The sequence below is a fragment of the Vipera ursinii genome (genome assembly GCF_947247035.1).
Source record: "Vipera ursinii genome assembly, chromosome: 6".
In the NCBI taxonomy this organism is placed as follows: domain Eukaryota; kingdom Metazoa; phylum Chordata; class Lepidosauria; order Squamata; family Viperidae; genus Vipera; species Vipera ursinii.
The window spans coordinates 68,983,812-69,100,970 of NC_139515.1; the positions used below are offsets into that span (position 1 = coordinate 68,983,812).

Sequence of the window (117,159 nt, forward strand, 5' to 3'; positions counted from 1 at the left end):
ACAATCTGGGTCCTCATTTTACCTACCTCGGAAGGATGGAAGGCTGAGTCAACCTTGAGCCTGGTGGGACGCGAACCTGCACTAATTGCAGGCAGCTGGTGTTACTTAAGGAGGCATTAGCCCACTGCTCCACCAAGGCTCAAGGCCACCCGTCTGGTAAACTCGCAAGATTCCTTTTTTTTTTTTGCCATGTATATGTATACATCCGAACTAGACTGTGTTGTTTCTCTGGGTCCTGTGTGTGTGTGTGTGTGTATTTCTGGTCAGGTTTATGCAGTGTATATTGGAGGTGGTTACCCTGTATGCAACGAAATCTCATTTTAATGTGTGCTGATTAGTGTACATTTAAAATGACAATAAAGTTATTATTCTAGTGACTAATCTATTCTCTCCGGCGGACTTGCTTTTTTGCCAGCAGCTGCCTTTCCTTCGCAGTAGAGCTAGTAGTGCAGGTAGCTGGAGGGAATCCGTTGTTTCCGTCTGGCCTGGAGAAGGTGGGGTCATCCTCAGACAGTCAGAGGGCAACAGACCAGGTGGCATTGATTCTGTCTGGTCTGGAGAAGGTGGGGTCATCCTCAGACAGTCAGAGGGCAACAGACCAGGTGGCGTTGATTCTGAGGTGATCCCGAAGGCTGCGTTTCGTCTTTATTTATCTGTGTTGTGTGAATTAGCTCACTGGGCAAATTCAGAAGACTAATGTGAGCAAACCAAGGTTAAGTAAACCAGGACTATGCAGGTCTCGCCAATTCAGCAATCGCCGTGTAGGAACATTTCCATGCACAAACAAACCTGTAGCTACTGTACTGGGGGATGATGCACAGAAAAACGTTGTATGCTATAATTTTGACTGCAGTCACATAATATGTTGTTAATCAAACCACTTTTTTTTAAAAAAAAAACTTTTGAACCCAGTTGCTTAGATATGAACAGCACACTGAACCACAAGCCATATTTTAACATAGAAGGGTGTGCATGTACTAAACTGTGCTCATGTTTGTTATAGCCACTTTCTCTTGCATCCTTCCTGAGTCTTGCCCATGCAGCAATTACAGGAGTTGATATCTACAAAGCACAAGGCTGAAGGAAGGCTAATATCAACACGTTTGCCTTGCCTGTATATAATTATCAAACTGATGCGTTTTTCCAGAACTTTTCAATATAAGCCTTGCATTGGAAAACAGTTGCTCCAGGCACATTAGGAAGTAATTGCTCTATTTAATCCTTCTGCTACATCTTAACACTGTGATTATGACAGCATGAATTAAAAAATATTATGTACATTTCATAATCAGAGTTTTGATTTGTGTTTGTATGTTTTAATGTACAGAGTTGCTGCACTTGTATGTAAATGGTAGGAAATTTCAGAAACTTGTCACATGTAAGAGAAAGTATAGAATAAATAGTAAAGATATTCATCCATCTGTATTGCTGCTTCTGGAGATCTTTAATTGGTAAGGAGATTAATCGCTGATCTCTACTTCTAAATTCTCATGATTCTGATGGTTACTTCACTGACAATACCTACAACATCAGCTCCAATCCATCTCTAAGCTCTTTTGCCTTCTCAAAAATCTTTTATTTTCTTTTGCCTGTTTTTATGTCTGATTTTTAAATACAGAATATACAGTAGAAGGTACCTTATTACCTGTGAAATGCTACTGTGCTGGGGGATGGTGCACAGCATCACTGATGGTTATAAAACTGAGGTGTAACCAATGAATTACCTGTCCAAACTCCAGACAGAACAATATATAAACATTGAACAGATGTCTATGTCTAAGAGATTTGGCTGGGAAAAGAATGACCAGAAGGCCATTGATTCAAAGACTCCTGGTATTTAAATCCTGGAACATACATATTAGAAAACTTGATTTCTTTGTTCTACACAGGGCAGAATTTTTGTGCATAAGTGGCCTTTTTCTTATCTGCAATAAAGCACTTTTCTGCTGTATCTTGTTTATGTCTATGAAACTCCTGCTGTAAGCAAGTCTCTGAACACAGAGTTGGGTGTCTTGTATGTCCATGCTGTCCTGAATAATAACATTCTAGGGCAGTGATGGCGAACCTTTTAGAGACCAAGTGCCCAAATCACAACCCAAAACCCACTTATTTATCGCAAAGTGCCATATAGATTCTGGGGCACTCAGTCTTGAAATGCAAAACATATTTCAGAGGATATGTAGAGAGCATTCTCTGAAGTCTGGATCAGCTACACAAACTAAGATTATCAGATCTGGGCAGCAAAACTTCATGCAACCATTACTTGGTAGCCATAACACAAAAAATTCAAATACATTTTGATCTGCTTAGGCCTAGAAGCTTTGCATGTGAAGTTTGCCTATTGTTCCTCTGCCTTGGCCTGTTTGACAGAAAATAAGGAACTCAATCAGCATAACTTTCCTTCAAAATACTACATTCGAGTTCAGCAGGTAATGCAGTACCCATTCATAAAGCGTAAGAATTAAAGTTGGCTTTGTATCCATTGACCTAAAGGGTTGTGGTGTGTCTTTCAGGCACTCCTATATTATTTTAATTTCCAGATGTAGTTATTAATACATTAAAACAATTACCATGCACACAGTCTTAAACCTTGAAATCAAGAAATTCCACTGAGCTTAATTCCACTGGCATTTTTGATAAAACATGCTTGGAATTATGTGAATAGGTGATAACTACATGAAATGCTTCAAAAGAACTAATTTTTGGTAACTCTATTAATATGTATAAGCTGCTGTGCTAGAAATTGTCAATATATGTCTTACATATACTGTATTAGTCTGTCGATGAAGATTCTCAGTCATCCAGGTGGAGTTATTTGGAAATTGAGTCATGGCATATATACTTATCTTTTTAGTTTGAAATATTTTACTGCTTATTGAAATAGCTGCTTCACTCTGAGCAAGTTGGTTAGGGGAAACCCCATATTTGTCCTCCAGGGTGGTTTCATTTCTCATCTAATCTGAATAGGGTTGTTAGGTGAGTAGGCAGAGTCTCGTTAAGAATAGTTTCTCCTAAATCCTTTCTCCTATGTGGGTCATTTAGGTGTGGTCTTCCTGATGAATCTGTGAAGTGGTTTTGATCTTCCTGAGGAAGACGTCGAAGGTCCCTTCCAGGTCTGTTCTGTTCTATTCTATTCTATTCTATTCTATTCTATTCTATTCTATTCTATTCTATTCTATTCTATTCTATTCTATTCTATTCTATTCTATTCTATTCTATTTTGGAGACCTTGCCTTACATAGAATAATGTGAAAATGCTTGGGATAAAACTAGGTTTGGGCCAAAATATGCCTAAATTGATCAGTGCTGTCAGGTATTATTCGCAGGTTTGTGTAAACAAATGGAATTGCCCATAGTAAGCTTCTGTACACTTTATTGTATGAAAATGAGAGTTTGCCATGGTGTAAAAACACAAAAGTTGAATGCAGTGGGTACTTAAGTAGTATGTATAATGAACAAGAAAAGAAAGAATTAAGTGCTGAATAAATGATACAAAAATTTGTGGCCAGGAAGATGAGGAAATGTGTTCATGGAGAGAGTCAGCACTGACTCACCAAACAAGTGTATGAGGAAAGATTGAATGTATTGAAAGGAGAAGACTGAGAAAGTTGTGTTTGGATAAAGTTCGCAAAAGATGTATGAAGTGGTAAATGGTCAGGATGAAAGCCCAGAAGTTTTGCAGGACAAAAAGGTATGGAGAGGAATAATGAAAGGAGTTGGCGCAAACTAGACTCACTTATATGATATTTCTTTTTGTAATATGATGCCTTTAATTTTCCTTTCTTGTGTGGTTTATACAACAGTGCTTAGCCCCAAATGGACTAATTAAATGGATAAGAATATATGTGAATGTATCTGCATCCCAGCCCGTAATCCAGTGTTTGTAATTGCAAACAGAAAGCCAAGACATGATGAAAACAAAATAACAGTGATAGCATAACATCAAATAAGCATAAGAATCCCAAATATGTGGCTAGGTCATAAACACTTCAGCTTTATTGTACATCACCAGAAAAAATCCCCTGTAATAGCTCAAAGAAATGGGATTCACAAATAAACAACAGAGAAAAAAAACGCTTTTAAATTTAGATGCATTCAGGTCAATTAATGGTTACATGCTGTAAATCATGTACACAGGAGACATGTCCACCTATAATTTGTTATTTGGTTATCAAAAGAGGTATGTTTTGATTGCATTGTTATTGGGCATGGCAGCATCTGCTTTTCACAAAAAAAGTATCTAGCCATATAAATTAGAAACTAAAAATGAGCTCTCATGCACATTTCTTTAGCTTGTCTTCTTTTCTTCATTAAAAAAGAGAGGGCAAAGAAAAGGATACAGAAATACACAGTGGTACAAAATGCAGGTAAGCATCAGCTTATTTCATTAAACGTCAAAAAAAAAGAAAAGAAAAGAAAAGCAATCCATGCGTGAGTTTTTCTTTCCACCAGCAACACGAGCGAGACGGAAGGGGCAATATATGAGTTAGGAAGATCATGGTAAAAATGAGAGGCTGTGGAGTGGCTAGCAGTTTCTGGTGCAGAAGCAGAGAAGCACTTGGGGGCAGAATTTATTTTTTTCCAAACTTGCTTGCTTCCATTTCTTTCATATAGGACTGGGCAATATGCGGAGGTACCCCTTGCAGTAGTAGTCGGAAGAACGAGAGACCACCTGAGAACAAGACAATTATGAAAACAACCAAAAAATAGATTTGATCTTTATACCTGCACACATTTGTGCAATTACAAAAGGAGAAATATGCCATGGTTTTAACAGAGCTTCCTTTAGTGTAAATAGATTTAGGATTTTTAGACAGGATTGCTCTCCGGTTGCTACTATTTTTTCTTTCCGTGTGAATGAAATAAATTCTTCCAAGAATGATAGGTCAGGAATTCTATGTTCCAGTAACCATTTTCACTGTCCAATGGATGGGGATTTGATGGATCCAGCATGAAGTTGCTGCCAAAAATGGCAAGTTGTTCTTGTGGCTGTAAAGTTGTCAGATACTCATCAAAGACTCATAATGTGAGTCTTCATAAATTCTCCAAGCCAAATATGGTGAAGAAGCTTTGAAGTGAAGTTGCCTATCCATATTCTAATTATTGGAATAAGGAAGTGGGAGAAGGAGAAGAAAGGAGACTCAGCAGGATGCTGGGGGTCCACATAGTGAAAGTCATCCAAAATAATATCTGTTATAGCATCAAAAATATTCAAAAGGCAAATACCAAGGGGAACCCAACACTTTTCTTCTGTAAACAATAATGATATTAAGGTTTTATTACATTTTAACCATGTGATTGTTTTTGTTTCCACATCCCCAGTAACCATGTTACACTGAGCTATAATTAGGGGAGGGTCAACATCATTAAAATGGCTGGTACAACTGGGCAATCAAAGCCCCAGTCCTTTTTAACATGCATCACATGCACCATACACACATAAAAAGAGGTGGGATTTTGATTGCCCATCTGTGCCAGCCATTTTGATGCTGATGACCACACCTTCTTTTCATGTGTGCCCCTGAGTATGAAATTACTGCATACAATGACCTCCCTATCAATATCTTCACCACGCTACACATTTGTCAGTGATTGAAACCAAGCTATCTAGATGGGAATGGCTGATATTATAAATTCGCAGTGGGAGTTAATATAACCCACCAGACCAATAATGTAAGAATATGCAAAAGGTGCCGAACCCAGTGCAATATAGTAACCTCATGCTCTTTTTTGGATTGTTTAGCAATGTTGGTATGATAAGAATTCTGTACAAGGTTCTCTAGGCCATACTAATCGTCTAAATTCCCAAAAAAAGTTACCTTAGCTTGCTGAGATTCGGTGAAGTAACAATAGTTAAAAAACAAACACTGAAATGCTTTTTTTAAAGACAGCCTTGGCTAGAGAGAGAGACAGGGGAAAAAAACATGCCCTTTTATAAACAACTTACCTTTAAATGTTTCTACCATTAATCTCAAATGCAAAACTCTTTCAAAACTCTCTGGACTATATTTTATGATTTACTGTTACAGAAATACTTATTTTGCACATTCAAGCAAATAAAAATGCAAATGATAATTCTGTGCACAACCCAGCTAAAACAAAACTACTTGATTTAGTTTAGAGCAATTAAATATGCTGTCAAAGTTTTCTTTCTTTCTTTCTTTCTTTCTTTCTTTCTTTCTTTCTTTCTTTCTTTCTTTCTTTATCTTTTTATGCTCTGACACACAAAATGTGGCATGCTTTTAAACTAATTTCTTAAGTTGCTGCAGTGTACATTTTCAAGAAAAGGAGGTAAGAGTTTGGTATAATTAAATAGGGTTACTTCCTAGCTTCCTGAACCTTGAGGCAAATAACTGGCATTAGACTTCAGTGCTGTGATTTATGCTTATTTATGTATAGTAAGCTGTTAGCCTGTTTCATGCTTTATCACTCCCTCTATAGCTTGTTAGTATGTGTTGGCGTCACAGCGGGAACTGCTATCACAAGCATTTCTTCAGCAGATTCAGCGAGAGTTGTTAATTAAGAACACAGTACAAATAGTCAGTCCGTTGCTACATTGATTTTACTACCCCATTTTCATTAAATGACATAATGAAAATTATGCCATACTTCCATAGGTTTTGTATGACATGACAACAGAAATAAGCTTCATATGCGGAGACCATATGAAAGCTTACCTTAGATGACATTATACATTCAAAAATCCTTACTGTGTAACTACAGGAGAGAGAGAGAGAAAGAAGTTGTAAGCACTTTACTTTCTAAACATAAACGTACAGACTCTATTGAGTGAAATTATGACCACAGTGATGAAAAGATGATGATTTAATTCCTTAGTCATGTAAAACATGAGAGAGAGAGAGAGAGAGAGAGAGAGAGAGAGAGAGAGAGAGAGAGAGAGAGAGAGAGAGAGAGAATGAGAACGAGGAAGACAATGGAAAATCAAAAGATGAAGGGGTCTAGCACACTTTCAGCATTATCATTAAGGTAGGAAGCTTAATTAATTATGCACAAACACAAATGATTGGCTGCCACACTAATCTAAGTGAGATAAAGGAGCCAATCTAATTGTGTCACTAATCTAGGACTAAAACAAAAATTAGGTTAAACTAAATTAAAACAATTTAATTAAAATTAAAATTATAGATATAGATATATGTACACGCACAGACACTCACACACAAGTATATCCAGAGTGTTTCTCAGTATAGGAAAAAGCCATATGCATAGCATTGAACCATCTATATCTATATCTATTTTTAGTTGAATAACTACTAGGCAAATTTATCAAGTATTACTGTATAAAGATAACATTTCAGTATATACTTTTGCACAAGGCTGATATAATTTAACCAGCTGTATTTATTCTACATTAGCCTTTTAAACTATGCATTTTATAGGAGAAAAATATTTTCTTAAAAATACATTATAGGTAGCTACTAAATCATTATATTACAGGTTACAACTCACTTTATAAAATATACTGCACACTCCTGTGTTTCCTCAATAGTAAATTTCATGGTGTCTATCAGAGCTTATTCCCAAGTGTGTGGACATTCTTAATGTACCACTAAATTATATGTTATCATTTTTATTCTTGACAATGTAAACACTCATGATATGATTCTGCTGAGAGAATGTTTATTACTTATTCAGCTCTATTCTTTATAATTCTGCCCTTCTGAATATAAACTATCTAGAAATACTTTTTAACATATGATACATTTATCGAAAACAACTATTTGATATTGACTAAGAATATATTTTTTAAAAAGAACATGGAAATAAGGCTATATTTATTGATAAATGAAAATTTAACCTTAGTTACTATAATCTAGACACTAGTTACTATATAGTCTTGATTAATTTGACCTTCTTTGCCCATGCCATAGAAGTATGTCATGGTGCAAAGATGAAGAACATGTATGAAATACACACTTATCATGCAAACACATTTTATATAACAAGAAAGGAATAAAATGAAAGGTAATGTCCAGTTGAATATGATTTTAAACATCAGTTTCTGCTCCTCCAAGAATGTTGGTTTTTCTGGCAAAATTTCTCCATGTTATATAATTGCAGAATTATTAACCAATGTTTAATTTCATTTAAATTCTATCCCATCACTGTTTAACAATATTAAGCTGCTTCTTCTTTTCTTTCAGAACTGCAACACCAGCTGTAATTCTTTTAAGCTTCCAACACATAGAGAAATATGATTCTGTCCAATATTAAACTGTAATGAGTGATATTAAAGCATCAATTATATCTTAGGGCACCATAATCAGAATATATATAGCCGGGCCAAAAACAGGAATGAAAGAGTTAATTAGCAAGGTCCATTCAAAAAGCCTTGACAAATACTTAAACATATATATATATATATATATATATATATATATATGTATGTATGTATGTATGTATGTATGTATGTATGTATATGTGTATGTGTATGTGTATGTGTATATGTATATATGTATATATGTATGTATATGTATGTATATGTGTATATATGTGTATGTGTGTGTGTGTGTGTGTGTGTATACACACACACACACATACATACATACATATATACATATATAAATTCCATTTATATCCCGCCCTTCTCCGAAGACTCAGGGCGGCTTACAAGCTTAGCAGTATACAATCTAGGGTAGTTCTACTGATGTCTATAGAAGTTCTTGGGAATAATTAATTGTAGCTTTGGGAGTGTTCCAAAGTGATTTGTTCATTTGAAAATTCCTGAGTTAATCTGACTTGTCTTTTCTTTCATCTGCCAAGTCTTTGAAAAAGGTGAAAATAAAAGAAACTAGTTATCTCATTATTTTTTTAATTATAAAGAATCAGTGTATTCAGAGCTCTCATCTTCTTTATTGGATGAATACTATGGATAATTAGTTTCTTGGAGCTTATTCTGTTTGGCATCTCAAAGGGTGAATATCTCAGTGCCAGTTTAGTCAGGGCAGGGACAGAGACTAAACAATGGGCAAAATCTACAATAAACCAATATCATTTCACACACAACTGCAAATAGTTATTGTAAGTTGGCTTTTCCAAGCTTTGCCATTCTGGCTAAGAATCTGGAAGGCATTATCCCTACACATTCAGAAGGTGCCAGGAAGGGAAAAGATAATTCTTTGTTTTTGAACAAGAGAGGACAAGAAATATTGACTGTTTCAGAAGCAGTTTTCACCCAGGAAAAATGCGGGGGAAAGAGTTAAACATTTTCCTGTAGTATGATGGGCTTAGGCAAATTCAAAGACCTTACATATCAGATTTCTTTGATTCCATTTACAGATAACTATAGTGGATACATGAGAACTTCTAACTTCCGAGTGCCCCGTGTACAAGGAATTATGAATCGAAGTGCAAATATAAAAACAAAATTGGGCGCTAGCTATGATTATCACAAAAGGATCATAAATCATTGTTCTTCTGCATTAAAACTCTTGACTACTTTTCCCTACTCTTACAGTGTGTGATATCTTCACCCAATCCCCCATTAAAATAAATTAAACAAAAGAAGTTTGTATGAAATCATATGATTTTGAATATCTGGAAATGTATCTTCATATGAAAGCCTTATATGAAATTCACGGGTTTACAGAGGAGGCCACTCCTTGGTATATGTATATTTCTTCAGAAGTAAATCCCACTGACATCAATAGATATAACTCTGAAGTCACTGGAAATTTAACTGATAGGTTGGAAGGTTCTTTGACTACATGTCCAACCACTTTAGCAGGCTGAACTGCTCTAATGATAGATGATCATTCAGACAATGAATAAAAAGTATTGGATTTCAGATAATAAATATTAAGGGGGAAAGAGACCAAAAAACCCACAACCCAACCCAAAGATAACTGAAGTGAAACATTTAGCAAACATCATTTTATGACTGCAAAAAATTGGCAACCAAGCTTTCAGTGTGGAGGCTTTTTAGACTTTCCATTTCTAGGTAATGAAGGGAAATAATAAAGAATGAAAATTGCAATGTGAAGAAGAAATTTTGTTATATTTGTCTAGGACCTGTCAGCCTTCAGTAGTTTCTTTCCAAGGAAACTGGATCAATCCTTGCACCTCTAAAATGTCTCAGTGCTCAGAAATGGGAGACATAAATCATGGTTACTAGTGCCATAGACACTAAACACGATGAATGTTCTAGGGCAGGGGTGTCAAACTCAATTTCATTGAGGGCCACATCAGCATTGCGGTTGCCCTCAAGGGGCTGGGTGGGTATGGCCAGGGTGGGCGTGGCCTACTGGGTGGGCGTGGCTAGAGTGCGTATGGCCTACTGGGTGGGCGTGGCCAGGTCTACATCGTTCGCATCAAGGGTGCCTATGGGGGCCTGGGCAGGAGTGGGACAGATCTGAGGGTCTCTGGGCCAGGGCCAAGGCAGTGGGGGCCGTTCCCTCACTGTTTCCAGGATGGCTTCATGGGCCGCATGAAACCACTTCGCGGGCCGGATCCAGCCCCCGGGCCTTGTGTTTGACATGTCTGTTCTAGGGTGAATGTTCTAGGGTGTCATTCTTTGCTGGATTGAAATGAAACAATCACATATTGGATATGCGGAAAGCATACATTTAGAGGTTTATGAATGACAGTTTATAATGACAGGGGCCTTTAATTTTAATTTTTATTTAACTTCTGTATTTATTGTACGTTATTGTTGTTAGCCGCCCTGAGTCCTTCGGGAAATAGGGCGGCATATAAGTCCCAATAATAAATAAATAAATAAATAAATAATGGCAATTTAGAACTTATAAGCCTTCTAATCTTATGCTTTCTAAGAATACTATCTAACAGTTTTATCCAAACTCAGCTTTTCCCATGTTAGCTGTTTTTGGTGATGCTCGCTAACAATTTGGAGAGTTCTATTATGTGAAATGGAAGAGTGAATTCCTTGAAATGACATCATGCCTTCTATGCAGAAAAATAGATAATAGAGAAACCGGGACAATCAGGAAATGTAACTACTGTATTGTACAAGACTTCTATCTTGCTTGAGTCTTTGGGCAAGATAAAGAAAGTACACAAATTCCAAAACAATACATTAACTAAATCAGATGCATTATATGAGCAATGAATGCCACTATGGATTTTCAACTTCATAATACTATAATTATGGAGCTAATAAAGATTCAGAAGTAAATAGGAAACAAAAGCTAGACAGTCCCAAAAGATTCTGTGGACAATGTGCATTACAGAGTATTGTATGAGGTCAGTGAAAAAAGGTAATACTTTAACTGTTCCTTATATTAGATCACTTTGTAACTAAATTATTAAGTTAAAAATGGAACATTGTAATCCAGTTACTAATCTTCTTTATGTATCACCTTACTCTGGAAACATCCTGAAGATGAATTTATCATAGATCTGCAGATATATTTACGATATTCAAAATACCATGTTGCATACTCTCCTTATACATAAATATTTGATCCAAATATTGCTATTACTTTCCATGGAATTAATCTATAACTTACTCTTTTGATAGTCTTCACTTATTCATTAAAATGTGTTTTCCTTGCAAAGCAAAGAGGCAAAAACTGTCAGCATATAAGGAAGGCATCTTCCTTGAAGCTATTTTTTTTCTACTGAAGAAAGTTACTCTACCAACAGAAACCATCTTACCTCTGACTTCCAATTTGGATTCAACTTCAGCCTCACCAAGACTGTTGACAGCCCTGCAAGTATATGTGCCACCATCATAGGGGCTGGGTTTCCGGATCTCCAGTGTGCAAACACCCTGGTTACTAAACATTCTGTATCGTGGGTCATTCGCTATAATGATTTTATTTTTCATCCATGTGATCTTGGGCTGCAGTTAGAATACAGAGAAAAGATAGGAAATTAAAGATCAATTTCTTTCTTTCTTTTTTTTGTAACATAATATTTGATGTTAATGAACTGGATGGTCCATTTTCTGTTTAAGGACATCTTAAAATAAATGGTAATGTTTTTTAGATTTTCAAATTATTTTATTAGATAAGTCCATTCCATAATTTTCCTAAAACTTTACCCAAAGTCTCAAACAGGTAATCCTCGCCTTACGACCAGTTGCTTAGTGACTGTTTAAAGCTGCATGGAACCTGTCCAGAGTTACTTATGACCCAGTTTCAAAGTTTGATGGCTTCCCCATTCCCCATGATCACATGATGGAATGACCACTACATTTATTTATTTAACAACCACCAAATTTGCTTAACAACCGCTGCAAAAAAGGTCATAAAATCAGGGATTGCCCATCTGGAAGACCTATATATTAAAAGGTAAAGGTTCCCCCGCACATGCGTGCTAGTTGTTTCCGACTCTAGGGGCCGGTGCTCATCTCTGTTTCAAAGCCGAAGAGCCACCGCTTGTCCGAGGATGTCTCCGTGGTCATGTGGCCAGCATGACTAGACTCCAAAGGTGCACGGAACGTTGTTACTTTCCCACCGTAGTGGTGGGAAAGTACTTGCATTTTTACGTGCTTTCGAACTGCTAGGTTGGCAGAAGCTGGGACGAATAACAGGCGCTCACTCTGCTACGCGGCACTCGGGATTCGACCCGCCAAACTGCCGACCTTCTGGTCGACAAGCTCAGCATCCTAACCCACTGAGCCACCGCGTCCCTTCACCTATATATTATGGAATGCTAAATTTTCATGAACAACACTGCAATATATTTCAATTTCTGCAGCTAGTTTGTGGGACACCTTTCTCAAATGTGATTTTTAAATGCAACCTTTTTCATGCATTTTTATTAAACACATGGTTTTCACATGACATCATTCAAAGCGGCCATTAAATGTGTTAAAGAAAGGTGATTATTTTAATATCTCCAATAAAAACAAAATACCAGAACTGCTGAACCAGAATACCTAATGTAAATTCTTTCATCATAGCAAGATTTTTTAAAAACCCATCTGTCCTCCTATATTTTCTTTGGAATAATATACAGGAAGTATTACTAAACAGTTTTTCCTAATTTTAATTAGTAGGAAATAGATTTTATTGCCAAGTTTCAAGTTCTTGCACAGAAACAGAAACAAGTCTGAGGAAAACCATCAATCTGACATCTGGTTCAGATAAAGATGTCATACTATTTATTAAGTATCATGATAAGTATTGTAAACATCCTTTCCTGATAAATTGCATTTGTGCTAGTTTCCAATTCTAAAAACCCCCAGATAAGTATCAGGTTAAATAAAAGAAGTGAAATGCAATGGGTAGAAATGTATCTGATGAAATTATCTATTTTGCTCTAGAGTGATGTAGTAGAAGAATAAACAGCTTACCTGGTAACTAGTATATTTGAGTGGTCAGTTTTGCATTTACAACTATGGATTTTCTAGCTGATATTACAATTGAGAATAGGGGACATGACATGAGTTACAATTCCACTTGTTACCTCATAGACACCTTTCTCTCTTTTTCCCAAAAAAATTCAAAATATTTATTACAGTCAAAGACCAGTATATTTCCCTATGTTAAATAAAAAGTAGCTTAAACCTTAACCCAGCTAGAGCATAGAAAGTTCTAGATCAGGCATGTCAAACTCGTGACGTCACGTGACGTCGCATGACATATTGGAGCTTTTTCCCCATTGCCAGCAATGGGGTGGGTGCGGTTTTTTCACGATGCATCCGGCTCGCGGGCTGGCAGTTTGACACCCCTGTTCTAGATGATGCAGAACCCTAATAGTTAAAAAAGAATTAAGGAGAGAATGGAAGGTATGTCCTCAACATGCACAGGGCAAGTAACCTTTCCTCCTAAAACCTCAGATGCAGAAACTAAGCATCACATATAAAAGTTCTGCACCATTCAGAGCCCAACAAGAACCTATATGTATAATGTTTAAGAAGTGAGATGAAGAAATAGCAGTCTTATACCTCAGTGTTTCTCAACCTTGGCAGTTTGAAGACATATGGACTTCAACTCCCAGAATTCCCCAGCCAGGATAGTTGACACGGGAATTCTGGGAGTTGAAGTCCACACATATAGGTTCTAAATCAGGGGTCCCCAACCCCCGGGCCGTGGCCCACTATCGGGATGTGGTCCATTTGGAATTGGATCATGTGAGTGGCTGGCTGGAATGCGCATGAGCAGCTCAACGTGTCCTCATGGCAGACTGGTGGGCATGCCTGGGGGCATGCCAGCCCTCCACTCATGCAAGGACTGTTTGCGTGTACACAAGAGCTGCATGCGTGCCCTGGCCCACCACTGCATGTGTGTACAGGCGCGACGGCCTGCCATTCATGCGGCCCAGTTCCCTCTCCGCCCTGCCAGCTGGGCTGCCAAACTGCAAAGGTTAGAAACCGCTGTTCTACGTTACACATATAACTTCTAATGGGGCTCTGCACACATGTGGGACTTTGGTATGTCATATTCAGTTTCTGCAGCTGAGGTTTTTAGGAGGAAAGATTACTTACCCAGTTGAGGACATAACTGGCTGGGGAATTCTAGGAGTTGAAGTCTACATATCTTCACACTACCAAGGTTGAGAAATACTGTTATAACTGATTTGTCTTATTCACATCTTTTTAAATTCTCTTGTGTATTTTTTGTGATTCTTACTAGAGGATTAGCTTACCTTTGGATTTCCTCGTACGCTGCAGTTCAAAGTTGCATTGTAGCCACATATGGCATACGTATTAACTAAAGGCTGAGTAAACATTGGTGGTTCAGTGAAATTGAACTCCTCATAAACTGGATTTTTGTAGACTTTACCTGCAAAAGAGAAGTTCAAGAATTGCTAAAAGAAAGAATTTTGTAACATGTTATTCTCCCCAATTCCTACCTACATAAGAACAAAGTTTATCAGTAAAACATGGAACTGTGCAATACTTTAGATCTGGATTGTGAGAACACTGGCATGCAACTGTAGTGTGTGTTTCTAATTCCTAAAAGCAGCAACTTTATTTCCTGGGTCATGAATCTAACCTCTGCAGCTGACCTATAATCCTAGGAAGAGATACTGCATAGCTCATATTGTTCTATTATCTGCAATCATGTCACCCCTAGTCCTTCTCTTCATTAAACTAGACATACTCAATCCCAGCAGCCATTCCTTATATGTTTTAGCCTCCAGACTTCTAATCATCTTTGTTACTCTTCTCTGTACTCTTTCCAGAGTCTCAACATCTTTTTTTACATTGTGGTGACCAAAACTGGATGCAGTTTTCCAAGGGTGGCCTTACCAAGGCATTGTAAAGTGCTATTAATACTTCACGTGATCTTGATTCTATCACTGTGTTAATGCAGCCTAGCACTGTGTTGTCTTTTTTGGCAGCTGCAGCACACTGCTGGCTCATATTTAAGTGATTGTCCACTAGGACTCGGAGATTCCTCTCACTACTATTGAGCAAGGTACCCCCTATACCACAGGTCTGCAACCCGCGGCTCTGGAGCCGCATGCGGCTCTTTCAGCCGTCTCTTGTGGCTCCCAGTCTTCTGCTATGTATAGTAAAAAAAAAATGTGGGACTAAAAATGTTCAACCAATCAATTCAAATATGCAGTGTAGGTGCATATCTCGCTTGGCTCCACTCTTAAGTCAAACCCTGTTCTGCGCATTTGCGCATGTACGCGCATGCACACACATTTTTGCGGCTCCCAGTTTTTCCTTTTGTGAGGGAACCAGTTCTGAGTGGCTCTTTCACTGTTTCAGGTTGCTGACCCTGCCCTATACTATACCTGTACATTTGGTTTTTCTTGCCTAAATGTAGAACCTTACTTTTTTCACCATTCAGTTTCATTTTGTTAGATAGCGCCCAGTGTTCAAGTCTGTTCAGGTCCTCCTGTATCTTCAGCCTGTCTTCTGGAGTGTTGGCTATTCCTGCCAGCTTGGTGTCATCTGCAAATTTGATGAGTTCCCCATCTATCCCCTCATCCAAATCGTTGATGAAGATGTTGAAGAGCACTGGGCCTAGAACACAGCCCTGGGGGACCCCACTACACACTTCCCTCCATGTAGATGTGGTTCCATTGAGGACCATACACTGAGTATGACTGGTCAGCCAGCTACAAATCCATCTGGTGATGCTGTCTAACCCACATTTTTCTATCTTATCAAGTAGTAGTTTGTGATCTACTTTATCAAATGCCTTACTGAAGTCCAAGTAAATTATATTCACAGCATTCCTCTGATCCACTAATTTTGTCACTTGGTGAAAGAATCCAATAAGATTTGTCTGTCATGATCTGTTTTTGACAAACCTATGTTGGCTTTTAGTAATGACTTTGTTTGCTTCTACGTGTTCACTGATTTGTTGTTTGATTATCTTTTCCAGAATCTTCCCAGGTATTGAGGTCAGGCTGACAGGTCTGTAATTTCCTGGATCCATTTTTTTTCCTTTTTTGAAGATGGAAACTATATCAGCTATTTTCCAGTCCTCTGGTAGTTCCCCAGTGCTCCAGGATCTTTGAAAAATATAGTTCAGTGGTTCTGAGATCACTTCTGCCAATTCCTTGAGAACCTTGGGGTGTAATCCATCTGGTCCTGGTGATATGAACTCATCTAGGCTGGACAGGTGCTCACTTACCATTTTTTTGCCTATCTTAACTTGTGTTTCTATTCTGTTAGAACATGGATTGAACATGGATCTTTGAAAACTTTATGTTTTGTGGACTCATAGTTTTGAACTGCCTATAATTTATACAGTTTTCCTTTTTTAAAAAAACACCTCTTCATCTTTCTTGCCCATTGATTCTGTTGGGCAGAATTAAAAAGGAAGAAGCTATGTCCTCTAGCATCTCAAAAAATATAAATGAGATTAGAGGAAGGAAATGTTTTTAAACTGGTTTGACATTCTGATTGATTAGTAGCTGTTTTCCACCACTGTGTCTTTAGCCTGGTGCATTGCAGATTATTTTTCAAGAAAAGGATGAAAATGTACTATCTCTGCCTAAAGTGTGAACTAACGAAATCTTTTTTTCCTTCCAAGGTAAGAAAACACTGTGTTTAATGCATATTTGTATTCTGAGTGAATACAAATGAATTAAATGTCCATAAGATCCTTAAATCTTCCTTAAAAATAGTGTGGTAGGTACTTAAATAGTTTTGGATAAAATGCTGTTACTGGAAAAAATTAAATCACTTTCCTGACCGTGTTCCTCTTTGCAAGAGTGCTCAGTTATCACAAATGGTTTTTGCTTGATATTGATAATTATGGTACATTGGATTCTACTAAGAACCTACAGGACAATGTTATGCAAAATCCACATAGGACACCTTGCTTGCAATCAGTATTTTTTTGCAAATTAGACATAATACCCATATTTTTTAGCAGATGGGATGTATGAAAAAAAAGATCCAAGTAATTTGAACATTGTTTTTTCCTCTTCCAAATGCAGGTCAAACAAAAACAGTCTCCGTTATTTTATCCTTTCTCTCCAAACTGTACCATTTTTTAAAAAAAGAATAAAAGTATTTTCAGTGTTTACTATTAACATAATTGGCTATGCTACATAATGGTGTGGTTGCTAAAACTATGGCAGCTTAATAAAATTAAGAGATTAATATAAGCCTCCCATATCCCCTTTAGCTGTTTTCCATTGTCATATTTGTGTCAGATAGTTCAGGAATTTCAGAGTTTTAGCTAACCATCTTTAGCGATCACAGCACTTTCTTTTGTTCTTGTTGCATCCTCACTGAGGCCACACATATTTTCAGAGAAAATGCGGAAGAAATACTCATTTCCAATTACAAGTTCAGTAATAGTAGCACTGGTCCGGTGATAATGTTCAATGACGGTGTACCATTCCTGAAAGATAGAGTAAATTAAGCTGAGCTTGTAACACCCTAAGAGTTAGGTGCTCAGGGGTAGCCTGGCTAAGACATCATTCTTGAAGCATCTATCTGTATTATGCTGCAGACTGAAGAATGACGGTAATATTATAAGCAGCCCACCCATTAAAAGGCAATTGAGATTGGTGCTGTTACAGCTTCATCAAATCAAAATACCCCTTCAAAAATCCCTAATAAATAATTTTATTTTTTTCCTTTATTTTCAGTTATTTTCAAACCAGCAACTAACTAACTTAGAAGTCTTAAATGACCTCCTTTATTATTGCGTGACTCTGGGCAGCTAACGAGAATTTATAAGAATAGCAATAACACCTATAAATAAATAACTGTACCAACAGCCAATATAATGCAATAGCCTAAAGTCTGACTCAACCCCCCCACCCCCAAAACATGCAAATCATACTTATATAAAGAAGGTACGCAGAAATAAATATGATAGCTTTAACAGTGAGGCTTCATTTGAAAGTAACAATACTAAGAACAAAGACAACCTACCAAAGATACTTGTCACGTTCATACAAGGTCTTTTATAACAGTTGTCAGTTTAAGGGACATTAAAATGGCAGATGTTCCAGTTCTCAAAAGTTATTTAGATTCACAAATAATAGCAGTGTTTCAAGGCAGCCTTCTATGTGAGAACCAGGTGGCTTATCCTGAGATTCGCCATGTTAGAAAGTCTACCTACCATGCTCTTTTTGTCTGCTTTTTGAATTGTGTAACCAGTAATGTTGGCATTGCCATCATCTTTTGGTGGGGTCCATTCCAAAGCAACATTTTCTCCCCAGACATCTGCAATTTTTACTGCTTGGGGTGGACCTGGACGATCTGCAGCAGTAAAGAGGAAAAATTAACAGTACAGGTAAAAATTATTTTTTTCAGCTTCTCTCAGTTTGACAGGTTTTAACGTTCTTTTAAAGAGTGTACCAAGTTTATAATTTTTAGATGGCCAAAAGTTTTGTTAAGGTGGAATTGCCTGCTCTTGATTCCTTCATGTGACTTCTCACTCTATTTCTGAGTGACAACTCAGCCTTGCACACTGCTCTAAGTGCCTTTGAAGACAGTTAATGTTTTCCAGCTCAAAAAATTTCACTTATATTTCACTACATTTAACTTCTTCAGTCACATCCTATGAAACACAGCTTTGCTTTTTAAAATTTATTTTACTTTAGCAAATGATTTTCAGACCAGCTTATGAAAATAGCACCAAGATACAAAAAAATAATAATTTACTAATCTTTTGATGCTGGGATGGCCAAGAACTGAAGGTTAGGATAGTCAAGCTATTGCTACTATGATGTTGCCGGCTTCACATTGCGATATTATAACTTGTACCTATAGTTATGGTTTAGGCAACCTTGGCTCTTTTATGACTTGTGGACTTCAACTCCTAGAATTCCTGAGCCAGCCAAGAAGGGACGCAGTGGCTCAGTGGGTTAGGACGCTGAGCTTGTCGATCAGAAGGTCGGCAGTTTGGCAGGTCGAATCCTGAGTGCTGCGTAACAGAGTGAGTGCCTGTTACTTGTCCCAGCTTCTGCCAACCTAGCAGTTCGAAAGCACATAAAAATGCAAGTAGAAAAATAGGGATCACTATGGTGGGAAGGTAACAGCGTTCTGTGCACCTTTGGCGTCTAGTCATGCCTGCCACATGACCACGGAGATGTCCTCAGACAAGCGCTGGCTCTTCGGCTTTGAAATGGAGATGAGCACCAGCCCCTAGAGTTGGAAATGACTAGCACGCATGTGCAGGGGAACCTTTACCTTTAGGCAACCTTGGCTCTTTTATGACTTGTGGACTTCAACTCCCAGAATTCCTGAGCCAGCTTGCTCAGGAATTCTGGGCATTGAAGTCCATGAGTCATAAAAGAGGCAAGGTTGCCTACCTTGAGCAGGGGGCTGGATTGGAAGATCTCCAAAGTCCTTTTCAACTCTGTTATTCTATTAATATTCTTCCAGTGACATCTGTAACATAATGGTGTCATATAAATGATACCAAGACATACTGACTTTAATGATGTTTATAACAATGCATGTAAAATTACAGCACTTATGTGATGACCTCATTATACATATGTCAGAATTTGTCCTATGCCCCTTGAAGACATCTTTGGCTTCTCCCCTCAGAAACTATTATTTGTTACAGGCAAGACTGGGTTGTAACTGTTAGATTGTAGGACTTTCATAGTCAGATGAAATGTAGCTTTGGTCATAACTCTGGTTTGTAGGAGCCATTGATAAGAAAGATATGGTAAGGATCATAATGTAGCTTATTTCAAACTCTTAAGTTATAGAAGAGGCATGGAAGACTCCAGACCGTGGACTTAATTCAGCCCTCCACAATTTCTTATCCTTTTTATCCTGCTCTCTCTGTAAAATAGCCTCCATTTATGTTATGTTAAGGCCAAAGTGTTGTCAAAGTATTATAGCTAACAAGCCATATTCTACTCAGGTGGAATTTCAATACGTACCAACTATTTGAATATCTATTGTGGCTTTGTCCACGAGGTTATCTACTTTGACCTTCATGTCATATTTTCCAGAATGGCTCCTCTCTGCTTTTCGGATGAAGATGATAGAATCATTTTCACTGTTGCGGATATTAATTTGGTTCTTGTCTACGTGGGTACCATTTTTCTTCCAAGATACTTTTGGTCTTGGCCTTCCCTATGGCAGAAAAAACAAAAACAAAACCCAGGCATGTATCCATAGTACTTGATTATTATTTCCTTTTTAAGATATTCTTTAAATATGTTGGAATAGCACGAGAATTGCAAATTAAAATCCGTGAACTGCTGATTGAATTAAACATATGGAATATGTTTAGCTATCAGCCTTTTCTAAACTGGCTCCTTTCAGTTTGTGTCTCTGTTACAGTGTTTCTCAACTTTGGCAACTTTAAGTTGTGTGGGCTTCAATACCCAGAATTTTCCGATCAGCACAGCTGGAGGTTGCAGGAAAAGGGCCTTCCCTGCCATTTTTTCTGTCCTGTGGAATATCCTCACTCTACTAGCCTTTCAACAGAGTAGCACACAACCCTGGGAATGATTGGAGCCTTAAGGCTCCCTCCAACCTTTGAACTTTTAACTTATTTTAATTTTATTTCTACCTGGCTCTTTCTTCTGATATACTGCGTTTTTATATGATTTTTAGGCTTTTAACTGTGCACCACCCACTCTGAGAATGAGATGGGTAATTCCTAATTTTGATAAATAAAATAAAAATAAATCAACAATCTTGTCAAATTTACCCTTTGGAAGATTACTAGAATTAATGTATATTTTAAAAACGGTTCTTTCTTTCGTGTATAGAGTTGGAGTATTCTGTGACGCTGAGTGAGAATTAAAGGCATTTAAAGTTACTCTGATTACAGTAGTATTGCAAGTAAATTGATCAGTTATAATTCCCATATTTTGAACACAAGATTTTTTTTTAAAATCAACATTTTTAAACTTTTGCTGCCATTTAGCAAATATTGAAACTTCTTAGAACTTCTTCAAATGTAGAAGTTATCACTGCAATTGTATTAGTTACACACAAAACACCTAGTATTAGATGTAGACCCATATGCATATAGATATAAAAACACTCATGCATTCCTTACGTGGAAAGGAATAACAAGATTCACAGCTTCTCCAACCCTTCGAACATAAGTTTGCTTTAAGTGTCTTGGCAGACGAATCTTCGGAGGTTCTTAATTTAAAGAGAGGAATTTATTTCTCAATTCATAAGATCAAAATGTGGCAATGTATAGAATATTTTTTCATTGAGAATCAAAACAAGGGGCAAAGAGAGATGAGGGCTATTAGGCAAGGAAAAATAACTTTTATCAATGCTTATATGAGCTACAAATAAATGACCAGCCTCACCTATAACTTCTTTAACTAAAATAGGTTGTGGATGCAGCCGGGGCTCACTGGCACCTGCAGCATTTACTGCTTTTACTCGGACAAAGATTTTTGATCCAGTTGGAAGATCAGGGATGGTGAATTTTGTTTTATCTGTTGGATCTTTATTGGCCACAATCCATTCTTCCGCTAAAGTGGAATAAAAACCGAAAAGACAAAGAAAAATAAAGAGAAATAAAAACATTCAGAATTACATAGAAAGACAGATGGAATATGGATATACAGTGTGTGTGTGTATGTGTATGTTTGTATATATATATATATATATATGTGCAAATTATTCAAATTGCTAATAAAGAATTTGGGAGGCTAAGATGATCATTTCGAACTATTTATGTTCTCATCAGTTAGTCATACCCTTTATCTGAGATTCGAACCCGGGCTGATTATATATATCAGGCAGTGTTTTAACCTCCTGAGCCACGGGTTCCTTCTCTCTTATATTAGCTGGAAGGCAAGGCAAATGTATGTTTAAGTATTTGTCAAGGTTTTTTGAGTGGACCTTGCTAATTAACTCTTTCATTCCTGTTTTGGCCCGGCTCAGGGCTTATCCGCAGGAACTAGTCAACTTATGACAGCTCATTATTTGTGCAAATTATTCAAATTGCTAATAAAGAATTTGGGAGGCTAAGATGATCATTTCGAACTATTTATGTTCTCATCAGTTAGTCATACCCTTTATCTGAGATTCGAACCCGGGCTGATTATATATATCAGGCAGTGTTTTAACCTCCTGAGCCACGGGTTCCTTCTCTCTTATATTAGCTGGAAGGCAAGGCAAATGTATGTTTAAGTATTTGTCAAGGTTTTTTGAGTGGACCTTGCTAATTAACTCTTTCATTCCTGTTTTGGCCCGGCTCAGGGCTTATCCGCAGGAACTAGTCAACTTATGACAGCTCATTATTTGTGCAAATTATTCAAATTGCTAATAAAGAATTTGGGAGGCTAAGATGATCATTTCGAACTATTTATGTTCTCATCAGTTAGTCATACCCTTTATCTGAGATTCGAACCCGGGCTGATTATATATATCAGGCAGTGTTTTAACCTCCTGAGCCACGGGTTCCTTCTCTCTTATATTAGCTGGAAGGCAAGGCAAATGTATGTTTAAGTATTTGTCAAGGTTTTTTGAGTGGACCTTGCTAATTAACTCTTTCATTCCTGTTTTGGCCCGGCTCAGGGCTTATCCGCAGGAACTAGTCAACTTATGACAGCTCATTATTTGTGCAAATTATTCAAATTGCTAATAAAGAATTTGGGAGGCTAAGATGATCATTTCGAACTATTTATGTTCTCATCAGTTAGTCATACCCTTTATCTGAGATTCGAACCCGGGCTGATTATATATATCAGGCAGTGTTTTAACCTCCTGAGCCACGGGTTCCTTCTCTCTTATATTAGCTGGAAGGCAAGGCAAATGTATGTTTAAGTATTTGTCAAGGTTTTTTGAGTGGACCTTGCTAATTAACTCTTTCATTCCTGTTTTGGCCCGGCTCAGGGCTTATCCGCAGGAACTAGTCAACTTATGACAGCTCATTATTTGTGCAAATTATTCAAATTGCTAATAAAGAATTTGGGAGGCTAAGATGATCATTTCGAACTATTTATGTTCTCATCAGTTAGTCATACCCTTTATCTGAGATTCGAACCCGGGCTGATTATATATATCAGGCAGTGTTTTAACCTCCTGAGCCACGGGTTCCTTCTCTCTTATATTAGCTGGAAGGCAAGGCAAATGTATGTTTAAGTATTTGTCAAGGTTTTTTGAGTGGACCTTGCTAATTAACTCTTTCATTCCTGTTTTGGCCCGGCTCAGGGCTTATCCGCAGGAACTAGTCAACTTATGACAGCTCATTATTTGTGCAAATTATTCAAATTGCTAATAAAGAATTTGGGAGGCTAAGATGATCATTTCGAACTATTTATGTTCTCATCAGTTAGTCATACCCTTTATCTGAGATTCGAACCCGGGCTGATTATATATATCAGGCAGTGTTTTAACCTCCTGAGCCACGGGTTCCTTCTCTCTTATATTAGCTGGAAGGCAAGGCAAATGTATGTTTAAGTATTTGTCAAGGTTTTTTGAGTGGACCTTGCTAATTAACTCTTTCATTCCTGTTTTGGCCCGGCTCAGGGCTTATCCGCAGGAACTAGTCAACTTATGACAGCTCATTATTTGTGCAAATTATTCAAATTGCTAATAAAGAATTTGGGAGGCTAAGATGATCATTTCGAACTATTTATGTTCTCATCAGTTAGTCATACCCTTTATCTGAGATTCGAACCCGGGCTGATTATATATATCAGGCAGTGTTTTAACCTCCTGAGCCACGGGTTCCTTCTCTCTTATATTAGCTGGAAGGCAAGGCAAATGTATGTTTAAGTATTTGTCAAGGTTTTTTGAGTGGACCTTGCTAATTAACTCTTTCATTCCTGTTTTGGCCCGGCTCAGGGCTTATCCGCAGGAACTAGTCAACTTATGACAGCTCATTATTTGTGCAAATTATTCAAATTGCTAATAAAGAATTTGGGAGGCTAAGATGATCATTTCGAACTATTTATGTTCTCATCAGTTAGTCATACCCTTTATCTGAGATTCGAACCCGGGCTGATTATATATATCAGGCAGTGTTTTAACCTCCTGAGCCACGGGTTCCTTCTCTCTTATATTAGCTGGAAGGCAAGGCAAATGTATGTTTAAGTATTTGTCAAGGTTTTTTGAGTGGACCTTGCTAATTAACTCTTTCATTCCTGTTTTGGCCCGGCTCAGGGCTTATCCGCAGGAACTAGTCAACTTATGACAGCTCATTATTTGTGCAAATTATTCAAATTGCTAATAAAGAATTTGGGAGGCTAAGATGATCATTTCGAACTATTTATGTTCTCATCAGTTAGTCATACCCTTTATCTGAGATTCGAACCCGGGCTGATTATATATATCAGGCAGTGTTTTAACCTCCTGAGCCACGGGTTCCTTCTCTCTTATATTAGCTGGAAGGCAAGGCAAATGTATGTTTAAGTATTTGTCAAGGTTTTTTGAGTGGACCTTGCTAATTAACTCTTTCATTCCTGTTTTGGCCCGGCTCAGGGCTTATCCGCAGGAACTAGTCAACTTATGACAGCTCATTATTTGTGCAAATTATTCAAATTGCTAATAAAGAATTTGGGAGGCTAAGATGATCATTTCGAACTATTTATGTTCTCATCAGTTAGTCATACCCTTTATCTGAGATTCGAACCCGGGCTGATTATATATATCAGGCAGTGTTTTAACCTCCTGAGCCACGGGTTCCTTCTCTCTTATATTAGCTGGAAGGCAAGGCAAATGTATGTTTAAGTATTTGTCAAGGTTTTTTGAGTGGACCTTGCTAATTAACTCTTTCATTCCTGTTTTGGCCCGGCTCAGGGCTTATCCGCAGGAACTAGTCAACTTATGACAGCTCATTATTTGTGCAAATTATTCAAATTGCTAATAAAGAATTTGGGAGGCTAAGATGATCATTTCGAACTATTTATGTTCTCATCAGTTAGTCATACCCTTTATCTGAGATTCGAACCCGGGCTGATTATATATATCAGGCAGTGTTTTAACCTCCTGAGCCACGGGTTCCTTCTCTCTTATATTAGCTGGAAGGCAAGGCAAATGTATGTTTAAGTATTTGTCAAGGTTTTTTGAGTGGACCTTGCTAATTAACTCTTTCATTCCTGTTTTGGCCCGGCTCAGGGCTTATCCGCAGGAACTAGTCAACTTATGACAGCTCATTATTTGTGCAAATTATTCAAATTGCTAATAAAGAATTTGGGAGGCTAAGATGATCATTTCGAACTATTTATGTTCTCATCAGTTAGTCATACCCTTTATCTGAGATTCGAACCCGGGCTGATTATATATATCAGGCAGTGTTTTAACCTCCTGAGCCACGGGTTCCTTCTCTCTTATATTAGCTGGAAGGCAAGGCAAATGTATGTTTAAGTATTTGTCAAGGTTTTTTGAGTGGACCTTGCTAATTAACTCTTTCATTCCTGTTTTGGCCCGGCTCAGGGCTTATCCGCAGGAACTAGTCAACTTATGACAGCTCATTATTTGTGCAAATTATTCAAATTGCTAATAAAGAATTTGGGAGGCTAAGATGATCATTTCGAACTATTTATGTTCTCATCAGTTAGTCATACCCTTTATCTGAGATTCGAACCCGGGCTGATTATATATATCAGGCAGTGTTTTAACCTCCTGAGCCACGGGTTCCTTCTCTCTTATATTAGCTGGAAGGCAAGGCAAATGTATGTTTAAGTATTTGTCAAGGTTTTTTGAGTGGACCTTGCTAATTAACTCTTTCATTCCTGTTTTGGCCCGGCTCAGGGCTTATCCGCAGGAACTAGTCAACTTATGACAGCTCATTATTTGTGCAAATTATTCAAATTGCTAATAAAGAATTTGGGAGGCTAAGATGATCATTTCGAACTATTTATGTTCTCATCAGTTAGTCATACCCTTTATCTGAGATTCGAACCCGGGCTGATTATATATATCAGGCAGTGTTTTAACCTCCTGAGCCACGGGTTCCTTCTCTCTTATATTAGCTGGAAGGCAAGGCAAATGTATGTTTAAGTATTTGTCAAGGTTTTTTGAGTGGACCTTGCTAATTAACTCTTTCATTCCTGTTTTGGCCCGGCTCAGGGCTTATCCGCAGGAACTAGTCAACTTATGACAGCTCATTATTTGTGCAAATTATTCAAATTGCTAATAAAGAATTTGGGAGGCTAAGATGATCATTTCGAACTATTTATGTTCTCATCAGTTAGTCATACCCTTTATCTGAGATTCGAACCCGGGCTGATTATATATATCAGGCAGTGTTTTAACCTCCTGAGCCACGGGTTCCTTCTCTCTTATATTAGCTGGAAGGCAAGGCAAATGTATGTTTAAGTATTTGTCAAGGTTTTTTGAGTGGACCTTGCTAATTAACTCTTTCATTCCTGTTTTGGCCCGGCTCAGGGCTTATCCGCAGGAACTAGTCAACTTATGACAGCTCATTATTTGTGCAAATTATTCAAATTGCTAATAAAGAATTTGGGAGGCTAAGATGATCATTTCGAACTATTTATGTTCTCATCAGTTAGTCATACCCTTTATCTGAGATTCGAACCCGGGCTGATTATATATATCAGGCAGTGTTTTAACCTCCTGAGCCACGGGTTCCTTCTCTCTTATATTAGCTGGAAGGCAAGGCAAATGTATGTTTAAGTATTTGTCAAGGTTTTTTGAGTGGACCTTGCTAATTAACTCTTTCATTCCTGTTTTGGCCCGGCTCAGGGCTTATCCGCAGGAACTAGTCAACTTATGACAGCTCATTATTTGTGCAAATTATTCAAATTGCTAATAAAGAATTTGGGAGGCTAAGATGATCATTTCGAACTATTTATGTTCTCATCAGTTAGTCATACCCTTTATCTGAGATTCGAACCCGGGCTGATTATATATATCAGGCAGTGTTTTAACCTCCTGAGCCACGGGTTCCTTCTCTCTTATATTAGCTGGAAGGCAAGGCAAATGTATGTTTAAGTATTTGTCAAGGTTTTTTGAGTGGACCTTGCTAATTAACTCTTTCATTCCTGTTTTGGCCCGGCTCAGGGCTTATCCGCAGGAACTAGTCAACTTATGACAGCTCATTATTTGTGCAAATTATTCAAATTGCTAATAAAGAATTTGGGAGGCTAAGATGATCATTTCGAACTATTTATGTTCTCATCAGTTAGTCATACCCTTTATCTGAGATTCGAACCCGGGCTGATTATATATATCAGGCAGTGTTTTAACCTCCTGAGCCACGGGTTCCTTCTCTCTTATATTAGCTGGAAGGCAAGGCAAATGTATGTTTAAGTATTTGTCAAGGTTTTTTGAGTGGACACCACTCAAAAAACCTTGACAAATACTTAAACATACATTTGCCTTGCCTTCCAGCTAATATAAGAGAGAAGGAACCCGTGGCTCAGGAGGTTAAAACACTGCCTGATATATATAATCAGCCCGGGTTCGAATCTCAGATAAAGGGTATGACTAACTGATGAGAACATAAATAGTTCGAAATGATCATCTTAGCCTCCCAAATTCTTTATTAGCAATTTGAATAATTTGCACAAATAATGAGCTGTCATAAGTTGACTAGTTCCTGCGGATAAGCCCTGAGCCGGGCCAAAACAGGAATGAAAGAGTTAATTAGCAAGGTCCACTCAAAAAACCTTGACAAATACTTAAACATACATTTGCCTTGCCTTCCAGCTAATATAAGAGAGAAGGAACCCGTGGCTCAGGAGGTTAAAACACTGCCTGATATATATAATCAGCCCGGGTTCGAATCTCAGATAAAGGGTATGACTAACTGATGAGAACATAAATAGTTCGAAATGATCATCTTAGCCTCCCAAATTCTTTATTAGCAATTTGAATAATTTGCACAAATAATGAGCTGTCATAAGTTGACTAGTTCCTGCGGATAAGCCCTGAGCCGGGCCAAAACAGGAATGAAAGAGTTAATTAGCAAGGTCCACTCAAAAAACCTTGACAAATACTTAAACATACATTTGCCTTGCCTTCCAGCTAATATAAGAGAGAAGGAACCCGTGGCTCAGGAGGTTAAAACACTGCCTGATATATATAATCAGCCCGGGTTCGAATCTCAGATAAAGGGTATGACTAACTGATGAGAACATAAATAGTTCGAAATGATCATCTTAGCCTCCCAAATTCTTTATTAGCAATTTGAATAATTTGCACAAATAATGAGCTGTCATAAGTTGACTAGTTCCTGCGGATAAGCCCTGAGCCGGGCCAAAACAGGAATGAAAGAGTTAATTAGCAAGGTCCACTCAAAAAACCTTGACAAATACTTAAACATACATTTGCCTTGCCTTCCAGCTAATATAAGAGAGAAGGAACCCGTGGCTCAGGAGGTTAAAACACTGCCTGATATATATAATCAGCCCGGGTTCGAATCTCAGATAAAGGGTATGACTAACTGATGAGAACATAAATAGTTCGAAATGATCATCTTAGCCTCCCAAATTCTTTATTAGCAATTTGAATAATTTGCACAAATAATGAGCTGTCATAAGTTGACTAGTTCCTGCGGATAAGCCCTGAGCCGGGCCAAAACAGGAATGAAAGAGTTAATTAGCAAGGTCCACTCAAAAAACCTTGACAAATACTTAAACATACATTTGCCTTGCCTTCCAGCTAATATAAGAGAGAAGGAACCCGTGGCTCAGGAGGTTAAAACACTGCCTGATATATATAATCAGCCCGGGTTCGAATCTCAGATAAAGGGTATGACTAACTGATGAGAACATAAATAGTTCGAAATGATCATCTTAGCCTCCCAAATTCTTTATTAGCAATTTGAATAATTTGCACAAATAATGAGCTGTCATAAGTTGACTAGTTCCTGCGGATAAGCCCTGAGCCGGGCCAAAACAGGAATGAAAGAGTTAATTAGCAAGGTCCACTCAAAAAACCTTGACAAATACTTAAACATACATTTGCCTTGCCTTCCAGCTAATATAAGAGAGAAGGAACCCGTGGCTCAGGAGGTTAAAACACTGCCTGATATATATAATCAGCCCGGGTTCGAATCTCAGATAAAGGGTATGACTAACTGATGAGAACATAAATAGTTCGAAATGATCATCTTAGCCTCCCAAATTCTTTATTAGCAATTTGAATAATTTGCACAAATAATGAGCTGTCATAAGTTGACTAGTTCCTGCGGATAAGCCCTGAGCCGGGCCAAAACAGGAATGAAAGAGTTAATTAGCAAGGTCCACTCAAAAAACCTTGACAAATACTTAAACATACATTTGCCTTGCCTTCCAGCTAATATAAGAGAGAAGGAACCCGTGGCTCAGGAGGTTAAAACACTGCCTGATATATATAATCAGCCCGGGTTCGAATCTCAGATAAAGGGTATGACTAACTGATGAGAACATAAATAGTTCGAAATGATCATCTTAGCCTCCCAAATTCTTTATTAGCAATTTGAATAATTTGCACAAATAATGAGCTGTCATAAGTTGACTAGTTCCTGCGGATAAGCCCTGAGCCGGGCCAAAACAGGAATGAAAGAGTTAATTAGCAAGGTCCACTCAAAAAACCTTGACAAATACTTAAACATACATTTGCCTTGCCTTCCAGCTAATATAAGAGAGAAGGAACCCGTGGCTCAGGAGGTTAAAACACTGCCTGATATATATAATCAGCCCGGGTTCGAATCTCAGATAAAGGGTATGACTAACTGATGAGAACATAAATAGTTCGAAATGATCATCTTAGCCTCCCAAATTCTTTATTAGCAATTTGAATAATTTGCACAAATAATGAGCTGTCATAAGTTGACTAGTTCCTGCGGATAAGCCCTGAGCCGGGCCAAAACAGGAATGAAAGAGTTAATTAGCAAGGTCCACTCAAAAAACCTTGACAAATACTTAAACATACATTTGCCTTGCCTTCCAGCTAATATAAGAGAGAAGGAACCCGTGGCTCAGGAGGTTAAAACACTGCCTGATATATATAATCAGCCCGGGTTCGAATCTCAGATAAAGGGTATGACTAACTGATGAGAACATAAATAGTTCGAAATGATCATCTTAGCCTCCCAAATTCTTTATTAGCAATTTGAATAATTTGCACAAATAATGAGCTGTCATAAGTTGACTAGTTCCTGCGGATAAGCCCTGAGCCGGGCCAAAACAGGAATGAAAGAGTTATTTAGCAAGGTCCACTCAAAAAACCTTGACAAATACTTAAACATACATTTGCCTTGCCTTCCAGCTAATATAAGAGAGAAGGAACCCGTGGCTCAGGAGGTTAAAACACTGCCTGATATATATAATCAGCCCGGGTTCGAATCTCAGATAAAGGGTATGACTAACTGATGAGAACATAAATAGTTCGAAATGATCATCTTAGCCTCCCAAATTCTTTATTAGCAATTTGAATAATTTGCACAAATAATGAGCTGTCATAAGTTGACTAGTTCCTGCGGATAAGCCCTGAGCCGGGCCAAAACAGGAATGAAAGAGTTAATTAGCAAGGTCCACTCAAAAAACCTTGACAAATACTTAAACATACATTTGCCTTGCCTTCCAGCTAATATAAGAGAGAAGGAACCCGTGGCTCAGGAGGTTAAAACACTGCCTGATATATATAATCAGCCCGGGTTCGAATCTCAGATAAAGGGTATGACTAACTGATGAGAACATAAATAGTTCGAAATGATCATCTTAGCCTCCCAAATTCTTTATTAGCAATTTGAATAATTTGCACAAATAATGAGCTGTCATAAGTTGACTAGTTCCTGCGGATAAGCCCTGAGCCGGGCCAAAACAGGAATGAAAGAGTTATTTAGCAAGGTCCACTCAAAAAACCTTGACAAATACTTAAACATACATTTGCCTTGCCTTCCAGCTAATATAAGAGAGAAGGAACCCGTGGCTCAGGAGGTTAAAACACTGCCTGATATATATAATCAGCCCGGGTTCGAATCTCAGATAAAGGGTATGACTAACTGATGAGAACATAAATAGTTCGAAATGATCATCTTAGCCTCCCAAATTCTTTATTAGCAATTTGAATAATTTGCACAAATAATGAGCTGTCATAAGTTGACTAGTTCCTGCGGATAAGCCCTGAGCCGGGCCAAAACAGGAATGAAAGAGTTATTTAGCAAGGTCCACTCAAAAAACCTTGACAAATACTTAAACATACATTTGCCTTGCCTTCCAGCTAATATAAGAGAGAAGGAACCCGTGGCTCAGGAGGTTAAAACACTGCCTGATATATATAATCAGCCCGGGTTCGAATCTCAGATAAAGGGTATGACTAACTGATGAGAACATAAATAGTTCGAAATGATCATCTTAGCCTCCCAAATTCTTTATTAGCAATTTGAATAATTTGCACAAATAATGAGCTGTCATAAGTTGACTAGTTCCTGCGGATAAGCCCTGAGCCGGGCCAAAACAGGAATGAAAGAGTTAATTAGCAAGGTCCACTCAAAAAACCTTGACAAATACTTAAACATACATTTGCCTTGCCTTCCAGCTAATATAAGAGAGAAGGAACCCGTGGCTCAGGAGGTTAAAACACTGCCTGATATATATAATCAGCCCGGGTTCGAATCTCAGATAAAGGGTATGACTAACTGATGAGAACATAAATAGTTCGAAATGATCATCTTAGCCTCCCAAATTCTTTATTAGCAATTTGAATAATTTGCACAAATAATGAGCTGTCATAAGTTGACTAGTTCCTGCGGATAAGCCCTGAGCCGGGCCAAAACAGGAATGAAAGAGTTAATTAGCAAGGTCCACTCAAAAAACCTTGACAAATACTTAAACATACATTTGCCTTGCCTTCCAGCTAATATAAGAGAGAAGGAACCCGTGGCTCAGGAGGTTAAAACACTGCCTGATATATATAATCAGCCCGGGTTCGAATCTCAGATAAAGGGTATGACTAACTGATGAGAACATAAATAGTTCGAAATGATCATCTTAGCCTCCCAAATTCTTTATTAGCAATTTGAATAATTTGCACAAATAATGAGCTGTCATAAGTTGACTAGTTCCTGCGGATAAGCCCTGAGCCGGGCCAAAACAGGAATGAAAGAGTTAATTAGCAAGGTCCACTCAAAAAACCTTGACAAATACTTAAACATATATATATATATATATATATATATATATATATATATATATATATATATATATATATATATATATATATATATATATATATATTTACACAAATATGAGCTGTCACTGTTGTGACTACTGTCTGTTGATGGCCTTCGGTTAGGCTGAAACAGGAAATAAAGATTTGTCCCATGTTTGGGGCCTAGCAAGGTAATCTAAATAGTTAACATTTGACTTGAGGTCATTATCTTCTATTATGGTGCAAGTAGAAGAAACAAAAGTTACTAACCTGCAAAGAAGAATCAGTAGACAGAGACAGACAGGCACAGACAGACAGACAGATGGTTAGGAAATAAGAATTATACAGTAATCCTGAAGGCCAGGCCATCAATGTCATTGTACTGTCTTTTTAAGAGAAATGTTAATATGCAAGGAACATAATAATTTTCAAGTTGGAAAAACGCATTTCCACATGGAATCTGGATCTTAATTATGTCCTGATTTTTTTAAAAAAAAGAAGAGGTTTCCATATCAATATATTTTCACTCTGTATTATACTTTGTTATATTCACAAAGATAGCTTTGCTGATTGGCCAGCAATCCACGCCTTTACCTCCCCCCGTTTTGACACCATTTTCTTTCAACAAAATGCCAATTTCCAAAATATCCTGCAAATCTTTGAGTACTCTGAGCAAGCAACCTAAACTAATTTAATCCTAGTATAAATATGCTGTGTGTTAATGTAACCCTTTGCCAAAAATGTATTTGGGGAGCTTCCAGTAAGCAAACATTCCTCAATTTTCAAATGTTATTTTGTTATTATCAGCAGTTAAATTTATTAAGTATGGAAGACTGCATGAAAACTGAATTAATTTATCTGGACATTTCATAAACAGCTTATTTTTACGTGATGCAAACTGTGATTTTTAAAAAAAAACTATTACAAATTTTAAATGAAATGTAAAAGTTAACAGAAACTAATATTTAGAACAAAGAAAGAAAATCTAAAGAAGAAACTTCCTATTTTCTTTTTAGCAGATATAAGTGTAAATCTTTTATTTTATGATTAGAGCATGACTTATTTTTCTTTATAATCTATTTTTTTTCTAATCAACACCATGGCTTTTATCTGAATATAGATAACCAATGTTATTGACACAGACAACAGAAATATAAAGGCAACGTAAATCTCTTACACAGACAAAAACACTTTCAAAGGGCTTAATTAACAATGTTATTTTAAAAAGTTCTTTAGAGACCCAAAGTATTTTCTATGTAAAATAAAAAAAGAAGTAGCATTCAATACTGTCTAAATAATATCTTCTTGCAGAAAAAAAGGTTCATGCTATAAAAGACCTTTTGTGCTTTAGTACCTGGGCCATTGGATCTAAAACTCTAAACCAGGGTTTCTCAACCTTAGATGTGTAGACCTCAATTTTTAGAATTTGCCAGCCAATTTCTGGAGAAGTTTTGTCCACATTCAAATTCTGTTTCATCTGCTGTAATCTTTCTTACTTTACATTTTCCACTTACAAAATAATAATAGCAAGGAAGGACTCCATAGGTGGATAAAAATGCCAGATCCAGTCTAAATATCTGGCTGACGGTATGACCAACCATAATAACGATGCATTTCATAAAGATACTACACAGGTATGAGCTGAAAACCAGTTGTATGTATTAAAGTAGAAATTCAGCTCCTTGATCATTTCTCAGGTTTTCCAAATTACATTGATTTTATTGGAATCTACCTGCCTATCATCTAACTCTAACACTCTTTCAATAAGGAAATTTAAATATCTGGCATACATTACCCTCCAGATTATGGGTTGCCTCCAGAAAGTCAGCATTTCATACTTCTGTAGGTAGACCTTATTTGGGATTCATTTTTGTTACTAATTCAGAGACATCCATTTTTAGACAAGCACAACATAGTTAGTACTCTCTATCAGTAAGTACCGAGACACACATACTGCACCTTGAAGAGGAGCTTGTGATGATCACAGAGTTGATGAGACAGTAAAATCAAGTGGGTTTATGTGGGACACCAGCAACTCCTTTAGGATAAAACATTGTTTGTATTCCCCCCCCCCCCAGTGATCAACCACTCCAACCACTGATCAAAGGAAAATGGTACAATGAAAAGAGGCGAGAAAGAAGGGAAGAAAAAGCTTGATGCTGAACACTCACAAGGTTTGGATGTCTTCTCTTCTGTCTGCCCTGGGCCCCCGGCTGTGTCCACACTAATATTTTGCTCTGAACCAGAGTCAGAGGAACCTAAATGATTTGGAAAGCACAGATGGGGATTTACAGTCATAGGCAGAAGTGCCTTTTGGACTGGTATCGCCGAGCATCCACAGAATCAGAATCAGAAACCAAGACAGTTGAGAAATGTGAAAAAAAAAGAGATAGGCAAGGGGCATCCATTCAGAAAAACAGATTTAAGAAGAAGAGAAAATTAAAGCATACTCCAGAATAAGCAAGAGAAAACTGAAAGAAGAAGAAGAAGAAAGATATACATGAAGGTTTAAGATGCCTGGCAAGACTACCGGCATGACCATCACTGAAATCCATTGGTTATCAGAAACTCAGGGTCTGCCAATTCTTCTTGCTGAACAGTTGACATCTGCAGCTCTCTGCCTTTTGTATCCTGAGTCTTGCACTGATTGTATGGAGGATAGCTGTGCCTTCGACCATCATAAACGGGATCTAGACAATGAGCTCTGGGGCATGCCATGAATCTGTCAACCACAGAATTGGTACAGTGAACTTAACAGAATCCCTGCTTCTGTTAGTGATTCCTTATAGCAAAAACAATATTTTACCATATCATCATTTTTGGATTGAGTCAGATGATTCTGTGCCAGTTCTTCCACCAAGTATGGGTTCAGAGGAAGTATTATATAGATACATTTGAAAAATAAATGCAAGACAAATATGGGGATCTCTTTATGATAATGTTTTTCACTAGCTGAAGAACTCTTCCGAGCAATGTCTACCTCTAAACTTATAAAAATAAGTTTATTTTTTACTTCATCTATTTTTCATTATTGTCAATCTGTGACAAAAACTCAGAAAACAGGAGAAAAAGGTAAGTTTGCTCCTTTATTTTCAGTTCTTAAAAACTTTCCGTTCCATTCTTGTAATGTAAATATTGTTGTTTAATCCTTTGAGGCTATTTGCACAGGTGTATTTAGAATATTTAGGGACGCGGTATTTAGGGACGCGGTGGCTCAGTGGGTTAGGACGCTGAGCTTGTCGATCAGAAGGTCGGCAGTTTGGCGGGTCGAATCCCGAGTGCCGCGTAACAGAGTGAGCGCCTGTTACTCGTCCCAGCTTCTGCCAACCTAGCAGTTCGAAAGCACATAAAAAATGCAAGTAGAAAAATAGGGACCACTACGGTGGGAAGGTAACAGCGTTCCGTGCGCCTTTGGCATCTAGTCATGCCGGCCACATGACCACGGAAGACGTCCTCGGACAAGCGCTGGCTCTTCGGCTTTGAAACGGAGATGAGCACCGGCCCCTAGAGTCGGAAACGACTAGCACGTGTGTGCAGGGGAACCTTTACCTTTACCTTTATTTAGAATATAGCACTGTTTCCAATGAAGGAGTATATATTATTAACTTTTAAACAGTCATGATGTTTGTCTATTCTTCTAAGGTTGGTTTTGTATATTTGAAAAGATTTTTTTTAAAAAAAACAAAATTTGCCTTTGGTTAAAGTGGCTCTACTTTAATACCCCATTCGAGGGTAACAGGCAAGCAAGAGAGAAAAGCAGAGAAAAGAGAGATTGGTTGATAGAATAAATAAGTATAAGCAACAAAAGGTAGAACTGAAGAAATGGAGCTGAAAGATTGACAGTTAAAGAAAAAGATTGTTGAAGATCCAAGTAAGAGATTAGGTTTTATAGAGACATTAGTGGAAAGAAGTTGAAGAATAGAGAAATCCAGATACTAAAAACAAACAAGCAAAAGAAACAATGCATAGGAAGAGATATAGCAAAGTAAACAAAAAGTATTATTTAAACCTCTGAAATATTAAAATATATACATGAGTAAAATTGTGTGTCTGTGTATTTGCATGCATGCATATACACAGACAGTATATACTGTATGTAACATGTATAATTTATATCCAGATATGCAAAGGGTAAATAGAATACACAGACTGTATGCCACATTTGTTTGTAAAATATATCACTATTGTATTTTATCCAAGATGGGTCATGCCAAAATGGCACATGCAATGTATATTTGAGATATGTCCTTAACACTTTAAACTTATCCAAATGAAGAAAGTAAAGGGCTTGCTCTGTTCATCAGTTTCACAAGATGGTTTGACATTCGGAACTCAGAAATCTGAAAAAAGACTATTATTATTATTATGTGTTTGATTTTTTTTTGTAGTTCTCTGAGAACTAAATAGTGGCTAAAATAAAATAAAATAAAATGCATGCTAGAATATTTGCCACTGATTATATATGACTACTTTCAATGATTAAAAAATAACAAGGAAATGAAGAATATACACTTAATTAAAAATGATAATATTGGGTTGATAATATCATTATTTGTTTTGTTTCTCTCTCCAAGAATGTGGAAACAACAACATCCGCAGCAAACAGTGGACACATCATTGAAAATGCTGACAATGCATTCTTGTCTGATGCAAATATGTTAAGTTATGGTGTTTGTGTGATGAAAGATGTTTCATCATTTGTTTTCCCTCCCACCATAGATTTCCTTGCACCAAACTGATTTTGTCTTGTGTTTATATTTCAGCACTACTATCCATAACCCACATTTGAAGATTTATTAGAATAAATGAGTTTTGAGGCCAATTACAATACTTTATGATGTTACAATTATAGTAAAACTGTAATAAACTTGTTACAGGTTCAGCCTGGATTTAGCAAGAACAATGTTCACATCCTAATTAATTTTTATTATTGTGTCTGAGAACATTTTGACTCTTCTGAAAACTGAATCAACAGCAGGGTTGAACATCTCTAGCAAGCTGTTACATAAATTTGAAATATGGCTTATCAAAAAACTAAATTCTCCAGTACAATAGAAAATTGATTTTATTCCGATTCTAATTTGTTAGAAATACTGCAAAAGAATAAAAAAAAATCCATGTATATTTGAGAGAATATGGATTGTAGTGTTAAAGGCATCAGGCTAGAAATCAAGAGACTTGAGAATTCTAATCCTGCCTGGGATACAAAGCAACTGGGTGATCTTGGGCCAGTTACTCTCTCTCAACCTGAGGAAGGAGGCAGTGAAAAACCACTTCCAAAACAATTTGCCAAGAAAATTACAGGAACCTGTCCAGATAGTTGCCAGGAAACAACCCTAGCTTGAAGGTGCTCACCCAAATTTTCTTTTCCCAAGCAATCAGCCATTCTCAAGAAGTCTCTTATGATACCTGTGGATGTGTTTTTCCCCTCTTGTGAAACAACAGTGTTCAAGCTCTTTTGTTTCTTGATATATCTAATTAGCTTACTAAAATGTTACTTGCTTTTTTAAAATGTAATTTCTATTTTTGAAAATCAATCCCATATTTTCCAGGCCAGGTCTGGAAAAACTATTTCTGCTGAGCTATAATATGTAGCAAAACATCACTTACTTTTATAGCATAAAAATTCTTACATCTGTGCTCTAAAGCAGACACATTCCAAATAAGTGGCTTAAAATTGTCTAAAATGCTTTGTTCAGCAGACACATGTTCACAAGAAAAAGCAAAATAGAGATAGAGATCAAGGCTGCTTAGTTTTAAATATTTGCTAGGAAGAAATGATAAATCATTGGTTAAGGAGGGTAAAATATAAATTGGAAGCTATTAGCTATGTTCCAGCTGTGTTCCCCATTTTTCTGCAGTTTACTGTATATACTTGTTTTGGAAAGAAAATTTCCCAAACCATCTGCCAGATTTTTATGAATCATGAATTGTATATGCTATTGGTCCCCATAAATCAGTTAACATTCGATTTACGGAGCCTGATATTTCTGAATTATTACTGAGCTGTTCCATAAAAGTAGAAGCAACAGCAGCAGTAATAATACTAATCAAATATAATGTGTTTGTATTCCATTCTATTCTTGCCCTATTTCCTTAAAATTTCTAGCTGATTATTGGTCTTTACTTCAGATCAGTATCTTTTCTACTTAGAATAAGAGTTTGAGAGATATTTGGGAACAATTTGGAAGTTACAATCTGGTCAGTCTGCTGACATTCATAAAAATCCAACATTGTTGTCTTTAATATAATCAGTGGCATAAATTATACACTGTTTTCACTGATTCAGTAGTTGAGAAGCTGTATAGAACAAAACATAGCTTACTAGTTACTTAAGAACTGTGTTGGATTCAACATAAATTTTGAGAGGGCCTTTTTAGTTTGCTTTGGAGAATCTTTATATTTTATATAGATTTACCTACAGATATAAGTAAAAGCAAAGTTGTTGCTGAATGGGAAAAACAGATATATATCATCTTTTGCATGAAACATGATTGGGACTTACTTCCTTCAAAGCAATATTCTATAACGTAGCCATCTAAACCTGCAGCTCCAATCTGATCTGGTGGTCTCCATTTCATGGTAACTGTAGTATCAGTGACAGAATCAACCGCCAGGCAAGTAGGAGGACTTGTGACAGCTAAAAACAACAACAGAGAATATTGGCATTAGCCAGAGAAAATATACATAATATCTTGTAGGACACAAAACAATTTTTATAGTTATTAAATTAGTTAACAAAGAATCTTACAGCACCTTAAAAATTAACAAGCACATTAAAGACTTTCAAAGTCCCATTACTAATCTAAATAATTTTTGCATTAGGAAAATACAGATGATAACACCACCTCCTTATCTGTATGCTTCTATTGTTTTCATTAGAATAGATGATATTTAGAACCATTGACCTGATCTTCTGCAGTCCTTAACATAAACAATTGAAAAATCTGATTTTTCAAAAGAAATATCTTAAAAATCATCAAAGCATAGATAAGGGGAATGAAATGGCAGTGTGAATGGAATAAGGATTAGAATGGGGATTACTGTTAAAATAAAGATGAGGAATATAGTACAAAAGTTAGCACAGGAACAACTTTTACCCCAAGGAATTGTAAACATAGTACTATTGAGAAGGATGCAGGAGTCTAGACCACTGTTTTTTTTAAAACAGCCAAATCACAATGAGCCTCACTTTCTGTTCCCAGTAATGCATTATATGCTGCTCTTCAAGATCACAAACTTTAGTCAATATAATCCTATCAAATGTACTGAATTTTCACTCTCAGTTTAAGTACAACTGCATATGCTGTACACCAGGGGTTTTCAAACTTTTATGACTTGTGGACTTCAACTCCCAGAATTCCTCAGCCAGGCAGGCAAGTCATAAAAGGGCCAAGTTTGAAGACCCCTGCTTTAAGTGTGGATTTCAACTTCTAGAATTTCTTAGCCAGGAATTCTGGGAAATGAAGTCCATGCAAGTTAAAGTTTCTGAGGTTGAGGAACAATGAACATATGACCCTACACACCTCTGTAGTACTTTCTGATGAAAAAAAAATGTGTTAATTAAAAAAATAATAATGAATCTGCAGCCAATATTAAATCATCAGTAATAATTATGCTTGACATTGGTCAACTTTATTTCTTTCTGATGGTATCCAGTATGTCAGACCAGACCAAAACAAAACAAATAATCATGACTGCAACTTCAGATGAGAAAGATTAATTCGTTTTCCTGCTTCCTAGTTCTACAGAAATCTGAAGTCTTCTCTGAAACTGAAGTCAATTCAATCCTGGATGTTACGTCAATGAATATCTCCTGTATTTTTAATTAATTTCCAGGGTGCTACAGTACTCTATTGCAATAAAACCATTTAATAAAAGTTTTGAATAATTAAATACATAGATATGATTCACTTACCTAGGGGCACAAATGGTTTTGATGGCATGCTCGGTTTGGAAGTCCCAATGGCATTAACTGCAAACACACGCACCTCATAAGCAACTCCCTCAATCATCTTTTTGGGCTCAAAAGTTGTTTCTTTAATAAGATCAAAATTTATTCTCATCCATCTGGAGCTTTGCTTCTTTTTCCTTTCAATATAGTATCCTAAATAAATGTATGCATAAATATAAAACCATCAGTTGATGGCTCAGAATTTCTAAAAAGAGCAAATGCAACTGTTATGGAGATGACCTTTTTCAGGATCTAATCTGAGTCCATTACCGGGACCAGAGTTTTAGTCTTCTGAGCTTTTGGAAGACCCATTTCACTTGGTCACCACCATGCTATCTAAATAATAATAATAAATTACACGTTTCCTTGAGCAAAAACTCTCAGCTGAAACCCTTCTGCTTATGAATAGTATATACTTCCATTTCTTTTTTTTTTTTTTTTTTTTTTATTGAAAAGTTTTATAAAATACAATTTTCCCTTAACAACCCCCCTTCCCCCTCCCTCCTCCCCTCCCTACCTCCCCCCTACCTCCCCCCCTCCCCCTCTCCCTCCTCCCTCCCCTACCTCCCCCCCTCTAATTCCCCTCCTCCCCCCTCCCCCCCCCCCCGACTTCCCAGAGCAAAATACAAGGTATATATCTAAAAGGCAATCATAAACAATCATATTCTAACAATTATAAACTCTAAAATCCATCACTCTCTAGCTTATATAAGGTAAACCAATCCTTAATAATACTAAATATATATAAAAAACTAAAATAAAAGAAAACTAACATTATTCCCATCTATGTTCTTCCACAATTCACTATTACCTAGACATACTCTCATTTACACATCACAAACACCTATCCCTGTTAACCTCTCTAACCAAAATAGGCTATAATAAATAGCTCTTACCCAATTTAACCCACATTAAGCCAAAAAACTTTCTTCCTCTTCCTCTATAGTAAGTTATCCATTAATTCCAAATTAGAAAAAAAATCTGTTACCACACATAGTATCCCAAAACCTTTAAGAACACAACTACCACTTAACTATAAATGTATTGTGGAAGTTCCATAGATTTCTACTGGTCTTATTTTTTAGTCTTTTTTGAACGTTTTAAGGCAGCACGCGTCACCCTCTGTTCTCTAAGATCATCCAAAAGAGTTGCAGCTTGATCTCCTCCTGCACCCTTCTCGTCCATCTGTCCATCTTCATCCTCTTGACATTCTCCTTCTCCAGATCCCTCTGCAGCTTCCAAAAGTGTTGATGGGGTTAGTTTCAAAACATTGTTGTAAAAATCGTGCGCTTGCTTCACATTACTCAAACAGTACCTTTTGCCATCATACATGAAGCTCAACCCATCTGGAATCTCCCATCTGAACCTTATATCTCTTTGCTTAAGCTCTTGCACCAGGAATATAAAATCCTTCCTTCTCTTTAAAATCTTTGGAGGAATTTCTTTTAGAACCAAAACTTGTTGGCCAGCAATCATAACTTTAGTATCATAGGCAGCTTGTATAACTTCATCTCTAATTTCCCTTTTTACAAAATAAACCACCACATCTCTAGGCAACTTTCTCTGTTTAGCAATCCACGAATTCACACGAAACACTTTGTCCATACCTTGTTTTAATTCAGATGCTGGATGGTTCAATACCCCCTCAAAAGCCTCAGAAACCAACTGCTTTAAATCTTCCTTAATATTCTCTTTTAGGCCTCTAATTCTCACAGCAAACTGCATCTGGTAAAATTGGGCCAAACTCTGTTCACTGTCCATTTTGTCTTTTAAATCTTCCAATTCCAATACTTTTGCTTCTAATAAAACATTCTTTTGAATTAAGTCTTGCACTTGATCATCCAGCATCTCCACACATTTAGCAACTTTTTGCACAGAGGACAAAATGTCTACCTTCATCTCTCTAAGTTTCTGCTCCATCCTTTCTTCCATTCTCTGCTCCAATTTCTCCAATTTCTCCTCCATCTGTAGAAATTTAACACCTATTGACTCCAAAATTAACTGGGTATGTTTTTCCAAATCCTTCGATGTCAGTACATCAGGAGAATGCAACGCCTGCAGTAATGATTGTTGTTGCACCGGAGAATTTCCAGCACTCCGAAAAGCTCTAGGGGGAGGTTTAGCCGCCATCTTTTACTTACAATTGTGACGCACTTTCACTTTAAGTTTTAAGCAAAGTCCATCAAGCTTGAGAGTAAAACAAAATAATCCTCTTCATCTCTTTATCTTTCCTTCTTGCACTGCTCTGCCTGCTTTTTTCCTTTCATAGTCTCTCCTTCAAGCAGGGATGGTCGCAGACGACTGGCTCTGCTCCATGAAATCCGGAGCAGAGACGCTGGTCAGCTGGGAGCAGCCCAGGCTACGGGGGAGTTCAAACCTTCAGCCGCCCAAGCTCCAAGCTCAGGCGGCCCCGGGGAACTCTACCCCTACCTGGGGGCTCACCCCCTCCTCTTCTCCCGAGGAGGGGGCTTCAATTTCGCCCGAACAGCTGATCGGCGCTGTTTCGGGCGAAAGAACAACAGCTGAGCCGCGGGCAGCCCGGGAGGGCTGTCTCCGTCGCCGCGGAGCCACCGGAAGTATATACTTCCATTTCAAAGAGCCACCAAATAATTCTACAAAAACATTAAAATACTTTAATGTTTCACTGAGTAGTCTACATACCTAAAAGAGGAGATCCACCATCATAGGCAGGAGGTTCCCAGGTCATAATACACCAGTCTTCTCCTATCTCAATCACATTGGGTGCCTCTGGGGGATCAGGAATATCTGTTGCAATTAGAAGTTTTAAGTTGTTAGAGTTTTACTGGAAAAACAAATATTTTTGTTCATTTCAGACAAAATTACTTATAGCTATATTGGAGCAAACATCCAGACTCACTTTAAAAAAATACAAGTCACTTACATTACAGAATTTAAATTAACCACAAATAAGCTAAATCCCATTGGTTATAATAGACTGGATCTAAGACATATTTGGCTGGGATTTCACATCAGATTTTAATCAGACAAATAATGTTTAATGAAATGTTACAAACGTTATAATCTAAACCAGTGTTTCTCAACTCACCAACTTAAAAATGTATGGATTTCAACTCCCAGAGTTCCCCATCCAGAAATTTTGGGAGTTGAAGTCCACACAACTTAACGTTGCTGAGGTTTCCAGGCTGAAATCTTTGCTGAATTAGAAAGAAATTCACTGGGGAAAAATCACTTAGAGTCCTATTTTATCTCAGAGCTGTTGAAAAGCTAAGGCAACATTATTTAAAATGATTGAAAATACGGTAAAATGTGTTTTGTTGCAGAACTAAGTCATTGGGTCAATTTTCATGCTGGTTAGGAATTACAGGAGTTTGTAGTCCCAATGCTTTTAGAAAAAGCTGAAATAGGAAAGATCATTGGTGCTACTTCATACAAAAGCCTTGCATTTCATTGACTTACCAACTACTTTGACATTGATGTGAGCTGAGTCTTCTCCAGCTTCATTCTTCAGCGTTATTCTGTAAGCACCTGAATCATCTTTTTCAGCTGAATCAATCACCAAACAACTGCTGTCTGGATAATTCTCTGCCCGTATTCTGGATGCAGAATCCATGATCCACTGTCAATCATTTTGCAAAAGGGAATAGGGTAGGGGGAGAAAAATAGTTTTACATAGAAACCACCAGAGGATCAACAATCAGAATTTATTTAGGATAAATAATATGGAAATTGCACAAATGTAGCAAGGAATTTATCAAATACTCCATGGACACATTCTTGATACCTAAAACTTTGTGCTTACTTTAAATTTTTTTTAAAAATTCTTTAAAATCAGAATGAGAGGCTGGCATGCCATAAAGCAAAGCACTATGCCACCAAGACATTTTTATGTTTAAAGGCTAGCTGTGGCTTAACATGTGCCCTCAAGGCTTTCTTAGAAAAATTAAAAGTACATGATTACAATTTAGTCTTGGAAGCATATCTATTTATTGAGAAAGTGAAAAAAAATCACTTGAACTAATAAAGGAAAACTGGGAGAGCAGTAATTCTACCAGTTTACATTTTGATAAATGGTTATTTTACAAGACATATTCCACTGTGCCCGATGGCCCAGTCACATATATTATAATTATTATTATTCCCTCTTGAAAAATACTTGCATCCTTAAAAATTATCTCCCCACTCTAGCATTCAGGAATCTCTGATACTGCATGCTAATGTCTAGCAATATTTCTCAGTTGTACTGGTAGTCCTCATTTACTGACCACAATTGGACTGACAATTCAGTCATTAAATGAAGTGGTCACTAAGTGAAACTGCAATTGTAATCATGATCTGACTTCAGCATTACTTGACTTTACAGACCTGTGATGGTTATAAATGCCATGATTGGTTGCAAGATTATTTTTGCATCATGGTTATAACAGCGAAGAGTTGCTAAATGAGGCAGTTCCTACCTGCATTTTCTTGTGCGTGTTTTCAAAACATTTAGGAAACAATGGTCTAGCAATTAAGAGGGACAGTGGACAGAGTTATCCACTATCATGGTAAAAGAAAGCATGCCAGTGATGATGCTGCAGTTGAAGCTCTGCCTGTTTTTTATGCATCACACATTAAAAAAAAAGAGATGTGAACCTTGGATTTTTGATCACACCATTGCAGCGGCCATCTTGGCTTTTTTGAATATAGCCTGTGGACATACTTGATCATAGGCTTAAATTCACAGAAAGAATTTAAAGCATGTTGATTTATTTTTAACATTGTTCTAATTTTACCAGTTGTCTAGTGTGCAGCAGCAGCCAAAAAAGCTAATACAATCCTGGGTTGTATAAACAGAGGCATAGAATCAAGATCATGCAAGGTATTAGTACCGCTTTATAAAACCCTAGTAAGACCACACCTGGAATACTGGTTACCATATCACAAAAAAGATGTTGAGAGTTTGGAAAAAATTCAGAGAAGAGCAACTAAGATGATCAAAGGCCTGGAGACTAAAACATACGAAGAACGATTGTGGGACTTGGGTTTATCTAGTCTAAAGAAAAGAAGAAATAGGGGAGACATGATAGCAGTATTCCAGTATTTGAGGGGCTGCTATAAAGAAGAGGGGGTCATGTTATTCACCAAAGCACCAGAGGGAAGGACGAGAAACAATGGTTGGAAACTGATCAAAGGGAGAAGCAACCTGGGATTAAGGAGAAACTTCCTGACATTGAGGACAATTAACCAGTGGAATAGCTTGCCCCCAGAAATCGTGGGCGCTCCATCACTGGAGATTTTTAAAAAGAGGCTAGACAGTCACTTGTCTGAGATGGTATAGGTCAGGGGTGTCAAACTCAATTTCATTGAGGGCCACATCAGCATTGTGGTTGCCCTCAGGGGGCCGGGTGGGTGTGGCTAAAGTGCGTATGGCCTACTGGGTGGGCGTGGCCAGCTCTACATCATTGGCATCAAGGGTGCCTATGGGGGCCTGGGCAGGAGTGGGACAGATCTGGGGGTCTCTGGCAGAAGGAGGGTCTCTGGGCCAGGGCCAAGGCAGCGGGGGCTGTTCCCTCACTGTTTCCAGGATGGCTTTGGGAGCCACATGAAACCACTTCACGGGCCGGATCCGGCACCTTGTATTTGACATGTCTGGTATAGGTTCTCCTGCTTGAGCAGGGGGCTGGACTAGAAGGTCTCCAAGGTCCCTTCCAGCTCTATTCTATTCTATTTATGTTCCTAGTGCAGACATGTCAAACACAAGGCCCGGGGGCCAGATCCAGCCCGTGAAGTGGTTTCATGCAGCCCGCAAAGCCATCCTGGAAACAATGAGGGAATGGCCCCCACTGCCTTGGCCCTGGCCCAGAGACCCTCCTTCTGCCAGAGACCCTCAGATCTGTCCCACTCCTGCCCAGGCCCCCATAGGCACCCTTGATGCGAACGATGTAGAGCTGGCCACGCCCACCCAGTAGGCCATACACACTTTAGCCACGCCCACCCAGTAGGCCACGCCCACCCTGGCCATAGCCCCCTGGCCCCCTGAGGGGAACCGCAATGCTGATGTGGCCCTCAATGAAATTGAGTTTGACAGCCCTGTCCTAGTGGAATAGCCCATCATGCTTGTAAGTTGTGATGGTTGTAAAACGGGACACCGTGTGACTGACCTGATTTTAATGACCTTTTTGCAATGGTTGTTAAGTGAATTAATTGTTTGCTAAGGGCCAGTTCTGCTGAAGTAAAAATGTTGTAAAATGTGATCATGTGACCACAGGCACTGCAAATGGCCATAAATGCAGTACACTTGCTAAGCGCCCAACATGTGGTCACATGATTGTGGTGATGTGTGTGGCCATCAGAACTTCAGAACCAGATCGTATGTACCCCTTGGGAGGTCCATCATAACTTCAGGTCGCTAACCAATTGGTTGTAAGTTGAGGAGTACTTGTATACTACTGTTTGTCATGTCCTGAGGATACCAATTGTCCTTTCTATCCTTTGTCTTTTCTGGATACCTGTGATATTTTATGAATGGTTCCTAATATACTTAATTATCTGATAGCAGGTTGTTAGATGTGATTGCAACTCCAGCAGCTCATAACCCCTCCTGAGTTTAGTTCAGATACATGGTACTTATTGGTGCAAGAGATTCTGAGTACTTTCATGCCATTACATATTTTATTACAACTTATTTAAAAGATTGGACTTCAGATGTATTTGTTTAGATTTACAATTTTACCTTCTCTCCTCTGCTCCACATGATCTTTGGTGGAGGCTCCCCAGAAACAGGGATTTCAAGACGTAATTTTGTTCCCGCGACAACTGTTACCGTGTTATCATCACCAAGGCCTTCAAGGTGAAGCTTAGGAGGATCTGCAAAACCAAGATACTGAGGAAATTCCATGATAAGAAAAACATCTCAAAATTTGAATGTGTGATAGAAGAAACATTTACATCTCGGAATGGAGAAACCTCTTCGTATATACAAAGCCAGAGTTCATATAATGCTGAAGAAGAGTTTTGGGAGTCAAGCTAAAAATCCCTAATCTTCCTGGGGAAAACAAAGCACTAGCTCAGTTATATAGTATCAAATTTAGCAACCATCCTCTGCCCAAAGACACTTTTCCAGGAAAACTGAATTATCAACTCAGCCATAAAACATTTAGAAGGCAAGCAATGATGAAATGTTACCAGAATGTTCTAGAAATGTTACCAGAAAGCAAACATAGACATTGAGAAGTACAAACAGTCTGATTAACCCTGTAACATTAACTGCTTAAAAAGAAACTATGTATTCGAATTACTGGGGTTTTTTTGTTCTTTCAATCCCCCCCCCTTGTCTTTACAGTTCTGCTCAGTTATCTCATAGTTACAATGCAACCCTAACACTGACTTCATTAGATACCATACATGATGTGCTACAGCCACGTCATACTGCTATTTCTAATTATGTGCACACCCTAATTTGTATATAATCCTACACCTTTTGAGACATGTTTATTTCCAGCACTGCCAATAAACTAATTTATGCTTTGACATAATTGTGTCCTAGTCTCTGGTTCAAACATATCCCTGGAAAAATTCTCCTATAATATAGAACATAGACTTTCTCATAATACCACTGAAATACCTGGCAACGTCTAGTTGTTATTGTTATAATTTATTTCTTGGATTAATATTTAATATTTCAGAGTAAATGTCTAATGCATGGTTCCATCTAGATTCTTCTTCCTGCCTCAGACAGCCTGGCAATTTTGATATTATACCAGAAATGGGAAAAATGGAGGATTCTCCAAATCCCACTAGAGCAATTTATTCATACTCATAGATAAATAGCTGCATGTATACTATGGAACATGAATAATTTGAATTATGTTTGTGGGCAAGATACCCCTTCATGGATTACTGCCTTGTCATGGCAAAGGGGCTTGCATAATTCAATGAAGCTATGAGCTATGCCGTGCAGGGCCACCCAAGACAGAAAGGTCATAGCCGAGAGTTCTGACAAAACGTGATCCACTGGAGAAGGAAATGGCAACCCACTCCAGTATCTTCGCCATGATCACCTATGGACAGTACCAAAAGGCAAAACAATATGACGCTGGAAGACGAGCCCCTCAGGTCGGAAGGCGTCCAATATGCTACTGGGGAAGAGCTGAGGGCTAGTACTAGTAGCACCAGAAAGAATGAAGCGACTGGGCCAAAGCCGAAAGGACGCTCAGCTGTGGATGTGTCTGGTGGTGAAAGGAAAGTCCGATGCTGTAAAGACTTTTTCTCCATAGGAACCTGGAATGTAAGATCCATGAATCAAGGCAAGCTGGACGTGGTCAAACAAGAGATGACAAGACTGAACATCGACATCTTAGGTATCAGCGAACTAAAATGGACAGGAATAGGTGAATTTAATTCAGATGACCATCAGGTATACTACTGACTGTGGCTCAGACCATGAGCTTCTCATTGCAAAGTTTAGACTTAAACTGAAGAAAGTAGGGAAAAGTGCTAGGCCACTCAGGTATGAATTAAATCATATCCCTGTTGAATATACAGCAGAGGTGACAAATAGATTTAAGGAATTAGATCTGATAGACAGAGTGCCTGAAGAACTATGGACAGAGGTTCGCAACATTGTACAACAGGTAGCAACCAAAACCATCCCAAAGAAAAAGAAATGCAAGAAAGCAAAATGGCTGTCTGAGGAAGCTTTGCAAATAGCTGAGGAAAGGAGGGAAGCGAAAGGCAAGGGAGAAAAAGAAAGATACGCCCAATTGAGTGCAGAATTCCAGAGAATAGCTAGAAGAGATAAGAATGCCTTCTTAAATGAACAATACAAAGAAATAGAAGAAAACAATAGAATAGGGAGGACCAGAGATCTTTTCAAGAAAATTAGAGAGATGAAGGGAACGTTTAATGCAAAAATGGACATGATAAAGGACCAAAATGGCAGGGACCTAACAGAGGCAAAAGAGATTAAGAAGAGGTGGCAAAATTACACAGAAGAACTATACAAGAATGAGCTTAACATCCCTGATAATCACAATGAGGTGGTCACTGACCTTGAGCCAGACATCCTAGAATGTGAAGTGAAGTGGGCCTTAGAAAAGCTGAGCAACAACAAAGCTAGTGGAGATGACAGTATTCCAGCTGAGCTATTCAAAATCTTAAAAGACAATGCGGTAAAAGTGCTACACTCAATTTGCCAGCAAATTTGGAACAGTGGCCACAGGACTGGAAAAGATCAGTTTACATTCCAATTCCAAAGAAAGGCAGTGCCAAAGAATGTTCAAACTATCGCACCATTGCACTCATTTCCCATGCTAGTAAAGTTATGCTTAAAATCCTACAAGCTAGACTCCAGCAGTATGTGAATCGAGAACTACCAGAAGTACAGGCAGGATTTCGAAGAGGCAGAGGAACTAGAGATCAAATTGCCAACATACACTGGATCATGGAGAAAGCTAGAGAGTTCCAGAAAAACATCTACTTCTGCTTCATTGGCTATGCTAAAGCCTTTGATTGTGTGAATCATAACAAACTCTGGCAAGTTCTTAAAGAGATGGGCGTACCAGACCATCTTATTTGTCTCTTGAGAAACCTATATGCGGGCCAAGAAGCAACAGTGAGAACTGGACACGGAACCACTGATTGGTTCAAAATTGGGAAAGGAGTTCGGCAAGGCTGTGTACTGTCGCCCTGCCTATTTAACTTATAGGGCTTGATGAATCAAAAGATTGCCAGAAGAAATATCAACAACCTAAGATATGCAGATGATACCACTCTAATGGCAGAAAGTGAAGAAAAACTAAAGAGCCTCTTGCTGCGGGTGAAGAAGGAGAGTGCAAAACTTGGGTTGAAACTTAACATTAAGAAAACCAAGATCATGGCATCCGGCCCTCTCAATTCCTGGCAAATAGATGGGGAAGAAATGGAGGTAGTGACAGATTTTATTTTCCTGGGCTCCAAGATCACTGCAGATGGGGACTGTAGCCAAGAAATTAAAAGACGCTTGCTCCTTGGGAGGAAAGCCATGGCAATTCTAGACAGCACACTAAAAAGCAGAGATATCACCCTGTCAACAAAAGTGAATATAGTCAAGGCTATGGTCTTCCCAGTTGCAATGTATGGCAGTGAAAGTTGGACCATAAAAAAGGCTGAGCGCCAAAGAATTGGGGCCTTTGAACTGTGGTGCTGGAGAAGACTCCTGCGAGTCCCTTGGACTGCAAGGCAATCAAACCGGTCAGTCCTAGAGGAGATCAACCCTGACTGCTCTTTAGAAGGCCAGATCCTGAAGCTAAAACTCAAATACTTTGGCCACCTAATGAGAAGGAAGGACTCACTGGAGAAGAGCCTAATGCTGGGAAAGGTTGAGGGCAAGAGAAGAAGGGGACGACAGAGAATGAGGTGGCTGGATGGAGTCACTGAAGCAGTAGGTGTGAGCTTAAATGGACTCCAGAAGATGGTAGAGGACAGGAAGGCCTGGAGGAACATTGTCCATAGGGTCGCAATGGGTCAGACACGACTTCGCAGCTAACAACAACAACAACAACAACAACAACAAGATATCTCTGAGGCATCCTGTGGGAGATAGCTGACCTCTTAACAAATTTTTAAAAAGACAAGTCCAACCAATGACTGAAACTAAAAAGCATAATAAATTGCCACCTGGGCTGGAGTTGAAAGGAAATTAAAAGAAGCAACCAGGTATGTTCTCCTAGGGCGAGAAGCCTGGAAAAGTACATTTACTGCATATGTTCAGCTTTTTTTCCCCTTTCCAAAACTGCCAGAAATAAAAAGGAAAAGGAAAAGTACTTTATCAGGAGAATTGTGTTGTCACTCTGCAAAGACAATTGCATAGCCTCTGTGATATGATGCACTTTGGGAGGCAAAGTATAGCCTTGAGTGATGTGAAGTGAAGCAATGTAACACTTTCACTTCTTTCGCTTTAGAAGGAAGAGAGTATTGCATCATAACAGTGCTTCAAAGAAATCCTTTGCACAAACTTTCATCACGGTGAAGTTTCTTCTTAATAGATATAGTATATTATCTATATGGGGCATGACATTATTAATACTGTGACTTATGATTATTAGTAACCACATCAATATTTATTTAATGTGATAGCAGTTATGGAAGTGTACAATCCAGACCTTTAATGTTTTCTTCATGATTCATTCCAGTCCAGATCAACATCTACTAGACCATTTCCTACAATATTTAAAACACTAGTTTACTGTAGAAATGGCCAACAAAATCACTACAAATTATGTAAAGGTAAAGGTTCCCCTGCACATGCGTGCTAGTCGTTTCCAACTCTAGGGGCTGGTGCTCATCTCTGTTTCAAAGCCGAAGAGCCAGCGCTTGTCCGAGGACATCTCCATGGACATGTGGCCAACATGACTAGACACCAAAGGCGCACGGAACGCTGTTACCTTCCCACCGTAGTGGTCCCTATTTTTCTGCTTGCATTTTTATGTGCTTTCGAACTGCTAGGTTGGCAGAAGCTGGGACGAGTAACAGGCGCTCACTCTGTTACGCGGCGCTCATGATTCGACCTGCCAAACTGCCGACCTTCTGATCGACAAGCTCAGCTTCCTAACCCACTGAGCCACTGTGTCCCATAGAATTCCATAAGGCTGAAATGCAAGAAACAGACTGGAAACTCTGGCTATTGCCTGGGAATTTTGAAGTTGCAATCCTAACACAGCAAGATAGTTCCAAAGCTCAGTTGGCTTTACTAGGTCACTCCAGAACATCCAATGATCAGTCCATTTTAGGAACATCATATCACTTCTGTGCACTTGTCTTATTACCGGTCTATAAAAACATGACAGAGCCAAAAAAGAGAGAAACATAGGAATTACCTATAATATGAACTTTGCAAGGGATGTTGACATTGTAGGCATCTGGAACAAACATGTATTCACCATCATCCTCCACAAGTGAGCTATCAATAATTAACCGATGGATTCTGTAAAAAAAATCAAGATAGGAAACCAAAATAAATATCCTTATTCCTACATGGCCAGATAACTACAAGGGATAGAGGGCCCCACCCTGGAGAAACGGGGTGATGGTGAAAGCAAAAGGACAGTTAAACTGGAAAGATCATCTGCATGATCCTCTCTGAGCTTGATTGTTAATCTAGAAAAAAATAATAGAGGAGACTGCATTCACATAATTGTCTTTCCTCTATTACACTTTCTCACAAGCCTGTTATTAATTTGTGTAGAACCTACAATACATTTTATTGTTGTGAAAAGGTAAGGCAACTGAAAAGCTCAGCTTTTCAAAAGCTTTTTGATCTATGGCAAATTCAGCATATCAAGCATTTCTATTGTGTGCAAATTGCAGTATTAGGTAAGCCCCAAATGAAAAAATGAGCTTGAAATGTGTACAGGTACAATGGCACTGAAAAATGTGACTTATGAACGTTTTTCACAGTTACGACCCTTGCAGGTCATGTGATCAAAATTCAGGCTCTTGACAACTGGATTATAGTTATATATTACATTCCATTGGTTGCAGTGTCCCAGGGTCATGTAATCACTTTTGCAACCTTCTAACATACAGAGTCAATGTGGAAGCCCAGTTCATTTAACAACTGGGTTACTAACTTATCAACTGCAGTGATTCACTTAACAACTGTGGCAAGAAAAAGTTGTAAAATGGGCCAAACCCCACTTAACAAATGTCTCACTTAACAACAGAAATTTTGGGCTCAATTGTGGTTGTAAGTTGAGGATTTCCTGTATACATTTTTTTAAAAAAATAAGCAGGTATTGCAAAAATTTGCATAGAAACTTTATTTGAATATTGAATCTTGAGTTAAAGAGGGAGCTAGATAACATTTTGCAGAAAAAGGATGGTGGTGAAGGGTTTATTAATGTAGTCCTAGATATGTTTAATTAGAAATAAAGCTCAGTGATTTTAATAGTACATATTCCCATGTAAATTGGTCCTTGTATCTATTTATCATTATTACTGCAGCTTTCACAAAATAAATGCACTGGAGCTAAAGATGGGGGAAGAAATTCATTTTGTTCATATTTTATACTGTACAAAAGTACATATATATTCATAAAACAACATACAAAAGTGCTAATATTGACAATTATTTGCAAAACAAGGTTGAAGTAAGCAAAATTGCAAAGAAAATTGCACATATCTGGAGATATGCAGACCAAAATACAGTTTTTAGGATGAATATTATTAAAAAAGGGTTCTCAACCATAATGAACTAAACTTGAGATATTTACAGGAACAAATATCTGAACTTCATATATTTACAAATGGAGCTGCAAAATTCTCTATTTTGGCAACAGAGTTTTCTAATGCTCCCTGGAATCTTCTGATTTTCTCCCAGCTGTTTTGGAGGTTGTTCAACAGGTTCTGGAGGTGATTATTCTGAAGTGGCTCCAGGCATAGTTCAGCCCAACATAGTTTCCCAGATCTGGGGAAGAGCCACACAGAAAACAAGGGACTCTTCCGAGAATGAGCAAGTTGGCACATAGCAGGTGAAAACCGGAATATCAGGGTCATACGAGAACATTCTGTTACTTTTGCACACAAAGAGATTTTTGCCAACTTTATCTGAAGCATAAATGGAACGATTTGGAAGAATAATCATTAGGACAAGCCATATCCCAAAATGATTTTTCCCCCCTGAAATCCTGCTTCAATTTCCCAAATATTTTTGGGAAAATCCACTGTTTTTACTATCATTATTTCTCCTGGTCTAAGTTACAAGCTTACCTTCCTTTGTGATATAATTTGATGCGATCACTGGGCTGGAGCAGCTGCCCGTTTTTGTACCACTTTCCTTCTACATATTCAGAAATCTCACACTTCAAAGAGATCTCTTTGCCGAGCCGGACAGTCTGATCTTCCAGTGGACGCAATATCTTCAGTGGCCTCACTTAAGAAATGAGGAATGAGAGACTGCTAGACTTGTTTTATTATGGGATATTTGTTCAGTGACACCAGACTAGATCACATACTTACACGTCTAGACTATAGCTAGGAACACAGGATGGGCCTGGTGTGTGTGGTGCCCTGCTGGCCACCTCATTCTGAAGTGTCAAAAGTGTCAATTGACAAAAGTGTCGATTGTAAATGTGGACAAAAAGGACTGCATATGCGATGGACACTTGCATAGATTTGGAAATTCTAATATTTATTCCTGTATCTAATTTTGAAATCACCCATCTTTCCCACAGAAGGACTTTGGGCAGTGTAGAAATAAGATCTTAGAACCTAAAAATGGTATATAAACTTTAAAAACAGGCAAGCGTGATTAAAATGTTAAAAGTTAGTTAAAAGGCAGAGGGAGGACTTTCAGGATGCTAACCAGCCTCATGGCTGCATTCCCCAGGCAAGGCCGCAGAACTATGTTTTTCACCTTTTCCAAAAGGCCAGGAGATTTGGGGCCTGTCTCACCTAAGGGAGGGAGAATGAGGACGGGAGCAATGGCAGAGAAAGATCTCTTCCTGAACCTTGCCAGTCAGAATTCTTTAGCTAATATGCATCTACAGCTTACCAACTTTTTAACACGCTGATATGAGATGAGATATTATTCTGTAAATATAAAAAATCCCTTTGATGTAAACATGACCCAGAATATAATATTTATTTATTTTTTATTTTTTATTTTATTTTAATCCCATTTATATCCCGCCCTTCTCCGAAGACTCAGGGCGGCTTACAATTTAAGCACAAACCAATGTGCTTAGCAATAGCCTTCATTCTATGTATATGCCTGCTTATTAGGGCTTTCGCCCCCCGGCATTATTACAAAGTCAGCTTATTGCCCCCAACAATCTGGGTCCTCATTTTATCTACCTCGAAAGGATGGAAGGCTGAGTCAACCTTGAGCCTGGTGGGACTCGAACCTGCACTAATTGCAGACAGCTGGTGTTACTTAAGGAGGCATTAGCCCACTGCTCCACCAAGGCTCCTATTTGATGTAATAGGTTATCTGCTCTGTCGGGTTATGTTTAAGGCACTGGGCTAAAAAGTGGGAGATCATAGGTTCAAGTCCCACTTTAGCCATGAAAGCCAGCTGTAAGATCTTGGGCCATCATTCTCTCTCAGCTCATCACATCTCACAGTGTTATTGTTGTGGGTAAACTAGGAGGAGGAAGATGTGTTGGATATGGTCACTGCCTTGAGTTATTTGTAGAAATAATAAAGGTGGGATATAATAAATAAAATAAAAATAAAAATAAGGCAGTCTATTTGATAGCACCTTGTCATTAAGCCTTTTAAGGCCAACAGATTGGGGGCTTCCGTATCTCAGGAGGCATGGGATTCCAAAATTTTTTTTGGGGGGGGGGCAGCCATTGAGAAGATAAAGCATTAAATCTCCAATTCCCTTAATGCACCCTCCCTCAGAATCATGGGATAGGCCATACGTGGACAGAAAAGATTCTCCTTAGGTATCTAGGCACCAAGCATAGAGGAATTTAAAAGTAATAATCAATATGTTAAATTGAACTCAGAACCAATGTTGGCCTGCAGTACAAATGTTAGATTATTTAATCTGCTATTGATATGTCAACAGACAGGCCATCACATTTTGGATCAACTAAAGGTACCAACTCATCTTCAAACCAGTCAAAGTCTATCTGTGAGGTGACAAGGGCATGCTAGTATAATTTTTTTTTAAAAAAAGGATTCCTACTAATAAGCTAGAAATAAAATCTTCACTCACAACCAACGGTAAGTTTGGCAGCTGATTGTCCTCCAGTTGTCATCGCTGAGTATGTTGCATTGTCAGCTTTTGTTGCTTCTTCAATAATCAAAGTGTGCTTTTTACCCTCGACTTTAACTTTATATCTTGATTTACTATCAAGGGGCAACTCCACGCCATTCTTAAACCTGATGAACAATAACAACATCCCCAAATGATATACATTAACTTCTAAAATGTGATATACATTAACTTACTAAAAAAAGGGCTCAAAATCTTTATTTGATTGAAAAAAGCCATCTTTTAAATGAACAAAAATGAAACAAAAAAAGAAGAAGAAAAGATTGGTATATGAGACAAACAAAAAGGGATAGAAGGAAATCTTCTTGATCAGGTAGGATCAGAATAGATCAGGAAAGTTGTATAAGGTTGCAGAATTTAGCTTAGTTTTGTTTTTTTAAGGCCAAACACACCATCAGCTATGACTGTGATCAAAGAACGGCGAGCGGGTAACTGCATGCATATACAAAGTTGCATGGCTTTGACTTATGTAGCACCATCTTACTTTTTTTTTATCCCCTCTGCAGATGCCAGAGAAGAAGTGTGAATTGTCCAGTGCTTGTCCAAGGATGTCTCCGTGGTCGTGGCCAGCATGACTAGATGCCAAAGGCGCACGGAACGTTGTTACCTTCCCACCGTAGTGGTCCCTATTTTTCTACTTGCATTTTTACGTGCTTTCGAACTGCTAGGTTGGCAGAAGCTGGGACGAGTAACAGGCGCTCACTCTTTTACGCGGCACTCGGGATTCAACCTGCCAAACTGCCGACCTTCTGATCGACAAGCTCAGTGTCTTAACCCACTGAGCCACCGTGTCCCTTCTTTACTGCTGCATAATTCCATGTACATTTTGGCTCTTTTGTTCTAGTTTAGAAAACATTAGTCTCAGGACAGTTTCCATTTGTTTTCATTCTGTCTCGTATGCTTTTGTGAAAGGTTATCAAGGCCTTGCATTGTTTGTCATCTTTAGTGACTTCCGTTTAGCAAGCATTAAAAAGCCTTTTTATTTTTCAGCAAATGTGTTTGGTTCATAAGGACTGAATTCAGCTAAAGAGTGATAATCAAATTCAGGTAAAAGAAATGGGAGTGAACTTAGGTGTGACTGTCTTGATTAGTTACCACTAGCCTTAGTGAATTCAGGTTTAAACTATTTCTGAAAGAATGAGGTAATTGGCCTACCATTTCACATTTGCATCATCTTCAGACACTTCAACTGATAATTCTATTCTGTCACCAATATAACCATTGGTGTCTTCCAGGCCTTTTGTCACTATTATTGGAGGCTCTGAAGGAAGAAAAAAAATCATGAACAAAGGATCACAAAGACTCATTTTTAAAACAAACAAACAAACAAACAAACAAACAAACAAACAAACAAACAAACAAAGAAGCCATCTCTGATATTAGGTGATTTTTCATGCTATAGCTTTCTTTGAATCAGAGAGACCAAGTTCCTCCATACCATCTGGAAAAATGAAGTTCTCAGGAATTTCAGAGGCACGTCAGGCATTAAATTTTAGGGTTATATATACACTTTGATCCATTTTGCATTGGATTCCAAGATTCCCCTCCACCCACCCATTCAACTGCCAATGGGGTTGGGGTTTTTTATTGTTATTTTAATATTTGTATTTACTGTTTTAGTGGGCATATATTTAATTCTTTTTTTAACTTTTGTAACTTTGTATTTTTTATTCTTGCCCTGTTCACCGCCCTGAGTCCTTCGGGAGAAGGGCGGTATATAAATATTATTAAATAAATAAATAAATAAATAATAGTGGAACTCTGCAGAGATATATTGGATCCTCCATCTTTAGATCTTATTGAAAGGTTCCCATTTGCCCGCAAAATGAGGGTGGTTGTTAAACGGGGATAAAATTGAGTTTAAATTGTCTGTGTTTAATCTGAAATCTAATGCATACGCATTTATTAAATTGAGATTTGACTCTATTAAAGAAATGGAGAGAAGCTTTGAAATAACAATAGTGATTCGTTACTGTACCTCTAACAAACAATTCAGTAGAGCATTTCTCATCTCCAGCTGTGACATGATAACGGGCATCATCTGTCAGCGAGCAGTTATTGATAAATAAGATTCGCTCATTACCTTTGTGTTCAAATATGTATCTATGAGAAAATGGCAGATTAACAAATTTGGAATTATTAGTAATTATTCTTCTACCTTCAGATCCTTAGTGTGTACTTCACTGTAAAGTGATTGATGCAACAGGAGGCATTCAAAAGACTTATCTAATTAGGTCACTGTGTCTGACATGCAGGTTTCTTTTTTAAACTGTAGATAGATAGGCTATGTACAATTATAGTAGCAATTTGGAGGTGGGTATATTTAGCCCTTTCCTTCTTGCTGTAGTCTTGACAACAATGAGGGATTTTCCCCCAAACAAAAATGATTCCCTTGTTCTCTCTTCTCCAGTGGATGTTTTTTGTACTAAATTCCTCCACTTCCACATGTCCGGTGCTTTTTTAGGATTTGGGTCCAAGATTGATGCAAAGATAGATTTAACATTTGGCCCTAAAACTTTCTATGGTGTGGGGAAACATGCAGTGCAAATGCAAAGTTCTGAACACAACAGTCACTGAAACCTTAGCTCAGGAAAGATGGAAATAAACGTAACAGGAGCCTAGTTCCATTCCTGCACTCTTGACATATTTTCAAAAGTACAATAATAGCTGGGGCAAAGGAGCCAACATTTCTGGTAGGCCATATGGCTCCTGGGGTACGTAACGGGATATGATGCCTTTCACCTTAAGGTCACTGGTTCACATTTGTTTCAGGTCAATAATGACCAAAGCTCATTGCCATCTTGCAGCTGCTCAATAGTTTGGAGTTGGTGAATTCAGGTTAGTTAGTTCTTAAGAGAAGTCCTGGGCTTTGGAAAAGAAAGCATTGAAAGAGATGCAGACTGTATTTTGTAAGTCAAAACTCTTTCACACTTGGGTCAGAAAGTTAAAGGATTTGGTGGAAGACTATACCTTATGCCACCTTTAAACTAATATTAAACACTGAACTAAAGGGTTCTAGTCACTCAATTTCTCAGAGGTCCTATTAACTAGCTCATCTTGCTTCCTTGCTTCCTTTCTCCTTCTATATTTCATTGCTAATGAACTGTGATGGAGAGAGTTTCCACAAGAACAAGGACCTATTGCAGTGATCCTCACTGAATTTTTAAAGGCAGAGCTAATCTTATTGGTTCAGCAGAATTCACCCCAGCCCAATACTTATGCTGAAAACAATCAACATACCACAGAATATGATGCAAATGTTACAATTCTCTAGAAGCATTTACCATGGAGAGGGAAGAATACAACATGTAGATTTAGTCTCAAGATAGAGGCAGCCATGATTTAACAGGTTATTGACATGTTTTGCTACTAATCATTTCTCAGTTCTAATGATATGATCAGGGTCATTATTCTCCTACTGGCCATCTGTGATTGCTGCAGGCATACCCTCTCTGTCTGGGCACCCTTGAGCAGAACCATTCTTCTTTTGGCAGGAGAAGAATCTGGTTCTTTCTAATCAGGCTCTCCCCTTGCACCAAAGAGCAATTGATCCTCACTTCTGCCACCCCTGGCAGACTGAGCTGGTGATCCTCGGGCATTGAGGGCTGGCAAAGAAGCACTGGGGGTGGCAGCAGTTTTTAGTTCTAAGTTCACAGAATTCTTAATTTAGTTTTTTAATGAGTTCTCTGATCACATGAAGCAATCTAAAGGACTATGGTGCTGACAATTAAGAAATTGCTTTTCTGCATTTAAGTTTTTCCCTTTTCTTATCAGCCTCCCAACTCCTAAGAACAAGAGATGTGTGGCAAGAGAAGATAGAGAAATAGAAATCTTGGGAAACTGCTCTTTAGCTGTTAGTTCTCTAATCAACTGGCAGCTAAAGAGCTGCTTCTTCCCACCTTCTCTCACCAGTCTGAGTATGGGATGATGAGAAAGGGGGCATTTTTAACGCATGTCTAATGGTCTTCGGGAAGATCACTAGACATATGTTCAAAACAAGTAAACAATAGCCCAGTTTCAAATATTGCATGTGAGAAGAAGTACTGCAGGATGAAGCTTGGAGGCTCTTTAGCTTCAGCCAATGCGACTCTACCTTACTTTCAAATATCAGATAATTAATTTAAATGTATCCAGAGAAGACCACTGGATATATGTCAATATTCTTCAAACTGACTTGACTTCTCCCTGGTCTAGTGGTGGAAAAGGCTATAAAGTGGCTGCAAGTGTTTATTATATTAATTACATTCAATTATTACTTCACTGGTGTACTAAAAAAAGAGGTGGGATAGATTTTATAGGTGCCTTTGCTTCTTTTGAATTGTATCTTCCTGTTTAATTTTCTTTCTATAGAAACAATGAATAGGTTGCATAGGATTCTCAAATCATTTGTTCAGCCACCAAAGCCCTAGGCACCAGAGATTGTTGACATTAGTTTGCAAACTGTACACTAAATGAGGTAGTTTTCTATAGATTTTCAAGGTAAATGCTTAATACAACCATACTCAAATAAATACACTTCTAATTGCTGCCTGTCCAAACAAACATACAAAAAAGAAATCCCTTACAAAGGTGTCAGTTCTACTTTGCTGCCATGGATCATCTCATTATAATCATCTCGTTAGCCAGATTGGGATAATCTATAATGCTGAGAAAGCAAGTGTAGTGTAGGGAGTCAGAGAGGTGTAGTGGAAAAGGTGCTAACTGTGAGTAGGGAGACCCAAGGTTAGGAGTAAGGAGACCCTTAAGATGGAAGTCAGCTGAGTGACTTTGGACCAGTCCCTCTCTCCAATTCTTAGTCTGGAAAGTTGAGAAAACATCCCAGAAACTAACGATGACAAATCACTTCTATGATATTGCAAAAAACATTTGATGGACCTATCCAGAAAGTCACCAGGAGTCAAAACTGCTTCCAAAACAAAACAAACAGATAAATAAAGCTCAAAACTGCACAGTAAATGAATAAAGTCATGGACCTTGGCCACCACGATTGCTTGTCCCTGGGCCCATATAGTCACAAATCTCTTCTCACTAGTGCCCAATAAGCAGCCATGGTTACATCACCAGTAGAATATGAATAAGAAAGATTCTTTATATTTAAGTCAATGCACATACTTACTTTCCACTTGGTCGTACTTCTTGGCCATTTTTATACCACTTTAGTTCAACTGTTGGATCAGCCAGCTCCACTGCAAACCTTACTCTACCTCCTTTGTCCACTTGATAAGCAGGATCCAGAATCTTAGAAAAGGCTGTTGAATGAAAAAGATGATGACAACTGGCAGTAAAAAAAGAGAGCCTTTGGAAAGTAAAAGTTGATATTTAACTTCACAAAATCTAAATGAGTATTCTAGCTGATTTTTAATGATATTTTATTATAGTAGAGTTTCCAGATCTGAATTGCAGATCTCAAGAGTGAAGCAAATAACATCACCAATATCTTCTTCTCATCTGTATTTTTGCAGCCAGTGCATGCAGCAGCCCTATACTAGGTGAAAATTAATTTCCTTATGAATTAACATTTCCTCCCAAAAACTCAGTCTGGACAGGGACACGGAAAGAAGGACCCTATTTCCACAGGTTATTGTAATTGTGTATTTTGGAATTTCAGTGCATCTTTCTACATAATTAGTTCCATTTCAAACATATAGACCTGGCTTGTACTTCCCTTTTATTCTCACATATTCAGAGAAATATGCAAAGGAGAAATTGTTGAGTTTGCATTGACCATGGAGCTGGATACTTAAACTGATAGTGTACATGAAGACCAGCTTTGTTTTATTCAGTAAAAAGAAATTGAGCTGCCTAATTAAATCCAATTCCGTTCTGAAAGCTTTAAAGGAAGATTTTTTTGGGGGGTGGTGGTGGCAGAGGGGGGTTTCCTGGGGGAATAAAGATACCACATTCCCAAGCAATTAATACCTGCACTCTTCTTTTCTTCCCTGCGAGTGCGCTTCAGACGTTTCAGCATACCCCTCAGGTCAGTAATTCCATACTGAAATGCAATCTTCTCATAGTCATTGGGATTTGCATTCTTCAGGAGTTCCCACACATCTATTTCTGGCTCTTCCGGTTCCTGTTTAAATTCCCTAATCAGGAACAAAGATTTTAAAAAAAAACAAAAGAAAGAAGAAAAGGGATGCGGCCCAGATTAATGAGACCTTGTACATTATGAATGTGGCAATTGGAAATCAAATCCAAGGAAGACTATGTCTGAAATGCTTTAGCTAGGCTTACTTAGGTTTAGGAATGGGTTTGAGCTAAAATGTCTGGTTATGTGGTTAAAAGTCTTAATAGCAGAAAGGAAGGGAATAGCAGGATACACACTTACCCCATGTCTTCACTGGGAAGCATATTACAGATCTTGAATTAGCCCTTTGAATTGAAATCTATGCATTTTCACAAGAATGAAACTAGAAGTCTGTATTGTGCATTGTCTCAAAACTGTGAGATATACTAGAAATAGGAAATGTCAAAGAGTCTGGGATTAACAACAAATGGATTAATTGGGTCAGGAATTAAGTATGGAAATCTTCCATTAATATTTTAGTCTGAAACTTAATGAGCTGTCATTTACTGACCCACAAAAAGGACATAAGTTAATGATGTCCTTCATTCTAAGAATATCACTATCATGATTAGATTGCTTTCCCCTGCCATTTTAAGATTTTTGCAAGGATGGACTGGTGAAATCAACATGGAAGTCAGACACGTTCAGAAGAATTCTGTCTACTAGCCATAGTTTTTGAGTATCATCAGAAGTGTAATACTGGAGTTCAATGTTTCTATATTTCACGATTACTTTTACCATGGGCCTTTACTGAAATTAACCTGGAATAAAAAGAAAGTGGCCAGTCAAATCTGCTTTGAAATTAACCCCTTTGAAATTAGTTTTCTACAACCTGATTTTTCCAGATGTTTTTCTAGATGTTCCAGAATTCCCAGTCATCATGGAGTCTAACACATCTGAATAACACCAGATTAACAAAAGATGGATTTTAGACTCTTCCTAATTTTTAGTGTGGTGTGATCCTGATATAATTGAAATGTCTTAAAGAAACTGTTCTCAGCTACAATACTTGCACAAAGAAAAATTAACATTCATAATGTTGATCTTACACATTAAAAAAGAGGGGGGTATATTGAGAGCAGAAATGAATTACATTGTGTTGGAATAAACATGTCTCCAAATAAAACTTACTGGAAAAGATTCTTTTTTTAATTACTTCAAGAGATCATTTTGTATTTAAAAGATGGAAACAATGACTGTAGCTGGTATTATCATACCACAATGCAGAAAAACCTTATGTTGTTTTAGTATAACAAACATAGTGAGTGAACATCTCTTGCAATTCTACACGACCACCTTGTCAATATATTGGAAAACTGGAAGCAGCTAGAAAATATTCAGGCAATTAAATTATGGTATTAACATTTATGATAGTGGCTTTATTTACTGCTTATTTGTTTATTACAATTAGAATTTGCTGAGCTTGGCTACTTGATGGAACACTGCAGTACCTTTCCAAAGGTCATATCAGAATATAAGCATGTTGTAGAATTTGCATACATTCAAGAGGATATTTTTTTTCATTCCAATACTCTGGCTGTGCTTTCTAGCTAACAGTGAGCCAGCCACCTTCATCAACAGGAATCAGAATGAGGATGTGTCCCTTTATTTTTGTAAATAATAAGATGCATCCTGATTTTCAATCCATGATAATAAAGTGTTTTCCATTTAATTAAAGATGGTGCTTCCACCAGGATTTGTTCTTTAGTTCAGCAAAGAACACCTTGGGGAGATCACAATTTTATTTCATAGATGAAAAGACTGGTTGGGTATATAATAGGATGGATCTTTCATTTGTTCTAGACAATTCTCTAGCAAGTGATGTAGTCCTTTTCACTCTTCTTAAAAAATACTTTGTTAAGCATAGTCTGATTTTTCCCCCTAAAAAACAAAAGTTTTTTAGGGAAACAAAACGAGACAATATGTTTAAAATTATTTTAGCCATTTAAATTCAAAAACACACCCTCAAATCAGTAAAACCCTGTCATTAACTATTACATTCATTACAACTAAATTTCTAAACCTACTTAGCTTCTAATATCTATTTTTTTCTCCAGGGAGTGACACACACACACACACACACACACACACACACACACACACACACTTAGATACATAGCCAGCTGCCTTTGAAATTTAGTTGATTACATTACCACTGATAGTTTAATCTAGAATTTGGCCACTATCTGATGCAAGGCAAAGGCTCAGATTTCACAAATGCAGTTATGCATTTGTTCATTGGTCAGGTGGTTGATTATTGACCTAGACAAGACATGTCAAATTCGCGACATCACCTGATGTTGCGCAACGTATTGGAGCTTTTTCGCCATTGCTGGCAAGGGGGTGGGAGTGGTTTCCCAATGACACGTCCGGCCCATGGACCAGCAGTTTGATGCCCCTGACCTAGACTATAATGTAATCTGACGTCATGCCAGGTGCAAAAGATCAGGACCACATGCTAAGGTCCAGATAAGCTGATTTGTTGCTACTCATGCCTATGCACAGGAGTATTCTCAACTAATGGCTAGCAACTGCTAGGAATTAGATATGGAACCACGGAATTCAAGGAGGTTGGACTTGCTTGTGGCTTGTAGGTATTCTACTCCAGCCCCAGATTGTGCCACCCCATCCCTTACATCAATCCATTAATAGGTAGCCCTCAACTTATGTTTAGCATAAGTTCTAAGTTATAATGTCACTGAAAAAAGTGACTTATGATCAAGTTTCGCACTTACAGCTGTTGATCAAAATTTAGACTAACAGCAGCATTGGAGTCATGTGATCACTTTCTCAGCTGACTTCCGACAGGCAAAGTCAATAGGGGAACCTAGATTCAATTAACAACCCTGTGATTGGTCAACAATTGCAGTGATTTGCTTAACAACCATGGTAAAAAAAGGTTGTAAAATCGGATGCCATTCACTTAACAACTACTTTGCTTAACAATGGCAATTCTGGCCCCAATTTTGGTTATAGGTTGAGGAGTACCTGTAACTTGGCTTCTGTTCTTTTGAAATCAGCAGCACTGAATGGTTTTTAACTGACACTGATACTCCACCACTAGCAGCTTAAAACATGCAGAATGAACATTCAGAATTTTTCAATCTCTAAAAAAATTGGATACTTTAAAAACCCAGTAAAATAAGTTTAGAAAATTATGAGTACATTTGGCATAAACACTGTCATAAAAGCGCTGAAGTTACAAATTGAAAACAGTAGGATATTGACTGATAAATCAATAAAAAAAATCAGACCATGTTTAATAAAACAATTTTAGGAAGTGAGAATAACTGCATCATTTGCTAGAGATTTGTTTAAAGGAAATAATTAGGATAATTGAGCAAAATTCAGTTATGCTTAGACAGGAAGTAGATCCCTATTTCAATGTCCTTCTTGAATGTCAGTATCCTACCCTTGGTGACTGAACTTTCATTTTTAATACTTAAGTGAAGTCCTCAGATTCACTTCAAAGCATGACAACTCTATCAACACAATATATTTCTATACATCTATCCTATACAAATACAGAGACATTTATATTCATATGCAACAAATTAATATGCCCCAAACCATCATTTCACACTATCACAAACTCTAATAAAAGTGTTTTCCATGCATTAAGTTGCATCTTAATAGGAAACCACAAAAGTAAAGCCAAGCATATGAAATATACATATGGGAAGAGAAAGAAAAAATGGAGACCTGGCAGGAATAAATGAAAAAAAGGTTGGCTTAACGTTTTAAATATTATTGGAAAATGGTATCTGCTGTGATTTTGACTCATACGCTACCTATTCCACATGTGTGTTTTTATTTAATTTTATTTAATAGGCAGTGTTAGAATCAGTTTAGGTATACATATACTTGTCGACTTACAACAGTTTTTTAGTAACCGTTCGAAGTTACAACAGCACTGAAAAATGTATGACTGCTTTTCACAATTACAACTGTTGCAGCATCCTCATGGTCACATGATTAAAATTCAGACGCTTGGCAACTGGCTCATATTTATGATGGTTGCAGTGTCCTGGGGTCATGTAATCACGTTTTGTGACCTTCTGACAGCAATGGGAAAGCCAGACTCACTTAACAACTGTGTTATTAAATTAACAACTTCAGTGATTCACTTAATAACTGTGGCAAAGAAGAACATAAAATGGAGGAAAACTCACTTAAGAACTGTCTTATTTAACCACAGAAATTCTGGGCTCAATTGTGGTCATAACTCAAAGACTACCTGTAGTGGTTAAGGCACTAAGATAGAAACCGGAAGGCTGTGGGTTCTAATTTTGCTTCAGGTGCAAAGCCAACTGGGTGACCTTGGGCCTGTCATTTTGTCTCAGCCCTAGGAAGGAGGCAGTGGCAAGCCACTTCTGAAATCTTGCCAAGAAAACTGCAGGGACTTATCCAGCCAGTCAACATAAACTTAAAGGACAAAATAAAATAATTCAATTTATCTACCACCCTTTGCCAAGTGACTCCCAATGGCTCACAATACAATAAGAACCGTGGTGGTGCAGTGGTTAGAATGCAGTATTGCAGGCTAACTCTGCTCCCTGCTAGGAGTTTGATTCCTTTGATATTGACCAGCTCAATATTGACTTAACTTCCATCCTTCTGAGGTCAGTAAAATGAGGACCTACATTCTTGGGGGGCAATATGCTGACTTTGTAAACGTCTTAGAGAGGGCTGTAAAGGAGCGGTCTCCAATCTTTCCAGCTTGGTAGCCTGGCCCACCGCGGAGGGGGGGGCATGTGAGTGGCAGTCACACATATATGCACAGCTCCATTTATATGACCCGTACATGCACGCTCCTTCCACTCATGCGAATGGAACTTTGCGCCTGAGCGGAGGGTGCTTGCGCTCACACATGAAGCTCCATTGCACAAGCGGCAAGCACTTGCATTCATGCACAAAGCTCCACTTGTGTGAATGGACACTTGAGCGGAGGGCACTTGTGCTCGCACACAAAGCTCTACTCACACAAGCAGAGGCCTCTTGTGTGCAAAGTTCTATTCATGCAAATGGAGCGTCGCCTGCTCTCGCTTGCCTGTTTCTCCTGTGGCCCAGTTTCCAACAGGCCATGGCCCAGTAGTGGGCTGCAGCCTGGGAGTTGGGGACCCCTACTGTTAAGCACTGTGAAGCAGCATAAAAATCGAAGTGGCATTTCTATTGCTAATCCCATTAGAAAGAAAACAAAAGAAGTGAAGGATCCTCAGTGCTCTCTGAGCTTGGTTGTTTTCTTGCAGACGTTTTATTACCCAACATCATAAGTGGGTATAAGGAGTGGGGTTTGTTCTCAGTTTACATTCTGATGGCTTGCCATGTCAGTGTTGGTGGGGGTGGTCTTAGAAGTTCTTTGGTTGGGCTGTTTGCTGTTGGCTTGTTTGGCAATTCCTTGAGTAGGGTATTGTTTACTTTATTTTTGGTCTGATGATAATGCTACAAATATTTTCCTTTATTAATAAAATAAATGTGGGAAATTCTATGCACCTTTCACTATGCAGATGGGCAAACTTGAAATGGGATCTCAGTCTTGAACCTTAACTACTATTGTTCTTACACTTTTATTGAGCAGAATAGGCTATTGAAAACCAAAACAATATAAAGCTGGACACTTGTTTATATTGTTAATCATACTTCAGGATTTTAAGTACAGCTGACAGCTTCTTGGATTATTTTATTTTTTAAAAAATGTTTCCATGTGTCTTCTTTTATAATACCTTCTCAAATTTCAGAGAGATGCTTATGTTTATAGTCACATAATGAAAGCATGTACAGTTAGATAATGCAGTAAAGCATTTTGTAACATTCTAGCAGAAAGCAGGATAAGAAAAGTTTTCATCTGTGGTCTATATGTTTGGAAAATGAATTCTCAAGATCACTATTATTTATTTTAAAAAAATTCCATACCAGGATCATTTGTTTGAATTTCTCATCCCCATGTAGGGAAAAAAAGCATGCAAGACAAAACACAGAAAAACCTCATCCAGTGTTATACTTTAACTTATCTGAGGTACTTCAATGTTATTATTAAAGCATAATATGGTATCAACTGTAAGAAAGAGCATTATATCCTAGGGTTAACTCATTTCTTGTCATTGTGCGGACAACTGACTTAAATTTAAGCAAGTGTTGTTCTTTTGAGAACTCGGCTTTTGTAAAATAAAGAAGCTATAACATTTTCTGAATGTATTAACTCTACGCCTGACATTTTCTATGCACGAACTTAACCATTTTGAATAAACATTTGCTCACTTCATTGCTTGGTTCTCACCTACGTTTCAGGAGACCACTAAAGTCAAGTTCTCCTGCATCGTCTTGTCCTTCACCACTGTTATTAATAAACAAACAAACAAACAAACAAACAAAAAAAGATCAAGTCTTCATTTAATATGCAGAAAGTCAAACAACACATATTGCATAGATCCTAGCTGCCCTACCAATGCAATATATATGCAGACACACAAGGAAAAACTATTTATGTCAACACAAACTTGTATTCTTTTTCACAGGATTTGCAATTTCTGAAACAAGCACTTGTGAAACATGAACACAAAGATTTGCATTGCTCCAGGTTATACCTGCTCAGGCAAATTCTTGTCAATAGAATCATAAATTTGCCCCAATTTGTGTTATGTGTTTGTGTAACACAAATGTGTTTTTAAGGTGAGTTAGCACACGGGGCTTTGTTTATTAACAGCTTCCGGTGTGCGTACCTAAAAATACATAAATAAATAAAATAAAGGGCTTGTGCTGAACTCAGCTTTAAGTGTAAATCAAATATTTGCATTGTTATTTGTGCTGTGCAAAACAATGCAAACCTGTATGAAGTAAGTTAAATTTCTTTTAGACTAGTTAGCAAGGAGAATCTGAGATCCTACCCGACACGCACAACGTGTTGCATGTTTTTAAAGATGGGAAGTCATAGAGAAAAATAGTTAAAAATAGACAAATGCATGTTTAGAACATATTGAGCATTAACACTATCACTGAAATATTTATTAAATAAGGTTTAATATATTTTGCTTCTCTAAAGATTGCCTTGGCACTGAATTTAACACCTTGAAATCAGTCTTGCTTGCTTATACAATGACTGGGAAAATATGTAAACCCGTGTATAATAAAAAAAAGGTGGGGAGAGCTGGGTTGTTTTTTTTAATCTGTGTGTGAATGGGGAATTATCTCTTCCTATTGTATGGCTACAGGAGGAGAAAAGGCCTTATACTCTCCTCTCTTAAATATATTTATTCAACCTATACATTGAAGATATATTAAGGAAGCTGGATTTGAAAAAGTTGAGTGTGGTTTTAAAAATGGAGGAAGAAACACCAATGATCTCCATTTTGCTAATGACACTAATCGAATAGCAGGAAATGCAAAGGATTGGCAAGCTCTAACAATAAAAATCACAGTGAAAACATAGTACTTAAATTTAAAGAAGACCAAACTAATGACAACATGTACAACAGCCATACTTAGAATTGACAGTGAAGATACTGAAGATACTTCTGCTTTTAGGATCAAACATCAACAGTAAAAGAATAAGCAGTCAAGAAATAAACACAGGCTAGTACTTGGCAGAACAACCCAGAAGACCATGGAAAAGGTATTCAGATGCCAGGATATGTCTACGTCTACAAAGATCAGAATAATGCAGGCAGTGGTACTCCCAGTGACCTTCTATGGAAGTGAAGTTGGACTTTGAAGAAACAGCATAGAAAAAGTGGTGACATTTTTTGAGATCGGGTGTTGAAGAAAACTCCTGAGAATACTATGGACAATCCAAAAACAAGCAAATAGATCAACCCAAAGTTCTCACTTGAGGCACAAATGATCAGGCTATTCTACTTTACGTGAAGACTTAGCTCTCTGAAGAAAGCTCTAATGCTAGGAAAGTAAAAGGAAAAGGAAGAGGAAGACCAATGGTAAAGTGGCTGGGTTCAATAACAGCAGCAATGGGGACATCATTGGAAGAAATATAATCAATCAATCAATCAATCAATCAATCAATCAATCAATCACATGGCTAAAACTTCTATTCCTTTGCACTAATGTACTTGCCACCTGCATTTATTCCGATATTTCTGTTTCTTTCTCTTCCACTACATCAATTCCAACATCAAACCTCAAAGTCACCAGAAATAATATTAGATGGAAATCAAATGAAATTGAGTAGATGTGTCTTTTTAAAAAAATGACATCACAATTTGTACTTTCCTGAAACAGAATTTAATATTTCTGCTTATTAAAAAAAATATTAGGAAAATTTACTGTGGTGTTGAATCATTTTTGCTAGGTATAAAAGCTCTTTCTAAGCTTTATAAAAGCACCCTTTTGCAATTGCATTTCCCTGTTAAAAATGAATGCCAATCAGTCCTTTGAGATTGTCTCGATCAGAAAATAGATTCTACAAGAGAATTGGAATTATGCTTTCTTGAGATAGGCTATATTCAAAAAATGTATACAAGTCTGATTGCATTTTCCCTTCCTTCCCTCTTACATCACAAGGAGTCAGGGAGGAACCAAGCAGAGTATTTTCTGGATACATAACTTTCTCCTTTCTAGGATTCAAGGCCTGCATCTAAACTTTTTGTTTTTGTAATAGTTTCAGAATATTTTCCCCAAAGTCATCTTTTTGGACCCTTACAATCCTTGTTAGAACCTGAATATTGACAGGAAAAAGAAATAGAGAAGCTTCAAGTTCATGCAGAATTAAATGCTTGAATATGAATCCTTCTGATTGAGTGAAGGAGGAAGGAGATGTTCATGGAGTGGGATAAAATCTAATTGCAGTCAACAAAGGATTCAGCTGCTCAAATGTATTTAATAACAAGGAACCATATAGAAAATGTAATCAAGAATTTTAAGGAAAGATTATTTTATTCAAATATTCATAGTATTTAGCTCTCCCTTCCTTCCTCTCTGCTCTCTTCCTCGCCATCTTTAGTTATAACTTGTATTTAGTTGCAATTTTAATGTGATTCTATGCATAAAAATATGTCTTCTTTGTGGCAACAGATTTTTAAAAAGTTACTAAGTCTTGTTGAAAGAAAAATCAAGTCCCGTTCCAAGCCGGGAATTAAAAAAAAGATGGTTGACTGCTTAGGAAACAAGGTTCTTGTTTATTGATGAGCAGAACCAGCAACAGCATGAAGACTTGAGGCTTCTGCTTGAGGCTATTAAGAAAGACTGGGGCGTTTTTCTGCCTTTGTTAAGTTTTTTTTCTCTATTTCTTCTTTGGGGAAATATAATATTCTGCCTCTTTTTAATATTAAGAAGGGCCTTCCAGCAGACATGTGGTGCCCTATATGTGGTTCATCTAAGTGGTCTTAAACCATAAAAGGCCATTTCACAAGTCAGAATCTTAACTGTTTTTTACTTTACATTTAGTCAAGCTCTTTGTAGGGTTAAATCTCATAATCTGTTTTAACTGGTAACAGCTGCTCAGGGTCCCAAGCAAAGTCACTTCTCTCCACTGCTTCTTAAGTGAAGGTGTTAGGAAATGTAAGCTCCACAACTGATTTACACTCTCTGTCACCAGTTCCTTTTTATTTAATATCTCAAAACGATCAGTTCATGTAGGTAAGGCTGGTCAAAGGAACCCATATCACTGCTAATTAGTTGGCAGAAAGAGTTAGTTCTCCTTGCCTTCTTGGCTTAGTAGCAATCTGTTTGAATATCTGGCCTCACTGGAGGCCACTGAATTAAGTGAAATACATCAAAGGAAAGGGGATTATAGGACCTTTCTATATCAGGAGCATCCCCATAAATTTCTCAGGAATTCACTAAATCTATAAGAATCATGAAACTTACAATCAGATAATTGCAGAAGGCACTAGTAACATTTTAAAGCTCTGATACATTACCATACATGCTGTTTGATCTGATCTTGTAGTTCATGTTTTTTCAATTGCTTCGTGAAGAATTGGAAGTTGCTTAGGATGTTGGAGCCGTTCCCATTTCTCAGACAAAAAGCAAACTTCCAGACAAACACACATGCCCATAATTACAAACTTCTTCCTCATCTTCCTTCCTCACAGCATTCCTGCTGCCAAATTGCAGCAGAGAATTTGTGCAGAGTAGCTGGAAGTTGTAGCGATGGAGACTTTAATTTTTCTTTCCAATTTTCCTGCTCCATATGGTGTCTCTCTGCTAGCCTTAGCAATGGAGAAGGAGTGATCACTACCTATAGAACTAAGGTGACCAGTTTTGGAACAGAAAAGTCAAGTAAAGGGTTTTGTAGGGGACAAATAGATTTGCCACTCATTTTAGCTTTGTTTCAACCTACTTCCTGTAAAGGGTGTTCAAAGATAGTGTAATTTGTGCACTGTTTCCAATACCTATTATTTCCAAGATCACTTAAAATTACCTTCTTTTGAATGCAGACCGGATATCTATTGATGGCGTAGATTCTACTTCTAAAAAATAAAATAAAAATAAAATGTTTCATTTTTGAAGTTTCTCAAGTGTTAAACCTGGGCAGAGAATGATTTTGTGATATATGGCATTTATTTGATTTAGAATATGATATGTTCAACACTGTGTATTGATTTTGGCAGTAATCATGTATACATAGGTGAGTAGAAGAATCCTATTGGCAACTGACAAAAGGATCCAACTCTCAGCAGAATTATAAACTTCTTTGCAGTGTAATTCATTATTCAGAACAGTTTACCTGAAATTATATTAATAGTAATCAAAAGTAATAAAAGAGATTCTTCATAAAATGAAAGCAATTTTGCAAACCTGAATCTGCAATATAATCAAATATAATAATCAAGGAAATTATGTACAGAAGGGGGGGTGAAGAGAGAGCAAGTCAGAAAAAGAGGATAAATAAGAATGAGTATCAGTGTGGCCCATTGATTAAAGTGCAAGGCTAAGAGTGGAGAGACACAGATTCTAGTCTTCGGGAAGCATAGAAGCCATCCAGGTGATTTGGGGTCAGTTATTCTCTCTCTGCCTTAAAATGGGAAGTTAAAAACAAAACAAAACCACACACCTGCACTGAAGTTGTGTGATAGAAGCCCTTTTAAATCTGCTCTGGAAGACAGAAGAAACCCCTGGAGCAGTTTCTGAAAAGTGCCCAAAGAATTATGCAAGAAATGGGTATTTCCCACTCCAACAAGAATGGGTTCTGCTTATCATGGATTCCATATCCATCATAATAATTTTATTTAATTACTTGAATCTATTATAGCAAAGTAGACTAAAAATAGAAGATAAGTTTATATAACCAGTAAATCTAAAATAAATCACAAGTGTTTCTATAAAATGGACATCACTTAAATTCTTCATACTCATTGAAGAAATGATTTTAAAAGTGAGTAAAATATCTGACTAAATTGGTAAGCACAGATTTCAGTTTCACCTTGTGTTGATTAGCCTCATAATTAGACAAAGCAATTTACCCTGCAGAAAGCTTACATCTGCCAAGAGGTTGGCTACTTGCCAATCTGTTTCTGAATTGAGCCAGAAGTTGTAGTTTGTCTGGTTAGCTGGCTATCAGCTGCTAGACATTCCATAAACGTGCCCTGATACCTCGGCAGATTAATGAAGATGCTGAATTTGGTAATCTGGTAGACATATGTTGGTAAAGTGAAGATCTAATGGGTTTGCTGCCAAATTACTGGAAGTCTGTGATATTTGGAAGGCTTGCCTAGATGATCTTGACAGCTGAAACCATATGGTCAGCAATCAGGGTCCAGGACTTGTGGCATTCTGAAGATCTAAATTCTCTGATCTTGGATGGACTCAATTTAATCCATAAATGAATTATATGCTGCAGATTTCCATAGGACAATTTTTTTGTCCCTTCAAGTTAGTGTTGACTCCTGGCAACTGCCTGGAAAAGTCCCTGCAGTTTTCTTGGCAAGATTTCAGAAGAGGTTTTCCATTGCCTTCTTCTGAGGGCTGAGAGAGAGAGAGAGTAATTGGCCCAAAGCCACCCAGTTGGTTCCCTGTCCAAAGTATCCCAGTTTCTCGCCTGATGCCTTAACCACTACACCAACCTGGTTCTCTTATAAGACCACTAAGACAGATTTAAGCATGCTAGACAAAAATTAAGCTCTGATCTTCCATCTATGCATAATCTTAAGACTAGGAGTTGAGACTTAAAAATATACCCTAAGAAGATTTTCATCTTGTTTGTAAACTTAATGAAACTGGGATACCAAACTTCTGCTGCTGCTCTGTTCCTTGGCTGCCATCAAACAATTCTGAGAGACAGACAATCCAAGATAGTGTACTGCCTATGGGAATCCAAAGATGGCCCTTTCTCTAACTCTCATTTCATTTCTAAAAGATAGGACTGGCTCTTTCTTTGCACCGGACATTTCACCAAGTGATTTTGGCAAAGACAGTTCTATCATCCAAAACCTATTATCCCACTTTCCAGCATCTGCTGTTTGGAAAAAGCAGTTCACTCTCCTAGAAAAATGTAGAATAGGACGTGTTAATGGTAGACACCCCTGGGTTTTTTGATGATTCTAAGTCACCATGATTTCATCATGCAATAATGAGGAGAATTCTGCTTACATGTCTGCATAAGCACTTCTTTTTTTGCAAACAAATCTATACCTATGCTAAAAGAATTCAAAATCTGATGGCCTTTTATTTCATCCTTTTGTCAACAAAGATAGGAAAACTTTGGTTTTTACAGAGTTTAAGACTTACGCCCTTTCTTTTGGGGTTTCATGATGATCTACTAATGGGAAAAGCTTTTGCTCAAGTCAAGATGAAAGCTGTTTTTGATATTCCTAAAGGATAAATTTATAGTCTTGAGCTGTCAGCACTGGTATTCACCATGCACTTTGTCCAAATATAAACTGAATACTTCAGCAAGCTTCAGAAATAATTGCTTCAAGGATATAGCATGAGCTCACCAGCTCAAAGATATTCTGAGTCCTTTTCTCCCGCCAAGTATGAATTAAAGTGAGTGTTTTAAAAGATGATGGAGATAGATAGATCTTTCCATAGATATTAGCCAAAATGTTACATGAAACTTTCACATTCAGGAACAGTTAGCTAGTACCAGTTGTTGGAATGCAATAGTAGCAGTAGAGGAGGGCAATAGATCTCTAATCTGCCCTGTAGACTTTATGAAGTTCTACCTTGTGAATTTCCCAGATGTTTCAATTAGACCCCTGATCAAACTCATGAGTCCTGTATACTGAAGATTCTTTGTCAGAAATCTTTTATATCCTAGGACCCAAAGCCTAGGTTATGAGCTCGATGCCACATGATCACAATACATTGATACCATTCTTATATCCAGATATGACTGACATTTCTTTGAAATGGGGACAGAGGTGCAAAACTCTAGGGAAGTAGTATCATTAAGTTCTAAATATATTGGGTCTAACAAATGATATTCTGCCCCATTCTTGATGCTTTTATCTACTATTAGTCTCTTGATCTATTCTTCTTTTTCTTTCTGAGCTTAGTTTCCTCAACCCCACTTCACAGTGCCAAAACTCCTTTAACCCTTTTAAAAGTAGATTTCAAGTCCAGCTCTAAAAGGCTATTCAGGAAGGCACACTCCTGCTCATTATCTCCGAATAGTGCTAAAAATACAGAAAGATAATTTTCAAATATGCAATAAAATTCTTAGCCTGGAGGGCATTTAAAATTTAAGTAAATATAAAGTAGTCCAAGACTGTGTTAGATTTCATCTTCTATAATCGCACTTAACCACAAAGTTAATCTATTTTGTCTGTGGAATTACAGGACCTGAAATCTAACATGGTGTAGGGAAATAAATTCAGGGTTAGTTCTGGGAAAAGTTTTTACTTTGATATATATTCACCATTAATAAATATATATATATAAAGATTCTTACCATGGACTTCCAGATCAAAAGAACAACTATCCACCTTATCTTTATATGTTACTTCACATCTATAATTTCCTGCATAATTATCCTTAGCTTTGATTATTTGCATCTCAAATGTATACATCTGAAATTCAAAGGTATAATGGAATTATTCATATAAAAATCACAAGAATAATTGGAAACTACACACACTTACTTATCTGCATCTTGTATTTTGACATAATGAAATGGGTTGATTTTTTTCCACTTCTTTTTCATATTTCTTAGTTCTGTTATTTTCCCACACTAATATGTTAATAATTGATTTCCAAAATCCCATTTTGACCTTCTTCTGTCCACCCAGAAAATGACAGCAATTTCGGGTCTCCCAAATTGAATTGTGACTCCAGGTCTGCTATAGCTTCTCCTTTTGATCACAGCAATTCCCTATCTCCCAGCAATTTTATGAGCTCACAATTTGCCTGGGACCTATCTCCTATGGACTGAGTCTAAGACAATCCATAAATGTGTAATCACAAGAATCACTTTGATCAATCAATCCCATATCATCTTTCTATTTTTCCAAACAAGTGATTTTAGATAAATGCTCCCACCCACCACCTTAAATTGTTTTCTTGGGGGTATGCTTGTTGTGGTGCTAACATTTGCAGATTAACAGAATTACAAATGACAATTTGATCCATAACTTGATGATATTTTAAAAACGGTGAATATATTTTGAATGGTATTTTTTGAAATAGGTCATCTCTCTATATATATACCTTGGTTTGTCGCTCAAATGTTTCTTTTAACTGAAGATGCTTTCCAACTTTGCTTGCCAAGTCCATCCATTTTCCTTTAAACCATTTAACAGTCGGTTTCCGAAGAAGATCCTGAGCTTCTACTTTGGCTATAAATGTGATATTTTGCCCTGAAAACAAGCAAGTCAACCAACATAAATCGAAACAGAATTAATCAATTGGGACTATCTAACACATGTAAATGAGATTTAAATACCAAATTCTAAAGATGGAAAGATTCTGAAAAACACACAATGGAAAAATGATTGTTAAAGAATTTGCAGAAATGGCAAAATTGACTTGTTTAATTAGGCAATAGCAAATTCCCTAACAATAAAAATCTTAGACAGTAAGATTTGTCAATGACTGAAACCCCTCATGGACTTTTTGCCATAGCTGGAAAAAAATTAATTTGTGCTTCATGAAATTGATAACTAGAAAGGGCAAAATATGGTATATAGGGAGAATATAAATATAGGGAGAAATGTAAATGCATTTGCTATAAAGAAAATCAGAAGCCACTTTTTTATATCTCTTTTTTCTTTCTTCCTTGCCTTTTTTCTTTCTTTCCTTATTTATTCATCACTTTATTTTTCACTTTACTTTATTTTTTCTTTAAATTTTTGTTTTTATTTTGTAAAAAATATTTTTAAATAATTAAAAAAGAGACTCAAATACCAAATTATTTATTTCATTATTAAGAATTAATTCGACAGAAGGAAACCAGAGCATGTTATTAAACTATGGCTGGTTTGTTTCATGAGAAACAGAGGGGGGAAAAAGAAATATCCAGCCCCTATCTAAGGATCAGATCATTGCTAGGGAACAGGGAATGGAGTAGGGAAAGATTTACATGCATAATTTCAACCTTGCATTTGCTTCCAATAACTGGGATGATTGAGGAGAACTTTTGAAGCTGCTTGAAAGCAACACTTCTGCAACCTTCTGCAACACTTCACAAGTTGTTTGGGGCTTTTCTTTAGTATTTCACTTATTGCCTTCTTGTGCTCCAGAGGTAGTAGAAGAGGCCCCAGAACAACATTGCAGTGCCACAATTAGTCAAACTGCATCATTGCTATGCCTTTATGACATGAACAGCCCATTTGGCTACATATAAAGCTTACTGAAAATGAAAGGATATGGAAAGAAGAAAAGGTATCAAAGGAAAAAAATATAGATAGATAATCCAGATGTCAGAAAAACAACAGGCTAAAAGAAAATGATCAGCAAGTAACAAGAACCTGAGTAGAGACCAATGTAAAGTTCTTCCGTAAAAAACACACCACATGCACTGATAGTAGGATGGGATAACTGTACTTGTATAAAATGGTTTGGAGAAATAGGAGATTGCAAATTGAACATGGACTAGCAGAGAGACGTGGCTGCAAAAAAGAGCAAAGGATGCCATTTGAGGCCGTATCATCAGCAAATTCTGGACCACCACACTTTAAGGATTGAGAGAAATTGGTATAGGTTCAGAGAAGGACAATGAAAATGATCAAGGGATTAAAAGATAAATCCCATGAAAAGAGATTTAAAGTGGTGGTAAATTTAGCCTTGAGAAAATATGCCTGTGAGGAAATATGATAGTCCTCTTACAAGGCTGGAAAGGGTGTCACCCTGAGGAAGGTCAAGATATGTTCTTCTCATTCTGGGTGTAGGACATGGAAGACTAGCTTCCACTTATGGAAAAGAGATTCTGACTGAATGCTGGGAATGGGTTGGCTAAGTATACATTTGTATGAGTGCATTATATCTACAATCACTGATTAGAGATCCCTGAACAATGTTAATTCATAATCACAGCGAACTGTATCATGCACACATATGAACAAGTGAACTGTATCGTGCATACATATGCAACCTAATCCTATGCTGTAAATATTTACAGAGAAGCAAGTCTTTTTTTGCCAGATAGATATGAACAGAGTTGCTGGTATAATTGTTCTTTTTACACTTACCTACGCTAATTGATCCACCTTTTGGTTTTTCAACAAATAAAACAGATTTCTGGGAATCTTGTTTTTCTCCTTCTTCTCCTGCAGACCATACTACTATAGAAAATAAGGGGAAATAACCATTATCAAAATGAACCTATCAATCAAGCAATGCTTACCTTCTGAGTTTTTTTTAAGCATTAATACTACTTCTTAAAAATAAGCATGCATTCCCCGTAACTCTCTTTCAGGGTAAGATAAGGTTACTGAAATAAGAAAAGTGTCATACAGAGCACACACTTATGAATGAAATAGAGTTTTTTACTAGTGATCTGAACTGTAACTATCAGTTACAGTCTTCACACAAATTTTACAATTTGAATGGCTTCCTTGTTTCAACAATGAACACAGAGTGCTTCCTTGTGTTTCAAGCTGGGTGATCCCATCTCACTTGTAAGCTGCACTTAGTGGTGGGATTCAAATATGTGAACAACTGGTTCTCTGTGTGGATGCCGCTTCCGGAAGTCCATTCTGGGCCTGGGCAACAAAAAATTAACTACCAGTTCTACTGAACTGGTGCGAACTGGCTGAATCCCACCACTGGCTACACCCAACTGTGGAATGAAAGTGGACTCTTGGGAACACCTAGGGCAGAGCTCAACTAAAAGAAGTGAAGATCCTAGTGCTGAATGTCAGAGATGAAGCCCAGGTCCCTATTAGCTACTATAGAGTATTGGGCAATGGTAAATAGGTCTTTCAATTTCTAATCCTTGACCTTGCCTAAGGAAAAAAAATTAAGGGTTATTATTTTTTTTGCGTTATAAAATCCTCCATATCAATTGCTACAAGTTATCCTGCTGGTGAAAGTTGTCTTCCATCCTTTCAGTAGAAGACAAATGTAATATAATTCCTTGCATGCATAGACATATGTTTGGTATGTACAAGATATTAATCTCTGGATTAGAGTCTAGACAGATGTATGCTACTGGAATCTAATGAAGAATATAGTGCTATAGAGAGTTTAATGTTAATATATAACTGATGGTGCTAACTTTATGGTCTTCTGGCCAACTTTGTGGGATAGTGAATATTAAAGACTTGAGTCATATTAAGAGGAAAAAGAGAGTAACTAGGAATAGCCATTTTAATAAAAAAAATCTGTTGAGGAATTTCAAGAACCAGCCAAAAAATTGCCTTACTCCACACTTTTTTATACTCCAACAGATTCTCTTTTTAACATTTGTCTCCCTATATATATCATGGACAATTGATGTTGATTGTTGCTTATATATAAGTACAAGTATATTCACAAAGAATGATGGATGGATGAACGTACGAAATCTTATCATATTTCTACCTGTATCATATGCATGGTATATTACACTATATGTCAAAAACTTCATATGAACTTTTTATTGCCAAGTGTTGTTACCAAATGTCTTTAACTATCAACAACCAGGCTGGTCTATATGTGTTTCTCTGTGAAGGAACTCATCTTTAGAGATAAATTCCTTCTTTCAGCTATATACTTCAGTAATGATATAATTCTTACTCTGCAGTTTAATCCTGAGGGAAGAAAAATAATAGATCAAAATAGCTGGAATACATAACTTCTGTGTCTAATATAATGCATTTGATAACCAATTTAAAAGAATTTAAGTGCATTTTGCTAAACAAATCAATAAGTAGCTCTCCAAATATGAAATGTTTAAAATAGATTTTTTAAATATTTCCTTTGTAAAAATGAGTTACAGTGGTGTATGAACAAAAGTTAATCTTTAGTTTTTCCATATCCATTTCCTACATCACAGTTCATTTGAAACACCATTGTGCACTTATGTACTCCAAAGCTTCATATGATTGGAGGCTTCTAACTTCACTCTAGAGACAAGAGAGAAGAGCCGTTGATCATAAGAAGCTGTGCTTGTACATTAGGACTTCAGGAACCTTTGAAGCAGGCTTTTTATCTAGATCTGTAAAAAATATATATATATAAAAAAACAAGAATAAAAGTTATAATGAGCATAAATCACTTTGCAACTGAAAAAGTAAGTTACCAAAAAAGAATGTTAATAGGTAATGAAAATTGGAATGTTTTGAGTTTTCTCTTCTTCAGTTTTGGCGTATCTCACCTGAGTCCTTTCTCTCTCCAGGTTTATTTGTACCATCTGAAAAGTAAGCATAAACTGGATGATATCAACATTCAAAAGTTATTATCTTGATTGCTTAATTGACTATTTAGAATTGTGGACACCTTGTATGTTAAAAGAAAAGGAGGAAAATTATAAATTATAATGAATTGTTTAAGAGGACAGTGGGATCATTTTGTTGAAGCTGAGCGGTTTGGTCTTTGAGATAACCCTAACCCTAACCCTAACCCTTTGTTAATGGATAGAGCAATCCTAACTGTGGAATACTTTTCAATTGGTAGTGGTATTATTATTTACTATAAGTTTATTATGGCCACTCAATCCAAAATGCTTTGGATGGCTATGGTAGCGCCTCAGACAATATTCCCAACTATTCCTAATCTCAACAGAGCAGAAGGAACAAAGACAGAGAAGAGCACCATCTCTTTTCTTTTCTTCTAAAATTTAAAGTACAGTCTCTTCAATATGGGCAAATGTTTTTCTCATTCCAGGGGCATAGAAGTATGTGGATTTTTAAATTTCCTCTCCCAGTAATTTCAGAGAATGTCCCCATAACAGCTCCTACCTGCATTCTGGTTGGCATAGCTGTCAACCTCATGATGTTAAAATGATGACATAGCATTCATGGCATCATCACACAAATAGTGCAATTATTCACATCTTGATATTTGACACAAGCTTACAACTTGCATTATGTGTGGTGATGTTTATTTGCCCCATTTCTTGCTTCCATCCTGGATGTTTATGGCTACAATAATCTGATTTTTCATCTGATCCAGCAGAACGATTTATATTCTCATTAATCAACCTGGTCATCATATTGTGCTTATTCTTGAGTTTTGTCATGTTAAAGAAGTTGTATATAAATATAAATAAATAAATAATTGTTAGGCTATTTTTAAAAATATTTCTTAAAATATTTTGGAATACATTTCTTCATAAAGGATAGCAGATTTTTAAAACATAGCCTTTCAAAGTCTTTTATTGGGAAGTTCTACTGAAATGCACTGGGGGGGGGGGTTGTTCCAAAATGAATTTACAAAAATATCTGGTTTCTTTTAGATGAAATTATCCCTGATTGGGAACAGAAGAACTGAATCTTAATAGCTCTTCATATTTTATCCTAATATCGTGGTGGCGCAGTGGTTAGAATGTAGTTGACTCAGCCTTCCATCTTTCCAAGGTTGGTAAAATGAGGACCCAGATTGTTGGGGCAATATGCTGACTCTGTAAACTGCTTAGAGAGGGCTGTAAAGCACTGTGAAGCGGTATATAAGTCTAAGTGCTATTGCTATTGCTATCATATAACATTAAATGGAATAGTCCTCCTAACCTGTTGCTGAAGAATCCTCTTCATCTGTAAAAAGAAATACATAACAGGTAAAATAGAGAATTGTGACAAGTAAAAGCAACAATGTAGTTTAGTAAAAATGGAGGGAAACAAGAAACCTGTAATAGGAGGAAGGAAAAACTATGATAACTGGGAAGCTGATAATGACAAAGGTAAATTTGTGGAGAAAGCTTTATGGGATCGAGCAGATGAAGTGGTCAACTTTAATGCTTCACGCAAAAACAAAAATGGGATATATGACGTGTAATCCATTATTAAAACATGGGTTTGAATGGGAGCTTTCAAAATGGTTGTGTTTGTTAGACACAAAATACAAAAACTGAGTGGGGAAGTGGAATACAAAAAAGTTACAATGAAAATCAAGGTCAACCATAGATCTGACCTGAAGAAGATGTTGTTTCAGTGACGTTTCCGTCTGCAAGTAAAATGTGTACCATAGATATATTCATCACCATGATTTTTTTGAGTTTTTTTAAGAGGCAAAAATAATATAATCAAGAATTTAAAAAAGAACAAAAAGTGCTAAAATCAAACAATTATTTTTCTTCATTCACATAAAGATATGTATGTAAAAATATAAATGGCATGCCTATTATTTCTTTCAAAATTAACACACAGGGTTGGGTTTGCATAACATGTTACACTAAACTAAAAGGGGTTGGGAAGATCACAGTTTGAATGAATGGAAAGGGGGGGGGAAAGATCATAGTTCAGCCTCTTGTGGAAATGCTGTAATTGTCATAGCATATTATGGCAAAAAGGCCGTTATGGTTTTATGTTTTTGGACATACTATGCTATACTGCACAGTGTCCAGTATATTGTGTGAACCCAGACTTGTATGCAAGCCTATTAAGTTTAAACAGCTTTCAAAGGAAGAATTAAGCATTAAGATTACTCATCATAAGTTAATGGGCCCTAAAACTGAAATCAATTAAAAACAATAATGAGGACTTCATCCAATAATATTTACTTCTACACAGGGCTTTTTTTTCATAGAATGCCCAGAACGGAGTTCTGGCACCTTTTTTGGATGGAACCTTGTAGGGTAGGCAAGGCTGTGTGAGGTCCGGCACTTTTTTTTCTTCAAAAAAAGCACTGCTTCTACAATAATATTAAGAAACATTACTATTACACTATTAAGAAACGGACTAAGAGTGACATGATAGCAGCGTTCCAATTTCTAAGGGGCTGCCACAAAGAAGAGGGGGGCAACCTATTCTCCAAAGAACCTGAAGGCAGGACAAGAAGCAATGGATGGATACTAATCAAGAAGAGGAGCAATCTAGAACTAAGGAGAATTTTCCTGACAGAACAATTAATCAGGGAAACAGCTTGCTTCCAGAAATTGTAGGTGCTCCAATACTGGAGGTTTTTAAGAAGAGATTGGATAACCATTTGTTTGAAACGGTATAGGATTTCCTGCTTGAATAGAGGGCTGAACTAGAAGACCTCCAAGGCTTCTTCCAATTCTGTTATTCTGTTAGTGAACATACTATTAGCAGAGTTCTAGAAGATTATCTAGATGCTTGTAAGCTTTTAAGATAAAATCAGGATTTTTGATTCTGCCTTCTGTTTCCTGATATTTTACATTAACATCAGGGAAAAAAACATTTTAAAATTTACTCTTGACTATAAACCACCTGGGGATATCACTGTGTGTGTTTGTGTGTGCATGTTAAAAAAAGTAAATGTGACACCAACAACATGTGATTGAAGTCCTGTTCTTTTTAAAAATTGTGTGGCACTGAGACATTTAAAAGAGGCAGGGCTTCAATCACATGATCAGAGCTCCCATTTTGATGCCTCATGCACCATGCACTCGCTCTGGCAGAAATAGACATTTTTCCTCCCAATATTTCAAAATTGTCGTTTCCAGTTCTCAGCTGTTGCTTCTCATTACAAAGAGAGGAAGTCTTAGCTGAGGAACAGGCCCAGAAAATACCCTTCCGAGTGGTACAAACTGCCTTTCAGTCAAAATCATGAAAAAAAAAGCAAGAAGAAGAGCTGATATGTCAGAAATCTTCATCACTTTCAATACAGGGCTGAAAATTGAGAAATCCAATTGTCAGGTTTGGAGCATTGATATTTATTAGAAATAATAGCAAAGGGGTGGTGGTGGTAGATTTGACACAATTGTAATCCAGTCAATCAAGAATTCTACCACATGGCTACAATATTTTGTAGGCCTCCTTACTATTTTATTGAGAGATCTGAGAAACTGGAACAGTAAAAATGGACTATTTAGTATGAAAAACAATTATAATTCCAACAGCCACTGGAAACAGAAAGGCTTAATATTGATTTTTTCCCCCTAACTGGCTTTGTAATTAGGAATGAATGGATTCTTTTTTCTATGAAATGAAGGCATGATTAACAATTGTAACTTGCTTAAAATGAAAAATAAAATCTAATCTATATTAATACTGTCATTAAAAATAATAAATAGAGTGTCCCCAAATCAGACCTGATGGTAAAAACATGATAATTATTTCATTCTCCATTTTTTTGCAATTGAAATTTTAATAAATACATTTAGTAATGTAATTCTTGAAACAGTGAAATTGTTTTTAATTTTACATACATTTATTATAATGATTTGGTATGTTGATAGCATAGACCTATATGATTGCTGCTTTGTAAAAATTTAGTGAAGAAATTCTGAAAAGAGGGGAGCAAACATTAAAGCAAAGGTCTAAACCAGGGGTAGGCAACCTTGACTCTTTTATGACTTGTGGACTTCAACTCCCAGAATTCCTGAGTTGAAGTCCAAGAGTCATAAAAGAGCCAAGGTTGCCTACCCCTGGTCTCAACTAAGTGGAAAGTCTGTTCATCCTGAAATTTTATGATTCCCTCTTTGATACATTTTAGTTATTGTGCTCAGAGTTAGTTATAACTTACTATATTTTCACTCATATACCAGAGTTGGTGCTCATAGAAGTATAGATTTATTCTTTTATTTAATTTATCTAAAAATGATAAGAATATGTCTGTTAAGGAAAGCAAACTCACTATTCTCAGTGAGAATGTTTCACTGAAGTGTAACAATGAGCATAAAACTGAATGCTTTGTAAACAATATTGCTGCTCCTCATTGTGTATATGGATGCTTAAAGTTGTTAAGCAATCCTTATTAAACAATGGGGACCAATATTTGAGTTGGAAGAAATTCTGAATTAAAATTATTGCAGAAGTGGAATCGTCTGGATAATCTGAATCCAAGCTATTACTGTGATTCAAAATTATTCTTCAAAAATATATTTGACTTTAATCACATCTCAACATCTTTTAAAAATGGATATTTAACTTTTAGAAAATCCTTTCCCTTAACTGCACAGCATATGTTGCCATAATATGTGTGCCACATACATATAAAAGTGGAATAAAATATAAAAAGTGAAATAAAGAAATAACAACTGTAGAAATACAGTCAGTAATTCCAGTATTTCTCCCGAGGGCCTGTGAATAGATCTCTACTGTAATGGCTATTGAAAGAATACAGCATGAAAGAAGGAAAAGGACAACTTATTTAGCATTTATAAGATGTAAGACAGTTGAAAAGTGTGATGAAAATTTGTCTCTGCCGCATTTCCAGACCTGTCATGGTTGATGCAACTTTAAAAATGGTAAACATATTCTAGAAAGCAAGAGAGATGTTGTAGACAGATTTCATAGAAACTGCAATCACAAACTCCATGTGTTGACAAAGTAGAAGCAGGCTAGAATAAGTTAAAATGACATAACAGATGGCTCATTAGACAGCTGAATACCTGATGGAATTTAGAGAATGTTATTAATGTTAGCATTCCAAGTTATAGGCATATAGTAGTTGCTATATTTTCTGAAAAAAAGGATGTTAATAAATGAATATTATAGAATAAAATATATGAAAAACATTTATACATATATCATACATTGCATATTTGAACAAACAAATGTCATATGTATGTGCATGTACATATCTCTATCTCTCTCTCTCTCTGTCTGTATACCCATATGTTGAATAATACTGGAATTACAACTTTGAATAATTTTATTCCAGACCAATGGAGACATTTTATATGAAGCTTTTCCAGGGTATATATAATGTATGCTATAATGATCTAGTATTAAGATGTTAAATCATAAGTGACTACAGATTGTTTTACTCTACCCAAAAAAGTTAGACGTATTCTTTCTAGGATAAAAAGTGTAATAATGGACCAAATCTATTGATAAAGGAAAAGAGAGAAAAGACAGTGAGTAAACGTTGGCTCTGAGACATGTACAGAAATAATCCAGGAACGTATACGTAATTACATTTTTAAAAGAAATGAAATCCAAATCCAGTAGGGGATTGGAGAGGTGATCAGGAAAATAATGGAATGTGGAGAAATGAATAGATTAACAATGATGATTAAAGATAAGACAGAGTCAGAGTATTATGAAATTTGGGGAAAAATTTACGAGTGGGTGAAAAAGAGAATATGCTTAAAAGACAGCTAACGCTAATTTAGATGGAAGAAAAATGAGGAGATAAGGATATTATCATACCCAATATAGACATTGAAAATCTAAGGAGAGGATCTGCTCGGACATCACCCCTGAATTGTATCAGAAGAGGAATGGGAGGGAAGAAAGGAGAGGAGAGAGGGAAGAGAGTAGAGGAGGGGGAAGGAAGTAGGAAGGTTGGAGGGAAAGAGGAGGAGAAGTGGGGACAAACGGGAGGGGAGTGGTGAGGGAAAGAGGAGAGGAGAGGAAGAAGAGGGAAGTAGGAAAGAAAGGAGAAAGGGAGAAAGAAAGTAGAGAAGAGGGAAGAGAGAGAAGGAGGGTGGATACAGTGAAAGGGGAAATGGACAAGCAGCACCCAAACTTACGTGTGTGTATTTATGTATGGCGATATATATAATACCTACAGCATTACTGATATAACAAATGTTAAATACTTGAAAAAATGTTTATATTTCATTGGTTAGTTTGTGGTATATTAAAGGAACTGTGAAATTTTTTTTAAAAAAAAAGGAAGAACAAAAACATAATCTACCTGAACTGTAGAATCTCGTCTAGTTTTTGTAGAATATTCGTACTCACCTTTTTCTGGGGGATTCCCATCTTCCTGAGCTTTAGTTTCTACTATATAGGAAATAGAAGCACATTTTTTAAAAGAAACACCCTGATCATAAATATTGTGTATGTTTCCACTACTAGTATTAATATTATATCAACATTTTAAATGTATAAACTAGGCTATTGGTATACTCCATAGCAGTATTACAAATAACTTGAACACCTTCAGCATAACATAAATCTGGATCTTTACATTTATTGTTTTTTAAAAACTGCTTGTTAGAATGCAGTCTCCTAAGGATTGGAATGACACCTATTCACATATGGTGAATTACAGTTTCCATCAGTCTGCACTTAAAACATGGGTACTTGTTCAGGAGATGAAATAATGCAATGACATCTACTAACAATAGCTATGAGGAAAAAAACTCAATTTAGAATATGATCAGAGTAATCAATAGGGATGAAGAAAAATGAGAAAGACTGCATTTGCTTCCTGTACTAACGTAGAACTATGATGGCTTATTTTATAAATAAACCTCCCTAATTTCCCCAAGGTTACCACAGTAATTGAGAGCACTTCAATCACTCTGGCTGATCTTGAAAAACTAAGCAGGGTTCCTATGGTGCCTATTTGAAGGACTATCAGAAAATCCATGGATTGTAGGCTAGCCTCAGTAGATATAGATCTACATTACTGGCGGATGTCTGTAGCTTGGGTGAAGGATGAGGGTGAAGGTTCATTTTCTGAACTTGTGGGTTGGTTTCCAAACATTTCGTTACCAAGCTAAGTAACATCTTCAGTGCTTCTGCTATTAGGCCTGATATGGGTGATCCCATCAGGGTATCTTGTGATTGCTTGTACGTTTTCCCATTGAACTTGAAGTATGTGTTGAGGTATAGATACAGGAGTTTCATAATGGTTTCTGTGGATATGGAGTGTTTTGTAGTGGCATCATCTTTGTGGGTATGGTGTTTAGTGAAGATGTTACCTAGCCTGGTAATGAGAAACCAACCCACAAGCTCAGAGAACGAACTTTCACCCTCATAGATCTACATCTCAGAAGATGCTGCTGAAAAACAGTATGGATGTGTCCATGTAGTCAACAGGAAGCAAGTTTAATCTAAGAAAGTTTGATCTTTCAATTTCCAAGACAATATAGAATACTGGGAACAACATCCATGTAAAGAGAGATTCTCAGAAACTCAACAACACAAAAAAATTGTGTGGTAGAACAAGTTTAAAGTTCTAATCACTTCTTTATGTTCCTAATGAGACCTTTACAGTATTCTGCTATTTTAACAAACTTACAGTATGTGTGTGTATGTATATATGTATATATGTATGTGTGTGTGTGTGTGTGTGTATGTATGTATGTATGTATGTATGTATGTATGTATGTATGTATGTATTTTACTAACCTGGAGGAGGTGCACTTTCTGTTGCTGGTGTATCTGAAAAGGTTAAAAGAAAGATATTTATAACATTCTGAAAAAAAGAAGCATGCACAATGATGCTTCTATTTTACTGCATAGTAATATAAATTTTGTATTATAATAGTTTAAAAAATCAGATCAGACTTCTTATAAATATGTACACAACTGGATTCTATTTGCATATAGTCTATTACAATATGGTGCATTATTTCAGGAGGTGTTTTTTTTTAAAAAGCAAATCACTTGCCCTTGAAGGTTTTTCTCCTCTTTTCTATAATAAATAGGCTATCTTTATTATGAGGCAAATGTTAATGCACAATATTTTGCAAACATTTAATACAAAAGAGTTTATTCCCAAAATGCTGACAATCTATATTGCCCCCATGTCTTGAAAAATTACTTGCACGACACCTAAAAATATCTTTTTCTCCAAGCAAAAGTAGGATTGGCAGCAGGGTTGGGTTCAGCACTTTTTCATGTAGCCTCTAGTCTGATTTCATGCAACCTCTGTCTCATTTCCAATCTGCTATGAAGGAAGCCAGCCCAGACACCTCTTCAGACTTCTATTCTTCCCCCGCAGCCCATAGTTTGGGAGAGAGAGGAAGTGTTGTCAGAAAGATAATAGGAGAAGGGATTTTAGAGAATAATTATCCCCACCTCTTTTAACTGTGAATGTGAGGAAACTCTACTGACAATGCAATGTCCAAAATATTACCCCAACAGGGGAAAAAAAGGTTACTGAACCCTAATTTACAAAACTAAACTTCTACGGTATTAATCATGGTTTCATCAGTGGATCATTGAACAGTTGGCTTTGAACAGTGCAGTGTTCGCACCCGTGACTTTGTCCTTATATTAGAACATTTAATCCTACATAGACAACTGAGCATCTGCAATAGATTTTAGGTGGGGGACAACAGGGGTGGTTGGTATGAGGGCCTTGTCTTACATAGCATCCTAAGAATGCCCGTAGGCTCAACCGAACATGGAATATAACTCAACTGCCTAGACTAGAGGCTCACTTTTGGCTTACCCACATGGAAGGTTATTTCATGCATGTCAGTGTGTTTTAAATAGGACCCTTCTTGAATGCATTGCGCCACTATCCTACTTGCAATCCTGTGGTGCTTCAGATGTTGTTAAAATACTTTTCTCAGCTTTCCTTCTGTTAGCCATGTTAGATGAGGCTGCTATGAACTGTAATGCCCGGAAGGCTATGGGGGATCTACACCCATTTTACTAGCATTTATTAAGAGCCCACTGACATTTAATGGTAGTAGTGCAGACTTGTTTTCCTGCATTTTGTTCACATGCTGTTTGGGTGACAAAAATTAGGGAAGCTCCAAAGGGACTTCAATTATCCTCACACAAACTGTATACAAGTAGTCCTTGACCTACAATCATTTGTTTAGTGACTGCATGATGGCACGTTGAAAAACGTGACTTGCGATCAGTACTCACACATCTGTTGCAGCTTCCCCACAGTTACACAATCAAAATTTAGGTGCTTGGCAACCAGAATGTATCTACAATGGTTGCAGCATCCTGTGGTCATGTGATTTGTGATTTGTGAACTTCCCAGCCAGCTTCTGCCATGTGAAATCAATGGGAGAAGCTAGATTTTGCTTAATGACTGCATGAGTCCATTAACAAGTGCAGTTATTCACTTAACAACCTTGGTAAAAAAGATCATAAAATAGGGTGCAACTTGGTTACCAACCACCTTGCTTAGCAACAGAAATTCTGTTGGCAGTCACAGACTACCTGAATATGGCTGTGGCTATGACAAAGAAAACAAATTTCTAGGTGATTTAAATAGCTGTTCCTTAGAACTGTTAGTAGTGCTTCTAATCAGAATACAGGTAGCCCTTGATTTACAACCATTCGTTTTGTGACCATTCCAGGTTACAACAGAACTGAAAAAAGTGACTAGTGACTGTTTTGCACACTTACAACCGTCATGTGGTCACGTGATCAGAATTTAGCTCCTTGGCAAAAGGTTCATATTTATGACAGTTGTCCTGGGTTCATACGATCCTCCTTTGCGAACTTCTGACAAGCAAAGTTAATGGGGAAGCCAGATTCCCTTAACAACCATGTTACTAACTTAACAATTGTGGCAATAAAGGTTGTAACATGAGGCAAAACTCACTTAACAACTGTTTCACTTAGCAACAGAAAATTTGGGCTCAATTGTGGTTGTAAGTCGAGGACTACCTATAGAGACAACCTTGATAAAAATCTAGGTGGTAACCGTAATCTGGTGTGAGGCATTTGTGTGTAACTAATAGGACACGGTGGCTCAGTTGGTTAGGACGCTGAGCTTGTCGATCAGATGGTCGGCAGTTTGGCGGGTCGAATCCCGAGTGCCGCATAACAGAGTGAGCGCCTGTTACTCGTCCCAGCTTCTGCCAACCTAGCAGTTCGAAAGCACGTAAAAATGCAAGTAGAAAAATAGGGACCACTACGGTGGGAAGGTAACAGCGTTCCGTGCGCCTTTGGCGTCTAGTCATGCCGGCTACATGACCACAGAGACGTCCTCAGACAAGCGCTGGCTCTTCGGCTTTGAAACGGAGATGAGCACCGGCCCCTACAGTTGGAAATGACTAGCACACATGTGCGGGGAAACCTTTACCTTTTTACCTTAATAGGAAACAATGACCTTTAACTTGCATGCAAGCGGGAAGCCACCATTGTTTCAGTTAAATACAAAGTGAGAAAGTTCTGAAAAATGTTAGGACTGGTGAAAAAGAGACAGAAAAGTTAAGAGGATCAAATTTCTTTGTAATGCTTAGAGATGATTTTAAATCACAACAATTGAAGCCCAAGTGGAATGAATCACACAATGTAAGAAAAGGTCAACCAAGTTCAGGACGACGGCTACAGGGCTCCTCCCAGAATCCTGATAAAGAATGTGCTTTTTTCACGAGGCAATTGTGTCACTGCAATTTTTTTTTAGTTCGTCCGAAAAGCTCAATTCTAATTGTACATTTCCTTCTGTTCTGCACCTGTGTTGATAACCTATCTGGTAACCATAGTGAATGTCATGTGGTCTAGCTATGTTATGAGTTAGCTTTGCTGTGTGCGCAAGCGTAAAAAGTTTTTCTAGTCTTTGTCTTTATTTTTTTTTCCTTTTTACTGTCTGATGAGAGAGGATGTAGTCAGTAAGCTTTGTTTATATATATATTTCTTTTGTGATTAAAGTTTTTTTTTAATAGAATATGTGTCGGGTTTTATTTCCTTCACCCACACGCATTATGTATCATCTGAAGCACGGTCCATCGCCCTCTGATAGGAAGAATTATTCCTTGACAAATTGGACTTTCTTGTTTTTCTTTGAAGTCCAATTGCCTCATGAAAGAAGCACCTTTGGGACAACTATGACCTGGATGACTGAGAATCTCCATAGACATTGAGCTAATAAAGAAGACTTCCTCCAGAAATTGGAAAACCCACCAAGAGCAAAAAGGAATATAAACTCTGAGGAAGAAGAAGAAGTTAAGGAGGGTATGATAAACAATCAATCAGAACTTTTTTTCATTCTATTCAGTGCAGAAAACCAGCCAAAAAACCAGGTGATTTGTTAGATGGAAGAGGAGGAATAAGGATACTGTGGGATTGATGAAAAATTGAATGAATTCTTGGCCTCTGTATTTGCTACAGAAGATAGAGGAGAACATTCCTATGTCTCCGATTGAGAGAAGCCAGTTGATGTAACAAGAGAAGATATTCTGGGACCTCTTGAGAGACTATACCAGGCATAGGCAACCTTGGCTCTTTTATGACTCATGGACTTCAACTCCCAGAATTCCTGAGCCAGCATGGATTCTGGGAGTTGAAGTCCACGAGTCATAAAAGAGCCAAGGTTGCCTACCCCTGGACTATACAGTAATAAATTGCTGAATGCTGATGACATCCACCCAATAATTTTTAAAGGCCTCAGACCCCTTTACAGTATTTTATTCCTTATATTGGACTCACTAGGATAGAACTGGAAGGTAGCCAATGTGACACCAGTTTTTAAAAATGGACCCAAAGGAGAGGTAGGAAATTATAGACTAGTCAGTTTAATGTCTGCTCCCTGCAAATTGGTATTAATCAAAGAAGAAATTACTAAATACAGAGGAAAAATCTGCATGGATTCTGCAGCGCTAAATCCCATCTTTCCAGTAGTTTATTGAGTTTATTGAGAGTATCTGCTGACACATGGATGGAAGAAAAAGGCACAGTCAATGTTAGGAATCATTTGGAATGAGATTGAAAATAAAATGCTCAACTTAATAATACTCTCAGATAACCTCCAATACATTTTCATCTGAAAAGCTGTATACAGTACTCGTTTGAAAAACAAAGGGTTTAAATGAGCTTGAAATAAGTTCCTCTAAAATGGTCAGGCAGCTCAATCACTTTCCTATAAGAAAAGGTAAGAAGGTTTGTCTTTAGCTTGGAAAAAACCATGACTCAGGTGGGGACTTGATCAAGATCTCTAAACTTATGCAAAGCATGGAGAAATCAAGACCAATGAACCTTCAAAATACAACATAATTAATCTGTGGGTATATACTACTTCAAGACAAGGCAATGGCCACACTGATTTAGATAGCTTAGAAAGGAACTGGATTTTTTTATGGAAAGGTCTATTAAGAGTCCCAAAGGACTCTTGTTTTTCTTGAAGACATTTTGATTCTCATCCAGGACGCTTCTTCAGCTCTGACTGGATAGTGGGGAATGGCAGGATTTATACTCCTTGCAGACAGCTGATCATTTGCATTTTTTTTAGAGCACGGGTATCAAACTTGCCATGTCACATGACATGTCACGATGTATCACGACTCATTTTGCATTGAAAGCAATGGGGTGGGTGCAGCTTTGGTATGATGAAACCGGCCCACAGGCTGGCAGTTTGACACCCCTGTTTTAGAGAGTTGTTGAGGCCACCTGGAGGTTTATCTGTGTCATCAGGTTCACCTGAGTAGTGCAAATGGGTGTGGAGCCTTCTTGGAACTGTTGACAGGACTGTGTTGTAGACTGAAGATAGATGGTGTTGTATCCCTCCCCCTCTATTGAGAGAAAGAATTTGAGAATCTCCACAGATATTTAGCTCTATTAAGAGTAATTAGGTTTTAAGACTGAATGTGTTTCTAGATTGGGGTCAGCATGCCCCCAAATGCCTAATACTGCAGGGTGTGGAGGATCCTAATATTCTTAGCTTGCATTCATGATCCTTGTGAAGGATTTTGGATTGCACAGAAGAAATGGGCAAATTAAAACCCCCTGATGACCCTGGAAGGCAAAGAGTTTGATAACAAAAATCAGATTGTTGGGGGGTTTTTTTGGTGTGAAATGACATTGTTTATGATAGAAGGTGCTAATATACAGAAAGGGCTGGTTTGAAGCTTCCCTAGGAATATAGAGTTTAGAGGCTCCAGGTCAGGCTATAGTATGGCCACTCTATGATTTATGTTGCCTTTGTGAGTCTTGTGTAACATATCTATAGGTATATATACCTCTGCTGAAACCAGTTTTTTGTGTGTTTTGGCCAGGAGGCCATTAATCACTGCCAATAAAATATACTTCATTGCATCTGTCTTCAAATGCTCTGGCTCCTTATTTAGGTGGGCATTTTTCCTATCACAAAGGAGATAAAGATGGAGGAGTGAAATACTGCCATCTTCTGTTTGCAGGTAACCTACAGGCATCTGGATGGCCAATATAAGAAACAAACTGGTGGGCTATGATAAGCCATGGCTCAATCTGGCAGCAGCATTCACACACATTAGTGAGACTGGTTTTCTATTCCAGTAAGAATCTTCATCCATAGGTAGCACTTGACTTATGACCATTTGTTTAGTGACAGTTCAAAGTTTTCAGGGCATGGAAAAAAGTTACAGTTGCTTCTCACACTTATGATATTGCAGTGCTCTTGTAGCCATGTGATTGAGATTTGCGTGCTTGGCAACTGGCATGTACTTACAACAGTTGCAGTGTCACGGGGTCACATGATTGTCATTTGCAACCTTCCCAACTGGCTTCCGACAAGCAAAGTCAAGGGGGGAAGCCAAATTCACGTAATGACCATGGCAAAAAAGATCATACCATCAGGTGCCGTCATGTAACATGACATTATTTAGTGTCATAAGTCCCAACAGTGGTCATAAGCCGAGGACTACCTGTATATTTTCCTCTGAGTTGGCTTAGCTACACTATACATTTGTATAACATTCTTGTTACTATTTTATGAAGAAAGAAAGGAAGTCTTCATAATGATTTTATCTACTGGTCCACCTACAGTAGTTTAGTATCTTTTTTTGCTTGCAGAAACTGGAAGGGCTGAGAGAGAACAACTGGCTTAAAGTCACCTACTGATCTCTGTAGTTGAATAGAGATTTAAATGTTTTCTAAATGAAAATATGAACCACAGCACTTTGAACACCTCTTGATATTTGTGCTTCTTTCTAATCTTAACTGCTTGGAAGCAAAATATAAAGGGCAACTTATGCATGAAAGGTGACAAAGATGCATTTCTAAATAAATAGCTAAAGTTCAGTACCCACTCAACTCACCAGAAAAACCAGCTTGCATACTTAACCCTGCCTAAATCTAAACATTGTCTGCCAGCAGTAAAATACACAAAATGGAAATTCTTTTGAACTTCCTTAACAGGGAGTTTCAAAGTTTCAAACAGCACTCAGTTATTGCCCTCTGTGTTGTAAGTCCATTATATGCTTTTTGAAACATTTCATGTTTCAATAGCATTTCTCAACAGTTCTCATGCTTTTACAAGTTAATTAATTTATGTTGTCACTCTTGAACCTACTGCTAGATGCCCTACATACAGTCACCCACGCACTCGTTACCTCCCGTATAGACTACTGCAATGCTCTCTACATGGGGCTGCCCTTGAAGACCACCCGGAGGCTTCAACTGGTGCAGAGTGCAGCTGCACGGGTAGTGATGGGAGCACCCCAATACTCCCATATTACACCCCTCCTGCGTGAGCTGCATTGGCTGCCGGTTGCCCTCCGGGTGAGATTTAAGGTGCTGGTACTTACCTTTAAAGCCCTACATGGCTTAGGCCCGGGATACTTGCAGGACCATCTGCTGCCAGGAACGAATTCCCATCGCCCAGTGCGCTCACACAGAGAAGGCCTCCTCAGGGTACCGTCGGCTAGACAATGTCGGCTTGCGACCCCCAGGGGAAGAGCCTTCTCTGTGGGAGCGCCAACCCTGTGGAACCAGCTCCCCCCTGAGCTTCGGATGGCCCAAGATCTCCAGTCCTTTCGCCGCGGCCTCAAAACACTCCTTTTCCACCTGGCTGACCTAGACTGACAGGGATTTTAATTATGTTTACAATTTTAACTCTATTCTTTAATTTATCTTAATTTATTTCAATTTTTAATTATAATTTACTGTACAGAGACCTTTAAATTTTGTTGTTGTTAGCCGCCCTGAGTCCCTCGGGAGATAGGGCGGGATATAAGTCCCATTAATAAATAAAAAAAATAAATAAATATTTCAAATACTTTTATAGCAGGATGCACTGTTGGAAGACCTGAGTTTAGGGGCAAATTATCATGGAAAAAAAAGTATCTATGTGGCTGCTGAGTCTACATCAACTTTATGGCATATAGTCTGTAATTAATAATAATTCTGATTTTTGTCACCTTATTTTTTTTTACAATCTTGCATTCTGTATGCTTTCTTTTCACATTGATTTTTAGACCATTCATTTAAAATATCCACTGTCCACATTTTCCCCATTATATGAGCTTTATACACTACTTCACATGGAGTAGTCATATTTAACTATAGCCACCCTCCTTCCTCCTGCTGTGTTTCATGGCTTTTCTTGGGAATTTGGTGGATGACAAAGGAGAAGCAAGGGAAGATCGTATGCATGCCCAATGGTGGAAGGAAAAATGTGTGCTCTGGCAAGCACCCTATCCTTTATTTCTCCTCAGTTCCACACTGCATTTTCTTTCAGGGTGACCATGTGGAGGTGCTGTCAAATCACCATGGAAACTGCAGAATAATCAGCCTGATATCAATACCTGGGAAGATCCTGGAAAAGATAATCAAGCAACAGAACTCTGAACACCTAAAAGCAAGCAGAGTTATAACCAGAATCCAACAGGTTCTGTCTTAGGCCCAATAGTCTTCAGTATCTTCATAAACTATTTAGATAAGAGAATAAAAAGGGAACTCATCAAATTTGCTAGATGATATCAAGTTGGCAGGAATAGACAACACCCCTGAAGGATCTCGACAGACTTGAACACTGGGCCCTGTCTAACGGAATAAAATTCAACAGTAAAAAGCGAAAGGTTTTACACTTAGGCAAGAAAAAAAATGTACAGTATTGAATAGGTGGAAATTGGCTCAACAGCAGTAACTGAGAGGAATCTTGGAGTCGTAGTGGACAATATGAGTTAGCTGTGTGAGGCAGCCACCAAAAAAGCTAATGCAATCCTAGACCACATTAACAAAGGGATAGAAGCAAGATCACATGAAGTGTTGGTAGTATTTTATAATGTCCCAGTAAGACCACATTTGGAATATTGCATCCAGTTTTGCTTGCAAAAAAAAGATGTTGAGACTCTGGAAAGAGTGCAGAGAAGAGCAACAAAGAAGATTAGGGGCTGGAGGCTAAAACATACGAAGAACAGTTGCAGGAATTGGGTGTCTAGTCTAGTGAAAAGAAGTGACATGATAGCAATATTTGAGGTGCTGCTACAAAGAAGAGGGGTCAACCTATTCTCCAAAGCACCAGAAGGCAGGACAAGAAGCAATGGATGGAAACTAATCAAGGACAGAACCAGGGCTTTTTTTCTCATAGAATGCTCAGAACGGAGTTCCGGCACCTTTTTTGGATGGAACCTTGTAGGGTAGGCAAGGCAGGTTCTATGACGGGTGTGAGTTCCGGCACCTTTTTCTTTTACAAAAAAGCACTGGACAGAACCAACCTAGAAGTAAGGAGAATTTTCCTGATAGTGAGAATAATTAACCAGTGAAATGGCTTGCCTTCAGAAGTTGTGGGTGCTCCATCACTGGAGGTTTTTAAGAAGAGTTTGAGCATCTGTTTGTCCATAATCGTATAGGGTTGGACTAGAAGACCTCCATGGTCCATTTCAATTCTGTTATTTGGTTATTCTACCTCCTGGACACTGGGAAGCAAAAAAACAAACAAAAAAAACAACAACCCAGGGCATCCTGATGTTTTGATCTCAGGTGGGATGGGGGACAATGCCAACAACCAAGAAGATTTCAAGACAGAAGCTTCTAAGAGTGGGAAGTTCAAGATAAATATTACAAATTTTCTTTCTTAGAAGTTGAGTTTAAGGTTAATCAGCTCACCTTTTAAAACTCTTCAGAGGCCCTAGAGTTTTGTGGAGATGCAGAGGTAGGGCCTCATAAGTGGCAGAAGGGGTTGAATTTTTAATTATTAAATTTAAATTCTGTCCTGGCTTTGTCTTACCCACATTTTGGTCCTATTACATTCATCTTTTGAACAGAGTCTCCAACATGTCACTCAAAAGACCATGAACAGCCCTTAACTTGAGAAGCATCCTGATACATTTCCACTACACATAGGGAAAAGCAATGTTAGCCTACTTGAAGATAAGAGCAAGATTAGGTCTAAAAAGGAAGGCAAGAATTGGCACTGGTATCATCTGCTGAACTTAGGCCTGTAGTAGATTCCCTCTTTCAGTTGGCAATTAACTTGGACTGCATGGTTCAGTTATCTATCAACAATAAGGTGTCCTTGGCTGCCACTTTCAGTTCTGAAGGAAGCCAACAGTAAACATATCACAGCTCCCAGTACCAAAGGTTAACCAGACTATTAGCTTTCAGGATAGACCTTTCTGCCAAGAAAGGAAGAACAATAAAAAAGGACATGTTACTTCTATAGCTGTTCAGCCTTTCTGATTCAGTATTATGATGTTATTCTTTACCATCTAGTTGCCTTACAAGGTCCTCTGGTTAGGTGTTGTGAGGGTTATACTATGGATCAATTCCCCACACTGAATGCCTGACAAAGCATTTCATCCCCTCAGGGAGAAGTTTTCCTCATTAAATCATGAGGACACTCTTCAGCTGCCAAGACTGGGAAAATGTCAATACAGTTTTAGCCAGGAAAGCTGAAGGTACTTCAGACTAAACATAGAACATAACCAAAAAGATTATAAATCCCTGAAATAGAATTGCAGAATAAGAGAAGACTTGAGGGCCTGAAAGTGTATATTTTAGAAAGTAGCAATATTTTTTTTATGTTGATTTCACAAAAATCTTTCAAAATGTATTTTGAAAGAAAGATTCGGTAGGAAGAAAGTCAAGTTAAACTCAGTTTCTGAGGACAACAGAGATACATTCATGAAATTCTGTCAGTAAGAATACTGAAATTCTTTACCACTGCTGTCTTTCAAGTTCCTTCCTAACTTTTCAGCCTACCCTGCAGCTCAGCTATTCCCTGGTGGTCTCTTGTTGAAGTAATAACTAATGCTAAAGGTAAAGGTTCCCCCGCACATGCGTGCTAGTCGTTTCTGACTCTAGGGGCCGGTGCTCATCTCCGTTTCAAAGCCAAAGACCCAGCGCTTGTCCGAGGACGTCTCCGTGGTCATGTGGCCGGCATGACTAGATGCCAAAGGCGCACGAAACGCTAAACCAGCTTAATTTACAAGGTTAACCATACCGTCCCAGGTAACATATAACCCAATAGCTCTGAATTGAAAAATTGCAAGATAGTAAGTTTAAGAAAAAAAAATAGGTCAAAATGGCCATTCAAGAGCATCAATGAAGACATACAAGATTTAAATTTATATCTCATTTATTTATTGCATTTTGTTCTAAGGACTATGTCATAAAAGCATAAAACAAATACGTATATTCTATAAAATAGAATAAAATTGAGATAAAAATAAAAAAGGTGCAAAAATAGAGCAGATGGACATAAGCAGGACAATTACCATTCTCATTCCTCAAATGTCCTCAGAATAGTTTGGTTTGAAATAATTGCTGGAAGTTGACCTGCTCCAAGAGGGGACCCGTTCCATGGTGAGCATTGGCTATGGACTCTCCTCTCTTCACCTCATCAGCTTGATATAACATCATAGATTGTAACATATAATACATTCTGAATAGGTCAGATGGGCAACTTCTACATCAAGGAAGGTGACCTATACGCAAGCAACCTAACTGTGACTCCACATGGACATCAGATGTTAAAAAAAGCACTGCGAGTTGCATTTGAACTCTGCTGTGATTGAGAAACTGATGTTAGATGACTGTGATGACTCCGATTTCCTTGCAATATGGACCAATTAGACCATCAGTTTCCAAGTGGTCTTCAAAGGCAGAACCATGGAGAGTGACTAAAATAATCTAGTTGGGTGTTAATGAGGGCCCAAGTCATCCTTGGCAGGGGGTCTCATTCCAGGAAGGACCACAACCATGCATCAGCCAAAGCTGACTAATAATACCCCTATCTTCAATAGGTTCCACCTGCTTATCTAACAATAACTGAGACTCCTAGACCATCATGTCACATTCCTGTTCTTTAAAAGGGAATACCAGCTCCCTTCTGCATGAAACATACCTTTTGCTTCAGTTTTAGTTAGTTTTGTTTCATTCATATCTCCAGACTTTGGTTCAAGATGTTTTTTTTCCCCGGGAATTCTACGACCACCTGGCTGGCTGGCTTGCTCATTCATTCATTTTCATTCCTTCATTCACATGCTTGTATGCCGTTTCCCATTTAGAACTCGCAAGGGCATTTATAATACAATGTTTATTGATGAACTTTACTGTTAAGCATTGAACCTGATTACCAAGACAACCTACTTCACAGAGATTTTGCTGTGATGAAGAATTTGGAGGAGGGAATGCTATGTACCATGCCTTGAGTTCCCAGAGGAAAGGTAGAATCAACTAATTAGATAAATAAATAATGTAAGGGTCAATGGAGAGGTTTTTTTTAAAAAAAGAATCTGGGGGAGAGGTCAATGCTAAAAAGACTGATGAGTATGCTTCAGGTGTATGTACTTGTGTTGAGACAGTACTTATTTTAACATTTAAAAAGTATTTAGCTAGACATCATTGCATGAAAGCAACTTAAGCTAAGGAAAATGCCATTACTTTCCCAATTTTTTTTAAAAAAATTATAAATAGCAATATGAAAATTAAATAGATAGCTCAGTTTTCCTTAGGACTCTGATCAATTGCCTTGTCCTCCCATAGAGTATCTGTTAACTAAACACAATCATAAACTTTGAAAGTGTCACATTTTTTTTCTGAGCCAAGTGCCTCATTTGGCCTTTGGATAACAATCCAAGACCCACAATCAGTGGGTAGAACCAAATTAAATGTGATTTTCTTTTCTTACATTGTTACATTATTAACTTTAAATGTGAGTAATAGGATTGTTCACCATTCATGCATTTAACAATTACTCCTTCCTCCACATTAAAAATTACTCTTGGATAACTTTGGTGGGTTCTGAGGGCCTCAGCCATTCATTTCTCTGGAAGAGCAAATATTTATTTTATGTCATCATGAATGAACGAACCTTTATTGTCAAAGTACAACCATGTATACATTGAGATTGGCTGAGCCTCCCTTCGTGCCCCCACCCCCAACTCACAGTGATACAAACCCTCCATCTTATTACACCATGTGAGCTAATTGCACAACACACCGGCCTCGCAAGTCAATCTGTTATATAGATGACAGAGACGATAATGTAATCTGCATTATTTGTGCAATGTTAAAACAAGTGTGTCATTATTATGGTTTACATGTGGTATGGCCACACCTAGGCATGCCATTATGGGGGTCAAATAAGATCTTGTAGAGGTTTTGAAGAAGTTTTAATATAAATGTTTTTATATTTAACATTTAATATATTTATATTGGTGGTGGTAAGTTCACAGTCTTGAACATTTTCTGCAATTCTCGGTACACCTATGAATGTCATGGAATCCAACTCTGAAAAACAAAGAATGATCCATGGAAAGAAGAACATTCGCAGGCTTGTTGCAGCAGCAAATACTATATACTGCATTTCCAGAACTTATCTATTGCAGAAGAATTTCTTGAGTCACATTAAGGGAAATTTACTGGAAGGTCTCCTGAGGACACATTCCATGGACATCCCTTTCTTTATATCCCTCTCACTGTACAGCAGAGAGTCCGTCCGGCCTCTCTGTATGTCTGCTGAAGCATGCCAGTTTTTTAAAGCAGGTTTTAAGACATTTTATAACTGAAAATCTATGCATCTATTCTTTGCATCCAGATTTTAAACATGCAGATTTTGAATGTCTAGATTTTCCAAATCTCTTTCAAAGGTATAATCTAGAAAACTAAGTTTTAAAACAGGGGAAACATTTATTGCAAAATTCATTTTTCTTCTTCTCAAAAAGTATCAACCTTGTCCACTAGGTCTCAATGTTGATAGGGTGATCAAATTCTAATCCCAAGGCAGGCCTAAATCTCATGGGCAAGGATGCCACCTCTCCAGCTTTGAACTGGAGCCTCTGGGTATTAGCTTCTTGTGTGCAGACTGAACAGCTGATGAGGGGCAAGAGGTTGTCTGAGGCTATGGGAGGGAGACTCCCACTACATTGTGAAGGCCATTGCCTCAACTGAGGTGGATCAAAAAGGCTGCAGGAGGCAGATTCCCAGGGCTCCAGAATCTCTCTTCTGCTGTACTGCACAGCCTTCCTTCTGTATAATTGCCAGCTGTGACTCAATATGCTGCAGCCAACAGGTCTCTTCTGCACTTCAGGAAAGAACCAATATTCCTGCTGTATCACACAATTTTTATAGTACCTGGCAGGTTATCTTCAAGCACAAATTAGTGCTTAAATGATGATGACACTGTGAAGCATAAATCTCCTTCCTGTTGCACTAGGCTGCCCTTATAACAGGGGTCTTCAAACTTGGCGCCTTTATGACTTGTAGACTTCAACTCCCAGAATTCCTCAGCCACCATGCCTGGCTGAGGAATTCTGGGAGCTGAAGTCCACAAGTCACAAAAGGGCTAAGTTTGAAGACCTCTGCCTTATATCTACTCCCTGTCAAATACAACACACAAAACCTAAAGCAGATCTCCTCAAGCATTTTTATTTGTACTATGTATTAACAAGCTCCTCTTTTTATCTCCTGATTGCAGTTGAATTGTAAACATGTATATTTACTTTTTAAAAAAAAGTAACTTCCATTGCATTTGCTGGGAACCAGTATCCAATAAAGTGTGCAACAGACTTACTGACTCTGTTGACCTGAAGTTTCAAAGGCAGCCTTGTTGAAGAAGGCTAAATGCAATAAGGTTGGAAATGTAACCCATCTCTGCTTTATACGCTAGAAGAACATGCCTAGAATATCAAGATGTGACATCTAATTAAGAGAGTAAAAGCACAGCTGTTACTTAGTTTTGCACAGAGAAATGCTTTCATGGTTTAGCCATCCAAGAAGAGGATTATGGATCCTGATTTACACCAATACCCAAGCTCACCAAGGAGCCTGAGTTTTGTCGGACCATTTGTTGACTGATGAAAATAGGGTAGCTACTTACACATTTCCATCACTCTTATTTTTAGACAGAACTGCATTGCCATTTTTTTTAAAAAAGAAAAGGACTAAAGAGGAACAGATCTGAAGAAAATGTGCCACTCAATAATGATACAAATTTAGGAGATGACACAGATGTAGATACAGATGCAAATATAGATTTCGATATCGGGATGCTGAAAAACATCAGGGCAACCTCTGGATGTCCAATAAGCACTTAGAAAAAACAAGTTGTCATTGCAAACTTTAGGAAAATTTGATGAGATTTCATCTGCCTTGCCTTACATATGATATTATGCCAAAAAAGCCAACACAGTGCTAGGCTGCATTAACAGAGGGATAGAATCAAGATCACATGAAGTACTAATACCACTTTACAATGCCTTGGTAAGGCCACACCTGGAATACTGCATCCAGTTTTGGTCACCACAATGTAAAAAAGATGTTGAGACTCTAGAAAGGGTACAGAGAAGGGCAACAAAGATGATTGGGGGACTGGAGGCTAAAACATATAGGGAACGGTTGCTGGAATTGGGTATGTGTAGTTTAATGAAGAGACGGGTGATGGGTGACATGATACCAGTGTTCCAATATCTCAGGGGCTGCCACAAAGAAGAGGGAGTCAAGCTATTCTCCAAAGCACCTGAAAGCAGGACAAGAAGCAACGGATGAAAACTAGTCAAGGAGAGAAGCAAACTAGAACTAAGGAGAAACTTCCTGACAGTTAGAACAATTAACCAGTGAAACAACTTGCCTCCAGAGGTGGTGAATGCTCCAACACTAGAAGTTTTTAAGAGGAGACTGGACATCCATTTGCCTGAAATGGTATAGGGTTTCCTGCCTGAGCAGGGGGTTGGACTAGATGACCTCCAAGGTCCCTTCCAAATTATTATTATTATTATTATTATTATTATTATTATTATTATTATTATTATTATTATGCATGATTTAGACAAACTTACATAAAATATGAGATCAGAGCTTCAACTGCTGAATCTCATGTTATGATATGCCGAATGTTTTACAATTTTGAAAATTGGGTGATTGGACCATCACATAAGATTGTACAGTTCTTATGTGGTGGTGCAGTGGTTAGAATGCAGTATTGCAGGCTAACTCTGCCCACAGCCAGAAGTTCAATCCTGATGGGCTCAAGGTTGACTCAGCCTTCCATCCTTCCAAGGTTGGTAAAATGAGGAGCCAGATTGTTGGGGGCAATATGCCGACATTTATAAACCATTCAGAGAGTGCTGTAAAGCACTATGTAATGGTATATCAGTCTAAGTGCTATTGCTATCCCTGCATCTCTGAAATGAAGGAATGGGCAGCTATGGCTCCTTTAGGATCTGTGGATTTCAACTCCCCAAATGCCTGAGCCATCCTTGCTTACTGAAGAATTCTAGATGTTGAATTCCACAGGTCGGAAAAAGGTGCTCACCCCTGCTGTAATGGGTGGAGTTTCTGACCAAATGACTCTATGTCTCTTCAATGTATTGTTTGATGAAAGTCATGGGAAACTTTGTTTCCTTCTTATGATTCCTTATTTGACAGATTTGGACTGGCAGCCACTGAAATAGAAGCAGACATATGAAACAGAACATATGCCCACATTCTTTCTGTATTTGTATTATACTTTGATTTAATGTTTAACAACCAATTATTTATTGATTTTATTCTATTAATTCATTTGTTTATTCTATTACTGTCTTTTTTGGTTCCAGATATTTGCTGGATTTTATTTTAATTCCTGTGGCTTTTGTTCTTCTATTCCATTGTGAAACACCCAGAGTAACTTTGGCAAGTCGGTTGGCTATATCAATCAAATCAATGAATACATACATACATTTAAACATTTCTCTTTGAATTTTTGATATTCATCAATGACATTTTTTCCTAGCTAATCCAATTAAGAAATAGTACATTCTTTCAGCCTAAATGACTTTTATTCGTTGACAATCAAATTGAGACAAGTTTGTTTGTTTGTTTGTTTGTTTGTTTATTTATTTATTTATTTATTTATTTATTTATTTATTTATTTATTAATTATATTTTTATACCGCCCTTCTACCGAAGGACTCAGGGGGGTGTACAGGGCAATAAATATAAAACAGAATACAAAAGTTAAAAAACGATTAAATATAATGCCCAAATTTAAAACAATAATTAAGAACATATTAAAACCCCTGCCCTAACCCATCAAAACAGGTCAGATTGCTCAAATAAATACGCTTTTAGATCACGCCGGAAGGAGTGAAGGTCGGGGCCCATCCGGAGCTCAACCGGCAAGCGGTTCCACAGGTCTGGCGCGCCCACAGAGAACGACCTCCCCCTGGGGGCCAGGGTATATATCAAGTTATGATATATAGAGGAAATGTACTTAAATATATACTGATGTAGGAATTATGATACCTGTATTTTGCCACTTTTGCAAAGATCTATGAAATGTGCCTCTTCACTGTCCAAACTAAAATATCTTATCTCTACTGTACTCAGTTGTATTGTCAAACAAGAACCAGATTGCCCGTAAAACCAGATTAATTTGAAAAGATTTATATAGTGCATGACAGATTGCTTTATTTATGGCACTTAAATAAAATGTGGCCCCAAAGTGTTGGCAAATATTACCATCAGATATAAGTATGGCAAAGAAAGAGAGAATGAGGTGGTGGAGATAATAATAATTGCTTATTAATGACAATTATAAAGTGGACCCTTAAAACATCTGTCAATAAATTTTCAGGCTATACACATTTACACATAGCTAAAATTATTATTTTAACTATAAAGCAGATAATTGATATATTTCTTCCAATTATACAAGCTTTACAATCGCTTTTAAATCCCCACAAAGAGAACAATTCCCTATGGCTAGTTGCCATCCATACATTCTTCCATTTACATTTAAATAAACCAAAACATCTTCATGATTACCCTGTGGAAATAAAATTTTATTTATTTTTGCTGCCTTGATTGTAAAATATTTGCTTAAAGCAGCGTTTCTTTAATTTTCTGCAAACATAGATAATTAAATAAACACTTAGAAAATGTGCAACCACTCAATTAACGAAACACTTTAATTGTTCTCATCGTTAAAAGCCCAATAGTTACCATTTTGTAGGAAACTAAATCATGATTACTGCATGTTTGCATTTGTGTATGTCCTCCCCACTATTTCAAAAACCTTTTAAAACTCCATTTTGTACCCAAAAGTAATCTAAAATTAAATATGTATTTACGACTTGAATTATTTTATCTACCCACACATAATATACACAACTTGTAGCATATATTTGATAATAAATGATCTTTAGTAGAACTTCTACTAATCTTCATCTCCATCTGCAGGTAAATACTTTCTCCACTTTTCTTCTTGACTGCTACACATACCTGTGGATACCTGTACCTTTCAAGAGCACTGAAAGATTTGGATTAATTGAAGATAAATCAAACCTAGAGAGCCAGTTTGCTGTAGTGATTAAGGCTTCAGACTAGAAACCGAGAGACCTGGAGTTCAACCAAGTACTACAATAATGTAGATATAGGAAAATCTTCTTTCAGAACTGTCAGTTGGGTTTCAGTGTGGTAACTTTCAGAGAATGTAGGTTAGTTGAGCACTATGATTGATAACTTGACAACTATGCTTTGGACGATACTTTTCAGACTCCTTCCCGAGTGGGAAATTTCAAAAATAGTTTGTGATATTGTAATATGTGCTTGTGTGGGAAGGGATTTGATGTACAGTGAATAATAAACATATTCCAGAAGTGGTGAACTCTTGGCAGAGCTTAAAGTAGCCCTAGGTGGTAGTGAGCTAAATGTCTTATAATTTGTGTTCAAACATTGGCTGATATAGTTTCCAGTGTTTACCAATTTAGCAACAGCCTACTTGAATCATTTTAACTGAGATGCATATATTCAGAAGGATAGTGATCTTGATTCAAACATGATGAGTGGGAGTTTTAAAGGTCGACATTAATTTAATATCATAGGAGGAAGTGTGGGACATGAACATGAAAACATACTTGTGAGGTAGCATTAAACCTAACTCTAACCTCCCTGCAGAAGTTAGGTCCTCTTTCTACCTCTGGGTCTATTACATAAGGACAGAAGTCTCCAAACTTGGCAACTTGCTTGACAAACTTCCCCTGGCTGGGGAATTCTGGGAGTTGAAGTCCACAAGTCTTAAAGTTGCCAAGTTTGGAAATCTCTGCATAAGAAAATGGCCAATTATAAATCAAAATACAAACTGAGACTGTGGTCTTTTCTTAATGCAATGGTTAAAGAAAGTTAAAACACCTTATGACAATGAAGAACTACAGGCAATATAGATTGTTAACTGCTCTTTCTGGAGATAAAATAAAATTATTTTCCATATTAAATTGGACAGACTTAAAAGTTACATGGTTATAAATGCACAGCTGAAGGACCACTAGTGGGCAAATAAATACAATTGCCCTGATATGAAATAAATTCTTGCTCTTGCTCTTTTTTTCTGAAATACAAAATGTATTACTGAAAGAGTAAGTTTATACTCATATAATTTTCCATCTAGACCAGAATTTACTTTAACAGCAGCTATCCATCATATCCAGCTGGAACTTTTCCAAATATTTGCAATGGATTCTTTTAAACTAATAAGTCAGGCACTGAACCCGAGATCTTCTTCATGAAAACCTTATAATTTACCAGCATGTCTAGTTAACTATACAAGTATATTCTCCCTCATCCTTAAAACATAGCAGCTTGCTAAATCTGTTCTAACAGTGCTTCTGATTGGCTTCAGCAGAACTTAAAAGGCCTGGATAATAAATATGGAGGTATAAAGTCTTCATGATTGGTAATGACCTATAAAGCTCTAAATGGCTTGGGTCTGGATTATCTAAGGGAACACCTGCTGACGGCATCAACTTCCCATTGTCCTGTGCGCTCCCACAGGGAGGGCCTTCTTAGGGTACCGCCCGTTAAGGAATGCCAGTGGGTTATTCCCAGGGGAAGGGTGTTCTCTGTGGGCGTGCCGGCCCTTTGGAACCAACTTCCCACGGAGCTTAGGACTGCCCCCGACCTTCGCTCATTTCACAGGGACTTGAAAACCTGGTTTTTCGAGCTGTCTGGCCCAGACTGAGGGGTTTTAATTATTTAATTAATGAGGTTTTAGTTAAATTCAGGGACTTAATTTAATCGCAGTTTTAACTGATTTTAACTTTGTATGTTATGTATTTTAATTTTTCCCTGTAAACCGCCCTGAGTTTTATGGGAATAGGGCGGTATATAAATTTAAATAATTAAATAAATAAATAAATAAATAAATGATTATTCTTTAGCATGATCTATTATTTTGCTTAGTTTTTTTTCCACTTTGTGGTAGCTGGTACTGTTCCGTAATAGGCCCCGAAGCCCTAGTAAAAAGAATATTTGGGTTATATTTAAACTCTTCCACAGAACTAACCTGGGAACAATCTAAACTGCAGGTGAATACCGGTAAGTATTTTTTTTAAAAACCTACACATCGTAAATCATCAGATTGGTGATGGCACTCTTTCTTTGTTTTGAAGTAAGAACAATATCCAATTATAATGTAGAGAAATAATGTCAAAGATTTTATTAGTTCATCCTGTGAACCATAAGTTACAACAGCTTTTATTTTTTCTACTTTACTTCATCTGAACATTGCCACTTTTATTCATAAAATCTCTTTTCTTTTGCCCTTACCATTGATTTCTGCTTTCCCTGTTGACAGTGCATAGAAAGAAAGGAGAAAATCATAGTAACTGAGGTAAAATCTCTGCTCCATACCCACCCAATAGTTGACTGTCTGGTCTCTTTTAGAAGCATCCTGTAAGAGAAAAACTTTCCCTTTCCTGCAAATGCTTGTATTGTCAGGCTGTTTTTGTATTCAAGCACATTGGCCTGAAACTCAACTAAAAACTTGCAGATTGTAATGCTTTCAAAAGCTCAACATCCTGCACTGGCATTGAATTCTAGATTAGGTCTTGCTAGTGCAGAATAAAATTCCTGAAGCTTGAAAGCTCTTGAAAAAGGAACAAAGGCATCCCCAGATGTCAAAATGATGCCTGCGACCACATGATTGAAGCCCTATCCCTTTTTTATATGGGTCAGACGCCCCTGAAAAGGAAGAAGGAAAGATATCTGATAGCATAGCTCTTAATGCTTAACATTAAAGGGTCAAAGTCCTCAGAACTTTCCCCATGACATCTGTATTTTTGTGGCAGAGGAGAAATTAAAAAACCAGTCAATCCTTTTTTAGATTTATCTGTCAATTAGAAATTAATTTTTCCAGTTTCAGAAAAAGATCCTCCAAAGATTGACTGTCTATTAGCAAATATTCAATTAAGACATTCATTCTATTATGGTATTCCAATGAGCCATTATATAGCAATTCATTAGCGGTTAACAATGTTTAGCCAATAACTCTGAAGAATGGTACCTTAATATTATTTTCCTTTTGTTCCTTTTAGCCTTTGCATGAATCTTTATAGCTAAAAAGGGGAAGTTGATTATTCTAAATGTCATACATTTGCTAAAGTCAATCATCTTCCTATCATTAAATCCAATTCTATTAGAATACATTTACTTCAGATGCCGAAAGAACAAAATTAATTATAATCTTGCACTTTTGCAGTTACAAAAACAAGCTCTAACCCTAGAAAACGAGGTCTTTGGTTATGTTCAAGAGGAAGGGAGCCTCATTTTTATATTTTTTTAAAATAAGATAAAAAGAAGTTATATAGGCAAATATATAAATCATTTGATGTATCACATTCAGTTTTGCTTTTTAGGAACATAATTTCAGAATCTCTAAATTACTGAACAATAAAAACAGAGGCATGAATTTCTTGCGGCCTGAGGTTAATAAACTGAATTGATTTAGCAATCTTGTGAACTTGACAGCTTATTAGAGGTAGTTAAAAGCCAATCAAGTCTGAGGAGCCTTGGTGGAGCAGTGGGCTAATGCCTCCTTAAGTAACACCAGCTGCCTGCAATTAGTGCAGGTTCGAGTCCCACCAGGCTCAAGGTTGACTCAGCCTTCCATCCTTCCGAGGTAGGTAAAATGAGGACCCAGATTGTTGGGGGCAATTAAGCTGACTTTGTAATAATGCCGCTTGGGTGTGTGTGAAAGCCCTAATAAGCAGACATATACATAGAATGAAGGCTACTGCTAAGTTTTTAAGCCGCCCTGAGTCTTCGGAGAAGGGCGGGATATAAATGGAATTAAAATTAAAAAAAATAAATTAAAATTAACTTCCACCTCAGAAAATGAAAATGTATCTGAATATTGTAGTACATTTCTATTCATAATTTTAGAGTTGCATTGTTATATTTCATCTGTCTTTGCATGCATCAGTCTTTGCATACATGTAGGCCATTTGGAGAGCTGTTGTTCTGTATCCATGTGAACAATTCTGACTCTCTAGCAATCTCCCATTTGTGACCATGTGCAACAGATTAAACATTCTGAAGATGCAGCATTATATGAAATATTTTGAACACACAATGGCACCGCTACCCATCGCAAGAGATTGATGGATGCTGATGGATATGATTTCCATTCTAGCCTATTATTAAGATAGATTATGTCGAGTAATATCAATGGTACTTCTATTCAAAGAAGTATAGATCAATGGAACAGAGTTTCTCTTAATTGATGCTCAGTTTTATCTGCAGTCATTTTCTTGTGTGACAACCACAGAACAGATAAATCATGAGATTGGCAAAATTTAGCATTTCTTATACATTCAGCTATAGATATAATTTTACTTGTATCTGTATCGCAATTCACAAATCAACCCACCAAAATAAAGACTGGTAATGGAGACCATATAGCTAATTTAACTCTACCCTGAAGATACACCATGAAGATATACTATATACACAGGTAGTCCTCAACTTATGGTCACAATTGAGCCAAAAATTTCTGTTTCTAAGCGAGACATTTTAAGACCTTTTATTGCCACAGTTGTTAAATGAATCACTGCAGCTGTTAAGTTAGTAATATGGTTGTTAAGTGAATCTGGCTTCCCCACTGACTTTGCTTGTCAGAAGGTTGCAAAAGGGGTTCACATGACCCTGTGACACAGCAACTGTCATAAATATGAACCAGTTGCCAAGAGTTTGAATTTTAATCTCGTAACCATGGGGATGCTGCAACGGTCATAAATGTGATAAATGGTAATCACTTTTTGCAGTAACGTTGTAATTTCAAACAGTCACTAAATGAACTTTTGTAAGTCAAGGACTACCTGTATTCCCATTTGCATTACAAATAGGATACCTTAAAAGGAAGCCTGAATAGGACTTGAGCTTTCAAATTTGCACACATATTTTACACAGCTATTTTGGGGAAGGTACCTCATACATTGTCCTCCTGCATTACAGAGCTTTGTCAGCAAGAAAATAAATCCTTTCAGCCTGTCAACACTAGTTGCCTTGGACTGAGCCCTGTATGGTGCTGAGTCTTATTTTGAGGTGCTAAACTCCTTATAGCTTCTAGAGAGCTTAGCCTCTTATTTCTGTTGAGAACAGAAAACTTTATAACTAAACAGCTTGACAAGCAAGCCACTCTGTGTTGCCTCACACTACATATGAGCATATGCTCATGCATAACAATGGCATATAAATTTGATAAGCAAATAATGAAAGTGTATAACAAAGTGTATAACAAAGTTCTCAATCAAATCATGGACCCCTGAATTTAAAATAGTTAATATATGTAAAGAAGTAATTTGATTTTTTTTTATCCAAGGCTGCAGCAAATCAGCTATCCTGAACCAAGAGCCCTTCTAATGAACTGGACTATAATTCCCATGGGTTGGGGAAGGTCATCTCAACCATTGGTCTTTCTTGTTACTACCCCAGTCCAAAGTTCCCTAATCCCCATGGTTTGACAGAAAGGAGACAAAAGCTGACAACAAAATTAGATCTTAATCCTGGAGAGTGATGGGTATTTGTCATTATGTACTTTTTGTTTATAATTGATTAACATGAGATTCTACTCTTATTTGTTTTTTTTAAATGTTACTCTGTCTTAAATGTCATTCTTCATTTAAATTTAAATTCATTCTGACCCCGAAGAGTCAAGAAATTTTGTCTTTAGGTTTAACCAAGAACTACAGGTTAAAATAAGACCATATAGGGGTCTTAGAAATTATTAGTAACTAACTTTGTATATTGAGAGACAGAATGAGAGAGACACACACAGAGAGAATATACCTTTTCCTTATGACTGTAACAAAATAAAATAACAATAAAGATCCCAAACTTAAACCTCGTCAGCTAAACTTTGTAGTGTTTACCACTACTCCAGATTATACAATTATACAGACAATACACAACCAGCAGATTGTATCACGAAGCCAAAACCTATGATAATCAGCTAGCTTCAATCACATTCAGAAAGTTAACTATAAATGCTCAAAACAAACAGGTCAAACCTCATGGCTCTCCATTAAATCAGAGACCACATGAAAGATTTTAACTTAAGTCAACAACTGAGCTAGAAAGATTTTGGAAAAAGTACATATTCAATCCACTGTTCCAATGAAAGTCGGCCATAAAATGCATACCCCTCATAAATTAACTTGTATTATCAGTACAGAATGGGGAAAAAAAGAAAAGAAAGAGAAAGAGAAAGAAAGAAAGAAAGAAAGAAAGAAAGAAAGAAAGAAAGAAAGAAAGAAAGAAAGAAAGAAAAATACAAGATCTGAGGTGTGAAACACACTAGCTGTATATGGATGTCATTTAAAGCACACTTCATAAAACACTCAGAATATCCCTGTCACAGACTCACAGACAAGGTGTAATCCCCACTGTGGCACTATCTAATATGCCCAGAGGGTTTTTTCACATCCCTAAAATGGGAGGGAATTATGTTCACAGTATGAAACAAACAGAATCATCTGAAACGTATCAGAGGGGAGTATGTTTGCTAGCATAACAACATCTTTTTTTCAGATGTTCTCTCAATCCAGAGAGCAATAATGATGGTGCTTTCACAAATGGAAATTACCCATGAAAATATCATTTCCATCTTCCTAGATAAAAAGGGTATGTTTATCTCACAGGTCTTAAATAAAAGATTGTGTTGTTTTAATATTTCTCCTAAGAGAATGGCATTGTTTGATGTATAATGTGAACCTATGATAGTGGAAAGGAAGGAACTAGGCTGGTTTTATTCAGGGAGAATTTAAATTTCCTTCTGACGTAACAGTAATACCATTCAACTTAACAGAACTTTGTTCCCAGGAAGAATACACAACACTGAAAAACAATACAAGACCTGTGGGTACGTTGTACTTGCAGTCACCCTTGGCACCCTGCCCTACTTCTGACTTCAAACTTTTATTATTTTAGCTATAGGAAAAGTAATGTGACATGTGACAAAGCAAGGTCCCAACAATTGGGATCATCTTTATTTCTAAGAATACCTCTGCATACTGACTTCTGAGGCATTGTTTAAAAATGGAATGGCGTGTGGCCAGTATGTAGACCTTTATTTGACCTGCACAGAAAAAAAAGCTAAAGGTCGTACATGGCACTCAGCTGGTGGAGGTGAATACCAATGTCAGTACTTGTAAATGGATGCTTTGTGAATGGCCAAAAGCTTTTTGGCAGCCATTTTGTAAATGCTGTGCAAACATTTTTTGAGAGCACCTACAATAGCCTCTCAAAATTCCAAATAAGTCTAGGGTGGTTTCAAATGTTTTCTTAGTCCTATACAGAACTAGCCTGTATGTGATCTTCTTCCTAAAAGAATAGTACAAAGCAAAGGAAGAGGCTTTTTGGTCTGGAGCCATAGCACATTGAAGAAGAACTGTATAAGAAGAAAGACACAATAGCAGGATTGTTGGGAACTTCTGACAATGAAAGTTGAGGAGCATCAAGACCTAGCCATTAAGAAACAACTAGACAACCTCCCCCTTCTCCCTACTGTGCAATGTTTTACAAAATGTTTGTAAATGTGTACTGTAAATCTTTGTAAAGGTTTTGCTGGAAAGGAGTAAGGTCCTTCTCCAAACTTCAGGCAAGGAGCAAAGTAACACCCTTGAAATTTAATGCAAAACTTACAAAGACTTCACTTTCAGTCATATTACCTATATCTATATCTATACACCTATCATGTTATAAACCTAAAATATGATTTATTTATTAGTATAAAAATCAATGAAGTTTGTAAAGATAATATAAGTAAAATATCCTCTTAAATTTCTAGATTTGCAAATGTTAGGACAGGGTGCTTTCATAAAAATTAAGTACAACCGTAGAACTAGTAATAATAGAATAATAATTCAACTGCCAACAATCCTGATAAGTAAGCCTGCACACAGCCCAAATTATAATTTTCCAGTTAGGCAGAGCTTTCTAGTCTTTACTACAAAGCCATTCAAATGTGGTTAAATAATCATGTAAGTTGCTTTAGTTTAGGGCATACATTAGTAGATGTCCATGAACAGAAATTTGATATTGCACCAATATAGTTTGCCTTCTCTGATCTCTCTTCATTTGCAAGCTGGTTTGAAAATGTGCATTTCAGAATTTCAGTGTGATATATGCATGTATTTAAAAAAAAACAGTTAAACTTACCAGCTGTTTTAGTGGGTTCTGGCATTGTTTCAGTTTGTCTTTATTCCCAGTATGTGCAAATATAAAAGCTAGGAAACATTGAGCCCCGGATACAAATGCAGCCCAGTATGACAAGCAGAGAGTGAGAAGAATTTTTCCACTTTATATACAGCCTTAAAATATCAATCAGAGTAGAACCTCCTCTCCTATCAATGTAAACCCTCTGAAAATTGACAGTTATGGGAGCTCAGCTTACATCTGTTGTTTGAAGCCACTGCCCCCCTCGGCTTTAGGAAGGAATCTCTGCTGCATTTCATGTGGCTGAGGAGATCAGCTATAACTTTCTAATTTCAGACCCATGGATCCACATACAACGTGGGGAATCAAACAGCTTGCCAAGCTATCAAAGAAAGGGCTTTTAGAGATGAGAGATTGGTCAATAGAGAATTGTCATTCCACCCAACCCTTGTGGCACTATAGCCCAGACAGATAACCTGATCAGAAATCTGCAATGCTACTTAACTATTTTTAGTTCTTTGATAAATAATTTAAACCTCGGGATGCTTTCCTTAACTTGAGGAATGTAGAGGGCTCATCTTCTGGGACAGGAGATTATGGCTGGCTTCAGTGACACTGCTCAAGGCAAGGACCACTAACGGAAGTGATACTTATTTTCCTCTTCATTCAAAAATGATGGACAATTTTTATCTGTGAATAAGAAGGCAAAAGAATGGTACATTAATGAAGGGCACACAAATATGATTTTTTACAAAAATTAAAAAACATGGCAGTAGAACAGCACAGCTTTTGTGTAATTTCAGATGATTGTATGAATGAATCAAAACGGTTCTGTGACCAATTAAAAGGTCTAAGAAACAGGGTTGAGATATTTGCCTGCCTATCTACCTTATCTAGTGTTCCCCATCCAGGTACCTCCAGATGTTTTGAGATGAGGTGGGAATGCTCAGTATCAATCCATTTTATGCAATGAATGTAAAAGACAGATGAGACATGATCATGGTCACCATGTTAATATTTTTTTACCTCTTCTCCACAGTATTTTTTTAAAAACTTTATTAAATTTATTATTTAAAACATTGGACACAGTACAAACGGACTGACATACCTTCTTGTCTACAATATTCATATATGTATATGTACACATAAAATACACTTAAGATACAAATCAATTATATATAATACAATACTTAGAACAATCAACCAATCTATAAATTCTAATAGAGACCTTCCTTTTGTTCCCGCCAAAGATAAAATTTATTCCAAATTTTGTAGTAACCTGATTGGTCTTTATTTTTAATTTCCAAAGTTAATTTATCCATTTCTGCGCATTCCCAAATTTTCCTTATTACCTCGTTTTCTACTGGAATTTCACTCCACAGTAATTTTTGACCCTCCTCCAGAACGATCGGCAAGATTAAGTCTATGCACTCAGTAGCATGTTATTTCTTTTGCATGTGCTAACAGGAAATACTGTTCACCATCTATAAGTTCTTTAGAAGCATGGAGGCAATTGTCACAGGTATCAGAATTTAGGTATCAGATCTGAAGGATTAATACTTTTCATGCAGAGTAATAAGACTAATCAGTCCAAGTCCATGTTTATGTGAGTTAATGTGCTCAGTTTCCCACATGCCCCAAATTACTGTGTCATAAACTTCAACAGTTCTTTAAAAAGGGGAATGTAATTTGATTAAATAATTGTTCCCATTTTTCCTATTATATCTTCTAGTCACATTAACCCAGCTTTCTTTTTTACTTGCCATTCTTTGCAATCTTTTTAACGGAAGTAGAGGAGAAAAAACAAAAGACTGTCTCAGAAGCAACAGTAATTCTATGGTACCACTTTACATTCTCTGCATAGGCTTAATGAATCATATCATGATGATTCAGGGGACGGCCCAGATATTATTCAGGGTATCATAGCCCTCAACATCCCTAGCCATTACCTAGAGCAGTGTTTCTCAACCTTGGCAATCTGAAGATATGGGACTTCAATTTCTAGAATTCCTTAGTCAGCATGCTAACTAGGGAATTCTGGGAGTAGGTCCACACATCTGCAAGTTGCCAAGAGTGACAAACATTGATCTAGAGTACATTATGGGAGTGCACTTTTTGGGTGTGTGTGTGTGTGTGTGTGTGTGTGTGTGTAATTTTTGCTTTCCTATAATCCCAAACAGGTAGAAACTACTTGTTATGAATTATAGGAAGATTCACAATAAGGATTCTCTTATCTGAATATCTATAGTTAACCACATAAATTATCCTGTTTTGGGAGACGTCAATCTATACAGCAAAGGCAACGACTGGCCTAGCGGC

At 37.4% G+C, this 117,159-nt stretch overlaps 1 protein-coding gene across 4 annotated transcripts; it reads right to left on the minus strand.

The window, feature by feature from the left end:
* Positions 1-3,974: 3,974 nt before the first annotated feature.
* MYBPC1 (myosin binding protein C1) lies at positions 3,975-114,952 on the minus strand. 4 transcript variants are annotated; one of them, XM_083366017.1, is made up of 33 exons: positions 114,844-114,952; positions 88,666-88,698; positions 87,268-87,309; positions 82,583-82,615; positions 82,183-82,206; positions 80,832-80,867; positions 78,724-78,813; positions 76,745-76,893; positions 75,990-76,107; positions 72,519-72,567; positions 68,424-68,480; positions 61,999-62,165; positions 61,196-61,328; positions 58,058-58,182; positions 57,235-57,340; positions 56,020-56,186; positions 54,063-54,225; positions 52,172-52,278; positions 47,050-47,183; positions 43,794-43,953; positions 43,017-43,121; positions 40,320-40,508; positions 38,907-39,041; positions 34,573-34,659; positions 21,655-21,822; positions 21,390-21,478; positions 20,257-20,452; positions 18,477-18,616; positions 17,588-17,747; positions 14,578-14,714; positions 11,638-11,824; positions 6,678-6,717; positions 3,975-4,672 (listed from the first exon to the last, which is right to left on the minus strand). In XM_083366017.1, exons 1-32 carry the CDS (start codon positions 114,866-114,868, stop codon positions 6,707-6,709), a joined length of 3,522 nt encoding a protein of 1,173 aa, XP_083222143.1. In that variant the 5' UTR covers positions 114,869-114,952; the 3' UTR covers positions 3,975-4,672; positions 6,678-6,706. The 4 variants fall into 4 exon arrangements, with proteins under 4 accessions (XP_083222143.1, XP_083222140.1, XP_083222142.1 ...); XM_083366014.1 differs by lacking the exon at positions 6,678-6,717 and having other exon boundaries at positions 114,844-114,945; XM_083366016.1 differs by lacking the exons at positions 6,678-6,717; positions 34,573-34,659.
* Positions 114,953-117,159: the final 2,207 nt, after the last annotated feature.

Coding starts and splice junctions, on each gene's coding strand:
- MYBPC1 (XM_083366014.1), bottom strand. CDS start 114,868: ATGCCAGAACCCACTAAAACAGCTG. Junction 21,823..34,572: donor AGAGAAGACATCCAAACCTT/GTGAGTGTTCAG, acceptor ATTCCACTTTAG/CGGAAGAATGGATTGTGGCC. Junction 21,479..21,654: donor TTTAGTTAAAGAAGTTATAG/GTGAGGCTGGTC, acceptor CTTTAAATTAAG/AACCTCCGAAGATTCGTCTG.